Source organism: Phocoena sinus, chromosome 19, assembly GCF_008692025.1.
Source record: "Phocoena sinus isolate mPhoSin1 chromosome 19, mPhoSin1.pri, whole genome shotgun sequence".
NCBI classification, from domain to species: domain Eukaryota; kingdom Metazoa; phylum Chordata; class Mammalia; order Artiodactyla; family Phocoenidae; genus Phocoena; species Phocoena sinus.
The window spans coordinates 5,560,994-5,696,916 of NC_045781.1; the positions used below are offsets into that span (position 1 = coordinate 5,560,994).

The 135,923-nt window shown below is 52.2% G+C and overlaps 11 protein-coding genes and 1 long non-coding RNA gene across 25 annotated transcripts in view; 9 read left to right on the forward strand and 3 right to left on the reverse strand.

The window, feature by feature from the left end:
* LOC116743890 overlaps window positions 1-652 on the forward strand; it is a 3,582-nt gene extending 2,930 nt beyond the window's left edge. The window contains exon 3 of the long non-coding RNA XR_004346905.1: window positions 529-652. This is a non-coding gene — a long non-coding RNA (uncharacterized LOC116743890). The remainder of the gene's footprint in view (window positions 1-528) is intronic.
* Window positions 1-666, reverse strand: part of LOC116743818 (cytoplasmic tRNA 2-thiolation protein 1-like) — a 5,132-nt gene extending 4,466 nt beyond the window's left edge. Inside the window, exon 1 of the mRNA XM_032612856.1 lies at window positions 575-666. The gene's annotated coding sequence lies outside the window, so the exon portion shown is untranslated. The remainder of the gene's footprint in view (window positions 1-574) is intronic.
* Window positions 667-17,622: 16,956 nt separating this feature from the next.
* ZNF175 (zinc finger protein 175) lies at window positions 17,623-29,366 on the reverse strand. Its single transcript, XM_032612679.1, has 5 exons — window positions 29,243-29,366; window positions 26,778-27,361; window positions 23,815-23,941; window positions 23,459-23,554; window positions 17,623-19,896 (listed from the first exon to the last, which is right to left on the reverse strand). Exons 2-5 carry the CDS (start codon window positions 26,925-26,927, stop codon window positions 18,068-18,070), a joined length of 2,202 nt encoding a protein of 733 aa, XP_032468570.1. The 5' UTR covers window positions 26,928-27,361; window positions 29,243-29,366; the 3' UTR covers window positions 17,623-18,067.
* A 12,843-nt stretch (window positions 29,367-42,209) lies between these two features.
* LOC116743809 (sialic acid-binding Ig-like lectin 14) lies at window positions 42,210-52,067 on the forward strand. 6 transcript variants are annotated; one of them, XM_032612841.1, is made up of 9 exons: window positions 42,212-47,170; window positions 47,554-47,839; window positions 48,088-48,148; window positions 48,215-48,598; window positions 48,786-49,094; window positions 49,297-49,344; window positions 50,419-50,676; window positions 50,919-51,057; window positions 51,172-52,067. In XM_032612841.1, exons 3-9 carry the CDS (start codon window positions 48,115-48,117, stop codon window positions 51,212-51,214), a joined length of 1,215 nt encoding a protein of 404 aa, XP_032468732.1. In that variant the 5' UTR covers window positions 42,212-47,170; window positions 47,554-47,839; window positions 48,088-48,114; the 3' UTR covers window positions 51,215-52,067. The 6 variants fall into 6 exon arrangements, with proteins under 6 accessions (XP_032468728.1, XP_032468732.1, XP_032468730.1 ...); XM_032612839.1 differs by having other exon boundaries at window positions 47,554-47,713; XM_032612842.1 differs by having other exon boundaries at window positions 47,654-47,713.
* An 8,163-nt stretch (window positions 52,068-60,230) lies between these two features.
* Window positions 60,231-68,684, forward strand: SIGLEC10 (sialic acid binding Ig like lectin 10). Of its 4 annotated transcripts, XM_032612702.1 has the most exons (13): window positions 60,231-60,357; window positions 61,160-61,332; window positions 62,170-62,294; window positions 62,372-62,752; window positions 62,900-63,184; window positions 63,506-63,553; window positions 63,643-63,906; window positions 65,064-65,111; window positions 65,228-65,485; window positions 65,568-65,852; window positions 66,172-66,265; window positions 66,365-66,512; window positions 67,911-68,684. In XM_032612702.1, exons 3-13 carry the CDS (start codon window positions 62,258-62,260, stop codon window positions 68,175-68,177), a joined length of 2,115 nt encoding a protein of 704 aa, XP_032468593.1. In that variant the 5' UTR covers window positions 60,231-60,357; window positions 61,160-61,332; window positions 62,170-62,257; the 3' UTR covers window positions 68,178-68,684. The 4 variants fall into 4 exon arrangements, with proteins under 4 accessions (XP_032468593.1, XP_032468591.1, XP_032468594.1 ...); XM_032612700.1 differs by lacking the exons at window positions 60,231-60,357; window positions 61,160-61,332 and adding an exon at window positions 61,928-62,066; XM_032612704.1 differs by lacking the exons at window positions 60,231-60,357; window positions 61,160-61,332 and adding an exon at window positions 62,058-62,076.
* Window positions 68,685-74,634: 5,950 nt separating this feature from the next.
* C19H19orf84 (chromosome 19 C19orf84 homolog) lies at window positions 74,635-76,592 on the forward strand. Its single transcript, XM_032612969.1, has 2 exons — window positions 74,635-74,737; window positions 75,390-76,592. The coding sequence occupies exons 1-2, from the start codon at window positions 74,703-74,705 to the stop codon at window positions 75,901-75,903; spliced, it is 549 nt and encodes a 182-aa protein (XP_032468860.1). The 5' UTR covers window positions 74,635-74,702; the 3' UTR covers window positions 75,904-76,592.
* An 885-nt stretch (window positions 76,593-77,477) lies between these two features.
* On the forward strand, window positions 77,478-83,069 carry LIM2 (lens intrinsic membrane protein 2). Of its 2 annotated transcripts, none has more exons than XM_032612942.1 (4): window positions 77,478-77,787; window positions 81,333-81,482; window positions 82,556-82,690; window positions 82,908-83,069. In XM_032612942.1, exons 1-4 carry the CDS (start codon window positions 77,478-77,480, stop codon window positions 82,967-82,969), a joined length of 657 nt encoding a protein of 218 aa, XP_032468833.1. In that variant the 3' UTR covers window positions 82,970-83,069. The 2 variants fall into 2 exon arrangements, with proteins under 2 accessions (XP_032468833.1, XP_032468835.1); XM_032612944.1 differs by having other exon boundaries at window positions 77,478-77,652.
* A 5,497-nt stretch (window positions 83,070-88,566) lies between these two features.
* Window positions 88,567-89,821, forward strand: NKG7 (natural killer cell granule protein 7). The gene is made up of 4 exons (XM_032612977.1): window positions 88,567-88,970; window positions 89,047-89,193; window positions 89,281-89,415; window positions 89,519-89,821. The coding sequence occupies exons 1-4, from the start codon at window positions 88,814-88,816 to the stop codon at window positions 89,575-89,577; spliced, it is 498 nt and encodes a 165-aa protein (XP_032468868.1). The 5' UTR covers window positions 88,567-88,813; the 3' UTR covers window positions 89,578-89,821.
* A 321-nt stretch (window positions 89,822-90,142) lies between these two features.
* Window positions 90,143-93,107, forward strand: CLDND2 (claudin domain containing 2). Its single transcript, XM_032612963.1, has 5 exons — window positions 90,143-90,484; window positions 91,727-91,908; window positions 92,259-92,402; window positions 92,620-92,736; window positions 92,994-93,107. The coding sequence occupies exons 2-5, from the start codon at window positions 91,740-91,742 to the stop codon at window positions 93,065-93,067; spliced, it is 504 nt and encodes a 167-aa protein (XP_032468854.1). The 5' UTR covers window positions 90,143-90,484; window positions 91,727-91,739; the 3' UTR covers window positions 93,068-93,107.
* Window positions 93,108-93,797: 690 nt separating this feature from the next.
* Window positions 93,798-105,642, forward strand: ETFB (electron transfer flavoprotein subunit beta). Of its 3 annotated transcripts, XM_032612906.1 has the most exons (7): window positions 93,826-93,929; window positions 98,690-98,914; window positions 100,988-101,146; window positions 101,296-101,457; window positions 102,183-102,245; window positions 104,198-104,356; window positions 105,429-105,642. In XM_032612906.1, exons 3-7 carry the CDS (start codon window positions 101,042-101,044, stop codon window positions 105,597-105,599), a joined length of 660 nt encoding a protein of 219 aa, XP_032468797.1. In that variant the 5' UTR covers window positions 93,826-93,929; window positions 98,690-98,914; window positions 100,988-101,041; the 3' UTR covers window positions 105,600-105,642. The 3 variants fall into 3 exon arrangements, with proteins under 3 accessions (XP_032468796.1, XP_032468795.1, XP_032468797.1); XM_032612905.1 differs by lacking the exon at window positions 98,690-98,914 and having other exon boundaries at window positions 93,798-93,929; window positions 101,299-101,457; XM_032612904.1 differs by lacking the exon at window positions 98,690-98,914 and having other exon boundaries at window positions 93,811-93,929.
* A 1,293-nt stretch (window positions 105,643-106,935) lies between these two features.
* VSIG10L (V-set and immunoglobulin domain containing 10 like) lies at window positions 106,936-117,268 on the forward strand. 3 transcript variants are annotated; one of them, XM_032612641.1, is made up of 10 exons: window positions 106,936-108,537; window positions 108,619-109,449; window positions 109,789-110,082; window positions 110,241-110,525; window positions 111,565-111,819; window positions 112,241-112,519; window positions 112,936-113,229; window positions 115,716-115,829; window positions 116,055-116,215; window positions 116,707-117,268. In XM_032612641.1, the coding sequence occupies exons 1-10, from the start codon at window positions 108,444-108,446 to the stop codon at window positions 116,776-116,778; spliced, it is 2,679 nt and encodes an 892-aa protein (XP_032468532.1). In that variant the 5' UTR covers window positions 106,936-108,443; the 3' UTR covers window positions 116,779-117,268. The 3 variants fall into 3 exon arrangements, with proteins under 3 accessions (XP_032468532.1, XP_032468530.1, XP_032468531.1); XM_032612639.1 differs by having other exon boundaries at window positions 106,936-109,449; XM_032612640.1 differs by having other exon boundaries at window positions 106,936-109,449; window positions 116,055-116,209.
* A 1,988-nt stretch (window positions 117,269-119,256) lies between these two features.
* IGLON5 (IgLON family member 5) lies at window positions 119,257-135,386 on the reverse strand. The gene is made up of 8 exons (XM_032612875.1): window positions 135,308-135,386; window positions 126,601-126,679; window positions 125,650-125,882; window positions 123,990-124,109; window positions 122,541-122,675; window positions 122,194-122,314; window positions 121,456-121,610; window positions 119,257-120,736 (listed from the first exon to the last, which is right to left on the reverse strand). Exons 1-8 carry the CDS (start codon window positions 135,384-135,386, stop codon window positions 120,648-120,650), a joined length of 1,011 nt encoding a protein of 336 aa, XP_032468766.1. The 3' UTR covers window positions 119,257-120,647.
* Window positions 135,387-135,923: the final 537 nt, after the last annotated feature.

Below are 135,923 nucleotides of genomic sequence, written 5' to 3' on the forward strand. Positions count from 1 at the left end.
CAGAGGACTCATGACAACTCCAACTTTTGTTTTGACTTGAGCAGTTGTAAGGGTAGTGGGACCATTTAGTAAAGAGGTGGTGGGGGTTAGGGAAGACTGGGGAAATATCGTAAGAGGAGTAAGTTTATGGCAAAGAATCTGGAATTTCTTTTGGGCATGGCAAGATTTGAGGTCCTTTGCTCTGGAAGTCTTTCCAGTACTCTGGGCTGGGTCTGGCGCCTCCTTTGGGCGTCCACGGCCGTCTGACCCTCACCGAAGGCCAGCCCTGACCACTCTAAGGTTGTAATCAGGACAGAAGAGGGTGCGCTCGTACCGCACCCAGCTTGGGCGGTGGGAACAAGGAGTCAGACCCGGCCGGCAGAGTCCAAAGCGGGTCAGCAGGGACACCAGGGGCTTAGGGCACTCCCGCGTGGAGGGCTGGCGGTAGACCGGCTTTGGGGGGATCACGGAGGGGAGTGCCATCTCCCGAGGGATGCCTACCGAATGCGTGGGAGAGAAATATGGAGACCATCAACTCCTCCACGGCAGCACGACCAAGGGCCGAGATCGACCCGCCGCGGGAGGAGGCACTCACCTGAGTAGAACCCGCGCCGGACGGTCCAGGCTCAGAAAACGCGGCTAACTACGACTCCCAGAAAGCTTTGGGTCAACCCGCGAATGACTCCCAGGTGCCCGTGCGGCGGTTCGGCCTGGAGCGATTGCGGCGCTCGGACAAGCTGGGCCTACAACTCCCGGCGATCCTCGCGGTGGTGTCTTTCGTTCCTGCCTACGGTTCCCAGAGTGCTCCATGCCAGTGCGGTTCGATTTCCGAGTGCGCCTGCGCAGGAGCTGGTGAGGCGTGTGGTTTTGGTGCTGACGTGCGTTGCGCGCTGTGGTTTATTCCAGAGATAGATGTTTTTCAGATATTCTGTTCTTGTGGGAGCATGGTAGAGTTTGTGGTGGGGGTGGAGAGGCGTCAGGGCGGGGTACGAAGGGGATAGGGGTGCGAGAGGGAGAGGTAGCGGGGGCGGTGGACCGGTTCCAAGGATCGGGGATACAGTTTGGGTTTTTGCGCGCGCCCCCACTGACGTGAGAGCGGGTGTGCGCCCCGGCTGAGGACCGCCGCCGTGCGGGCTGGGGGCGTTATGCTTGCGCGGAGCCGAAAAGTAGTGGTTTGCGGTTCGCTACGCGGGTTCGGGGCATAAACGCGGTGAGCAGACATGCGCGCACCTGGGTCAGGAGCCCGTGCTCACGCCTCCTGCCTGGTGGAGTTGAAGGCAGAGCTCGGGATGGAGGGCAGGTGAGACCCGTAAGATGGAGGGTTCCCCGGGGAACAAGTGCCCCCAAACCAAAAAACGGAGCACCTTCCCAAGAGTCTACCGGAGCCCTGATCCCCAGGTCCAAGCCCTCAGCCCCCTAATTGCCGCCTCTCCTGCATGGTATATTCTGAGATCCTTTTGTCTCTACTCCTGTGAAGCCCTTGAGAGAGTAGTGATGGGGGACATTTAGGTGTCTGAACCTATTTGTTGAAGCCTGGTCATCGGGTTCACTCCTTTGTTAATCATTTCCTGAGGCTTTCTGTGTGCCAGGTCCTATTCTCTGGGACACAGGTGTATCGGGCCTGGTTGGGGAGATAAGGATGTCACAGCTTGATGTGGAGGTTCCAGATGTCAGGGGCTGCAGGAGCCCAGAGATTACAGCTGCTGCTAACCAGGGCATGGGGGGTGGGGGGGCACTTAATAAGGAGTTAGTACGTGCCAGACACCGGTGCTCTGCACTTCCCTTGCACCATCTCAAGTTTCTCGTCTGTAAAATGGGGGTGATAATCATAGTACCTGCCTCAGAGTGTGTGTGTAAAAATAAATGAGTTAACAGCAAAGTGTTTATTGACCAAGCCATAAACTTTTATAATTTTCGTCTCATGAAAGCCTCATAACCAGGCATGGCTGCCTTTTCTGGGGGGCTAGGCCTAAGTTTTCTTTTCAAGCAAGCCGTGAGTTGGGAATTTCAAAATCTCAGGCAACCTACAGATAAGCTAAGGCAGTTCTCAGTTGGGTGTGAGTTTATCCCCAAGAGAACATTTGGCAATGTCTGGAGACATTTTTTTTTTTTTTTTTTTTTTTTTTTTTTTTTGCGGTACGCGGGCCTCTCACTATTGCGGCCCCTCCCGTTGCGGAGCACAGGCTCCGGACGCGCAGGCTCAGCGGCCATGGCTCACGGGCCCAGCCACTCCGCGGCACGTGGGATCTTCCCGGACCGGGGCACGAACCCGTGTCCCCTGCATCGGCAGGCGGACTCTCAACCACTGCGCCACCAGGGAAGCCCTGGAGACATTTTTGATTGTCACGACGGGGGTGCAAGGGGAAGGGTGTGACTGGTATCAGGCAGGCAGAGGCCAGGGATGCTGGTAAGCATACTCTGCACAGGATGGCCTCCCACAGCGAAGAATCACCCGGGCCCCGAATAGCAGTAGTGCCGAGGCTGAGGGACCCTGGCTTAAGTGGCATTCTTCTGTGCCTAGTTTTTTACCCTCAAAATTAGTATACATTCAGGTGTTGCTGTGTTGGTTTTAGTCCCTCGCTATGAAAGTTTCTTTATTTAAGTATTTAAGCGGATCTCCACACCACTCACATATTGAGTGAGAAGTTAGTTAAAAAAAAAAAAAGGTTCGTCTTAAACTGGGCTTCAGTGAAAAAAAAAAAGAGGATGTGAAAGCCAGCCTGCCCGCGTCACTCCGTGTGCCACTTGCTTAGTTGTGTGACCTTGAGTAGGTGTCTTAACCTTTCTGGGCTTCCTCTGTTCAGGGGATAATAAGAGCAGCTGTTGGAGGAACTAGATGATTTCATACATGTAAAGCATTCAAGACAGGGCTTGGTGTTTAGCAAGAGCTGTGAAAAGAGTGGAGGGCAGTGTTCTGGTTCCTTATGTCACTCCCCTGGGGCAGCAGTTGTAAGACGTTAACTTAGTTTCTAAGGGGAGAGACTGAGTTGGTGTCGAGGGCTTCTGGGGAGGGCGGATGACTGTCTGCAACTGCTTGTCAGTTAGAGGGTGCAGATTGAGTCCCTCAGCCTGGTGTTTGTGACCTGGCCCCTGATGACTGCAGCCTCATCTCTCACCCCTGCACCTCTGGCAAGTCCCCACCTTTGCTGGAAAAATAACTTTTTCTGCCAGGTGTTTGCACATGCCTTTCCAACCCTCACTCCTCCTGCCCCGCCACACTGATTCCTGTTTCTCCTCCAGGTAGCCACTTGGATGTACTTCCCCCAGGAAGTCCACAGGATCCCTTCTCCCCTGCCTTGGATTAACAAGCCACCTCTGGGCTCCCACACCCCTGGTCCCTTACTTTGTCAGAGGCCCTGTCACCTTGGGTTGTGGCTGCCTCTGTTTCAGCATCTCTTTGGGTTGGGTGCTTTTTCTTTTCCTTTCTTTTTTTTAACTTATTAATTAATTTACTTTTGGCCACATTGGGTCTTCGTTGCCGCGCGTGGGCTTTCTCTAGTTGCGATGAGCAGGGGCTACTCTTCGTTGCGGTGCATGGGCTTCTCATTGCAGTGGCTTCTCTTGCTGCGGAGCACAGGCTCTAGGCGCGTGGGCTTCAGTAGTTGTGGCTCGTGGGCTCTAGAGCGCAGGCTCAGTAGTTGTGGCGCACGGGCTTAGTTGCTCCGCGGCGTGTGGGTATCTTCCGGGACCAGGACTCAAACACGTTTCCCCTGCGTTGGCAGGCGGATTCTTAACCACTGCGCCACCAGGGAAGTCCCGGGTTGGGTGCTTTTTGAGAGAAGGGTTTGGTTGGATTTGCATCTGGGTCCCTAGCATCACTGGGCAGAAAGCCTGGAACAGAGCAGGCCAGGTATTCAAGGCCCTTCCTGAGCTGCTCCTAGCCTACCTCTCCTTTCTTGTATCCTCCTGTTACCTGCGCCCCAGTGAACTCAGCTCGGGCAGGAGATGGCTGCTGTCAGATGTGGTGGTTAAGGATGGAGGTTCAGATCCTCGGATGACCAATCTAGTTGTGTAAATGTGGACAAGTTACGTTTCCTCACCTGTAAGATAGAGATGAAATAGTCCAGTCCAGGAGTAGAGCAGTGGTTCTCAACCTGGATGATTTTTGTCCCCCAGGGGACATTTGGCAGACATTTTTAGTCGTCACAACTGGGTTGAGGGGGACTGGCATCCAGTAGGTAGTAGGTAGAGGCCAGCAATGTTAGTAGATCTCTAACACACAGGACAGCCTCCCCAGCAGACAGCTAACCTGCCCAGAATGTCAGTAGTGTTGAGGTTGGGAAGAGGTACACGTCGAGGGCTTAGAACAGTGTTTGGGCCACAGTAAGCACTCCGCAGATATTAGCTACCATTACCGTCACTACTTAAATACACCAAGCTCTCTGTTGCCTCCATCTCTCTGCCCAGAATACCCTTCGCCCACTTCGAATGGGGCTTGAATGCCTACTCATCCTTCAGGACCTAACCAGATATTACCTCTTTGGGGAAGCCTTCCGTGAACTCTACCACCCTTGTCCCCTAAGACACACCCTCAGTTAAGCAGGGACTCCTGGGAGTCACACACATGAGCCCGGACTCAGATTCAGGCTCTTTTCTCACACCTGAGTGACTTCGAGCCTCAGTATCCTTTTCTGTGAAATCAAAGGGTGGCTTTGAGGATGAAACGGACCAGCACCAGGGAAGTGTTGGATTCATGTCAGGACTCCCACTGTGGAATGTATAGTCAATAAAACCTAAAAGCTTACCTTACGTTGGTTTAGGTTGAGGGACATCGTTAAGAAGTACGTTTTTAAATATGTTTTGCTGTAGAAAAAATAGGAACAAGCAGAATTTTCTCTAGCACCAAGAGAATTAAGAAGAAAAAAAGATGTTATATGCTGTATACACGAGATCCACATGTAATGAACAGGCTCAGAAAGTGAAAGTAAAAGGGTGGGAAAAGAGATACCAGGCAAAGAACTCAGAGAAATCTTTTAGCCACGTTAACCACCAACCAAAAGAGATTTTGAGTCAGAAAACACTATCAGTAATAAAACGTCATCACAGATGAAAAAGGAACAGCCAGGATGATGAAACGGTTCCAAACTGGGATGCACATAACAGCATAGTCCCAGAAGAAATAAAACTAAAGTTAACAGGATGACAGGAAGGAATTGACACATTGCAGAAGCACTGTGACCTCTCTCTCAGTAATTAATCAAGTAGACGACAAACAATAAAGCTGTGGAAGATTTGAACGAGACCACTAACCAGCTTGAACTCATGGACAGAAATGGAACCGACTGATGTGAGCATATAGGTTTTTGCCAGGCGCACAAGAGCTATGTACAGATGTCTGAGGTGTGGCTGTTCAGAATGGTACCCATTGGCCACATGTGGCTAATGAATATTTGAACTGTGGATAGTCTGAATCGAGCTGTGCTGAAAATGTAAATACATACCAGATGAGAAGACTTTATGTGAAAAAAAAAATGTGGAATACCTCACTAAAATATTTTATCTTGATTGCATGTTGAAATGGTAATATTTTTTATACAGTGGGTTAAGTGTAATATTAAAAAGTAATTGTACTTGTTTATTTTTACTCGACAAACGTGGCTAGCAGGAAATTTTAAATTACATCTGTGACCTGTTATTATGTTGGATAGCCCTGTTCTGGACTACAAGTAAGTCTTAGCAAATAGCAAACTCACTCTGCTCTACTCCCCAGGACAAGGGACCTTAACCAAGAAGTTTAATATGTGTACTTATGATGCAGTAAGTGAATTTTCCCGTTAGCAACTGTTTTACGATTTAGGGAATGGCTAAAACAATTTTTCGTAAGTCTTGAAACTAGCTAAGATGTAAGAAGTCTGAGTGAGTGTGTGTGTGTGGGGGGGGCATATATCATAGTCATCTTAAAACACTTTTGCTTGGGAGACCCCAAAGCCATTTTGAAAAGCTTTGTACCACCACCTAACTCATGTTAAGTTGATACCTGAAATTTTTCAACATTAACAAGTTTTTGTTATTGTTACAGGCAGAAACCACATATTTTATAAGGTGACATGAGATGAGGGTAGGCTGTCAATGGAATAAATATTTCGTGACATGACTCAGATAGCTTTTAATTATCTTAGAGAATAATGTGCACCAGTTCTAACCAGTTTACCTGGATATTGTGTCAGTGTAACTTGAAAAATTTGTCCCTGAAAACATTCCAGTTAAATTTTTTTAAAAATTAGCTTCACTAATTATAATGCTTTTGGTTGTTCTAAATACAGAACATCCCAACGTGAGCCAGCAAGCTTCACCTTCATCAAAATGAGTAGACTAAAACTACACGCCACCGCCCAGGGAGTTCTGTGTATATACCCCACTTGGTGGAAGATCTCTACTTTGTTAGATGAAACAGCTTGCATATCCCCAAAGACATTTCTTACCTCCTTGGAGGTCAGGAGTATAGGGATTGCCTTAGGGCCAAAAGCACAATCTGATCTGGGGCATGTATATCTGAACCTACCAGATGCAGGCAGAAAGATATTTTCTTGACTGAAAAAAATGGCTTTCATTTTTTTTTTTTTTTTTTGCGGTACGCGGGCGTCTCACTGTTGTGGCCTCTCCCCGCTGCGGAGCACAGGCTCCGGACGCGCAGGCTCAGCGGCCATGGCCCACGCGGCCAGCCGCTCCGCGGCATGTGGGATCCTCCCGGACCGGGGCACGAACCCATGTCCCCTCCATCGGCAGGCGGACTCTCAACCACTGCGCCACCAGGGAAGCCCTGGCTTTCATTCTTAAAGAAGACATGTTTCTAATGTGAGATTTTCTTTGGAAAGAGGGGCTTCTTGATGGTTTGCTTTCCACACCTTCCCTCTTGCCTACAAATGAAAGTATAAGATTATTATTAGACCAAACAGTACCATGTCAGCTGGAAAATGTGGGTGTAGACTCTACTAATTTGAATCATGTACCACGCACGAACATTGCTGCTAGTTTAAGACATCAGAATTTTTTCCTGAAATCTTAACATAACTTTGAGAAACAAAACATAAAATTGATTTTATCATACCCGGTTTACCTTTCAATGGTAGTGAGATGGAATCTTTTCTGTTTTTTGAGGAAGTAATAAGAACACACCTTTGTGCTTCCACAACTATAGTCACATGATAATACTGCCAAATTCTTTTTTTTTTAATTTTTTAAATTGAAGTGTAGTTGATGTACAGGGTTGTGTCAATCTCTGCTGTACAGCAGAGTGACTCAGTTATACACGTATAGACATCCTTTTTTTATATATTCTTTTCCATTATGGTTTCTCACAGGATATTGAATATAGTTCCCTGTGCTGTACAGTAGGACCTTGTTGTTTATGCATCCTATATATGATAGTATATATCCACTAATACCATATGATATCACTTATATGTGGAATCTAAAATATGACACAAATAAACCTATCTACAAAACAGAAGTGGACTCACAGACATACTGAGGACTAGAGTTTGGGATTAGCAAACTCTTTTTTTTTTTTTTAATGATTGTTTATAATTTAACTTTCATCATCGAGAGCCCCAAGTACAGTAGCACTGTGTAGCACTAAATCATAATCCCTATGGATATAATAGAGATTAATTATAAAAAACCAGGAGTAAGAAAACAATCATTTGAAATCTACATAACTCTCAGGCTCTGGAAGGTGCCTCTCATGTATCCTGTGGAATCCGAGGGGTCATTTTTACTGGGTTTTCCAAGAGACAAACCATACTTTCAATAGCAGCAGGCTTTCCCATCCCAGCATGAGGAGGACATCTGGGAATGTGAGTCTGGGTGTCTGAACTCTGTAACCAGCATGATGTGTAACTAACACACTTGCTCTGTTGGTGGCTCCCCGGAAACCACTGATACATCCAACTCCTGCATGAAGAATCAGGCTCCTGAGAGGACATACCCCACCTGAGACTCTTCACTGCTCCAAGCTCACTGACCCCCTGCCTCGGAACGGGAGATATCACCATCGAGGCTTTGTTGGCACCTCCTGTTCACAGAGCAGCTGGACACTGGCCCGTGTGGCATGATTCAGGCGTGGGCCACACCCGCAGCATTCCCAGCTGGGACATGGGGATTGTCATGAGCCCTGCTCTTTTCATCCCAGCAAACACATCCATAAATGGCTGCAGGGCCAACTCTACCAGGGTATTTCAAAGACTGGTCTTGGTCCCTGAAGGACAGCACCAAATCCGGCTGAAGTTCCTGAGATGCTTTTTTTGTTTGTTTTAAAATTCATTTTTTTTTTTTATTTATTTGGCTGCGTTGGGTCTTGGTTTCTGTGCGAGGGCTTTCTCTGGTTGCGGCGAGTAGGGACCACTCTTCATCGCGGTGCGCGGGCCTCTCACTGTCGCGGCCTCTCCTGTTGTGGAGCACAGTCTCCAGATGCGCAGGCTCAGTAGTTGTGGCTCATGGGCCCAGTTGCTCCACGGCGTATGGGATCTTCCCAGACCAGGGCTCGAACCCGTGTCCCCTGCATTGGCAGGCGGACTCTCAACCACTGCGCCACCAGGGAAGCCCTCCTGAGATGTTTTTGACTATTGATTACCTTCTGTGTGTGAGCAGGGTGCATTTCCACCATACACGTGGGGTCTAGTTCTTCTCGTTTTGCCTAAAGGACGAGTGTCTAATTCTAGATGTGCCACTCAAAAGCCTGGATGGTATTCTCTGAAACGGCGCTCCTTTGAAAGCTGCCTTTCCAGCTGAAAGGCTGGGAGAAATTCTACCTGATGTCTATCCCACAACAGAATCTGCTACCGAGATTAGATTCTTATTTCCGTAATGCTCTTGTTTCCTTAAGTTGGAGGATTGTCTATCCCTGATCACATTCTGTCTTGCCCCACATTTGAGACTTGGCCCTGAGCCTGCTTCTGTAACGAGATCGTTTTGTAGTTCATCTAAAAGTATACTCGCCAGTTTAGTGACAAGGACATCAGCCTGTATGTAACTTTTCAGTGCCTTTCGATAAGCTCATTGATGCATCTATTCATATTCTTCACCTTTGGCTTCAGAATGATTACGGGGACCAGCATGGACCAGTGCAAATCCTACCCATTTCTGTTCATGGGACCCATTTGCTTCCAGCCGACAGGTGTCCCCTGTGATGAACCTGGGGAGCAGAACTTCCCCTGATCCCATTTCATTCTCTACCATCTTTCCGCAAGATCCCCACTTTGCACTTCTTTCCAAGTGTCAATTCAAAACAGGGTTCATCATCCATCAGCTGGGAGCCCTTGAAACACAGAAAGGAAAGGGGAAAAAAAACCCAGGATTTGTTCTTCATGCTACAGCCAGAGGGAAGCCTTCGGTCCATGAATCAGTCCTTGTCATCAGTGAGTCTTTGCAAGAGCAGGAAATGAGAACACTCCCCAGTCCTCCTTAGGGACCAGTGCTGACAGCGACCCAGGTCTCAAGGCCAAGAAGTTCCTTTGGGGAAAGAGAGAGAGGTGGGGGCGGGGGAGAGGGAGGAAGAAGGGGAGGGAGGAAGGGAGGGAGAAACAAAGAGACCGAGGCATTCTTCCCCGCTGGGTCACCCTGCATTGCTGAAGAACATACCACATTGCCTGTAGAGCAGTTTAGCAACCTCAGTACTTGACATCCTTGGTTTTATGGGGTGTGGGTGTGGCCATCTTGTAAATTGTAAGATATTCAGGGGCATTCTTGGCCTCTACTAGCCCACCAGATGCCAGCAGCATCCCCCCACCATTTGTGACAATCAAAAATGTCTCTAGACATTGCCAGATGTCCTCTGCGTGGAGGCAGAAACTTCCCCAGTTGCGAACCCTTGCTCCAGAGCAATGTTTTATCTATGTGACCCAGATCACACCGCTCTCCTGCTCCCCCCTCACCGTGACCTAGAAGAGCCTTTCTTTTTTTTTAATTATTAAATTAATTAATTAATTTTGGGGGCTGTGTTGGGTCTTCATTGCCATGCATGCAGGCTTTCTCTAGTCGCGGCAGGCGGGGGCTACTCTTCATTGCGGTGCACAGGCTTCTCATTGCGGTGGCTTCTCGTTGCAGAGCATGGGCCCTAGGCTCACAGGCTTCAGTAGTTGTGGCGTGTGGGCTCAGCAGTTGTGGCGCACAGGCTTAGTTGCTCCACAGCATGTGGGATCTTCCCGGACCAGGGCTCGTACCCGTGTCCCCTGCATTGGCAGGCAGATTCTTAAGCACTGCGCCACCAGGGAAGACCACAGAAGAGACTTTCTGATCTAGCTTCAGTCCCCTGCCACTCTTTCCGATATCTCCCGCTTCCTGCCTCAGGGCCTTTACACTTGCTGTTCCCTCTGCCAGAGACACTCCCCGTGGCCGCCTCCACCCCGTCTTCCAGGGCTCAGTTAAATGTTGCCTCGCCAGCCACCAGGGCTGAGGTCACCTCTCTGAATCTTGACTCTCTACTCCCCTTCCTCCTCTACTCCTTTCATGTATAGGCTTTTATCGCGCTCTGAAATTATCCATTTTCTTGCCTATCTCTTCTACCAGAGTGTAGGTTTCATAGGGGTGGAGGCGGGGGAGGGGCGGAGATTTTTGTTGACTGTCTTTCTGGCTGCTTCATTGGTTCCCGCTGTAACGCCTGGCACAGAGTGCGTGCTTAGTAAACCCGAATGAATCAATAGGTGAACGCTCAGCTCATGTGCTGGGTGATGCTGGGACCCAGAGATGAGTCATGCCGAGCTTTGCCCTCCCAGAGCTCCGGGGCTGGTGAGGGAGAGTGAGTGGACTCGGATCTGTCCAGGTCTGCTGACCAGAGCTGTGACAGCAGAGATGCCTGGGACCAGGAGAGGCCAGACAGAGTGTAGACGAGAGTGAAGGACTTGGAGAAGAGTCCCTAGACAAGGAACTCTTGAAGGAGGAGCAGGGGTTTTAGCAGGTGGTGAATAGCGTCTTATCCATCCACCCATTCATTCATTCATTGACTCATTCATCCATTTCCCGGGGCCTGCTGTCCCGGGAAATGCTGGGCACCTAGAACTGAGTCAGTCCTGAACCCTGCTCTCAGCAGGCCCCTCGTCTGAGGAGGGAGGCTGATACGGACAGTCACAATCCACGATGATTAGATGGTGGTAGAGGGAGATCCAGGGGCTGTGGAAGCTGCGAAGGGCTACTTGGTGCTTGTGGTGGCAGAGGGGAGAGGGCACCCAGAAAGAGCAGGACTGGGGTCATTTCCTTCCATCCCAGGATGCTGGAGATGTGAGAGAACCTGGCTCACTCCGGGGAAAATGCTGAGTCCGTGTCACCCTCTGACTCCTGCACATTGCGGGTCCTCGCACCGCGAGTCTGATCCAGCCATAAGCCCCTTTTCATAGACAAGGACATCGAGTCTTAGAGAGATTGGGTCACTCACCCAGGGGAGCAGCCCAGCCAGCGTGCGGTGTGACCAGAGGTGGGAGAGATGAGGCTGGAGATGTGCGCATGGCAGGTGGCCCTGAGTGGCTTCAGCAAGTCTCTCCCTCTGGCCCTCCCCTCTGTGGCGTGTGCAGAGCCAGTCGGGGAAGGATGGGCGCAGGAGATTGGGACCGAGCCACCCGGGGCCAGAGTGAGGGGTTTGCAAGATGGGAGGAACCATCTGTTCCAACAGAAACCTTCTGTTTCCTTTCCCAGAAAGGTACAGCGGTGGGGGCTTCTCTTATTTCTGGGGGTACAGCTGCTGCCGGCAGGGGCATTCCTCTACTGGAACCACCACCGCCACGGCTGCACCTCCTTCCTGTGCTTCCTCATACAAGACAAGCCTGAGGAAGGGGAAGGGCTACTTTTTCTGGTTCAGGTCTCCTCTGTGGAAATCCCTCACCAGGACGGGTACTCCAACCTCAGCCAGATCCATCCTGTGGACATCGGTGAGGAGGGTCTGCCCAGCTGCCCCATCATCTCTCCCTACATCAGTAAGCTTGCAGGGGCCTCCTACGCCCCCAGCCGCACCTCGGGCTTCGGGGAGCTGGCAGGAATCCCTGAGGAGTAGGGCAGGGCCAGGAAGCAGAAGGCAGTGGGCTTGGTGGCTGGGGACAACGGATTATGTATTATCTGTGGCTGCATCAAAATGAACCACCCCAAAACTTACCATCTTTAAACAATCATTAACTCTCAGAGTGTGTGTGTGGGGGGGGGGGGTGTCAGGAATTTGGGGGAGGGGCTCAGCTGGGCAGTTGTGGTGAGATGAGGCTGGAGCTAGAACAGCAGCGGGTGGAAGCAACCAGGAGCTGGCTGGGCACCTCACTCTCTTCCTGTGATCTTAGGGTCTCTCCACACAGTCTAGCTGGTCTTCCTCACAGCATGGTGGCCTCAGAGCTTCTATGGCAGCTGAAGGCTTCAAGAGTGAGTCTACATGGAAACGAGGCAGAAGCCAAATGGACTTTTATGCGATCTAGTCTCAAAAGCCACATAACGTCTGTCACTTCTGCCATCCTCCATTCACTGGGACAGTCATAAAAGGCCACCCGGTTTTAAGGGGCAGGGACAGAGACTCACTTCTCAATAAGCAGGAAGAGTGTCAGAGCCACATTGTGAGAAGGGCATGTTGGGGACTTCCCTGGCGGTCCAGTGGCTGAGACTCCTTGCTTCCACTGCAGGGGGTGCGGGTTTGGTCCCTGGTCAGGGAACTAAGACCCCACATGCTGTGTGGTGCGCGCCCCCCCCGCCATAAAAAAAAGAAGGGCCTGTTGGATACGCGATACTGTTGTGGCCATCTTGGGCAAAAAATATGGTCCGCTGCTGAAAGAAGCGGCACGGCTGGGGGCGAGTGAGTGGTCGGTGGAGCCCTCAGTGAGAGCGGGAACTGAGAAGGAGGCTGGTTTGAGATGTAGGGAGAGTGGGTGGCCGGAGAACCACCCAGGAGGAGACAATTGGGAGGCAGGTTGGGGTTGGAGCTCAGGAGACAGATTGAGGACCATCAGGGCCCACAGGGAGAAAAGCAACAGGAAGTGATGAGCTTGCTGGGGGAGGAACAAGAGAAGCGTGGGAGCCAGGGGAGAGACGAGGGAGGAACACAGAAGGAGGTGCAGGGAGGCGAAGGGACTGGGCCCAGCTCAGAGCCCTTCGGACTGGCACGTTAGTTTGCCAGGGCTGGTATAACAAAGTACCACACGCTGGGTGGCTTAGAGCAGCAGAAGTGTATTCCCTCACGGTTCTGGAGGCCAAAAGTCTGAAATCAAGGTGTGGTCAAGGGCTGGTTCCTCCTGGAAGCTCTGAGAGACACCATGCTGTGCCTCTGTCCTAGCTTCTGGTGGTTGCTGGCCGTCTTGGGCTTGGAGGAGCGTCACTTTAATTTCTGCCTCTGTGGCCATTGACTTTCTCTCTGGTTCTTTGCATGGCCTTCTTATAAGAACCCCAGTCATTGGACTTAGGGCCCACCGTCAACCAGTATGACCGCACTATAACCAATTATATCCGCAAAGCCCTCATTTCCAAATGAGGTCACATACTGGAGTTCTGGGTGGACGTGAATTTGTGGGGGGCGTGATTTAACCCAATACAGCTGGGTGGTGGGGTTTCTGGGGTGGGTCCCTGACCGTCCCTGGCCTCTGCCTCTCTCAGGTGGGCCCTTGAAGATGGTGATGCCAGAGAACCTGACGATGGAGCAGGTGGTGGAAAAGAACGCCCTGGTGGAGCTGGGAGGCCAGTACTGGCCACCTGACTGCTGGGCGCAGCACCACATGGCGGTAGTGGTGCCCTACTGCGGGCAAGCCCAGCACCTGCAGCACCTGCTCCTCCACCTGCGCCCCTTCCTGCAGCCCCAGCCACTGCAGTACGCCATCTGTGTAGTGAACCAGGTGCGGCAGGAATGGGGAGGGGCAGGGGCAAGAGAGAAGAGGGTCTCTGCGCCTGGCCTTGGAGAGTCAGGGCTGCAGTTGCCAGTCTCTGAGCTGAGAGCGTCTGGGCCAGAGAGTATCCAGGGGGTAGGATTGATGAGTCAAGAAGAACTTGCACTGGGGGAAACCAGAACCAAAGGCTAAAGGTTTGGTCTAGACTGGCTGAGTCTGGGATCAGCTTGAATAGCTGTCTATGGGAAGGGCTCAATCCCAGTGAATCTGGGTCTCTCTGAGACCAGGGCTGTTCAGATTGGGCAGTTAACCTAAGGGGTAAATTAAAGCACTGGGTTTGGGGTCTGTTAGGTGCCTGTTTGAGTCTTGGCCTTGTCCATTTTAACCTGTGTGATCTGAGGTGGGGACCGATCATCCATCCATCCATCGGTCCATTTATCCAGCCATTCAGCACACTGTTACTTAGTATAACTGTGTATGAACTTGGGGCATTTATGCTCTGTGCCACTGTTTTCTCATTCATGAGACAAAGATTCATTGAGTTAATGAGTATAAAGCAGTGAAGCCAATGCCTGGCACATAGTAGGTGCTCAGTAAGTGACAGCGATCGTGATGGTGGTGGCGGTGTTGATGGTGGTGATCATGATGGTGGCCGATCATGATGGTGGTGGCAGTGTTGATGGTGGCGATCGTGATGGTGGTGGCGGTGTTGATGGTGGTGATTATGATGATGGTGGCGGTGTTGATGGTGGTGATCATGATGGTGGCGGTCATGATGGTGGTGGCGGTGTTGATGGTGGCAGTCATGATGGTGGTGGCGGTGTTGATGGTGGCGATCATGGTGGTGGTGGCGGTGTTGACGGTGGCGATGGTGGTAATGATGGTGATCGCTAAGGTGCTGCTGCTGCGTGATGGTGGTGGTGATGGTCAGAGTGGTGATGGTCGTGATGATGGTGGTAACAGCGATGATGGAGGTTAGGTGACTGTGTTGGTGACGTTGAAGATGATGAAGGTAGTGATAGTGATGACGGTGGTGATGCTGATGATGAACATCATAGGTGATGATTAGTCTTTCTCTAGTAGGAGTAGAAACAGAGACACAGGTGGTCCCCTATCACTCCTGACCTCTGCCTTCCTCCGATGGCCTCTGGAAGGTGATGATCCTTGAGAACCTTGAAGATGGCCGAGGAGGGAGAGCTGAGAGGCTAAGGATACTGACTCTGACCAGGATGGGGGTGGGGATCCAAGAAAAGTTTCTCAGGGGAGGTCACCTTTGAACTAAACCTTCCTGGACAAGTCTTGGTTTTCCATCTCCACAGTGGGAATAAGAAGGGTTTCCAGGCAGGAGAATGGCACTCGACAAGGTGAGAGAGGACAGGCCTGGCAGGTGGCAGGGCCACCACGGCCTGCGGTGAGGGCAGCGCCGAGCATCTCCATCCACCGGGGCAAGCTTCACAATGTGGGGTTCTGGGAGGCCACGCAGGAGGAGGACTGGGACTATGACAACGTGGGGTTCTGGGAGGCCGCGCAGGAGGAGGACTGGGACTGTGTCTTCCCCCACGATGTGAACCTGCTCCCCAAGGACGACCGCAGCCTCTACATCTGTGACGTCTTCCCTGCCATTGACAGGTTCAAGTACAAGTAGGTGGAGGGAGGGGACCTCCTGTGGGAGACTCCTTGGGCCTTGCCCCGCCTGTCTGTGTAGTCCAGGCCCCCAGTCCCTTGGGCCTTGCCCCGCCTGTCTGTGTAGTCCAGGCCCCCAGTCCCTTGGGCCTTGCCCCGCCTGTCTGTGTAGTCCAGGCCCTGGTCCCTGGTGCTGACGGTGCAAAGCATGATGCGGCCTGAGGAGAGGCCTTGTAGATGGTGAAGAACCTTCCTCCTGGGTGTGGGTTTCAGATGGGAGTGGGATTGGCTATCAGTGGGGGAATCAGGATGCACTTAACAAGGCAGTAGGCAGAGAGGTTGTACCAGAGGTCAGAGAAGGAGAACTTAAAAGAGGAGGGGGCCTTAATGGGGTCACAAGAATGGCCTGTCAGATGATTCAGGGAGGGGATCTCCCAGGGTCACGTGAGGGGCCATCTCAAGGGTCAGGGGAAGGACTGCCCCAGAATCCGGCATGGAGACATCCTAGGGGTCAGGGGAGAGGTTCCCGTGGGGGTGAGTGGAGAAGGGCTAACCCAGAAGTCAACCTTGTGATCCTGGCCAGGAAAGGGCCAGGGACCGTTCCCTGAAATTCCCTGTGCTTCCAACTCTCCCTGCCTCTGCAGGCTGCCCTACCGGGGCTACCTTGGAGGGGTGTTTGCCCTGCGCCCCATTCACTAAGTCGGGATCAGTGGCTTCCCCAACACGTACTGGGGCTGGAATCGGGAGGATGATGACATCACTTCCAGGTAGGGGGCAGCAGGTCCCTCCATGGTGTGGCAGACACAGGCTGCCCTAGACTGAGGGGACACGGATTGCGGGAGACGCAAGCCACTCTGGCCTGAGGGGCCGAGTGTGGCATGGGGACTCTATCAGAGGAGACAGGCGTCTGGCCTCCCTGCCCTCTCCCCTGGAAGGCTGAAACTCAGTGGGATGCTCCTCTCACGGCCGCATCTGCTCTTTGGCTGCTACCATAAGCTGGAGGGGCAGGACTGCAGCCAAAAGCAGAGCCCCCAGAGGTGAGTCAGGGTTGGGGGCGGGGGTAGCCAGTCCTGGGCCTGTTCCCGAGCCCTCGAGCCCTCCGCTCACATGGCTGCCCCTCCTGCCCCTGCTAGTCCTGGCCTTCTGGCCCAGATCCGTCGCACGATGGCATGAACTCGCTGGGATACAGGCTGCTCTCCCAAGAAGCTGCAGCGCCTCTACACCAGCCTCACTGTGGACATCAGCCTCTCATCCCCAGGAGCCCCAGTGCCAGGCTGAGGGGTATCTGGAGGCAGGAACAGAATCCCTGAGACCAGGGCTGCAGGGCAGCCTTCCCACCCATCGCACCTGGTTTCATATTAAAGGAGGCTTTATTTTACTTGCTTCTCCACTCTGCCATCCCTAACCCCCATCCTTTCATTTCCATTCATTTGGTCACACAGGGCCCTACTCAAATTCACCAAGGTCTGGTTCTCTCCACACAGTTAAAGTTAAGGCTTATTCACCCATTTATTTCTCACAAGGACTCGTGGGGTAGCACTGTTGTCGTCTTGCTTTTGAAAACCAGGACAGATGAGTTAAATATCTTGCCTGATTGACGTAGAAGCAAGTACAGAAACCTGACTTCTGGGCCTGTCCATTTACAGATAATGCTGTTCTGCTTTCTTGTAGCAAAAAAGGTGGGGGAAAGAATGAGTAATAAAAAATGTGAGGTTGGTTGAATAAATTACAGCATGTCCACATACTGACAGAATACTAATGTAGTCACTGAACAGCTGTATTGTAGCGTGAAAAGAACAAGTGCACATGTGTATATGATATGGTCTGATATTTATAAAACAAAGGGAAGAGTACCTATATAGGTTTATGCTAATGAGTGTGTGTGGATAACAAGTGTTGGCAGACTTCTTCTGTAAGGGCCGGAGAGTAAATACTTTCAGCTTGCAGGCCATACGGCCTTTGCCATGACTACTCAGCTCTGCCACTGGCGCAAAAGCAGCCACAGACAATACATAAACAAATGAACATGGCTGTGTTCCAATAAAACTTTACTTAAAAAACACAGGTGGCCAACCAGATTTGGCTGATGGCCAGTTTGCTGACTCTTGGCTTAAATGGTTTAGGAGCGTGTATAAAAATATGATAAGAGTCCATAGAGTAAAAGTTTCACCATAGATGGTGGAGGTGGAAAGAGGAGGGTAGAGCTGAACTAATCATGAAAGAAGAGAAAAATGACGCTGTGAAGACTAGAATCACATTTATACATTTACCAAAAATGTACATTCATCTGTGTATATATTAGGTTCTTTTTAAAAATATATAATCTATTGACACCTCCTGTTCTGCAGTGAATTCTATAGCAGACACTACAGAATTGAGGGTATGTGTATGTGTGTATATAAATAAATATGCTGACCTAAAGATTCTGTCTTATACCATACTCTACAGAAACTTCTCAATGCATTAGTCAGGGTTTCTTCCCCAAGTGAATTTTATAACTTAAAGAGGCTAGTACAAATATGGACATTTCCACTCAGAAGTTCTTTCCTGAGTAATTTCCTTCACATAAAATGTGTAACTTGGTGACACGCAGTGCATCCCTAGAGTTTTTGTGAAGCATGAATTCTATAATATATGATTAAATCTGACTCATAAGATTTTTTTCTTCAAGAAATTCAGAGTTTATTTCATTTATGTATATGCATATTAGGAACTGAAGATTTGTCTCTGGTATGAGTTGTTTGGTGTTTATTAAAATTTGATCTGTTGTTGAAGCTCTTCCCACACTTGGAACACATGTAAGGTCTCTCTCCCGTGTGGATTCGTTGATGCACTTTGAGTTGTGGTTTCCTACTGAAGGACTTCCCACAGTCACAGCATTCGTAAGGTTTCTCTCCTATATGAGTTCTCTGATGTGTAATCAGCTCTGATTTCTGGGTGAAGGTGTGTCCACACTTGTAACAGGCAAAAGTTCTCTCTCTATTGTGAGTCATCTGATGTTTATGGAAATTTGACCTACCATTGAAAGCCTTCCCACATGCAGTGCATACATAGGGTTTCTCTCCAGTGTGGATCCGCTGATGCTCTCTGAATTGTGACTTGGAAGTAAAGGCTTTCCCACAGTCACTGCATTTGTAAGGCTTCTCTCCGGTGTGAATTCGCTGATGCATGCTGAGTATTGACTTCTGGTTGAAGGCCTTCCCACATTCACTGCACACGTGGTGTCTTTCTCCAGTGTGAATTTTCTGGTGTATGTTGAGGTGTGACTTTTGGGTGAAGGTTTTCCCACAGTCACTACATTCATAAGGTTTCTCCCCAGTATGGATTCTATGATGTATATCAAGTTGTGACTTGGAAATGAAGGATTTTCCACAGTTGTGGCACTGATAAGGTTTCTCTCCCGTGTGACTTCTCTGATGTACAATCAGGTGTGCCTTCTGGATAAAGGCCTGGCCACATTCAATACACACATAAGACTTATCCCCTGAATGGATCCTCTGGTGCAAGCTGAGTGTTGACTTCTGGGTGAAGGCCTTCCCACATTCACTGCATACGTACTGTCGCTCGCCGGTATGAATTTTCTGATGTATACTGAGGGTTGAATTCTGGGAGAAGCCCTTCCCACATTCACTGCATTCATAGAGTTTTTCTCTAGTATGAGTTTTTTGATGTCTGAAGAGAGATAACATCTGGAAAAAGGCTTTTCCACATTCATGGCATTTATGGGGCTTCTTTCTAGTGTGAGTTTTCTGGTGTGTAACCAGTTCTGGCCTCCGAACAAAGACTTTTCCACATTCCTTACATATATACGGTATGTTACCTGTATGATCTGTCACATATACACCGAGTTTTGGTTGTGGGGTGAAGGCTCTCCCACATTTACCACATTCCAGGAGGTTTTCTACACTATGGAATCTCTGTTGTTCAAGGAGGTGTGACTTCTGGGTAAAGTCCCTCCCACACTCAGTGCACTTCTCTGGTTTTTCCTGAGTGTGAACTTGATGTTGTGTGAATGACTGTTTATGGCCGAAGCCTTTTGTACATGAATTACCGTCACAGAAGTTCTCTCCTGTATGAGTATTTTTGCAGCTGGAACTGGAAGAGCTATGGGTGAATAGCTGACCAGATTCAACCATCTCATCAAGGTGTTCTGTGGTGTTGCTTTGATTTTGACGATTTACTTCTAGATTAGGTTTCAACCTTTTTGCATGAGAGCAACGTTTATGAGGTCTCTTTTGTGAGGAAACAAGGTGGGGCCTCGCACAGATGATTTTTCCAGGGTCCTTATAGTTACAGTCCCTCTCTGTGTTCACTTTTTTCTTGTTGAGGAAAGCCCCCTGATGTGAAGGTTTACTTTGATTTTTCTGATTTCTCTTTGTTTGGTCAGCTTCTTCCCACAGCTTTTCTAAAACGGAACACCATGAGCCATCTCTTGTGACTCCATCCAACGTCTCATGGTGAAATGAAGCTCTTTCAGAAATTTCCCATTGTGGGGTTTCAAGCCCAGACTCCCCTTCTAGAAGGAGAAAAAGATGAAACAGATACAGTGAACAGTTAGCAAAGGATAGAAGAGTCGTCACATGGGGCTGATGAGATTGTGCACAGGGAAACTGCTGAGTCATATACCAGTGGTGGTGCTCATGGTGATTATGAGAGAAAACAGTTGCACAGCCCTTATTATACGTCAAGCACTTATCTGTATAGCACTTAGCGTTCGCCAGGCAGTGTTCTATGTGATATACACATAAGCTCATTTAATCCTCACAGCAACCCCAGGAGCTAACTACTTATTATCCTGGTTTTCCACATGAAGAACTAATTAGCCAAAAACACTTTGCTCAGCCTTGGGGAAAGTTAGATTTGAACGAGGGCAAACTGGCTCCACTCATGTAGGCAGTCTTGGCTCCACTCATGTAGGCAGTCTTGATACCCAGACCTAGTGGGATGACTACAGGATAAAAGAGGCAAGTGTGTCATAGGGCAGCATCTGTGGATAGCCAAAGGTTGAAGGAGGGGGCTCAGTACAGAGCCTCTTCGACTTACAGTGGGGTTGTGTCCTGATAAATCCATCAGAAGTTGAAAATATCATAAGTTGAAAATGCATTGAATACACCTAACCTACTGAACATCGTAGTTTAGCCCAATCTATTTTAAATGTGGTCAGAACACTTAAACGTTAGCCTACAGTTGGGCAAAACCATCTAACACAAGGCCTGTTTTATAATAAAGTGTTGAATATCTCATGCAATTTCTTGAATACTATACTGAAAGTTAAGAGCAGTGGTTATCTGGGTACAGAAAGGTTGTAAGTGTACTGGTCGTTTCCCCTCGTGATCGCGTGGCTGACTGGGAGCTGCTGTGCAGCATTAGAAGAGTAAGGTACTGCATATCGCTATCCTGGGAAAAGATCGAAACTCACAATTCAAAGTATGGTTTCTACTGAACATGTATGGCTTTTGCAACATTACTGAGAAATTCATAAGTCAATCCGTCATAAGTCAGGGACCATCTGTATGGGTCTTCATTAGCTTTCAGATCTAAATTGTAACTAATCTCCCAGCTTCCTCCCACTCGTGAGAAACAACACAAAATCCATCAGCCCTAGATATTCCACTGAAATACTATTGAAGTATCAATCCTAACATAGCCAAGCACTGAAAGAATACCTATACCCAAACTTGCAACTCTCCATGAAATTGAGGTTTGTTTTCTTGAACTTAGGAATATGCATATCCTAAGAAGGGTACACTGGAAGACTGGACAAGCCAGCTGTCCCCTAGAATCTGTTTCACCCTTCTTCCACAGAGGTTAACTGTGGCCAGGTACAGGGCAGCCAAGCCACGTAACGGCTCACAATTTCTCTTGCAATGAGGTGTGACAGACACTGTTTTTGCTGATGGAATGTGCACACAACATTATGCACCACTTCTGGCCAGGGTAATACATCACAGCTTCTCAATACCCTCCACCCCTTTTCTGCCTAGTAGAACCTGGCTTTGGGTGCAGTGCATTCAGTCCCACAGAGCAACATCATAAAAGACGGTACTGCAATGACAAGAGAAAAACTTCAACACCCGAATGAGTACAAAACGTAAAGCTTCCTGCTGACCCGCCTTTTAGAAGTGTTTTATAGGAGGGAAATTATTCTGGAAACTATACTGGTCCTTGGTCTCTTTGTTATCACTTTCAGCTTTATGCTACTTAATATGCCATTTTTTCCTAAGAATGGGAGTCACCGATCATCCTATTCGTTAGATAAGACCATCACGTCTTGTTTCTTTTCTCTTTCCGTCACTTGGATAAACTGTATCCCAGACCCTTGTCCTGTCCCCAAACCTCAGTCATCTATCACTATTTGTAAAAAATGAGAATGCTCTTTATAATCACTTTTGGTGTGTCTGTGTGTGTGTGTGTGTGTGTGTCTGTCTGTGTGTGTGTGTGTGTGTGTGTATATATATATATTTCTTTTTATTAAAACCTGAGAAGAAAGAAACAAAATACCAATCTTTGGGGTAATAAAATCTGTCAATGGCATCTTGACCAGACTCACGATGGCCAGGCATCCACAAATCCCATTAGGAACAAAATAACCCAAGCATGAGAAAATAGGGAGCTGGTTTATGGTGATGCCCGTGGAATTAACGAAAAGGGTGAATTAAATTGTACTTTCAGAAAGAAATAATGGGGCTTCCCTGGTGGCGCAGTGGTTGAGAGTCCACCTGCCGATGCAGGGGACACGGGTTTGTGCCCCGATCTGGGAGGATCCCACATGCCGCGGAACAACTAAGCCCATGCGCCACAACTACTGAGCCTGCGCTCCAGAGCCCACAAGCCACAACTCCTGAAGCTCGGGTGCCTAGGGCCCATGCTCTACAACAGGAGAAGCCACCGCAACGAAGAGTAGCCCCTGCTCGCTGCAACTAGAGAAAGCCCACACACAGCAACAAAGACCCACTGCAGCCAAAAATAAAAACAAATTTTTAAAAATACCTTTAAAAAAAAAAAAATGGGGGAAATTCCCTGGCAGTCCAGTGGTTAGGACTCTGCACTTTCACTAACGAGGGTGCAGGTTCGATCCCTGGTAAGGCAACTAAGATCCCACAAGCCGAGTGGCGTGGCCAAAAAAAAAAAAAAGAAAAAAGTGATAGAATTTCTAAAATAAGAAAATGAGAAGACTGAGATGGAAGAGCCAAGAAACAGAAGAATCTAAAAAAATGTATAAGGTGAGAAGAATTTCTGATTTGTGTAATGATTCCAGTTTCTGAGCTCCCCAAAATAAGGAAGTGAGTCATCCCATGGGAACTGTCCACCATGTAGCTAAATAAGAGAACACAGTTTAGGCACGGGGCCTGGAGGGGTTGATAAAGGGATCATCAGAAAAAAATGTGTAGGCCTAAGTGTTGAGAATAGAAGGGCCCTTTAAAGGGATTTAAGGAATTTAAAGTAATTCCTCTATGATGACCAGAGGGAAGTACAGAGGCCCAAGCTGGAGGCATCGCAGTTAGGGGTAAAGAAGAAAGATCCAGCACAGGAAAAAAATTGATGAATTCAGGGAGCAAATGAAAAGGAAAAAAAAAGGCTTTCAGGAAACTCCACAAAGGGATAAAACAAGATGACAGAAAAACAACATCCAGATGGAATACCCTGTCAGGTAACATAATGGTGAGACGCTCTGTTACTAGAAAAAGGAAATTAAAACATGAAACAGCTCTATCATAACGTAGGCCACAAATGAGAAATTTGGTAAATACTAAATGCTGGCAAGCAAGGTGTACAAATGCAAGTCCTTGTGCATCCCCACATGACAGTGTGGATGGTGAAGCCCACCTGAAGAGCCCCATGGTTTACTTAGCTAATTCAGTGTGGGCATATCCAGTGATCAGGCAGTCCCACCCCTGACTATTCACCTCAGAAATTCTTATGTTGGCCCCTACGGGACATTTACAAAATAACGTTTGGCAGCATTAGCCTTAGAAACTAGGAGTAGGAGGTGACCTGTGTCCACCACTGGGGGAATGGATAAGTGTGGTAGGTTGAATAACGGCCCCTCAGATCTTCACGACCCGATAGTCACTCACCGTGATGCCTCTGACGTGGGAGTTCAGCCTCCCTCACCCATTGCTCCTTTCTCTTTTCCATCCTGAAGATGATCTCCGGGTTGGGAATGTGATACCCTGTGAATAAGAAAGGATATTGCATTCGGACGTGGTCTTGGGCTTTAGAGGCCATTCAGTGAAGCTTTATGGGCACATCAGGAAACTCAGCACCTTTCACTAGGAACAAAGTAACACTCAAAGAGGCCCAAAAGGAATGAACAGTTTAGGATAAGCCAAGGGCACACTGACTACATTCTTCAGATGTCCCATTGCACGCCACAAGAAGGAAAGACATCTCAAGGAGGCCCGTCCAAGAGTCCCAGGTCAGATGTGCTCACCCACTGAGAAGAGGTGGCTGTAGATCTCCAGCATCACATCCTGGTACAGGCGTCTCTGGGCAGGGTCCAGTTGCTGCCACTCTTCCCTGCTGAAGTCTATGGTCACGTCCTCAAATGACACGGAGCCCTGTAACAACATACCCAAGCTCAATGAGAATTAGTCATCATTGGTGAACAGGCACTTACATACAAGGGTGTGGGGTTTTTTTGCGGTACGCGGGCCTCTCACCGTTGTGGCCTCTCCCGTTGCGGAGCACAGGCTCCGGATGTGCAGGCCCAGCGGCCATGGCTCACGGTCCCAGCCGCTCCACGGCACATGGGATCCTCCCAGATCGGGGCACGAACCCGCGTCCCCTGCATCGGCAGGCGGACTCTCAACCACTGCGCCACCAGGGGAGCCCCAAGGGTGTGTTTTTAATGATTTTTTTCGCCATGATATATATGGCTTTCCAGTGATGTGACGACTTTTGTGTTATGATTCCTACTCCTCTGTGTGAAATTCATAGGATTTAAGCTATGTTAAGTAGTGCAAAATGGAGTCACAGTGGCCAGTGTGAACTTCCGCGTTAGTTGTTGTGAAATGTCTGGCGTAGGGCTGGGGCTGGGAGCGTCTCAAGAGTGATAAACTAAGGGTAGATAAGGAACGACTTTACGGGAACAGAAGGAGCAACTGAGCGAGACAAGGTCCCCCGGGGTGTAACCATTACATCCTACTGACAGACTCCTTATAATGAGAGCACTGGGCCAAGTGACTCCTTACTCCCCACCCCTTTTCTCCCTTTTTTGACTAACCTGTGTTGTGTACTAATTGTGTGTAAGAAACTGAGTGACTTATTAATTGAATATTGGCCACACTGCACACATCTCTAATCCCACTGATTCTTACCTGGCCTCACTGCTGGGCCACGTGACAAACTGGCTCCTTCGTTCCAGACCTCGTCCTATGTATCTCTTTATCTGGCTGTTGATTTGTGTCCTTTAATTATCCTTTGTAATAAACTGGTAATCTAGCGAGTAAACTGGTTTCCTGAGTTGTGTGAGCCGCCCTAGTAAATTAATTGAACCCAAGGAGGGAGTTGTGAGAACCTCTGACTTACAGCCGATAGGTCAGAAGCACAGGTGGACGTGCCCTTGGCATTTGAAAGGGAGTGGGGGGAGTCTTGAAGAACTGAGCCCTTAACAACGTGTGGGATCTGACACTGTCTCCAGGTAGACAGTATCAGAATTGAACTGAATTGTAGGACACCCAGCTGGTGTCACAGAGAATTGCTTGGGGTGGGAAAAATCCCTGCACATGACCAGTAAGTGTCAGAAGTGGTGTTCTATGTAGAGAGAGACACACAGGAGAAGTAAATTGATTTCAGGGAATACTGAGCTAATCAAAATTTAACCCACCTCTTGGAAAGGTAAGCATGAAAAGCATGCATGTGAGTGCTGTGTGACAGAGGGCCAAACATAAACCTGGGAATCTGAGACGGAGCTATATTAGGGTGTCATTAAAGGATTAGGAAGTAAGTACCAAAACATTTAGTTAAAAGGGTAAAAACTGATTGCCTCTAAGGAGGTGGATTTCAGAAGAAAAGACAGTGGCGACAGCTGTTTTATTTACCAGCCCAGCAAAACAAACCATGTGCAAATAAAACCAAGAACTACTTCCAAGGGAAACAGTGGCAAAAGAAATTTACACAGATATGCAAAGAAAAATGGGTTATTAATATATAATACATCTTTGAAAGTCCAGAGGCTAAGACAAACTAAAATGTAATTGTCAAAGGACAAGAAAAGTAAATCACAAAAGAAAAATCATTGACCAATAAAACTTCGGGAAAAAAAAATCCTGCTTGTAAAAAAAATACAAATTAAAGCAACAATGACACATCTCTTTGGATTAAATTAGCAGTTATTTAAAAACAAAAACAAAAAAAGAACCAAAAAAAACTAACACCACAGTATTGGCCAGAGTAGAGGGAAGGCTGCAAAGCCAAGATGATGTGAATGTTGTTGGAGAACGTGCTAATGTGAACGGAGAAACTGCTCGAAAATCTCAGCGAGCAAAAGCAGGATCAAGGCAAGCAAACAAAATATTTTCAATGTTAAAAAAGGAACAAGGCTAATAATGTATCATGTATCTTAACATGTAACTGAACGTGCAAATGCTCTTAAGAATTCAGCCAACTTTAGTACGAAATGAAAGACATTTTTCTACAACAGTGTCACTGCTGTGGGCTGAATTGTGTGTCCCCACCCGAAATTTGTATGCTTAAGTCCCCACCCCCAGGACCTCAGAATTGTGCCTGTATTTGGAGAAACAAGGTATTTAAAGAGGTAACAAAGTTAAAATGAGGTCTTCGGAGTGGGTCATTACTATTTTAAAAACATGCAAATAAAGTGTCATGAAATACACAGAATAACTTGGAATTTCAGGAAATCTTGAGTATACTGAAGAACCCTGCTTTCTCATTCCAAAATACCAAATATTAATATCTGTGGGCAATTTGGAAACATTATTCTCTGGCACTTTTATTCACCTAATAAAGTAGGAAAAACAACATGGTCCTTAAAAGCCAGTTCTTGCTCTAGTATCCAATGACTATAAACTACAAGGACAAAGGGGAAACCAGCCAGTCTCCGGTGAGGAGTCAGGTGGGGACCAGCTGAGACAGTGAAGACCCAGCAGCGGATGGAAGATGCAGGATCTTCGCCTGTGCTGAGAAGGAAGGAATCAGCATTTCCCCGCCTGTGGCTGGATGTACTTTTTCTTCTTCCTTTGCCCCAGGGACAGCCCTCTTCTACTACACCATCCTCCTTAATCAGCCAGTTCAGTTTCCTCTGTAACACACAATGCCCATTCTCCTGCTCTACACAGGAGAATCCAGATTGTCTCAGACACAGGGAGTCCAAATGCTGCTTCCTGTGTCTGCCCTCAGGTTCTGGAGAACTGTCCCCGTGGGGCTCCTGCTTACCTCACATGATCCGTCCCGCTCTTCTGAACCGAAGACCTGGGGCCTCTGCGGTAAATTCACATCAGCAAGCATGTCCTTTCTGGGCTTCAATTCTTGGTCTCTTTTGCTGACAGCTCCACTCTTTTCAGGAGCCTGGAGCTGGGTGGCCATCAGAAGGCTCCAGTCAGAGCTGCTGGGAAGAGTCAGGCTGGAGCTGTGAAGGGAGATCCTGCAGCCTCAGTGATGTGGCCTGACCCAGGGGCTCTGCGGGGACACCAGAAATCCGGGAAAGGCAACAACCACACAGTTCTTCTCTAATATTCACTCCACGTGAATTTCTGAAGGCCATTAGGTGAAAGTCACTGTGTTCAAGATGAGGGTAGACAAGACTCAGAAAAGTCTAGCTACTGGGGTAAAAAATGAGAAAAGATGAAGAGGTTTGGGCTAAACCTAAGGAAGCTTTCATTGCAGCTCTGACACCTTTTAACCGTGAGAAGACGAAGATAGTACTTTAGTTGCAGTTTCCAAAATGAGAAGGAAGGTATTTATCATAGGCATCGGGGAGCTTCCGTGAGATGAGGCTTGTCAAAGCCCTCAGCACCTGCCTGGCAAATGGGAAACACGGAAAAAAAAAAAATCAGGAAGTTGCAGAGTCAGGTGTCAGGTACCTTGTTTAATTTTCATGCAACCCTGTCAGCTAAATATTATGATCATTATCATACCCATTTTGTGGATGAGGAAACAGTGCTGTTACATAATTTGCCTTAAGGTCGCTCAGTGTGCAAAGGAAAGTGTAAGGCCAACTGGCCCGAGGCAGGGGAACACAGTCAGATTCACAGGTTGCATGAGACCGAAATTCTCCGGACCACCCAGTTCCAGAAAGTGCCCTGGGGACTTTGAACCCAGCCCAGCCTTCCCGCCTTTCGAGGAGCGGGACTAACGGTCCCCCAGGATACCCGAAAAGACCACCAAATAAGGAATACCCTGCGCCCTCCCAGATTCACCACACCCCTTTCCCTTCTTCCCCTACAAAATCTTGCCCAACCCTCGCCCGGGTGCGACTTCTCTGGCCCCTTTCTCTCGGACCAGTGAACCTCGCCCGGGCGCGCTCCCTAATAAAGCTGCCTTGAAGCTTTCCTCCGTTTCGCGGTGCCGTTTGTTAAGATCCGACCTTACAGAAAGAACAGGGAATGCGTCCCGGGTCCGCCTCACTTTAAAGTGTACACAATCGCCACTATCCCATGTGGTCCTCTACGTGGTCAATTTCCAGAAATTCCATTTACATTTTCCTGTTGCCTTCAGAGAGCTGAGGCTTCAAGCTGTCTATATCTGGAGTGCCTAATCCGACATTCTGGCCTCTTCAGTGCCCATCCACAATATAGACAGCTCAGCATTTTCTGACCAAAAAACCCCTCAAATTCAATATATGGAACTCCACCTTCACCTGGAAAACCTGCAGACATGCACCAGGACTCCCAATCACTTACCATTTCTTGCCTCTCCATTTCTCCCTCCCCGCCCCAACCAAAATATAGTCGTTGACCACACTGACCTCTAGAAATCCCCAATGAGTAGACCAAAGAAGGTCATGAAATGCCTCCCAGTCACCCCACGGCCAGGCTTCTGAAATCATTACTGCCCTGACTGCCAGTAAGTGTTTCCAAAGGGAGTGTGATTTCCACAGGACCCCCCAAATAACCGCCAACCTAGGGTTCCAAATAATGCACCCCAGTAGGAAACTATCATTGATCTGCTCAACAGCCAATCACTGACCCTTACCATGTCCACAGGGACCCGAGGAGACCAACACGGACCTACTCAACCATTCACAAAGGACCCCAACACCCACTGCCCAAAAAGCAATGCAGTCACCCTTGCAAACGTCCATCACTGGCCCCCTAGGTCTCCCATCCACTGGTTCCCATATGCTACCCTTAGCACCCCACTTTACTATTTCATAGGTCCTCCCTCAATCACTGTCCCCCTTGCGTGTGTTATAATGTGAGCCTCAAAGCCCTCCGATCCCTGAAGCCCCTGCTCCCAATCAACCACTGCCTCCTACAGCCCCCCCAAGCTGTGGATCACTTCCCCAAATGGCTCCCGGTACCATACCAAGGCCCTCTTGAGAGACACGTTCACTGTCCTCATATGAGAAAGATTCCCAGCCCAACAATATAAAATCGGCATTAAAGTACACTTGGAATTCAAGTTACAAAAGTACTTACATACATACAGAAATTAGGCAGAGAAAGAGTGAAAATCAGCGAGCCAAGAATTCAACTTAGAAAACCCCACTTACCCCATAGCCGCCTCCACTAAGAACCCCATCGCTCACCCCATGGATCCCCACCACTCACTCCTCACACCCGGCATCACTCATCCCGCGGGCCCCCATCACTCGGCCCCCAAACGCCCACATCACTCACGCCAAGCCGATCTCCCCTCATTGACCCCACAGATTACGCATCGCTAATACTCCACATCACCTCAGCATCCCGCAGGCGGTTCACGGCAGAAGCGAAATGGCCGCTCTGGGCCGTTTGCCGTTTAGGATTCCGGTCAGGACTTGAACTGTGCGCATGCTCACTAGAACCTTTGAAGCCACTGCCTGCTAATAGTTATCATGGCGTGTCACGTCGTCTCTCTACTCCGCGGTTCATTTTCTTTCGGGGACTGTGTCAGGAGGACGACATGGCCGCGCCCATAAGGATTATGATAAGGAGGCCGCCATTTTCAAAGAACTTCCATTCCGTACAGGCAGGGAAAACATTGGGCAACCTTCCTAAAAAGTCTTGGAGTTGTCCCGCGTTGGAAAGGGACCAATTAAATACTTGTGTATATATAGTTCTAGGAGAAAACAGCATAGCGTGTTCTGAAAAATACCCTTTCTCTGTACTGATTTAAAGCCCCACGCTCAGAATCCAGGTATCCAGCCCCTTCGTCCCTCGCACAACTCTGCCCGGAGAGGAGACATGTTGGGAGCCCAGAAGTGCTGAGCTTGACAGAGAACTAAAAACTTCGAAATTTCCTTAGTGTTGAGAGCCATTAAAGTGTCCTTTTATTTTAGACATAATGCTATCGCACACTTACCAGATTATACAGTGTAAACATAACTTTTATATATGCACTGGGAAACCAAAAAAGAAAAAAATTGTGTGACTCACTTTATTTTGCTTTATTGTGGTGGTCTGGAACTGAACCTGAACTATCTCCAAGGTATGCCTGTCTGCTAAAATGTCTGTATGAATCTGAATTCCTCAGAGGGCACATGCGTTACTAGTGTTGATCGATATGGCCAAATGGCTCTCCAGGAAATTGTGCCAATTTGCATCACTGTCCCCTGCAATGTGATGAGAGTCTCTGCTTCACTGCAACCCCAACAGCAGGTTGCATTAGCACTGATTTTGATCTCTTCATTCTTAACAATGAAAAATGTACCCCATCATAGTTTTAACTAGAATTTCTCTTTTTAGGCATGAAGGTGAGCATTTTTTTTTTTTTTTTTTTTCCCGCGGTACGCGGGCCTCTCACTGTTGCGGAGCACAGGCTCCGGACGCGCAGGCTCAGCCGCTCCGCGGTACGTGGGATCCTCCCAGACCGGGGCACGAACCCGCGTCCCCAGCATCGGCAGGCAGACTCTCAACCACTGTGCCACCAGGGAAGCCCGAAGGTGAGCATTTTTGAATAGGTTTCGTGATGATTAATATTTTCCATTCTAATCTGTTCAGCCATTCAATGAAGTGACTATTCATATCTGTTTCCATCATTATTAGCCTATATTTCTTTTCTTAAGGATTTGGACAAGTCCTTTTTTTAAAATTTATTTATTTATTTTTGGCTGTGTTGGATCTTCGTTTCCGTGCCAGGGCTTTCTCTAGTTGCGGCGAGCGGGGGCCACTCTTCATCGCGGTGCGCGGGCCTCTCACTCTCGCGGCCTCTCTTGTTGCGGAGCACAGCCTCCAAACGCGCAGGCTCAGTAGTTGTGGCTCACGGGCCTAGTTGCTCCGCGGCATGTGGGATCTTCCCAGACCAGGGCTCGAATCCGTGTCCCCTGCGTTGGCAGGCAGATTCTCAACCACTGCGCCACCAGGGAAGCCCCTGGACAAGTTTTTTCTATATTAGGAAATACAGTCGTTAGTCTATAACATGACCATGAATATATTCTCCTCGTTTGTCATTGTCTTTTGGTTTCATTTAGCTTGGATTTGCTATCCAAATCTCATTTTATATAGTTGAATTTACGTCTTTAAGCTTTAAAGCCTATGACCTTATAGCTCTTTGCTTATCACTCTGGCATTCCCAACTCTGAGATTATATATGATGTTGTGAAATGTGAAATTAAATGGAGTCATTTATGTCAAGGGTTTTTAAAATGGATCCAGGAGGCCATTAAGGGGGTGGACCTTATGCACGTCCCCACCAGGTGGAACCATGAACTTTTGAACTGGATCAAACCACAGATATTTCAAGAATACTGCAAGAACACCTGTGACTTGTCACTGCAACGAACTTTTTCCACCCTCTAGTTATAGCCTTAGCACTCAACCATGTTCATCTAAGACTAGATTCTGCCTCCAACTCCAATGAAAATTCTTTTTTAAAAAATAATTAATTTATTATTTTTGACTGCGTTGGGTCTTCATTGCTGTGCATGGGCTTTCTCCAGTTGCGGCGAGTGGGGGCCACTCTTCATTGCAGTGCGCGGACCTCATTGCGGTGACCCCTCCTTGTTGCGGAGCATGGGCTCCAGGCGCGTGGGCTTCAGTAGTTGTGGCGTACGAGCTCAGCCGCCCCGCGCGGCACGTGGGATCCTCCCAGACCAGGTCTCGAAGCCGTGTCCCCTGCGTTGGCAGGCGGATTCTTAACCACTGCACCACCAGGGAAGTCCCTCCAATAAAAATTCTTTGTAGCGCAAATCTCCCTTTTTTGCCTTTAAAAACTCCTGACTTTTACTCCCATGTGGGGCGCTGTTTGGGTTGCTACCTGAATCTGTGTGCCCTGAATTGCAAATCTTTGATCCCAAATAAATGCTTTCTGCTTGATTACTGATCTGCTTGATGATACAATGTATGTATCATCACGTATGCACACGAACACAATTATATTTATGTCTATATTTAATTGGGATTTATATTTACCTATAATCTTGCCAAGGTTTCCTCTCTTCGCCTCTGCCCTCCACACTTCCATACACACTCCTTTCCTCTTGCCTTTTAGGGTTATTTTCCATACCTTGAAAATCCAAGGCCCTTTATCTCCACAGTTCTCTTTCTTCAACTTCATTCTCTCTTCTCGCTCAGATGACTCTTAAGTCTGTAGAGAAAGGTGTTTTATAGCCTCTGGGTTTGACCCTGCTTCAGGGGACCCTCATGGGGACCAGCTTCATACTCACCTGTGGATCCACCTGGATCTAGGTGAGTGGCCCCTCCCTCAGATGATCTAACATATGAGCCCCCAAATCCCAAGGGAGAGTGGCCTTGTCTGTCTCTGCAGCCCTAGCCCAGAACCTCCTCTTACAATTTCCCACAGAATTGGAGGGTCCTAGAGGAGCATGGCTGGGATTGTGGGTTGAACCACTCTCTCTCCTCCGGACATGGTGAAAGGCAGGGCACAGAAGCTCAGAGGGACAGAGTCTCTGTCTCCCAGGCATCTCTCTCACCACAGCTTACCTCTGTGTATCAGGTCATACTTGCTGACTTTTCTCAGCCAGAAATATCCTCTGTCCAGTTTCATGTCTGGTCTTCTGAACTGGACCTATGGGAGAGGATGGGTGGATGTACAGATCAGTCCTTGGCTAGTGTGCTCTCAGACCATTTCCCGGTCCCTCACCTACACTGCTCTGTACTAATGGGATTTACCCCTGCAGGCTACATTTTCCAGGTACCTTCATTAGCTGGCTTCCAACTAGGGTCAGTGACTGAGTCAAATGCTGGAGATTAAAATCAAGGAGGAAAATGTAAAATCCAAGGTATTTATTTCTTCCCCTCTCTTTGCACTGTGCAACCTCTCTGGCAGTGGCTGCATCCCCTCTGAGCCTCCAGCTCCCAAAGGGGAAGACCTGCCATGGTCCAGCTTCTTCTGGGTGTCCAGATCCCTGGGCTCTGTCACACTGCCCCTTCCCTTTGTCCTGGTGGTGGTCTGCTGTTGTTCATTTCAAGGTTGCTTTATTGTCCTGTGTTGAATTTTTCATCTCTTCTATCAACTGTGTAACCAATTTTATTGATTAAATTTCCTTTGTCTTAAATACTTAGAGTGATTTCCATTTTCGTAATTGAACCTTACCTGGTAGAGTGAACAGAAGAACGGATGGATATATGGAAATACAGATGTGATGGGATGGATGGAAAAATGGGTAAGTGGATGGATGTATAGATGGGCGGATTAGTTGAATGAATGGAAGAATAGCTGGGTGAGAATATGTTATTCAAGGAATGTTACCCTCTTACCAGTCTTAGGATTCGTCCCAGACTTTTCGTTCTTGTTTCATTTCCCAAGCATCGCCATTCTCCCTGAGTCTGAAATGTGTTTTCTTGTGCAATCATGAATTTGTAGACCTGAGTTCTCTCAATGTTATTTTGTGTGATATTCCCTTCTAAGGGCTATCCTTCCCATGACCGTGAAATGCTTCTGTGTTACCATAAATGAGGAGGTTCATTTCAGATCCTTTCCTTTAGATCCTCACTCCATTTCCTGAAATCTGCCCCATTGTTTACTTTATGGCCACTACTGCCCACTTTTCTAGGGTATGCTTCTGATGATGGGAGAGCCTCCTGAAAATTCTGCCCAACTGGGCTGGCATTGTCCCGACTAATTGTATTTTCCTCTTAACTTGACTTTTCTTCTTTATCCTCCGTTTTTTTTTTTTTTTTGCGGTACGCGGGCCTCTCACTGTTGTGGCCTCTCCCGTTGCGGAGCACAGGCTCCGGACGCGCAGGCTCAGCGGCCATGGCGCACGGACCCAGCCGCTCCGCGGCATGTGGGATCTTCCCGGCACGAACCCTTGTCCCCTGCATCGGCAGGCGGACTCTCGATCACTGCACCACCAGGGAAGCCTTCTTTCTCCTCCCTTTAAATGGAGTGTCCCAACAGGGACAGAATAAAGGACAGATTAGGTAATTAATAGTTAATCTCACTAGGGTATTGTAAGTAAAGAAAAAAGTATGGGAGACCCCTGTAAGTTAATGATCTCTCAAGAAAGCAGGTTTACTTAACCACAAAACCAAGCAGGCTTGCCTAGCAGCGAAACCGTGCCACAGAAGTTCGAGACACGTCCCAAAACAATAAAACAATGGTGGCATGAGACCCACATCCTGCTCAGTGAGCTCAGTAGGTTATTGACCCCTCGGGCATGCTCTCTGCACACAAAAAAACAATGATTTATGGAAAGGTACTCATCGTACAGAGACCTAAAATAACTTTTACAGTCCTGCCTTGACTATGTAGGGACAAAAAACCTCCCCTGCCCAACCTGGAGGCGGAGCTGATGATGAAAGCATGACGTCTGCTCAAGAACGAGGAAGGGGGCTTCCCTGGTGGCGCAGTGGTTGAGATTCCGCCTGCCGATGCAGGGGACGCGGGTTCGTGCCCCGGTCCGGGAGGATCCCACACGCCGCGGAGCGGCTGGGCCCGTGAGCCATGGCCGCTGAGCCTGCGCGTCCGGAGCCTGTGCTCCGCAACGGGAGAGGCCACAACAGTGAGAGGCCCGCGTACCGTTAAAAAAAAAAAAAAAAAAAAAAGAATGAGGAAGGAGGTGGCCTTCTCCCCCTCCCCACTTTTCCTTTGATTATAAAACTGTAGCCCACTAAGTTCTTGGGGAGGCACCCTCTCGCCCACCCACTTGTAAGCCTCACAAACATCCTATTCTTTTTTTTTTTTTTCACTTTCTGTCATTGAAATTTTTCTCTAACAACCATAGCTTGCTTTCACACTAGAATTTGTATTTTTAAAACTCTCTGGACAGGGATGGATCGAACACCTGGAAGAAATGTACAGTTACAAAATGTGGATAATAAAACCACATACTTGATATTAAATACCAAATTATACATGTAAACACATGCCAAGTTCTTAGTCTTATACAACAAGGGATGAACAGAGAGCCCCATCAATAAAATAATTTTCATTCTCTTCCCAGAAGAATTGCTCAGCCAACAAATACCCAGACAGGAAACTTGCTGTCTCATAGTGAGAACATCAGCCTTGTACTTAATTTAATTTATGGCTTCACAGCAGCTCGCCAAAATTTGAGATAATGTCCTCACATTCCTCATTAGTTTACTGAAACATCGCCAAAGGCACAGTTGAGCCCTGAGCAGATGGCAAGCTTCAATCCCTGAAATGGGATTATAGTTCTTTCTTTGCCGGCAGTTGACAGATGGGTTTCATCACATGCCTCGGGGCAAAGACTGGAAAAGCATCCTTTTCTAATAATCTGGATAGGCAGTGAAATGTCCGGAACTCAGAGTAGGCACACCAGACATGGCCACCCCAAAGCCTAAGCTCTCTGAAGGCAACAGGAAACGGAGATGGTGTTTCTGGAATTAGATCATGTAGGGAACCAGATGGGATAGTGGCAATTGTATGCAATTTAGACGGAGGCGGACGTTGGACCGATTCCCTATACCTCCCTTTGGACCTTAAGGCACATTATGTAACAGCACTCAGCTTCAGTTTCCTCATCCACAGAATGGGTGTAATAATGAACGTCATATATAGCTGACAGGATTGTGTGAAAATTAAACACGGTACCTGTTACCTGACTCTGCAACTGGCTGATTTTTATTTTATTCACTGTTTACCATGTGCCAGGAAGGTGCTAAGGGCTCGACAAGGTTCATCTCCTATAAGGTTCCAAACTTAGGTCCCTTCTCATATGCATGTTTCATTGTCCTCAAATGAGCAAGTCTCATGAACCAATGATATCAAACCCAACAGTAAAATTACACTTGGAGTTTAACGGTTACAAAAGTACTTATATACATACATACATACAGAAGAACAAAAGGAGAGGGTTAAACTTCATGAACCATACATCCAACTTAAATTAGAGAAACTTGCCCCCAACACTCAGAACTTCATCACTCACCCCACAGACTCCCTGTCACGCAGTTAAAAGATCCTCCCATCACTCACCTTACGCAGTCCCCACCGGTCATTCTCCCCACCAATGCCCTGGAAGAGATACTCTCCTCAAAGACCGCCCCCCCTCACCCACTGTAAATCTCCCCAATCACTCACCCTGGAAATACCCCTGATACTCAACCCCACAGATTCCCCATCACTCTCCCCAACAGATCTGTTCCAACAAACACATTCTGGGGCCTTCCCTGGCGGTCCAGTGGTTAAGAATTCGCCTTCCAATGCAGGGGATGCAGGTTCGATCCCTAGTCAGGTAAGTTAAGATCCCACATGCCGTGGGGCAGCTAAGCCCACGAGACGCGACTAGAGAGAAGCCTGCGTACCGCAACTTAAGACCCGACGCAGCCAAATTAATTACTTCAAAACAAAACAAAAACAAACACATACTTCATCAGCCAGACCGTGGTTTCCTCCATGACACAGAAGGCCTGTGGACAAGGAAGCATCTGCCCACTGTGGTCTGCTCTCAGCAGGAGGGTCCAGATTGTCTCAGGAACAGGCAGTCCAGAATACGCTGCTCCCTGTGTCTGCCCCCGGGCTCCCGAGAACTATTCCTGGGGCTGCGGGACATTAGGGGAAGGGATTCACCTCTTGGGGGGCTGTAGGAGGCAGTGATTGAGTGGGAGCAGGGGCTTCAGGGATTGGAGGGCTTTGAGGCTCACCTTGTAACACACGCAAGGGGGACAGTAATTGATGGAGGACATATGAAATCAGTAATTGCGGTGCTAAGCACAGCATGTGGGAACCAGTGGATGGGAGACCTAGGGGGTCAGTGATGGAGGTTTGCGAGGGTGACTGCATTGCTTCCTGGGCAGTGAGTGTCCTTTGGGGATGAATGAGTGGGTCGACGTTGGCCTCTCCTTGGGTCCCTGTGGACATGGTAAGGGTCACTGACTGGGCAGATTGCTGGTGGTTTCCTATTGGAATGGGTTATTTGAAACCCCACATTGGGGATTACTTAGGTTACAGTGTTTACCAAGTGCCAGCTAGGTGCTCAGGGCTTCACAAGCCTCATCGAATGCCACTTTCAAACCTGTGATGAATACCTTCCAACACATTTTGGAAACTACAGCTAAAGTCATAGCTTCGTATTCTCACAGTTAAAAGGTGGCAGAGCTGTGATTAAGTTTCATTAAGTGTAGTCCAAATCTCTTTTTTTGTTTGTTTTAATGCTGTTCGACTTTTCTGAGCTTTGTCTACTGTCAGTGGCTAGCACAGTGACCTTCCCAAAGGGCCCCCAGAAACTGATGTAGAGTGAATGGTGGATGAGCGACCATGTGGTCACTGCCTTTCGAGGGCTTCTTCATGTCTCTGCAGAGCCCCTGGGTCAGGCCACATCACTGAGGCTACAGAATCCTCCTTCACTTCCCAGCCCCACTCTCCTGTGGCTCTGGTTGGAGCCTTCAGATGCCCACCTATCTTTGGGCTCCTGGGAAAAGTGGAGCTGTCAGCAAGAAAGACCCAGAGTAGAGAAGCCCAGAGGGGACATGCCTGCTGATGTGAGTTTGCCCCAGAGGCCCCAGGTCTTGGGTCCAGAGGAGCAGAATGGATCATGTGAGGTAAGCAGGAGCTCCAGAGTCAGTTCTCCAGCACTTGAGGGCAGACACGGGAAGCAGCAGATTCTGGACTCCCTGTCCCAGAGATACTACTCAGAATAAGATGGAATGAACCACTGAGGCAGGAAGCAACAGCGTGCAGGAATCCGAAGAAGCCAGACATAAAAGAGTACACAGTTACGGTTCCGTTTTTATGAAGTTCCAATATGGCCAAAACTAAGCTATGGCGATAGAAATCAGTAAAGGCTGCCTCAGGGAGGCATAGTGTAAGGAAAATTTGAGTAGTGATGGAAATATTCTACATCTTGATTGGGGTGGATGTATGCATTTATCAAAACTCACGAAAACCTGTGTACTAAGCAAAGGAAACCATAAACAAAACGAAAAGACAACCCTCAGGATGGGAGAAAATACTTGCAAATGAAGCAACTCACAAGGGATTAATCTCCAAAATATACAAAGAGCTCATGCAGCTCAATATCAAAAAAACAAACAACACGATCAAAAAATGGGCAGAAGACCTAAATAGACATTTCTCCAAAGAAGACGTACAGATGGCCGACAGACACATGAAAGGATGCTCAACATCACTAATCATTAGAGAAATGCAAATCAAAACTGCAATGAGGTATCACCTCACACCGGTCAGAATGGCCATCATCAAAAAATCTACAAACAGTAAATGCTGGAGAGAGTGTGGAGAAAACAGAACCCTCTGGCACTGTTGGTGGGAATGTAAATTGGTGCAGTCACTATGGAGAACAGTATGGATGTTCCTTAAAAAACTAAAAATAGAGCTACCATATGACCCAGCAATCCCACTCCTGGGCATATACCCAGAGAAAACCGTAATTCAAAAGGACGCATGGACTCCGATGTTCATTGCAGCACTATTTACAATAGCCAGGACATGGAAGCAACCTAAATGCCCATCGACAGAGGAAAGGATAAAGAAGGTGTGGTACATATATACAATGGAATATTACTCAGCCGTAAAAAGGAATGAAATAGTGCCATTTGCAGAGATGTGAATCGACCTAGAGAGTGCCGTACACAGTGAAATAAGTCAGAAAGAGAAAAACAAATATTGTATGATATTGCTTATGTGTGGAATCTAGAAAAATGATACAGATGAACTTATGTGCAAAGCAGAAATAGAGTCACAGATGTAGAGAACAAACTTATGGTTACCAAGGTGGGGGGGAGGTGGGATGAACTGGGAGATTGGAATTGACATACGTACACTACTATATATAAAATAGATAACTAATGAGAACCTACTGTATCACACAGGGAACTCTACTCAGTGCTCTTTGGTGACCTAACTGGGAAGGAAATCTAAAAATGACTGAATGTATGTATACATACAACTGATTCACTTTGCTGTACAGCAGAAACTAACACAACATTGTAAAGCAACTATACTCCAATAAAGATTAATTTAAAAAAAGAAAAAAAATTTAAAAAAACAACAAAAATCCTGTGGACTAGACATAAATACATTAAATAAAAATTATTTACATATATATTTATATGTCATACATAAGTGTATATCATGCATATATGATAAAATATGTATGTAAGATACTATAATGGTGGATACATGACATTATGCTTTTGTCAAAACCCATAGCATTGGGCTTCCCTGGTGGCGCAGTGGTTGAGAGTCCGCCTGCCGATGCAGGGGACACGGGTTCGTGCCCCGGTCCGGGAAGATCCCACATGCCGCGGAGCGGCTGGGCCTGTGAGCCATGGCCGCTGGGCCTGCGCGTCCGGAGCCTGTGCTCCGCAACGGGAGAGGCCACAACAGTGAGAGGCCCGCGTACCACAAAAAAAAAAACCCATAGCATTGTGTAACACAAAGAGAGAACTTCACTGTGAACTATGGACTTTGGTTGACGATGATGTGTCAATATTGGTTCATTATTTGTAACAAATGCACTACACTAATGCAAGATGTTAGTAATAGGGAAGAATATGAGGGGGTTAGGGTGCATATGGGAACTCTCTGTACTGTCTGCTCAATTTTTCTGTAAACCTAAAACTGTTCTAAAACAATAAAGTCTATTGATTATTTTAAAAATTTACTTGTGTATAAATCTATTATTTATAAATGTACCTAAATATATATTCATTATATGTAAATTATATCACAATAAAAAAAAATGAAGCAAGACACAGGCAATGACATATAATATGATTGCACTTATAAAAAGTTCAAAAATAGGTTTATCTGATCTATACTTTTTTTTTTTTTTTTTTTGCAGTACGCGGGCCTCTCACTGTTGTGGCCTCTCCCGTTGCGGAGCACAGGCTCCGGACGCGCAGGCTCAGCGGCCATGGCTCACAGGCCCAGCCGCTCCGCGGCATGTGGGATCTTCCCGGACCGGGGCACGAACCCGTGTCCCCTGCATCGGCAGGCGGACTCTCAACCACTGCGCCACCAGGGAAGCCCTGAGCTATACTTTTTAAATAAATTTCTTTATTTATTTTTGGCTGCGTTGGTTCTTCTTTGCTGCAGGTGGGCTTTCTCTAGCTGCGGCGAGTGGGGGCTACTCTTCGTTGTGTTGTGTAGGCTTCTCATCTCGGTGGCTTTTCTTGTTGCAGGGCATGGGCTCTAGGTGCGCAGGCCTCAGTAGTTGTGGCACGTGGGCTCAGTAGTTGTGGCTCGCAGGCTCTAGAGCCCAGGCTCAGTAGTTGTGGCACACGAGCTTAGTTGCTCCGCGGCATGTGAGATCTTCCCAGACCAGGGCTCGAATCCGTGTCCCCTGCGTTGGCAGGCGGATTCTTAACCACTGCGCCACCAGGGAAGCCCCTGAACTATAATTTTTAGGGATACATTGGTGATAAAACTATAAAGAAAGCATGGAGGGCTTCCCTGGTGGCGCAGTGGTTGAGGGTCCACCTGCCGATGCAGGAGACACGGGTTCGTGCCCCGGTCCGGGAAGATCCCACATGCCGCGGAGCGGCTGGGCCGGCGAGCCATGGCCGCTGGGCCTGCGCGTCCGGAGCCTGTGCTCCGCAACGGGAGAGGCCACAACAGCGAGAGGCCCACGTACCGAAAAAAAAAAAAAAAAAAAAGCATGGAAATGGTTAATGTAAAAGCCAGGATCATGGATACTTTTAGGAGGGATACACAGTGTTGTGACCAGAGACACATAGATTTGATTGCATCAAAATGAAGGTTCACATCAAATAGAGGACAACTGAGATTAATTAAACTGAGTTTAATTGAGAAATGACAGAATGGGAGGAATTATTTCCTTCGTTTAAGCCCACAAGAGCTTTTTGACTAGAATGTACCAGAACTTTCACAAATCAACAAGAAGAAAAACAAGCCATCATAAAAATAGCAAATGACATGAATATTTATTTCAGAAATGTGGAAATATGAATGGAAAACAAGTCCATATTGAGATGCTGAAACACACTGGTAGTTGAAGAAAAATCAAACCGAAACGAGATACTGCTCTACGCACATCAGGTTGGAAAACCAAGAAGGCAGATAACAGCAAGGGTATCAAAGATGTGAGGAAGGAGGAACCTCACGCTCTGATGGTGGGTGTGTAGACTCTTGAGCTATTTTGGGAGCTGGCGATACTCGATATCTCAAACTGGCGATATTTCGTGAACTGAGTGCGTTTGCTTTGTGATAAGTCACTGTGCTGCACACTTACCCATTTGTATCTTCTGAACATTATACACTTTACCATAAAAAAATTTTTTTTTAGCTGATACCAAGTGGAAGTAGCCAGGGAAAAAATGTGTACTGTATGATGTCATTCACATAAAGGTCAAAAGTAGTAAAACCGTAACTTTGAAATCTAGGGATGCATATTGTGTTGGTAAAAATATATTATCCTCTAAGGTTAATAATAGGGATGAGATCAGAATCTTTAGAGAAGTTGGGCTTCCCTGGTGGCGCAGTGGTTGAGAGTCCGCCTGCCGATGCAGGGGACGCGGGTTCGTGCCCCGGTCCGGGAAGATCCCACATGCCACGGAGCGGCTGGGCCCGTGAGCCACGGCCGCTGAGCCTGCACGTCCGGAGCCTGTGCTCCGCAACGGGAGAGGCCGCAACAGCGAGAGGCCCGCGTACGGCAAAAAAAAAAAAAAAATCTTTAGAGAAGTTGATAAGGAAAGCTCCACGGTCCTTCTGTGTAAACCCTTCGAATAGATAAATCACAAAGAAGGATTACAGTTAATTTAAAAAGATGGGAAAGGTTGTTTATAATCACATCAATGCAAAGTAAAGAAAAGATATAATACTGTTTCTCTAGAATTAGCAAAAGTGAAAGAAGTCAAGCATACCAGGCACTCTCATGTGAGTAGGGCACTTTTGGAAAATGTCGTGTTGGCTTCAAATGGAATTGGAGGAATCATCTCCACATACTGTACCAATTAGAAATGCATTTCATTCTAAGTTACAAAAAAAGCTGACTTTCAGGAACCTTAACAAATAGGGCGGGACTTCCCGGGTGGCGACACGGGTTCGATCCCTGGTCTGGGAAGATCCCACATGCCGCGGAGCAGCTAAGCCCGTACATCACAACTACTGAGCCTGTGCTCTAGAGCCCGTGAGCTACAACTACTGAGCCCACGTGCCGCAACTACTGAAGGCCGCACGCCTAGAGCGTATGCCCGGCAACAAGAGAAGCCACCGCAATGAGAAGCCCACGCGCTGCAAAGAAGAGTAGCCCCCGCGCCCCGCAACGAAGACCCAACACAGCCAAAAATAAATGAAACAAAAAACCCAAAACCAAACGGGGCTTTATTTTTCTCATGAAACAAGAAGGGGTGGGGGGAGGGGAGAGCTGCTGCTGGCTTTGATTAAGTGGCTTGGCAGAATCTACAAGACTTTCCAGAGAGTAAAGAAGGAAGAAGGAGAGGCTCAGGATTGGCCCCAGGCCAGAGGGTCGGCCCCTCCCTGATCTTCTCCTTCCTAGGCAGGCCCAGTCCTTCTGCCTCAGATGGTTTTCTGGCCTGAGGTCCAGATCTGGTTCGTGTCTAGTCAGACCCTTCTGTACAATCCAGTTATTCCTAAACTCAAGATCCAATACTGCTTCAGCACCACGGACAGCGACAACCCCCTGCTTCCTGGGGACGAGATGGTGTCTTGGCTGGAAAGAGCATTCCCGCTGTGGGTAGGTTCTGATGGGAAGGCGAATTGGGAGAGGCTTGGGGACTTGATATGAACAGGATAAAGGCCTCCCTATCTACGTCTGTCTAGACTCCAAGAAACCTATCTGGGGAAAATAGACCCCCAAACCCCCCATGTCTCTTAAGGGGAGTGGGGGTTGGTCTTCAGGAAGCGAGAGTGAGCGTTTCAGGGTTCAGGAAGAGTCCACCCAGCTGTGGTCCCAGGAGAGAAGAGCTCAGCTTTCACTTCCCCCCCGGCAGTGGCCCGAGGGAGAGATGGGTATTTCTGTTGAAGGGAGAAGTTTGACATAGAAGCCATACACTTCAACCCAGGAAGCATCCCCAGCTCTCTTAGCACCCTATGGCCGCCCCCATCTCCAAGCTAGGAAAGGCTAATCAGATGGTGTCAGGCGAATCTAGCAGCCCAGAAATGCTGCTGCCACTGTGACCACAACCGTGAGGGCAACAGATGTGAGGAAGAGGTTTCCCGGCAGGGCTGCAGACAGAGACTCTGTTTCCTGCAGTGGTCCCTGGAGGTCGGCGCAGGTGCGATCTGTAACCTTTACTCAGTGACGGTGAAGGAGGACCTATGCGTCCCATCCCATTCTCCATTTCAACCCCTGGATTTTCTGGACTGACTTTAGCCCGTTCGACATCCACCTTCAGATCCTGGAGGTGGGCAGCAGACATTGTAATCCCCTTCTGGCCACAGACCCCATCAAAACCTGGAAGAAACAATCTGGGGCCAATCCAACCTTCTGTGGGATCCAGGGACCCACAGTTGCTCTCTAAGCATCAGATTCTCCAAGGTGCGGGGAAGTGGGAATACTTTAAGGTAGAGAAATATAATGTGAAAAATGACTCCCAATATATCTGAATGTGACGAGTAGCCAGGGATCCCCAGGAGAGAACCCCAGAGACAGGAACACATGTACTCCTTATCTGGAGGGTGGAGGACTTGTTGAGGACCCCAGGGGAAGCCAAGGTGGAGTCTCAGGGGTCTGAATCCCCTCTGGGGTCTGAATCATTTTCTCCTCTTCAGCTTGTACCAGATACCACAAATCTACATCCCTTTAACCTGAAGTACGACCATTTTGGAGTCTGAACAGCCCAAAGTCCAGAAGGAGGACGCTTCTCTCCTCCATGGGGCCCAAGGTCCCCCATTCCTTAGTATTCACCCATATGTTCGGGTCCCAAGATCATGACACCAGGATATGTGTATATGTGTAACTGATTCACTCTGCCGTACACCTGAAACTAACCCAACACTGTAAATCAACTAAACTCCAATGAAAATATTTTTAAAAATAAATAAAGTTTTTAAAAAGGATCATGACACCAGCCCTACGTTGTCAGGAGACCTTCCTAGGAGGTGATAGGTCTATGTATAGAGCCATCTGAGGAGTTCAGCTCATGGCTACAGACCTATACGTGATTTTTCAGGCCTGATCATAGGCAAATGCAAAAGCTTTCCTTGGCTGGCCTCACGGGCGTACTGCACTATAGTCTCTGAAAGGAGTTGCAGTGAAGGACTCAGACTGCCCTGGCCCATCGTGCTGTTCACATTTTTGCATTCCTAGCTCAGATGACTTTATCCTTTGGTCTGTTTATTTGAAGCCTTGGGCAGAGGTCTTCGGGCATCTGCACTGAAGCCTCCTCGTAGAGGAGAAGCAGGAAAAATTGGAGACACTTTTCCCCACTCTGATTCAGGACTCAGTACATTTCCATTCCCAACGCCACCCCCAACCCAGGGTCCTTAGACCCACTAGAGCTTTTTGTTCTGGGTCCCGCGTCTGCGAGACGACCCCCATGTCTGTGCTGGTCACCCTGACCATCGGCAAAGGTTCTCTCCTTGGCTAAATTTTAGCCAGGCTCTTGAAGCTCTTTTTCAACAAGTTCTTGAGTTCTGCCATCTATCTTTGCATCGTCCATTTTTTTTTTCAAGAATCCTGGTAAGACAGTTTAACCAAAATCCCTTACCCTCAATGTCTGATGGGGTTCCTCATCCTCCACTAGCCCCTAGCTGATATCTGATCACCCTGGCCTACCTTCAGCAAGAAGCCTGGTAGGTCGGTTTAGCCAGAATCCCCCTTTGCCCCTATGTTTCCTCTTAGTAATTTTCCATCCGCTGACCCCTCACCCCGCTCCCTGGCAATAAATTCCCACTTTTCCTCGTTGTATTCAGAATTGAGCCTGATCCCTTTCCCCTGCTGCAAAGCCCCACTGCAGGGGTCCCTGCACCTATGACAGTTGTCCTGAATAAAGTCGGCTTCACTGTTCTTTAACAAGTAAGTGATTAAAGGCGTAATTGTTATTTTCATTTTGACTCATTGCTTTAATCAGCTACTTGACACTAGGAGCTCAGGCTCTCTCTCCCCGCTTGGCTGAGCTCCTGGTCCCATCAGGCTTGGCATCCTCTGTGGGGGGTGGTCAGGACACCTGGGTCCCTGAGGAGGGACCCAGCTGCAGAGCCTGTGGGACCTGATGTGTGGCCAGAAGCCCGGCCTGAGAACGGAGAAGGAAGCACAACCGTCCCCACCTCGCCACCCTTTTGTGGATCCAACCAAAGAAGTTAAGCCACCATATATTCCCATGATGGAAGTAGAAAATATTTTCTTTCTCCATCCCAAATGCTCCCAGAACCTGGCTTTTGGCCCCATCCAAGGAAATGGCACAGGTGGGAAGGAAGCTCTCCTCTGTGGCACTGACGGAGGTGGCAACTAGGAGAGGGCTAAAGGCGGTCAGTGCAATGCCTCCCATTCGCATCACCCCTCTGCTCCCGGCCATCTGGCTGCCGCCCTCTCCCACCCCTGCCTGGCAAAACTCTCACCTGGGTCACCAGTAACCACCCTGTTCTCTTCCTATCTCCCTGGCCGGGCTATCTCAGTCACAACTGCCACCTCCCCCTACAGCCCACAATTAAGCTTAAGCCCGTGCGCGCCACGCATGAGAGCGTGCGTGTTCTCACTACTCTGCCCAGGGCCCTCTTCTCCCCCTCGGTGAATGTGTCCATGTGTCCACCTCCAGGGACAGCTCTGCTCTCTTCTCAACCCCTGTCTTCCCAGCCCAGACCCGCACATGTATACTGCAAGTTGTTAACTAAAATATTCATTATGTAGCATACTTTATAAATTTTTTATTTATTTTATTTATTTATTTTGCGGGGCGATGGATCTTCGTTGCTGAAAAGAGCACGGGCTCAAACAGATCACTTCCACGCCATTGTTCATAGCAGCAAGATTCACAGCAGTGGTGGAACCAGTCCCAGCGTCCAGCAACTGAATGGATGAACCAAATGTGGTAACACATACAATCAAGGATCATTCAGCCTTTCAAAGGAACACAAATTCTGACACACGCCACAACACCGGTGACTCTTGAAAACAGTATGCTACCTGAGAGAAGCAGACACGAAGGAACAAATATCGTTTGATTCTGCTTATATGAGCTCCCTACAAGGCAAATTCCTCGAAACAGAAAGTAGAATGGCGTTGCTTGCAGCTAGGGGATGGGGATGGTGAGAAGTTACTGTGTAACTGTAGCGGAGTTTCTGTTTGGGGTGAGAGCATGCTGGAGATAGAGAGTGATGACGGTTGCACTAACGTTGTGAATGTACTTGTGCCATTGAATTGTACCGTATACAATGTTTCAAATGGTGTTTTGTTTTATGGTGATTTTAGAAACGAGAAGTACTTCTGTCCTCATGGGGATGTCGTTACGCGGACAAGAACTTTTCAAATAAATGATAAGTAAAATTAGAGCATGTCAGCTCTTGACAGGTTTGGAGGAAAATCACACAAGGACAGGAGCATGTGACATATTGGTGTGGGGAGGCAAAGGGATTGGGGGGAAGATGGGAGGATGCTGCAGACCCCGTGCAAGGCGACTGCAGGCCAATGCAGGATTCTGGAAGCCTTTGAGGAGAGCAGATATATGATTAGACCCTCATTGAGGTAGGATCCTAAGGCTGTTGTGTTCAGAATCAGCCAGAGTGGATCCAGGGCAGCAAGAAAGAGATGTGGCAGGACCCTGCTGGGTACTCCAGGCAGGAGGACCAAGGAGATCGTGTAGATAGAGAAGATATGTTTTGAATATGTTGTGAAGGTCAAGCTAACAGAATTTTCTAATGGATGTGGTAGGTGAGGGGAAATGAGGACCAAATATGATGCAGAAATGTTATGTAGAGAGCTGGATATGAAAGTCTGGGGATCAGAGGAGGGGTCCAGGGTAGAGACCTTAAATTGTAGAGTTAGTGTAAGATGGCAATAGAGATGAGGTTAAAAAAAGTGCGTGGGGTGGGATGATAAGAGTACGACACTTCCTCAAAAACTTAAATATAGAATTAACACATGATCCTGACTTTCACTTCTGGATATCTCTCAAAGGGAACTGAGAGCAGGGACTCCCGGAGATATTTGCACACTCGTGTTCCTAGTAGCGTTACTCACTATAGCCAAGTGATGGAAGCAACCCAGCTTGCCCTCAACAGATGAAGGGATAAGCAAAACCATGGAATATTCAGCCTGAAAAAGGAGGGAACTTCTGACACTTGCTACCACATGGATGAACTTTGAGGGCATTACGGTAAGTTCAACAACCTAGTGAAAAAAAGGCAAACACTACGTGATTACACTTATATGGGGTAGACAAAGGAGTCAAATTCCTCGAGAGAGAAAATAGAACTGTGGTTGCCAGGAGCTGGCAGGAAGAAGGAAGAAGGATTGGTTGTTTAGTAGGTACAGAATTTCAAGGTTTTCAACTTGAAAAGAGTTATTTTTTTACTAGATTAAAAAAAGTCATACTCATTAAAAGAAAATACCCGGTATGCTGCCGGACACTCGGCAATCTCACCACTGATGCAGCTCTAAAGCCCGACACTGCTGCCTGTTTGGGGAGGAAGTGATGGGCCCAGGTGGGAGCATCTCCTGGGCAGGGACCAGGCCAGCCGTATCCCTTCTGGTCTCCAGGTCAGCAGCCCAAGATGCTCAGTGTTGGGGGAAGGAGTGAAGGCATGATTGGCTGCTGCCTTCACGTCACCCAGGAGCCCCTTCTTGTCTTCTGCCCCAGACACTCACATAGACCCTAAAGAACCCTACATCTTGCAGGACCGACCACCCGAGGGTCTAGGTGAGGCTGGGACCCTCCAGGTCAAGAGAGGAGCTGAGCGGCTCCCTGGTGTAGACAGCGGCGCTCAGACGGGAGGACCTTAGGAGGCTCACCGTGTCCTACGCCTCCGTGTCCTGAGAGGCTCTGGTGCTGGAAGAACCCACCCGAGCTGGGGGGCAGGACAGGGCTCTCCTCCTTGCCTGCTCCTCTCTGGGCAGGTCTCCGGGGTCTCTGGACCGAGGGATGTCCGTCCGCTCTGTGCGGAGGGGGGCCGAGCTCCGGCTCTGCAGTTCCTCTTCTGTGAACAGCTGGGTCTCGTGTTCCTCCCCGGCTTCCCGTGGGTCTCCCCGCAGCCTTACCTCCCTCTCTCTTGCCCCTTCTCTTTTCACACACAGGACGCCCAGAGGCCCTCCGTCTCAGAGATGCTGCCGCTGCTGCTGTCCCTGCTGTGGGCAGGTGGGTGGGCTGCGGGGAGAGGGGTGGGCAGGGCAGGGGCTGCAGCTGACCCTCGTTTCCCCGCAGGGTCCCTGGCTTGGGACAGCGAATACCGGCTGGAAGTGCAGGACTCCGTGACGGTGCAGGAGGGCCTGTGTGTCCGCGTGCCCTGCTTCTTCCACAGTCCCCGGGACTACTGGGACGACTCTGTCCCAGCTTTCGGCTACTGGTTCCAGGAAGGGGCCAGAACCCACCAGGATCGTCCAGTGGCCACAAACGACCCAGATCGTGAGGTGCTGACGGACACCCAGGGCCGATTCCACCTCCTTGGAGACCCCCGGACCTACAGCTGCTCCCTGGACATCAGAGATGCACGGCAGGGAGACACGGGGACATACTTCTTTAGGGTGGAGAGAGGGTCTACTGTAAAATATAGTTATTTAGAGAACAAGCTCCACCTGCATGTAACAGGTAAGGATGGTGTCAAGGAGAGGACACACAGACACAGGGGCCCTGAGGGCCCCCAGGGCAGGGCTGGGAGGGGACCCCCTGTCTTCTCATCCTGGGAGGGGCCCAAGGGGACCTAGGAGGACAGGCCGCTGCGGCTGGCCTGGGGCAGAGACAGCTCTGAGGGGCACACTCGGGGCCCCCCCTCCAGGGCCTGGGTCTGTTTCTCTCTCCTCTTCAGCTCTGACACAGACACCCGACATCCACATCCAGGGGACCCTAGAATCTGGCCTCCCCAGGAATATCACCTGTGCAGTGCCATGGGCCTGTGAGAGGGGGACGCCCCACACCTTCTCCTGGACCGGGGTTGCCCTCACTTCCCTGCACCCCAAGAGCCCCCACTCCTCAGTGCTCACCGTCACCCTGGGGCCCCAGGACCATGGCACCAACCTCACCTGTCGAGTGACCTTCCCCGGAGCTGGCGTCAGCGCAGACAGAACCATCAGGCTCAACGTGTCCTGTGAGCGCGGGGCCAGGACGCCGGGTCCCTGAGGGTGGAGGGCGTTGGGGACGGGAGGCCTGGGTGGGATACTTGGGGACTCTTCTTGGAGGCAGGCTGGGAGGAGAACGAGGAGAATGCTGAGACCCCCCCCCCCATGGTGTCCTGTGACTCATGACACCTCCTCATACTGCAGGAGGACATTTATTTCTTTCTGTTCCAGATGCTCCACAGAACCTGGACATTCGTGTCTTCCGGGAAAATAGCACAGGTGGGAGAAAAGTACCTGGGTGGAATGGAGGTCAGATGCAGGGATGTTGTGAAGATGGACAGAATCAAGCCCATCACTCATCCCCTCTCTGCTCCTACGTCTGCCCTCTGCCCCCCACCCCTGTCCCCTGGCAGGACTCACTTTAGGGCCACTGTGGATTCCTAGTGACAACTCACTGTCGCCTCCGCTTGCCCCCTCCATTCCCACCTCTTCTCCCTCCTCACTTTCCCAGGACATCCTTTCGCGGATTCCCTGCCTCCTCCCTGTCTCCGTCTCTCCCGCAAGGAGACTGAGTTCCCAAGCTGGGTTCTGCAGGATTCCAAGGGGAAGCTCATCTACTCCGGGGTTTCCAATCCTACCTCTGCCCTGAAGACTCTCCCAAACCTCTGTCCTGAGTGCCCTCCACTCCCCCTGCAAGGGACCCTCCGATACGAGTAACCCGAGCCTGAATCTCAGCAATTCCTTTAGGCTCCGTGTCTCACCCAATCGTCCCCGGGACTTAGTGAGTTTTGCGACGTTGACTTTCTGAGAATGACTCACGTCAGCCCCCTCGTCCATCCCCGTGACCGCAGCTCCCACTCAGGCCTCCATCCTCTCTCTGGCCTGGATCCGGACCAGCCTCCCCTCTGGCCTGTCAGCTTCTAGTCTTGGCCCTGTCCAGCCTGCAAGAATTGGGACCCCAAAGGGATCTCTACATGCCCCAGATCTGACCCTATGACTTTCTTGCTCAGAACCCTCCCGTGGCTCCCTGGGGCTCTCATCACTTGTGTGCAGGCCTCCAAGTGGCCAGACCCACGTATGTCAGTGCCCTGCACAGTTTCACACATCAAGGGCCACCTCCTGGGATGTTCTCTCCCTGGCCTAGATGTGGCCGACTCTTCCTCAAGCGTCCACAGCCCCCTGTCCTGGGATCAGCAAGTTACCTCTCCTTCCCCCGCCTCACCTCATAGACTGCCCCCCGTACTTGGCCTTGCCTGCAGTGCTTGTCTCAGAGCTGCTGTTCCTGTGTCTGGGAGGACAGAGGGAGAGAAGGGCCTCTCAGCCTTGCCCTTCTAGCTCTCTCTGTCTCTCTAGTCCCAGAGATCCTGGGCAATGCCACCTCCCTTCGAGTCGTGGAGGGCCAGTCCCTGCGCCTGGTCTGTGTTGTCGACAGCAACCCACCCACCAGCATAAGCTGGGCCCGTGGGTGCCTGACAGTGAGCCCCTCACAGCCTTTGGATCCTGGGGTCCTGGAGCTTCCCCACGTGGTCTCAGGGGATAGAGGAGAATTAACCTGCCAAGCTCAGCACCCGAGGGGCTCCCTCCGTGTCTCCCTGAACCTGGTTGTACAGGGTGAGTATAGGCAAGGATGCCTGAGTTCTGAGCTAGGGTGGAAAGCAGGGTTAAGGTGTGGACTTACAGGGGCTTCCCTGGTGGTCCAGTGGTTAAGACTCCATGCTTCCAATGCAGAGGACGTGGGTTTGATCCCTGGCCGCAGAACTAAAATCCCATATGGCAAGCAGCGTAGCCAAAATAAAAATAATGGTGTGAACTTACACCTATCATCCACCTTCCTCTCTCTTTTCGTCCTCCAGGTGTCTCCTCTTCCTTCCCCCAAGTCTCTGGGGAGCAGAGAGAGGGCTCCTGGCCCCTGGTCCTCACGTTGCTCAGGGGGGCCCTGATGGGGGCTGGTTTCCTTCTCACCTATGGCCTCACCTGGATCTACTATACCAGGTGAGAAGCCCTTCTTAAGGTGTCCCTGATTTGGGGGCACCTCCATCTTGTCCTTTCCAGAGCAGACCTTCCACAAAACTGGTCCCTTGTTTCAGAACTGTGTTTCCCTTACAGGTGCAGAAACTCACAAGGGAATAGGGTTGAGAGGTGTGACTGAGTTCCCTTCTTCACAGTGGTGCTTCAGAGGTCTATGAACAAGGAGGTCCCGGATTACTTGAACCTGCTTCCTTTCCAGAAATAACATCTCTTCACATCTGGCCTCCAGGTTTCTCCCTGATAGTTCTACATGAGTGGTTATGAGGGCAAGGAGGAAATAGGTATTTTTATTATTAAATTGAACTATGCTCCATGTAATGTGTTTTCTTCTCTGTGCTTATACCTTAGCATGGTTTTGATATGCCCATAGCGCGACCCATAATATATTGTTATAAATCCCATGATATAGTATTTTTTAAAGTTAATTTTAAAGAGATTTTTTTAATTAGAAAAATTAACTATTTTATATTTATCCACATATGAACCATTTCAATTGCTCTTCATCCCTTTGTTGTAAAAATAAAATCCCCTAAGGAAAAGTAAAAATAAGAGGAATTCCCTGTGGAAAGAACATATTTAGAAAATGGACCTGGTGTGACTAACAGGCACCCCCAATAAAATGGAGCCAGGCAATCATGACAGACCTAGGGTTCAGTCACGTACTCTTGAGTTCTTCGAAAAACCACGAACGAAAACTATAAGGACTTCTGATTGTGCTAAGGGTCCTACCCGAAAAACCCCTAAGGAGATGCTCCAATGACAGCCATCATTGGAAACTTCTGGTCAGGCTGCCGTGACTTGTGGTCAGGCTGCAAGGGCCATCCAGTCCCCTTTTATAAGTCTCCCAACTGTGGCTTCTTTGGCTTGTGCTTTCAAAAACCCCTCACCCCTTCACCTCCAAGGAACGTACTTTTGGTTACAGCCAAAGGCTTCTTATCCCTGGTTTGCAAACCTTGCAATCAATAAAGCTGTCCTTTTGCATTAAGATAACGCTGCCTCTTTTCTCAGATTTATTTCTAATTTAAGATGACAGTATAGTTTCTCTAGAGTATCATTTTCCTTTTACCTGAAGATCTTTTCATATATTTTTTTTTCATTTATTTATTTATATTTTTGGCTGTGTAGGGTCTTCGTTTCTGTGCGAGGGCTTTCTCTAGTTGCGGCGAGCGGGGGCCACTCTTCATCGCCGTGCACGGGCCTCTCACTGTCGTGGCCTCTCTTGTTGCGGAGCACAGGCTCCAGACACACAGGCTCAGTAGTTATGGCTCACGGGCCCAGTCGCTCCGTGGCATGTGGGATCCTCCCAGACCAGGGCTCGAACCCGTGTCCCCTGCATTGGCAGGCAGATTCTCAACCACTGCGCCACCAGGGAAGCCCTCATATATTTTTGTAGTGTAGGTATGCTGGTGATGAATTCTCTCAGCCACTGTTTGTCTGGAAAAGTTTTCATGTACATTAGCTTTGGAAGGATATTTTTGTTGGATTAGGAATTCTAGGTTAAACTTTTCCCCGTTCTGTTGTTTAAATTCTTTTGGCTTGCCTAGTTTTGCCTTATTTTCATCTTTCTTTCTTTGTAGTTTATATTTTTCTGTAGCTGGTTTTAATATTTTCTCTTTTTCACTGGGTTTTAATAATCGAATAAGATGTGCCTTGGCGTGTAAATGTGTATGTGTGACAGAGAGAGAGAGACAGAGAGAGAGAGACAGAGATTAACCCACTTGGAGGGTGTTGAGTATCTTGAATCTGAAATTTTATAGTAGTGATCAAATTTATAAAAATTGAAGCCAATGTTTATATATATATATATATTTTTTTTTTTTCTATTCCCCTCTGGGTCTCCAATTTTACATATGTGATATTGCCTAGTATTATCTCATTACCAGCTCTGAGCATCTGTTCACCATTTCCAACCTTTTTTCTCTATATTCTTCAATTTGAATAGGATCTGATGCTACATGTTCAAGTTTACTGATTCTTCTTCCACAGTATTGAATCTGATGTTAGTCTCATTCAGTGAAATTCTCACTTCAGATAATTTCTTTTCGTCTCTAGAAGTTAATTTCCTTGGTTTTTAATCTCACGTTTCTTCTTTTATTATGTTAATGTTTTCCTTTACATCCTTGAGTATATGGATAATGTTTGTAATCAATGTTTTAATGTTTTTGTCTGCTAGGTCTGTCTCCTCTGTCATGTCTAGGCCTGATTCCATTGAATGATTTTTCTCTTACCGAGTGTCACGTGTTGCTGCTTCTTTATGTGTCTAGTAATGTTTCACTGATTGCTGAACGTTGTCAGTTTTTTGTGGCTGATGACTTGGTCTTGTCTTTCTTTAAATAATACTGGTCTTTTTCTTGACGGTAGTTATTTGTATGTTGGGTCAATATTTTAAAGGTTCTTTGATTTTTATTGAAGTAGTGTTGGTGTACAATGCTGTGTTAGTTTCAGGTGTACTACATAGTGAGCTGACATTTGTATACATTATGAACTGATCACCATGATAAGTCTAGTAACCATTTGTCCCAACACAAAGCTATTAAAATATCATTGACCATTATTCCTTCTGCTGTATATTACTTCCCTATAGCTTATTTATTTTATAACTGGTGATTTACACTCCTTAATCCCCTTCACCTATTTTGCCCACCACCCCCTCCCCACTGGCAGCCACCCATTTGTTCTCTATATCTGTGGGTCTGTTTTCATTTTGTTTGGTTTGTATGCATTCTTTTTTTAATTTATTTTTAAATATTTTTTTATTCTTTTATTTTTTGTGGTACGCGGGCCTCTCACTGTTGTGGCCTCTCCCGCTGAGGAGCACAGGCTCCGAACGTGCAGGCCCAGCGGCCGTGGCTCACGGGCCCAGCCGCTCCGCGGCATGTGGGATCCTCCCGGACCGGGGCACGAACCCGCGTCCCCTGCATCGGCAGGCGGACTCTCAACCACTGCGCCACCAGGGAAGCCCCCCTTTTATATATATATAAATGTATTTATTTATTTTTATTCATTTTTGGCTGCGTTGGGTCTTCGTTGCTGTGCACGGGCTTTCTCTGGTTGTGGCGAGCGGGGGCTACTCTTCGTTGCGGTGCGCGGGCTTCTCATTGCGGTGGCTTCTCTTGTTGCGGAGCACGGGCTGCAGGTGCGCACGCTACAGTAGTTGTGGTGCGTGGGCTCAGTAGCTGTGGCTCGCGGGCTCTAGAGCACAGGCTCAGTAGTTGTGGTGCATAGACTTAGTTGCTCTGTGGCATGTGCGATCTTCCTAGACCAGGGCTCGAACCTGTGTCCCTGTGTTGGCAGGCGGGTTCTCAGCCACTGCGCCACCAGGGAAGCCCCCATATATCTTTTCAAATTAGTGTTTTTGTTTTCTTTGAGTAAATACCCAAAAGTGAAATTGCTGGATCATATGGCAATTCTATTTTAAGTTTTTTTTTTTTTTTTTTTTTTTTTTGCGGTACGCGGGCCTCTCACTGTTGTGGCCTCTACCATTGCGGAGCACAGGCTCCGGACACGCAGGCTCAGCGGACATGGCTCACGGGCCCAGCCGCTCCGCGGCATGTGGGATCTTCCCAGACCGGGGCACGAACCCTTGTCCCCTGCATCGGCAGGCGGACTCTCAATCACTGCGCCACCAGGGAAGCCCTATTTTAAGTTTTTTGAGGAACCTCTGTACCGTTTTCCATAGTGGCTGCACCAATTTACAATCCCACCAAAGGTGCATGAGGGTTCCCTTTTATCCACATCCTCGCCGACACTTGTTATTTGTTGTCTTTTTTATCATAGCCATTCTGACAGGTGTGAGGTGGTATCTCATTGTGGTTTTGATGTGCATTTCTCTGAAGATTAGCGATATTGAGCATCTTTTCTTGTGTCTGTTGGCCATCTGTTTGTCTTCTTTGGTAAAATGTCTATTCAGGTCCCCTGCCCATTTTTAGTCAGGTTGTTTGGTGTTTTTGATGTTGGGTTGCATGAGTGTTTTGTATATTTTGAATATTAACACCTTATCAGATATACTGTTTGCAAATATTTTCTCCCATTTAGTAGGCTGTGTTTTTGTTTCGTTGATGGTTTCCTTCACTGTGCAAAAGCTTTTTAATTTTTTGTAGTTCCATTTATTTATTTTTGCTTTTGTCTCCCTTGCCTGAGGAGACAAAAAGATGTTGTGAAGACCAGTGTCAAAGAGCACACTGCCTATGTTTTCTTCTAAGAGTTTTATGGTTTCAGGTCTTACATTCGGTATGTCTAGTATAGCAGCCGTAACAGACTGACACACCACAGGAACATTTTCTTATGAGGACATCGCATGTTTGGTGTGCCTGGGTAGAAGTCATTTATTTGAGAATGACACTGTGAGAGATATTGAGGTGTTTTAAATTTCAGGCAAGGTGGGTTTGCAGTGAGGGAAGCGGATGGTTGTGGTGACTTAGTGTTTGCTTTGATATGCTCTCCCCCGGCAGAGACTCAGTTGTACTGAGGTGCAGTGAAAAGAGCAGAATCATTATTTGTAGGTTCAGTGAGAATGAATGCAGCCTTTTTGGATGAGCAACGTTTGCAAATGTGTCCGGAGCCTGAGAAATATTCCCTAAAGAGCTGCGGTTCTTCAGGACTCTGGACAGCAGAGATCCTGGTGACTGGGGCTCAAGGGTCAGTGTGTGCCAGGGGAAGTGGAGCGCCCTCTGGGGGCATCATCCTGAACGGCAGCACAAGCAGTGTGGGCGGGAACTGGGACAGGTGTCTCTGAATGACACAAAGATGCTAGCCAGGGGGTGTCTAAGATACTCCCTTCCCCCCAACAAAGGCTCCTTAGCACCCTCAGGACCTCAACTACAGCCAGACCCAGACTTTTCATTCACCACTGGAATGCTTCCCTACATCTCCTTCATTCATCCCTCCTAATGAGTCCAGCCCTCAGGCCCACTCCCAGCACCCTTCTAGGGCAGAATCCTGAACTACCCACCTACCTACCTCTCTTCCCCCTCCTCAGCTGCTCCCACCCCATACCTACCCACCCACCCCCAATCTCACTTCCTCTCAATATCTATCTTTGTCCCCGTTGTGACCTCAGGGACAGACAAAGCAGGTGTTCAACATCTGTTGAATTAGAGGAGGAAAGCAGAGGCTTGTAGAGTTTTTTTCTTAAGGAATAGGCTCAGAGAAAAATCTGAACATTCTTAGGCAGAGAAGGCAGACATGAGGATGACCGATAAAGATTCTCGTGGACTCAGGTAGCCCCTAGTCTGTGGTCTAGCCAAGGGTTGGGAGGGGGGAAGGGTGGCTTGGATGAGAAGGCAATTGCAAAGTGGGGAGGTGCTGTGGTCACACTGAGAAAAGGTGGAAAGTTCAGAGGAGGTCAAAGAAATGACCAAAAATCTGGAAAAGTGTACGGGTGGGGAAATGTTGGGGCAAGTTGGTTGTAAGGTCAGGAAAAGCATTTCCAAAGAGATGGCCTTTGAGCTGAGAACAGTGAAAAGGGGGGCAACCACGGGAAGAGCATTCCTGAAAGAGAGAACAGCTAGTGTCATGTTCTTGAGGCAGAAATGAATTTGGTAAATGTGAGAAACGGAGTGGGGATCGCCGGCAGGAGTGCAGAAGTAAAGTGGAGTGGGTTCCCAGTGAGTTTGCAGGGGTCACTGGGGGTTACATCAGGTCGAGTTCTATAGGCTGTGGTGATGAGTTTGGGTTTTCTCCGACATATGGTAAGATGCCATTGAAATGTTTGGGCAAGAGGGTGACTTGATCTGATCTATATTTTAAAAATAACTCTGGTTGTTGTGTTGAAACTGCATTACGGAAGGGGCAAAAGGAGAAGCAGGGAGCTGTATCCAATAGCCTGGGATAGAGTCTGAAAAAGAATGTCTATATATGTATCACTGACTCACTTTGCTGTACAGCAGAAATTAACATAACAATGTAAGTCCACTATACTTCAATAAAATAATTTTTTAATAAAGAGGCAGGAAGGGGGCTTCCCTGGTGGCGCAGTGGTTGAGAGTCCGCCTGCCGATGCAGGGGACACAGGTTCGTGCCCCAGTCCGGGAAGATCCCACATGCAGCGGAGCAGCTGGGCCCGTGAGCCATGGCCGCTGAGCCTGCGCGTCCGGAGCCTGTGCTCCGCAACGGGAGAGGCCACAACGGTGAGAGGCCCGCGTACCCCAAAAAAAAAAAAAAAAAAAAAAAAAAGTTGAACTGACAGGTCTTGCAGGGACTGAGGCAAAGGAAGACATCAGAATGATGCTAGGATGTGGGCAGATGTTGGTACCACAAAACAATAACATTTAGACAACTGAAAAGGAGAGGGTTTGAGATGAGAAATAAGAGTGCTGCGTGAAAATTTAGATCCTAAGTTTGAGATGCCCTTTGTGTATTCCTGAGTCCGTGTCAGGTAGACAGGGAAGGATTGAAATGTAGTTTAACTTCATTCGGAAGCAACTAGAGACTCACGGGAGGTTGCAGAGAAATGTACCGTGATGTGTCACGCATTCCAGTTACCCCCAGTGTTAACATCTCACACAACTGGAGGGCAATATGAAAATCAAAGCATTGATATTGGTAGTACAATTCTGATTACCGATTTCAAAGTGTGGGCCCGGGGGGGAAGCTCCCCACACCACCAGGCAATTCTCCACGCTAGCTGGGCATCCTGCAACTCAACGCAGCTCTGACACCACCTACCTGGAAATAGTGTCAGATCCCACGGGTTAAGGGCTCAGTCCCATAAGACCGCCCCCCCGCCCCCCGCTTCAGATGCCGATCACAAGTCCATGTTGTCACTCGTGCTTCTGACTGATAGAGTATAGATCGGAGGTTCTCATGACCCATTTCTTGGGTTCAGTTAATTTGCTAGAGTGGCACACAGAACACAGAGAAACAGTCTACTTCTGAGATTCCTGGCGTATTATAAAAGGATATAACTCAGGAACAGCCAGATGGAAATGATGCATAGGACAAAGTATGGGGAAAGGGCTTGGGGCTTCCGTGCCCTCTCTTTGGGGGGGTGCACCACTCTCCCCAAATCTTCACATGTTCTACAACCTGGAAACTCTCTGAACCCCATACTTTTGGTTTTTATGGAGGCTTCATTGCATAAGCAGGTCTGATTAAATCATTGGCCATGGGCGACTGACTCAGCCTCTAGCCCCTCACCCCTTCTGGGAGGTCAGGGATTGGACTGAAATTTCCTACCTTCTAATCACATGGTTCATTCCCCTGGCAACTAGCCCCCATCCTTATGTGCTTTCCAAAAGTCACCTCATTAACAAAAACTCAGGTGTGGTGGAAAGGGGTTTGTTATGAATAGCAAGACGCTCATTTCTGGCTCTGAAGTGTTTTCAGGAACTGAGGACGAGAGACCAATATTAGAACAAAAGATACTCCCATTGCTCTTATCACTCAGGAAATTCCAAGGGTTTTGGGTGCTGTGAGCCAGGAACCATGAGCAAAGACCAAAGCATATACTTACTATAAATCACAATTTCACGTGTAGCGTGCATTTTTAAAGGCGTGGATGAAATAGGACATCTAGGGGGAGTGATCCTGATGCATTCTAAGATTTAGGAGTCAAGGGCAGAGGTGGAACCATTAAAGATGAAGACGAGTGTCTAGAAAGGTAGAAGGAAAACCAAGGAAGTAATGGTGTCCTCTGTACGCTATGGGCAGCCCGACTCCGGCAGGTACCTTCGACATGGCAGTTCTAGGTGACCGGGGAAGCCAGACTGAAGTGTTTCAAGAAGGAAGGGGTGGGGCTTCCCTGGTAGCGCAGTGGTTAAGAATCCGCCTGCCAGTACAGGGGACACGGGTTCCAGCCCTGGTCCGGGAAGATCCCACATGCCGCGTGCCGTGGACCAGCCGGAGAAAGAGGATTTCACCACCCAGGGTCAGAAGGGAAGGGGTAAGGAACTGAAGTAGCACTGACAGATGGGGTCAGAGGACCAAGACAACTGATAGTTGCAAGGCAAATTTTATTATGCTACAGTTGCAAATTATATAGACTAGAAAAAGGGAGGTTACCAGATGGTGGTTTACATTATCTACAGACTATCTCGGCTTCAAGGTTAACTTCCCTGGGAGAAAACCCATAAACCCAGAATCATCAAAAATAACCTGCACATGCAGGGGGAAGACAGCTTTGCTTGTCTCATTTTACATTCTTTCTGATCTCTGGGCCCTGGTGATTTATCTCCCATGGAATGGAACAAGGAGGGGAACAAGTAGGCACAGTCCCTTCGAGCGGCCGCGGCATGCCTGGCACGTCCGTAGCCTGCTCTCAAGGCTGACTGCTTCCCACAGCCGCGGAGCAGCTAAGCCCGTGCGCCGCAACTAGTGAGCCTGTGCGCCGCAACTACTGAGCCCGCATGCCACGACTACTGAAGCCCGCGTGCCTAGCGCCTGTGCTCTGCAACAGGAAGCCACCGCAATGAGAAGCCCATGCAACGCAACAAAGAGTAGCCCCCGCTCGCCGCAACTAGAGAAAGCCCGTGTGCAAGCGAAGACCGAGTGCAGCCAAAAAATAAACAAATAAATTTATAAAAAGAAAAAAGAAGGAAGGGGTGGTGACTGAGCACACCAAATGCTGCTAAGCAGGCAGCATCCAAATGAGATGAGAACAGAAATTACCCATGGGTTTTAGCCATTTGAGATCTTTGGTGACCCTGACAAGAAGAGGTTGAGGGATGTAGGGATGGAGGCAAGATTGGACTCGGGTGAGCAGGGTGGACAGTAAACAAAGGGCAGTTCCTGTGACCTGAAGAACCTTTCCTGTGAAGAGAAGAGCGAACCCTCAGGGTTTCCGGGAACGCAGAGGAGGGGAGCTGATGGTCTCAGGACCACCTCCAGGAACCTTTTGGCAGCTGCCTCCAGAAGGGGATGGGTTGGTCCACAAGTGGGGTTACTGGCTCCACTCTGTTTCCACCTCTCCCTGGCCGCTTGGCTATAGATACGAAGCTGCCCAACCGACCTCGCCTGGTACAGGAGACCTCCTCGCCTCCACGTCTCAGGGGTCAGCTCTGAGCTTTGAAGGCATATCTCACCCTGAGGGTGGCCCACATTCGTCGGTGGGGCGTATGAGACCTCTGGGTTGGCCTGGAGGAGCTGGGGAGTCACGGATTGGTATCCTTCAGCCCCAGGGTAGCAGACGGTCCTCTCTCCCTTTTCTGTCTGATGGAGTAGCGTGGAATAGTGTGGAGAAACCCACAGAAGGCCTGAGACGTTGCCACTGTCCTGGTTCCCACTCCCATTAGCCCCATGGAGGCATGGAGACGCTCCAAGGCAGAGGTGAGGCTGGATCTAAGCTTTGGGGGTGGGGAACCTCAGTTCTCAGCTCCTTCAGGGCAAGCCCTCAGCAGGACCCAGGCATCCTTCCCTCCCTCTCACTCCTCCCTCTGAGAGGCTCTTCCTCTGTGAACTTGACAGAAGGAAGGGTGTGATGTCCCTGGATGCAAGGGCTCCCCTGGGAGAAGGGAAACTGCTTCCCCCAGAGAAAGCCTAGGTTGGGCAGTGGGGACCCGGGAGCAGAGTGAATAGGAGGGGGGATGTTATGGGTTGAATTGCACTCCCTCTGCCCCCAAGTTCATATGTTGAAGTTTTAACCCCCAGTATCTCAGAATGTATATTTGTAGATAGAGTCTTTAAAGAGGTAATTCAGTTGAAATGAGGTCATAGGGCAGAGTCCCAGTCCAGTATGACTGGTGTCCTTGTGAAGAACACACGTACACACAAGGAAGACCAGGTGAAAACTGGAGGAGAAGACGGCCATCTCCAAGCCAAGGAAAGAGACCTCAGAAGAAACAAACCCTGCTGACACGTTGATCTTGAACTTGTAGCCTCCAGAACTGTGAGGAAATACATTTCTGTTGTTTAAGCCACTCATTCTGTGCTCTTTTATTATGGCAGCCTGAGTGTCTAATAGAGTGGATTCGAGGACAGGGATAGTTATGTGTCACTTCCTCTGGGAAGCCCCTCTTGACTTTGCCAGGAAGTAGTGACCACCCTTTCCCCAGGGCCCAGCGTGAATATCTGTCCCAGCATGTGGGGGGCAGGGCTTTTATGAACACTTCAGTGCTCTTCTGTTTCTAAGGATCTTCGTTTACCAAGCTGGGTTCCCTTGAGGTCAGACACTGTCTCATTTACCTATGCGCGTCCGCCTCCACCATATACAGCATGACACCTGCCACACACAAGCTTCCAGAGCATGGAGGTCACATAGGCAAACACAGTGTCTCCACGTGACCAAAACAGAGTCATTTCAAGGTGAGGGGAACAACAGTCCACATCTGGGGGAGTTTACCTGACTCACTCCACAGATCCCATGCCCCTTACGTTGCCTAAGTCTCCCACCATCAGCATCGCCCCTGGGTGTCTGTGTTCTTATCACAGCAGGTGTTACAAATGTGTGTCTTCCAACTGTGTGACAGAAGGGGAGACTGGGAAGCAGACAAAGACCTTGGGGTGGGTGCTCCTGGGGGACCAGGAGTCAGTGAGCCCATCAGGGAGGGTGAAGGGGTAGAGGGACTGAGACCAGCCTACGGTTGCCAGATTTAGCCAATAAAAATGCAAAGTGCCCAGTTAAAGTTGAATTTCAGATCTCAACAACGAATGATTTTAGTAGAAGTATGTCACATGCAATCTCTGGGACATACTTATACTAAAACAATTCATTTTTCGTCAAGCCAGTTTTAACCGGGCATCCTGCCTTTTATCTGGCAAGACTAACCCTGCACTCCCACTCCCACCCTCTGCCCCAGAAATCCACCCTGCCCAGCACCCATCACCATCACCAGAGGCCCCTGTAAGAAGGGCTTACTGGAGACTTTCACTTCTGCTTCCCTAACGGCTCAGGGTCCAGCGGGAGAGTCCCCGGCCTCCACCCACCCAAAGCCAGGCCCCAAGTCTAGACACATGTCCTCCAGTCCCTCCCCCAGAGGTGACGCGGGAAGGTGACCAGCTCAGGGAGCCCAAACGCCAGGCGAGCCCCCCGGGAAAGAGTGAGCTCAAGTGGGTGACGTGGGGGTGGGGAGAGTCCAGAAAAGGAAAATGAGTCGTGTGGGTCTCAGCATCAGAAGCTCATTTCACGCATCAATCCACCAGGGCTCAGCTTCCGCCTTCTGCCCTCACCCAGTGCAAGTCACAGCGTCTGGGGAATGAGCGTGTCCCAGGGCAGGTCCAAGTGCCTGAGATGCTCTTGCCACTGCTCTTAGCCGTGCTGTGGGCCGGTGAGTGAACGAGGTGGGGGGCCAGGAGGGGCCCGGGACTGGGGGTGCAGCCTGAGCCTCTCTCTGTCTCCCCATAGGGTCATGGGCTCAGAATCCAGCTTTCCAGCTGCAGGTGCAGGAGTTGGTGAGGGTGCAGGAAGGCCTGTGCGTGGTCGTGCCCTGCACCGTCTCCTATCCCGTAGGAGGTTGGGTTTCCTCCACCCCAGCTTACGGCTTCTGGTTCAAAGACCCGACCGCCACAGACAGTGGTCTGCCAGTGGCCACAAACAAGCCGGATCGAGACGTGCAAACACACACCCGAGGCCGATTCCAGCTCCTTGGCGATCCCAGACAGAATTGCTCTTTGCTCATCAGAGACGTACACATGGAGGACAGTGCATTGTACTTCTTTCGGTTGGAGAGAGGCCATTACGTGCGATATAATTTCGTGGAATACAAGTTCCGTCTGGAGGTGACAGGTACGGAACTGGCTCGAGCTGGAATGGGGTGGGACCCCCCTCCCCCCTTCTCATACCGGGGAGGGGCTATGGGGAACGGACCGTGGGGGACCCCCGGCAGTACCCCCATCAGGGTCTAGCATCCCACCCTCTCTCCCTCCATCCCAGCCCTGACTCAGAAGCCAGAGATCTACGTCCCAGAGACTCTGAAGCCTGGGCACCAGGTGACGCTCATCTGTATGTTTCACCGGACCTTTGAGGAATGTCCGGCCCCTACTCTCTCCTGGAGGGGGGCCACCGTCTCCTCCCACGAGGCCAGACCAAGAACTTCCTACCTCTCAGCCCTCACCTTCACACCCAGACCCCAGGACCACGGCACTAAGCTCACCTGTCGGGTGGACGTCTCCAGAAAGGGACTGAGCACAGAGAACACCGTCCTACTGAGCGTGGCCTGTGAGTTTGGTGGTGGGAAGGACATCGGGGTGCGCAAACAGGCACGGGGGATGCGGAGGTGGAGAGAGGCAGCCGGGCAATGGTGGTCAGCTCTCTGCGGATTCGTGGGTAGGAAGGCGTGGAGTCTAGCGACGCTTGCCTCGGCCCAGGGAGCGGGAATGGGGATGCCGTCTGGACCTGTGTCCATAAGCGCATCTTTGGCACTCATTTGTCACTTGTCTTCCCGGAGGAAAGTCACACTTTCTTCTCCCCGAGGGGGTTCTCTCTGGCGGTGGGGAATCTCTCATTCCTCCCCAAAGCCAGCTCCCAATCCTGTTACAGATGCCCCCAAAGACATGGTGATCAGCGTTTCCCAGACCGATGTATCAGGTACTGAGGGCCACTTGGGGGTGTCAGGAGGGCGGGGGAGTGGTGTTCCCCCTTGCAGTCCTTCTCTTGCGCGCTCTCTCTCTCTGCAGCCCTGGAGCCGCAGGGAAACAGCCCCCATCTGGAAGTCCAGAAAGGCCAGTTCCTGCGGCTACTCTGTACAGCTGACAGCGTGCCGCTTGCCACACTGAGCTGGGCCCTGCAAGACAGAATCCTCTCTTGGTCCCACCCCTCGGGCTCCAGAACCCTGGAGCTGGTGCTGTCCCGGGTGAAGGCTGAGGATGCGGGTCGCTACACCTGCCGAGCTGAGAACGGGCTTGGCTCTCAGAGCCGCAGCCTGGAACTCTCCGTGCAGTGTGAGTGTGACCAGCAGGGGCCTGGTTTGGGGGGGGGGGGGGGGGTGGGACGGGGAGGAGGGAGGGGGCTGAGGGCAGGGTCCCAGAGCTCTAAGGTGACCCGGAACCCCAGGCCTATGGGGCTAGGGATTCTGCTTCCAGCTCCGACTGCGGTGGGCGCGGGGGCGGGGGATTTCCCCACGCCACCGAGCAATTCTCCAGCATCAGTGATATGTGCTACAATTCAACTCAATTCTGACGCTATCTACCCGGAGACAGCGTCAGATCCCACAGGTTAAGGGATCAGTTTCTGGAAAGTGGCCCCGCCCCCGCTTCGGCCACCAATCACAAGTCCAGGTTGTCACCTGTGCTTCTGACCGGCGATAGATTGGAGGTTCCCATGACCTCCTCCTTGGGTTCAATTAATTTGCTAGAGCTGCTCAGAGAAATATTTTACTCACTAGATGACCGGTTTATTATAAAAGAATATAACTCAGGAACAGCCAGATGGAAGCGATGCATAGGGCAAGGTATGGGGAAGGAGCATCTAACTTCCATGCCCTCTTCCTGGGCACAACACTCCCCAAATCTCCAAGTGTTCACCAACCTGGAAGCTCTCCCAGCCCCATTTGAGGGAGGGCGCGTGTTATGGAGTCCTCATTACATAGGCACGATTGATTAAATCATTGGCCATTGGCGATTGAACTCAATCTCCAGTCCCCTTTCCCTTCCTCAGAGGTCGGGGGGGGGGGGGGGGGGGGGTGGGACTGAAAGTTCTAACCCTCTAATCCGTGGTTGGTTCCCCTGGCAACAAGCCGTCATTCTCGGGCGCTTCTAAAAGTGACTTCATTAACATAAACTCAGGAGTGGTGGAAAGGGGTTTGTTATAAATAACGAGGCACATTTATCACGCTTACCTAGCATTCAGGAAATCCAAGAGTTTCAGAAGCTCTGTGCCCGGAATGGGAACAAAGATCAAATACCTATTTCTGTTATAAATCACAATATCTTAGGGACCTGCCCTTCTTACCAGTCTATTCCCTTGGGTCATTCATCTGACACTCAGTGGGTGATTCAACCTCCCTCCGCCTCCCAGCCCTTCACCCCTAGGGACGTTCACTTTGCCCAGAAGGAAACCCCTGGCTTGTTTAGAGTCAAGTACCCTGTCTCTGTTTCAGATGCCCCAGAGAACGTGAAAGTGATGGTCTCCCAAGGAAATAGGACAGGTAGGAAAGGGGATCAGAGGAACCAAACTGGGAGCGTCCCAGACGTCTGGAATGTCAGCAGGAAGAGGGTCCCTGTGCCCTCAGCTGTTCATCCATCCTGACTGTTCCCTCTCTAGTCCTGGAAAACTTCAGAAATGGCACATCTCTTCCGGTCCTGGAAGGCCAAAGCCTGCGTCTGCTCTGTGTCGCTCACAGCAACCCCCCAGCCAGGCTGAGCTGGGCCCGAGGGGGACAGACTCTGAGCCCCTCCCAGCCCTCAGATCCTGGGGTCCTGGATCTGCCTCAGATACAAACAGAGCATGAAGGAGAATTCACCTGCCGAGCTCAGAACCCTCTGGGCTCCCAGATCACGTCTCTGAGCCTCTCGGTGGTCTGTGAGTGCGGGGACCCCTGGGGGCAGGACACCTGGGCCCACGTGAGGGGAGAGGCACCGCTGACTCTCCTCCCTCTGTACAGACCCCCCGCAGCTGCTGGGACCCTCCTGCTCCCAGGAGGAGGAGGGTCAGCACTGCGACTGTTCCTCCCGAGCCCAGCCGGCCCCCTCCCTGCGCTGGCGGCTGGGGGAGGGGCTGCTGGAGGGGAATTTCAGCAACGCCTCCTTCAAGGTCACCTCCAGCTCGGCTGGGCCCTGGGTCAACAGCTCCCTGAGCCTCCGCGAGGGGCTCAGCTCTGGCCTCAGACTCGGCTGCGAGGCCCTGAACGTCCACGGGGTCCAGAGCGCCACTGTCCTGCTGCTGCCAGGTCAGGGGCCAACTGGACGCCCCCTGGAGGCGGGGGCTGAGAGCGACAGCGACAGGGTCCTGTGGGTGGGTCAGGAGCTGGGGAGCGGGGACACGGGGGCGCCTGTGGCTGGGGATGCGGAGGGGGAAATTAAATCGGAGAGCCTGACGCTTGGGCCTGGGGTGTAGCGGTTTCCAAGAAGTCGATGGGAAGGGGCTCTAGGTAAAAACCTCTGGAAAAACCACTAGGCTCCGGAAGCCTGAGCGCCTAGTGGCGGGTGGACGTGAGGACCCACGGGGATGGGAAGGGCTCAGAGATGGCTGACCGTTTCCTCGTGCAGATGAGAAGGGATTCGCCTCCAAAGCGTTCTCCGGCGGAATATTTCTAGGAATTGGCCTCATGACCCTCCTTTTCCTCTGCTTCATCCTGATCGTGTGAGTTAGCAGGACCAGCGATGGAGGGAGCGTGGGATCTGGGGCCCGTGGAGAGGGGGGCGGGGCCCGGGCGCACACCAAGGCGGGGTGTTCCCGCAGCGTGAGGGCTCTGAGGAAGAAGTGGACCCAAGCAGAGGTTCCGGCCCCGGTCCCGGCCCCGGCCCCAGGAGAGACTCCGAGGTCCAGGGTCTCACGGAGGAGCACGCTCCTGGATTACATCAACGTGGTCCCTAAAACTGGCCCCCTGGTGAGTGGTCCCAACCAGCTGTCTCTTCTTCCCCTCCTCTGACTCCTGTATACCCTCCTCCCCAGCCCCGCCCTCACCCTTTGCCCGAGAGACATCGCAGTGGAAAAGGCCCGGGTGCTGGATTCAAGTCCTGATTCTGGCACTTAACCTCTATGAGACCTTGACCAAATCCCTCCCTCCACTGAGCCTCTATTGCTTCCTCCTTGAGAGTCGGTTTGAGGATTACAACACATGTTATTGCCTAACAGGTAGCAGCTATTCCATTATTACTACTACCAAGAACATTACTAAGTAAAATTAATGATGTCACCGATGATTAATATCACTGAGAGACGGTATGTCCTAGTGATGATTAAGGGTAGGGCTCTGAAGCCAGCCTGCTTGGGTTCCTGTCCACTTTCTTCACTGTGTGTTCTGGGATGAGTCACTTAACTTTTCTGTGCCTCGATTTCTTTAACTGTAAAATGGGGATAATAGTAGTGCCGACCACGTAGGCTCACTCTGGGTATTCAATATGCACATTTTCTACTTGTAAAGCATTTAGAACGGTACCAGGCACCTAGTAAGTGTTGGGTAAATGCCGGATCTTTTCAGGAGAGAACATCTGTATGCGGATGATTCCAGAATTTACATCTCCCAGACTCATCCCTGAACTCTAGACTCATAGCCAACTATCTAGGCAGCATCTCCACGTGGATGTCTAATAGGCCTCTCAAACTTAGCCTGTCCAAAACCAAACTCATGACTAAACACCACTTAAAACCCTTCTCCTCCATCCTCTGCATCTCAGCAAATAGCACCACATTTGCCCAGCTGCTCAAGCCTAAAGACTTCAAGCCATTTCTTACTCCTCTCTTTTTTATCGCCCCCACAATCCACCCATCTGCAAATCTCCTCCCAAATCCATCCAAACCACTTCTCCCCCCTCGGTTGGATAGAGCTTAGGGACGAAGGAAAAAAAAAGTGAAAAATGCCGATTTCAGATGGTCACATACACAGGATTCCGTGTATGTAACACTCTCAAATGATAAGATTGTAGAGATAGAGGACAGGTTAGTAGTTGCGAGGGGTTCGGGATGGGAGGATGATGAGAAGGACAGCAGGAGGGAGATGTTTGTGATGATGGAGCAGTTCGGTGTCTTGTGGTGATGGTTACACCAATGTATCTGCATTAGTTTGCTAGGGCGGCCACAGCAGAGAACCACAGGCTGGGAGGCTTAACCACAGACTTGTCTTTATTGTTTGTTCCTGTCACGAGATGGAAGGCGAGCTCAGCGAAGGCAGGGTCTTTGTTCTACTGCCTGATGTAACCCCAGTTCCTCAATCGGTGCCTAGCACGTGGTAGGGGCTCGAGTATTTGTTGAATGAATGAATGAAGGATGGTCATTTTTCCCTTAGGCTCAGAAACAGAAAACCAAACCAAGCAGTCCTTCCTGGGCCACTGATCCAGATGCTCACCCCCCGGAACCCAGAAAGAACCAGAAGGAGCTCTATCTTGTTTCCCACAATTGTCCAGGACCCAAATCATCCACTCAAGCCCCAGAATCGGAGAACAACCAGGAGGAGACCCATTATGCTGTCCTCAACTTCCCAGGCCTCAGACCGTGGAACACCCAGAGGCCCAAGGATACTCACCCAGAGTATGCTGAAATCCAGTTCCACTGAGCGTCTGTCTGCTGGGTTGGAGGACTTGGATCCAGGCCGGGGAGAAAGGCAGAACAATTGGGAAGAGGAGAACAGAGTGTATAGTCTGTCTGTCTTTCTGTCTCCCTCTCTCTCTCATTTCATCGTCCAAGGATGGGATGATCCCATCCCAGATCCTAGCATTTTGGAACAGCCTGACGAATGTCTCTAGAGCGGCCTTCTCCAAATACACTATTCTAAGCAAGGTAAAGCTTTTCCTCTGACACACCTAGGTACCACCCTGGCTGAATACTCACAGTCTGTTTCTCAGCGGTGGGAGGACCTTTAAAGGTGGTCAAGCGCTCATCTTTGCTAACCTCACGGGTCAAGTCTGGGCGGCTGCCTAGTTTGCTGCCGCCTGTGAGCCGAGAGTGTGTTTTACATTTTAAATGGTTAAGGGGAAAATCAAAAGAAGGATGCTTTATGATGCATGGAAATGACTTGAGATTCAAATTTCAGTGTCCACGAATAAAACTTTATTGGAATGCAGCCATGCCCATTTTGTTCTGTGTCGCCTATAGCTGATTCCAGGCAGAGTGGAGCCGTTGCCCTGCTAAGCCTAAGATAGCTAGCCTTCGGCTTAGGAAAAGTTTGTGGAATTTTCATGTGATGTAAACTCACCCGCTTATTTGTACAGAAGAGCTAACAGAAGCGGAGGTCCAGAGAGAGTTCAAGAGTAGCCAAGGTGACACTGACTAGCTCTGTGACTAGATGGAAGGTTTCTAGGGTGAGGACTTGCAGGGCGAGGAGACTTGAGTGGCAGTTTAATAGTAAGAGGGAGGAAATTAATATTTTTGAATACCTGCTATGTATCACATTGTGAGCCAACTGTGGTGTAAAATTTAAGAGTATCTCCATTGGGAAGATATCAGAGACTCAGAGAGGTGAATTAACTTATCGAAAGACACACAGGAGAAATCGGCAGTATCAGGGGTCCCACCCATGGCTGACTCCAAAACCGCTGCTCTCCCCACTTTTTCATAACCCCTCCTGAAGTGGCGCTCTTGAGTGAAAAGGACTCAAAACTCAGGGCAGAATGTGAGGATGGTCAATCATCTCAGATATAAAGAGAGGCTTGCTGGTCACCTCATCTCAGCAGGAAGTAGTGGTCAGGCTGTGTCCATGAAGCTGGCCTCTGTTGATCTTTCTTTTCCTTTCTAAGACCATGGTGGGGGGGGGGGGTGGAGGGGATGTCTTTACTCCTTAGAAGGATAAATGCAATTAGATAAAGAGGGAACGAAAAGAAAGAAAAAGATTTTGAGTTGGAATTTTCCAAGGGTTCCTTTATACAGATATTATCTCTATTATATAGTTGGGCAAACTGAGTCACGAAAAGGTTACAGACACATCCAAAGCCACAGGATGAGTAAGATTTGATTCCAGAGCCCAGGCTCTTGGTCATGACCTTATATTGCCCTCTTGGTGGCTTGTTGAGCAGAGGGGACCTGATAAGGAGGGGTGGCAGGTGCAGTATATGGAAAGGACAAACGACTTGCACTTGTGTCCAGATTCTACTACTTACTAATCAGAATAAGTACAGGCAAGTGACTTTCTCTCTCTGAGCCTCGATTTCCCCATGTATTAAAATGAAGGTAACGCCCTTACTTGGAAGGTTTGTTATAATGATTGAATAAGAGAGTACAGATGAGGGGGGTGGGGCAGTATAGGGGTAGGGGATGAAGAGGTACAAACTCTTAGGTATAAAATAAGCTACAAGTACATATTGTACAACACAGGGAATATAGCCAACATTTTACAATAACTATAGGTGGAACATAACCTTAAAAACTTTTTAATTGTGTATCACTCTATTGTACACCTGTAATTTATGTAATATTGTACATCAACTATACTTCAATAAAAACATGTTTTTTAAGAAAAAGAACACAGATGAAGGCACTTTATAAACTGTAAACTGTTACCCAGACTTTAAGTACGATGATCTGAGTATCAAGTACGATGAGTTATGTATGGTGGGTGCCCTTCTTTGATTCGGAAGAATAGAGAAAGTTATCACCTTACATTTGTTTAATGGCAACTATAGTGTTTAAAATTTTCTCGGCTTGTGTAAGGTATCAACTGACTAGCCCAGTTGGCTGAGCCGTGGAGCTCCAGTCTGCAGGCGGGATGCAAATAGCTTTGGAGAAGAAGGTAGCAAAAAAGAGCGCTGTGCTCACTGTGTCCTAAGTGCTCTCTGTTTTTCCTCCATAGTCACCCCCGGAGCCCGGATTTGGTAGTTACTGCATATGATGATATGGTAAGGAGGCCCACGCTGACATGTTTTGCCTCCTAACTGTGCCAGTGCCTCTGTGTACTGAATAAAATAAAAAACCGAACTAGCTGCAAGCACTGAAGTTGGCCACCAGAAGCCAGTATACCCAGAGTAATTGAATTACTCATGGAGTAGGATCAACCAATGCAACTGCCCCATTTTTTTAAACTTTTTTTTAAAAAAATTGAGGCGTAGTTGATGTACAATATTGTTTCAGGTGTAAACATAGTGATTCGCAGATTTTAAAGGTTATACTCCGTTTACAGTTATTATAAAATATTGGCTTTATTCCCTGTGTTGTAAAACATATCCTTATAGCTTATTTATTTTATACATGGTAGTTTGTACAACTGCCTCATTTTATAGGGGCTTCAAGAGGGACAGGTTCACACAACAAAATAGCAGAAGTGACATTCAAGCTCAGACAGGCCCTAAGAGGGATGACCACTGCAGGTCCTGAATTCGTTTTAATAAACTTAGAGGGGGCAGAATGCTGGAGGGGCCTCCGTTTCCCTCTCTCTGCCTCCAAATCCTGCCAAACGACCCTTCAAAATTTGTTTGACCTGGGAAATTGCGAGATTATGTTGCTAGGACAACAGGTTTGACCAGGGGTCAGTAACTTTTTAAAAATTTATTTATTTTTGGCTGCATTGGGTCTTCTTTGCCGTGCGTGGGCTTTCTCTAGTTGCGGCGAGCGGGGGCTGCTCTTCTTTGCGGTGCACGGGCTTCTCACGCTCAAACGCTCAGACGCGCTCAGAAACGTAGCCAATCAAAACGCGAGGGTGCTAGCCCCGCCTCCCCCGGATTTGACGGACAGAGGAGACGCGGAAGCAACGTGATCATACCCGCCAATCAGAGCTGAGGATTACGTCTCGCGCTGTTCCACGTAACAAGGAGTGGGAGGAGCTCAAACCTATTGCTGAAGGCGTTCCCCAACAAATCGGAACCTTCGTTCCCTCCGGACTCAGGAATTGATTGGTCACTTTTCAGAACTTGCCTGTCAATTTTGAAAGCTGGGTAAAGGGCATTTTCTTAGAGGCGCAAGAACACGCCTCCGCTCTCCCAGGTCCGGGAGGAGGGCCTTAAAGGGCCAGGTACATGGTAAGTGGCGAGGTCGGACCCTGACGGCAGAAACCGGAGGAACAGTAACGGAACAAAACACGAAGCAGTGCCGTTACGCTGGAATTGAGTTTTATGTCGCAAAAACCCAGAGACTTAGCTTACTTTAGGTCAAGAGCTAGTAAGAAGCGGAACGAGGATTCGAACCCTTATTTCGGAGCCCTGTTTGACATAAGCTTCCTAACCGGATGGATGAGACCTGCATGCTAATCATAGTCGCCAGGAAAGGAAAACCAGCCTTCTTGGTAAAAATCTTTAGATTCCAACCACCTAGCCTTTGCTCGCGCCGTTTCTTCTACATCAAATATCCATTCACCCTAGACCTAGCCCAAAGGCCACCTCCTCTAAAACAAAACAAAACAAAACACCAAAAAACCCAAAAACCTCTCCGACATTCTCCCCCACGCCTTGCAAGCGAGCAACGACGTTTTCCTGGACCCCGACCTCCCCCTCCCCCTTGCCTCCAGGCAACGTTTAATCCGCTTCCGGCTCTCACTGTCCTGTTCCTCCCTGTGTCCCGGCTCCCATCACCCCAGAATGTTATTGTCCATCTCTGTGTCTGTCCCCCACCTCTCGAGACTGAGCCATTCGAGAGCAGGTACCGGTTCTGCGTCATCTCGGCGTCACCAGTATCATCCAGCACAGAACTCGAAAGCTAGTCTCGGATTTCTCATCCTTAAAGTGGGATGTTGTGAACTTCTTGTAAAAAAATTCATATTCAAAGGCGCCGCTCAGGTTGAGAACTTTGCATCATCCTTGATTCCCCATTACTCGTGTCCAGCAGCCCTGCAGCAAATCCCGATGGCTCTCCCTCCAAAACATCTTAAATCTATTCACATCTTCCCATCCCCACTACCCCCAACCTCCTTGGAGCCGTCACCACCCATGCCTGGAGGATGGCAGCATTCTCCCTAGGCTTCCTGCTTCCACTCTCGCGTTCCACCACAATCCACTCTCCAAACTGCAGGCACAGTGCTCTTCTTAAAACATAAATTATGTCACACTTCTGCTTACAAATGTTCAAAGTCATCTCAATGTTCCAGAATTAGAAAAAAAAAATTCCAAAGTCAGCCTAGAAGGTGCTATACAGTCTGGCTCCTACTTGTGTCTCCATTAAGCATAGACTCTGGAGTCAGGGTTCAAATCCCAGTTGTGCTACTGACAAGCTCCGTGACCTTGAGTAACTTACGTAGCCTCTCTCAGGCACAGTTTGAACCTCTGTGAAATGAAGACTAAATAAATTGGAATTATTCATTAAAATAGACCTCTAGTTTGTTAAAAAGAAGAAACTGACCAGTAGTCCTCAAAGCTGTCAAAGTTGTGAAAAACAAGGAAAGACTGAGAGACTGCTACAGAACAGAGGCGACTGAGGGGATATGATGACTCAGTGGGATCCTGCCTTGGATTCTGGAACAGAAAAAAGAGGACATTCGGGTAAAAACTGGCAAAATCCAAATCAAGTTTGGAGTTTAGTGAAGAGTCTTAAGAGTCATGTTGGTTTCTTAGTTGTGACAAATGTTCCACGATAATGTAAGAAGATAGCAAGAGGGGAATCGGGGTGAGTTACAAAGTTATCTTCGTAACTTTTCTGTAAATATGAAGGTATTCCAAATTTTTAAATATATATATATATTTTTTTAAAAAAAGACCTGTCCCTCTCCTCCCAGCTTATTGCTTCCCAGTCCCTCAAACACTATGTTTGTTTCACCCTGAGGGACCTTTGCACCTGCTTGTCCCTCCGCCGGGAATAATCAACTCCCAGGTCAGCTGGCTCCATCCCACAGTATCCATCTCTAACCATCTTACCTAAAATAAGCCCATGGGGGACTTCCCTGGAAGTCCAGTGGTTAAGACTCTGAGCTTCCACTGCAGGGGAACGCAGGTTCCATCCCTGGTCGGGGAACTACGATCCCACATGCCCGGTGGCGTGGCCAAAAAATAAAAAATAAAATAACCCCCTGTGCCTCTATATCACTTGTCCTGTCTTTACACCTTCACAGCCCTGCATATAGGAACTGTACCGTGTCTTGTGTGTTTCTCTCCCAACATGTAAAGGTTCATTAGCGTACATGTATTCTGTCCCGGGCTAAATCCCCGGCCCCCAACCTAGAGCGTAGCATATAAGCAGGCACTGAATAATATTAAATAAATAGATATGAGAATGACTATTGCTTCTCAATAAAATACTACCACGACCACCAGCAATAACAATAAGAAACTCTCACTGGTTGAGACTTATTGTAGTCCAGATCATGTGCTGACTACTTTACACACGTGATACATCCTTTAAACCTCACGAGATCCTAGAAGGTAATATTAGCCCCGTTTCTCAAAAGCACAGAGACTAGAAGGGCTTAAGCTCACAAAGTTAAGCCAGAGACAGAGTTTAGAGTGAAATCCAGCCTCTAAGGTTGCCAGTCCATCTGCTAACCCCTCTGCCCCCGGGAGTACCCAATGTCCAGATTTCCCTAAACGTCCCTTTAGTCCTAAAGAACACCATCGGGTCCCCTGAGGACACGGCCCAGGAATACAGGTGGAGAGAGGAGGGGGGTAGGGACTCCTGGGTCTGAGGGGGGAGGGGCCGGGGGCCTGGACTCCTGCGTCTGAGGGGGGAGGGGCTGGGGGTCTGGATCCTGGATCTGAGGGGGGAGGGGCCGGGGGCCTGGATCCTGGGTCTGAGGGAGGAGGGGCTGGAGGCCTGGATCCTGGGTCTGAGGGAGGAGGGGCTGGAGGCCTGGACTCCTGGGTCTGAGGGGGGAGGGGCTGGGGGTCTGGATCCTGGGTCTGAGGGGGGAGGGGCTGGAGGCCTGGACTCCTGGGTCTGAGGGGGGAGGGGCCGGGGGCCTGGATCCTGGATCTGAGGGAGGAGCTGGCTTGAGCGCCCGGCTCCTGGGTCTCCGGAAGGCGTGGTCTGCGACCTGAGATACGTGGAGTTGACGCACTGGAACCCCGCGAACTCAGCCCTGCACGCTTTCCTGCGGCTCTGCACGCCCCGCAAACCACGCCCCCTTTCTGACAAAGTCCCACCCATCTTCTTCCAGACGCTTCCCCCCTCACTGGGCCGTGGAGAAGTCGTGGCGAGGGTCCTAGAAAAGACTTGAAAGACCGCGGTGAAGATGGAACGGCAGAAGGAAGGGACTGGGCCGGAGGGGTGAGAGACGCAAGACTTCCCGCGGGGAGCACAGACACCCAGAAAGAGGGAGGATAGAGAAAATCAGAGAGTTGAACAGACCCAGAGAGTATCAGGAAAAAAAAAAAAAGTCTTGGGTATCATCACACAGAAACAGAATCTTCGACAATCTTGGTGACAGGGAGAGTTGAGCGAGATGCTTAGAAATAGGGAGAGAGGTAGAAATAAATTTGTGGAACAGAGAAATTTCGAGAAGGAACCAGAATTGAAGATGCCAGACACAGCCGTAGGGCTGGAGAAATAATAATTATCCACATTTATCGAACACTTCCCAGACCCAGCCCTTTAACAAGCACCTTTGATACCACCAGAAGCTATCTCTTGGTATGAAAACGTAAGGTTCGGAATGGGAAAATGCCCAAACACAACGCGAGGGAGGCAGCCTGGAATGGGAACCGCGTTCTGTGGGATGCTGAAGCTCTCGCAGAGCTGTCTGTCTGTAAAGAAAACGGGAAGAAACAGAGAGAGAAAGGGGCCTGGAAGTCAGAGGCGAGCTCAGTCCTGAGGATGGGGAGAAATGGACTCCTGGGAGAAGCCAGGAAGCAGAAAGGCTGCAGTAGGGAAGGCGTATGCAGATGGTGAGACCCACTGACCTGTCCTTTTGTTATTCTAGGAACAACCTGCCTTCCCCAGGGACTGAGGCGTGGCCGCCTGCACCTTTCCCAGCCCTGTTCCCTTCTCTCCTGGGCACCCCAGATCCAGCCCACCTGGGGCTCCCTGAGAGCCTGGCCGCTGTCACTGTCCCCATCCGTCTGGATACTCTCTCCTACCTCCTGCACAGCGCCCTGATGGGAGCCTACACGCTTCAGCAGTCCTTGCCCTCCTGCCCCTGCGCCGCACAGGCGTGCTGCACCCAGCCGGGCACCGCCAAGAGGCCGCCCAGGGGACGAGGGGGCAGGGACGCCCGATGCAGGCCAGGCCGGGGTCAGGGCCAGCGGCAGTGGGGACTTGGGAGGGCTGAGCAGGCAGAGAGTGGCTGGGTGGGGAACCCTGGGGCTGGCCCCAAGACCCCGCCGATGACGCTGCCATCACCGACACCACCTGCCCAGGATGGGAAGAAGGACGCCCAGGGTCCGGAGCTGCCCCTGGAGCCAATGCCTGCTGATGACTGGGAGGCCGAGTACTAGGTCCCTGAGGACTCTGCACCCTGGACTCCGGTGGGGGCCCTTGAGGGTCACCAGGAGGGTGTTCCTGGAGCCCAGGGTGACCTCAGCCCTGTCGGAGATACCCAAGAAACATCCTGCTCCCATCCCTCTTCCTCTCAAACCACAGCCTCAGGAGGGGGTCCTGCGAGTCACCTGGTGAAACCCAGACCTGACATAGGATCCCAAGCCAGGGAAACAACCCTGAACCTCATGCCAAACCCAAGCCTCTTCCCATCTCTTGCACTGTTCCCAACTACAGCGACAACACTCACCTCAATGCCCAGGGCTCCTCCAGCCATGCCCAGGCCCATTCCTAACCCCAAAGCCATTCCCACCTGCCTCTGCCAGCCCCATCCCACGGCCACACTGAATCCCGCATCCCGCAGCCGTTCACCCCCATTCCGTTCTCCATCTCCGCCCTGACCCATCCTCATTCCCATCCACCTGAAGGCCAACCGATCCCCATCCTTGATTTCTTCTGCACTCCAGCCCTGTCTTCAACCCCAGCCAGCCCCGCCTCGCCCTCACCCTCCTTCCTGTCCCAGCCCCAAACGTGACATGCCCTGTGACCCCACCCGCAAAGAACCCCGTTGGCCCAACATATCCAGATACCTGCAGCCCCACCCCATTTCCTGCCTTTGGGGGAGCGGGGCCGGCCGGGTTGAACAATAAATGGCTGAGTGTCCCTATGTCTTGTGTCTGTGTGTGCTTACGCAGCTTGGGCTAACCCCGAGGGTGCCGTGGAACGAGGCCTGCGAAAGGGTGCTAGGGTGGCTGGGAGGGTCACAGAGAGAGGCCGGTGGGACCAGGGGCTGTGGGGAGGGAGGGCCTGGATTCCTGCTTCAGCGAATTCCATCTGGGGCGTCTGCCACCACTGCACTTCTGCCTGCTGGAAGCTGCTGGGCCGTGGGGCCATTGTATGGGGAGGCTTAAGGGATTTGGGAGACCCTGGGAGCAGAGAGGCCAGCGACCTGACTGGGCTCAGTCTGCACAGAGGGTCCGAGGCAGACGGAGGGTTCAGGGCAGGCTCTGCCCCTCAGGTAGGGACCAGGTGTGGGAGCCATGGGCCCCTCCTCCCCCTAAATCTAGGTGGCCAGGCCTCCTTTCTCTCGCAGGGACTTGGTGGGGTCCTAGCCCTAGCCCCCTCCTCACCTTGAACCTGGGAGTCCAGGGCCCCGGCCCCCTCCATCCCCCAAAGGCTTGGTGTCCCAGTGACCAGCCCCTTCCTGGCTTAGGACCTGGAAGTCTAGGCCCCCAGCCCCTTTCTCCCCCCAGGACCCAAGGGTCTAGGTTCTCAGCCTCTCCTCCCCCAGACTCAGGAGTCCAGATCCCGAGCTCCCTCTGCCCCCCAGACCCAGGGATCCAGGTGCCCAGTTCCTTCCTCTCATTGGGACCTAATGTCCCAGCCCCCCAGCTCCCTCCTCACCTAGGATCTGGAAGTCTAGGGCCCCAGCTTCTTGTCCCTCAGACTAGGAATCTAGACCCCCGGTCCCTTCTCCCCCAGGACATGGGAATCCAGCTCCCGACCCTATCTCTCCTTTTACCCACAGATCACCATGTACAGCTTCATGGGTGGTGGCCTCTTCTGCGCCTGGGTGGGGACCATCCTCCTGGTGGTGGCCACGGCGACAGACCACTGGATGCAGTACCGGCTGTCGGGGGCCTTCGCCCACCAGGGCCTGTGGCGATACTGCCTGGGCAGCAAGTGCTACCTGCAGACGGAGAGCATCGGTGAGGCTCCGGGGCAGGGTCTGGGTTGTGCCTGGGGTCAGAGCCTCATGCAGCGCAGAACCTTACAGTGGAAAGGCCACCTGTTTTGCAGATGGAGAGCCTTGTGGCTCGGGGAGGGAAAGCGTCCAGCCCAAGGTCATTCAGCGTGGAAGGGGCAGAACTGGGATTTCAGCATTTTTTTCTAGTACAATTACAGGAGGTACCGATTTAGAGGTTAAGTAGAGAGGTGACATTTCCTGGCATGAAATAGAGGTCAGGTATAGCAGTTGGGGCTGGGGTTATCAGAAGAGCATTTTCTAAATATCTACTAGGTGTCAAGAACTATATTAGGTACCAGGAGGATACAGAAGCAATACGGACCCTAAGTTTGCTAATACTGGATGAGATACTTTTTAATACTTGCTGTGAGGCAAGCCATGTAACACATATGTGTATGTGTATATATGTGTTTGTATGTATATGTAGATATATACGTGTATATATTACATTATATATTGTAAAAATGGAGATAAAAATAGTACTTACAGTATAGGATTCCTGCAATCTATATTATATAATACATATTATTATAAGATACTATGTACCTCTATGTGCCTCTTTCCATATACATATATATTTGTATATATGTACAGTCTTCCCTCAGTCCCTCAGTAACCACAGAGAATTGGTTCCAGGACCCGCCGTGGATACCAAAGCCTCTGGATGCTCCAGTCATGTAGTCGGCCCTCCGTATCCGCGGTTCCGTATCTGTGGTTCTGCATCTGGGGATTAAACCAACCGCGGGTAGTGTAGTACTATACGTATTTATTGAAAAAAATTCTCATGTAAGTGGACCTGCACAGTTCAAACCTGTGCTGTTCAAGGGTCAAATGTATATACGTGCATATATATGGAAAGAGAGATGCATAGAGTCATATAGTATATTACATAATATATATTATACAATATACATTATATAATATATTAACAATACATAGTATATCACATGTTCTATATTATCTGTATCCAATAATAGTGTAGTAATTAATAATAACAATAACTGGCATGTATTGTTACTGTGTCCCACATGCTATTCTAAGCGCTTTGCCTGGATTAACTCCCTTCGGTGTCCCAACAACGCTAAGGGGGCTGTTCCGTTGTGTCTATGAATTAAGACATGATACTTGACCTCAAAAAGTCAATTCTTCTGGGGAGGGGGTTGGGAAGAGGAGCCAACCCTCACTGAGCCCTGTGATATGACAGGCTTGTGGCAGATTTCACCTACCCCATCTCATCAAACTTGCCCATTTGCTGGAGGGATAAACTGAGGCAGGGAGAGGTGGGAAGGTTTGCCCTGGGCTACCAGTCTCAGAGCCCCATCTGGCTGACTTCGTGCATCCTTTTCATTTCTGGCTGTCTCTTTGGTCACACTTCTACCATTCCTCCTGCTTCAGACTGGAAACATCAGCAGACACTCTGAGTTCCCTCTGCTGGGGATGGGAGAGAGGGAGGCTGGATGGAGGTCTTCAACTTCATTTGATATCTTCATGACCACAAGACTGAGAGCCTCAGGGACATACCCCACCCCGATTGATTCTTGGGTATTTGTCCAAACAGCAGGTTTAATTTGTTCATCCATTGTCTAGCTGACGTAATCCGATCACCAAAATTAGAGCAGGAGTCCTGGGTTTGCTTCCCAGAGGCCAAACCCAACCCAGGACGCGTATGCATAGCATTTTTTAAGTTTCCAAAGTCATTACCAGTATTTTAAAAATCTGGAGATTTTTACATTAAAATCTGGACTTGCAGCTCTTCTTGAATAATCCAGCTTTGCCTGTCTTTTCCAGGCCCATGGTCAGCTGGTTATGAGAAGCAAATGCCCCCTTCAAATGGGGCACACCAGTCAGGGTCCCCTCAAGAGACAGAAACCACACTGTGATTTGAATAGGGAGGGTTTTCTCTAAAGATGAAGCCGATAACTGATAGCTGGTACATACATGTTCCCCATGCAGCCTGCTGTCTCCTGCCTTTATTCACAGCTGCTGCCAAGCCTCAGAGGCATTTGTGTTTTCCACCCCTGCATTAGCCCAACCATGGGAAAGAAATAGGCTATAACATCCCCCATAAGTCCTCCAGACTTTTAAATACCCAGAGGCACGTGTATTCCTTTTCTAAGGCTGCCGTAACAAAGTACCACAAACTGGGTGGCTTAACAGAAATCTATTGCCTCACAGATCTGGAGGCTAGAAGTCCAAAATCGAGGTCTCTGCAAGGTTGGTTCCTTCTGAGGGCTGTGAGGAAGAATCTGTTCCCTGCCTGTCTCTTAGCTTCTGGTGGCTGCCCGGCAATCTTTGGTTTTCCTCGGCTTGTAAATGCACCAGCCCATCTCTGCCTTCATTTTTGCCTGATGCTCCCCTGGGTGTGTGCCTGCCTGTGCCTGTCTCCAAATGTTCCCATTTTATGAGGATACCAATCATATTGGATTAAAAATCCACCCTACTCTGGTATGACCTCATCTTAACTACTTACATCTGCAAAGACCCTATTTCCAAATAAGGTCATATTCCGAGGCAGTGGGGGGAGGGGGGAGCAGTTAGAACTTGAACATATGAACTTGAAAGGGGAGACACAACGCAACCCAGCAGCCCATAACAACATCCGTGGAGAAGTATCCAGGAATTGTTCTCCCCTAGACTTTCACAAGACAAAAGACTGCATTTTGCAAAGATCTAAGGCTTTTTCAGTGGCAGGATCCCAGTTCTGCCCCGGGTGATAATTGTCATGGGTTCTCCGAGAGACAGAATAACAAAGCAGTTAAGACGGAGGACGTGGAGCTTGGCTTTCAACTCCAGTCCCTCTGCTAATTATGGGACCTTGAGCAAATCACTTCACCTCTCTGAGCCTCCGTTCCTTCACTTGAAAAATGGTCACGAAAATATTACTTAGAGCATAGGGCTCTTGGAAAGAAGAAATAGGATCACACATGGGAAGAGAGCCTGGCACGTACTTGAGAGTTGCCAAATGGAAGATGAGATCATGATGAGTGCTCCCAGGGCATTTCCATTCATTCGACATGTTTCTTGAACACCTATTACGGGCCAGGCACTAGGTGCTGGGGATACAGCAGTGAGTGAGAAAGCCAGGCCCTTGCCCTCGCAGAGCTGAGAACTCAGTGGAGAGAGATGGACATCATAAACAAGTTAGAAATAAATTAATGGGACATTTCTAAATATGGGTAAGTGGTATGAAGGAAGGGAAAGGGAGCATGGGAGAGAGGATAGAGAGTGAGTAGCAGGAGGATATGGGAAATTGGCATTCATTCATTGAACAAGCATTTCTCCAGGCCCACGTGCAAATCAAACCTCTGCTGGTGTCTGTGGTGTAGAGTCGACCAGGTCCCTGTCCTCAGGGAGCAATCAGGCTGGAGAGGGAAACAGGCAAAGAGAGTCTCAACCCAGAGCAGGGAGTGAGGATGGTGCCTGAGGGGTGAAGGGATGCTTCCCAGAGGAGGGGATCTGGGAGCCGAGCTTTGGAGGATGAATAGGAGTCTGCCAGGTGAAGAGGAAGGGCTTTTCAGAGAGGTGAAGGAGGAGCTAGGTCAGGAATACAGAGAGGGGTGAGGCATTCCTGCCCTCAGAGGTAGCAGCCTTCACCACTGAGGGCAAGGAAGGCACAGGAGTGACTGTGGGGTGCTCCCACAGCATACTGGAATGCCACCCGGGCCTTCATGATCCTGTCCTCCCTGTGCGCCACCTCTGGCATCATCCTGGGCATCGTGGCGTTCGCTCAGCAGCCCACTTTCACCCGCTTCTCCCGGCCCTTCTCTGCGGGCATCGTGTTTTTCGCCTCCAGTGAGTGAATCACCCCCTACACCTGCCCCCTCCCAGCTCCCTCTCCAGCTCTACCCCCAAAACCACTTCCATTCCCCACTGTTCCTCACTCCACTCCACCCGCACCCAAATCCCCCCTCCACCTTCGACGACAACTTCAGGACTATTTCTAATGCCAGTCAGTTCTGACGCCAGCTCTGTGTACTGCCATTCAATTCTGGCATAACCACCGGAGTTGGCAGCAAACCCCACAGGTTTAAAGGTACGGTTCCCAACCGGACTGCCCCCACTTCAGCTGCAGTTGGGGTCCCCAGCTCACCTGTACTTTTGACCAATCGGCTACAGATTCAGGGGTTCCCAGGACCTGCTCAGGTTCAGAAACGTGCTAGAATAACTCACAGAACTCAGGAAAGCATAATACTTAACAGTTTTATTATAAAGAGTACAACTCAAGACCAGCCAACTAAAGAGGTGCCTAGCGTGAAGCCGGAGAGGGGTCCTGAACATGGAGTTTCCATGCACTCTCCCTGCAGAATTAGGGCTCGTCAGCACATCCATGCATTCACCAAACGGGGAGCTCCAGTGACCGCCAGCATCCAGCATTTCTACTGGAGTTTCATTACAAGGGCATGAATCACTGGCCATGTGATTGAACTCTATCTCCAGCTCCCCTTTCCTCCCCAGAGGTTGGACTGGGGCTCAAAGCCCCAACCCTCTATTCCCACGGCTGGTCTTTCTGCTGAGCGGCTCCTATCCCTGAGTCATCTCTGATCATCAACATAAACTCAGGTGTGATCCAAGAACAACAAAGACACTCCTAGTACTCAGAAAATTCCAAGGATTTAGAGTTTCCCTCCCAGGAACCAGAGACAAAGACCAGTCAGATTCTTTATGACACACCACGACCCCACACCATTCCCACCCTAACCCTACCCCTCATTCATTTTTACTCCCACTTTCAACTCAACCCCCATCCTCACCCTATCCCTACCTGCACCCATACCCCCTTCTCAATTTATTAATTCCCCCCCATCTCCAAACCCGCCTCCATCCCCATTCCCACCCCACCCCCCACCCCCGACCTCTCTCTCCAGCATTTTTCGTCCTGCTGGCCTTGGCCATTTACACTGGAGTCACCGTCAGCTTCCTCGGTCGCCGCTTCGGGGATTGGCGCTTTTCCTGGTCCTACATCCTGGGCTGGGTAGCCCTGCTCATGACCTTCTTTGCAGGTACTGGGTTTGGGGGTGGAAAGGCCAGTGTCCGGGTGAGATGATGGGGTGGGGGATCTCACACAGGCGCCCCCGGCACTGAACCAGAAGGCAGACTCCAAGCCCTGTGGACACCAGGGAGAAAGGGGATTCTGTGTCTGTGTCTTGGGCTGGGAGCAGGGGCTGGGAGGGCTGATGGGGGGCTGGGCGGGGTCAACCGGGATCTCTTCTCGCGCAGGAATTTTCTACATGTGTGCCTACCGGATGAATGAATGTCGGCGCCTGTCCACTCCCCGCTGAACCCAAATGTGTGCCCCGACTTCATCTGGACATCAAAGTCAGGTCACTGAAGAGGAGGCAGTGGGTCTAGAGGCCTGAAATCCTGGTTCCTGGGGCCTGGTGGAGGCAGTTGAGGAGACCCAAGGCCCCAGCCACCAGGGGGGTTGTTAGAGAAATGGAATATCCATTAGAGAGACTTTTTGGAGTTTAATAAAACTGACAGAAACTACTGAAGTGTGGTCCCTGAGGCGTTCGAGTGGAGAGAAAGAGGGGTGAAGTGTGGTGAATGGGGCAGGGGTGGTGGCATTATAGTAGGCCTGCCTGCTCAGTTCCTGTAGGAGAGATAGGCACAGAGATAAATTTCACAGTCCCCACCCTACTAGGTTCACCTTTTTTTTTTTTGGCTGCACCCCTCGACGTGTGGGATCTTAGTTCTCCCACTAGGGATCGAACCTGGGCCCCCTGCAGTGGAAGTGTGGAGTCCTAACCACTGGACCATCAGGGAAGTCCCTGGGTTCAACTGCTAGGAAACCAATGTGTAGGTCCAATTCTGATGGGTGTGTTTTTTCCCCACACCACCAAGCGAGTAACTCAATTCTGACACGATCTACCTAGAGAAAGTGTTAGATCACACAAGTTAAAGACACAGCCCTAGAAGACCGCGCCTCCCACTTCAGATGCCAATCACAAGCCCAGCTTGTCACTTGTGCTTCTGAGCAACCAACAATAGACTAGAGGTCCCAACAACCCCCTCCTTGGGTTCCATTAATTTGCTAGAGCAGCTCACAGAACTCAGGGAAACATTTTACTTACTAGATCACCAGTTTTTCATAAAAGGATATAACTCAAAGCAGCCAGATGGGGCTTCCCTGGTGGCGCAGTGGTTGAGAGTCCGCCTGCTGATGCAGGGGACACGGGTTCGTGCCCCGGTCCGGGAAGATCCCACATGCCACGGAGTGGCTGGCCCCGTGAGCCATGGCCGCTGAGCCTGCGCGTCCGGAGCCTGTGCTCCACAACGGGAGAGGCCACAAACAGTGAGAGGCCCGCGTATCGCAAAAAAACCCAGACAAACAAACAAAAAAACAGGCAGATGGAAGAGATGCACAGGTCAAGGTAAGTGAGAAGAGGTGTGGAGCTTCCATGCTCTCTCCAAGTAGGTCACTCTCCCCCAGAAAGCATGTGTCCACCAGCCCGGAAGCTCTCTGAATCCTCTCCTTCTGGGTTTTTCTGGAGACTTCATTACATAGCTATGATCGATTAAGTCATTGGCCGTTGGTGGTTGAACTCAATCTCCAACTTCTCTCCCCTCCCAGGAGGTCAAGGGGTGGGACTGCAATTTCTGACCCTCTAATCAGCGGTGGTTGGTTCCCCTCACTCTCACAACTTAGGAAATTCCAAGAGTTTAAGGATCCCTATGCCAGAAGTGGGGACAAAGACCCAATATATATTTATTATAAAACATAATATCACAGTAGGATAACACGATAAATGAAAAGATCTGTGGAACTTCCCCGGTGGTCCAGTGGTTAAGACTCCACACTCCCAATGCCGGGGGCATGGGTTCTATCCCTGGTCATGATAGGGACAGAATAAAGGGACAAAGTAGGTAATTAAATAGAGGATTAGTTAAATAGAGGATTTACTTACACTAGGGGATTGTAAGTAAAGAAAAAGTATGGGAGACCCCTATAAGTTAATGATCACTTAAGAAAGCAGGTTTGCGTTACCACAAAACCAAGCAGGCTTGCTTAGCAACAAAACCGTGTGACAGAAGCATGAGACATGCCCCAAACAATAAAACAATGGTGGCGTGAGACCCACATCCTGTCCAGTGAGCTCAGTAAGTTAATAACTCCCATGACATTCTCTCTGCACACATAAAAGGCAATAATTTATGGAAAGGTGATATTTCAAAGTGAAGGACCCTCATTGTACTGAGACCTGAAATAATTTTTCCGTAGTGCCATGACAGTCCTGGCTTGACCATGTAGGGATAAAAAAACTCCCCTGCCCAACCTGGAGGCGGAGCTGATTATGGAAGCATGACGTCTACTCAAGAATGAGGAAGGAGGTGGTCTTCTCCCCCTCCCCACTTTTCCTTTGATTATAAAACAGGAGCCCACTAAGTTCTTGGGGAGGCACCCTCTCGCCCACCCACTTGTAAGCCTCACAAGCATGCTAGTCTAATTAATCTAATGATTCGCTTCTTATCTCCTCACTTTTCCTCTCACTGAATTCTTTCTGTGCTGAGACAACCAGAGCTCCTCGGAGCCCTCCAAAACGCCACTGAGCGAATTCAGCCTGGAAACTCAGATCCCACATGCTGCCCAGCGCGGCCAAAAAAAAAAACCAGGAACAACTGTGGAAAAACAACCTCCTTGCCCACTCGCACCATCCCCAGTTGGCTCTCCCAACCTCCTGGCCCCTCCCTGGATGGACCCTTCCAAGGAGAAACACCAGAAGTCTGATCTGCACCTCGTCCTGCACCTGCCTCTTCATCCATCATTCGTGACTTTGATCTTCTCTTCACTCCCTCATTCATTAGTTCATTCAACAAACTCGTGCCAACTGCCATGAGATTTACTAAAGCTTATCATGAAATAATAAGGTTATTTAGGGAGGCTAATTCCAATAATAAGAATATTTATTACAGCCTAGGCTAGGAACTGTTATATTAATAGAGGCTTACTCCCTAGAAATATTTATTGGGACCTCCTCAAATAACCAAAATACTATATTTATAGAGGCTTCCTCTAGTAATAATATCAACTGATTATAATTTATTGAGGCCTATTTAAGTAGAAATATTTCCTGAGACTTATTCCAGGAATCATATTTATAGGGGCTGACTCTAGCAATAATAATGATGTTATAACTTCAGACTCGTATCTCCAACTACTTACTCAACATTTCCACCTGAAAAGAAGAGTCATCTCAGTTTTCACATATCTGAAGTTGAGCTCCTGAACTCTCTCACACCCTGCATCTGCTCCTCCCATGGTCTCCCCCAACTTAGTAAATGACAAGTCCGTTTTTGTTTTAAATTTTTTTAAGGTTTTTTTTCTTTTTAAAAAAAAAAATTAATTTACTTTATTTATTTTTGCTGTGTTGGGTCTTCGTTTCTGTGCGAGGGCTTTCTCTAGTTGTGGCAAGCGGGGGCCACTCTTCATCGCAGTGCGTGGGCCTCTCTTGTTGTGGAGCACAGGCTCCAGACATGCAGGCTCAGTAGTTGTGGCTCACGGGCCTAGTTGCTCCACGGCATGTGGGATTCTCCCAGACCAGGGCTCGAACCCGTGTCCCCTGCATTAGCAGGCAGATTCTCAACCACTGCGCCACCAAGGAAGCCCGACAAGTCCATTTTTATCTAGCTGCTCAAGCCAGAAACATTGGGATCACCCTCCATAGCTTTCCTTCTGTCACGTCTCACATCTGATTCATCAGCACATCGTTTTGGCTCTACCTTAAAAATGTATTCGGAATTGGACCCCTTCTTGTTCAACCATGGTTACCCCCGATCCCAGCCACCATCATGTCTCACCTGGCTTATTGCCACAGACTTCTAACCAGCTCAGCCTCAACCCTTACCCACACCCCACCCAATCCCTGCCCCTGCAGTCCATTCTCTACACAGTATCTGAAGGATTTTCTTTTCATTTTTTCTTTTTCAAATTTAATTTTTATTTTATATTGGAGTATAGTTGATTTACAATGTTCTGTTAGTTTCAGGTGTACAGCTAAGTGATTCAGTTATACATATACACATATCCATTCTTTTTCAGAATCTTTTCCATATAGGTTATTACAGAATATTGAGTTCCCTGTGCTACACAATACGTCCTTTTTTTTTTTTTTTTTTTGCGGTACGCGGGCCTCTCACTGTTGTGGCCTCTTCCATTTCCATTGCGGGGCACAGGCTCCGAACGCGCAGGCTCAGCGGCCATGGCTCACGGGCCCAGCCGCTCCGCGGCATGTGGGATCTTCCCGGACCGGGGCACGAACCCGTGTCCCCTGTATCGGCAGGCAGACTCCCAACCACTGTGCCACCAGGGAAGCCCCTAGGTTTGGGGTTTGGGATGGGTTGGAACTGGGGTTAACAATGGGATTGAGCTTGGGGATTGGGATGGGTTGAATTTGGGGTTGGAGCTGGAGTTTGGAATTGGAACTGGGGTTAAGGATGAGACTGAGGGACTTCCCTGGCTGTCCAGTGGTTAGGACTCAGCGCTTTCACTGCTGGGGCTGGGGTTCAATCCCTGGTCAGGGAACTAAGGTCCCGCACACCATGCGGTGTGGCACACACACACACACACACACCAATAAATAAAATAAATAAATGAAAGGATGGGATTGGAGCTGCCTGCGGTCAGGATGGTGTTGGGTTTGGGATGTGGTCAAGATGACAGGTGGGGGGAATTCCCGGGCGGTCCAGTGGCTAGGACTCCGTTCTTTCACTGCCGAGGGCCCGGGATCAATCCCTGGTTGGGGAACTAAGATCCCACAAGCCATGCAGTGAGGCCAAAAGAGAAAAAGAGAGGGAGAAAAAAAGATCTCAGATGGGTCTGTGCATGTGATCACCACATGCCCTCAGCTGAGACTTCCTGAAGCGTGTCTGGCAGCTAATCACAGGAGCCATTTTGGGGATGGCACCCCAGCTGCTCAGGACCTGGATCCCCTTCTGGGAGCCTGTCCTCATGAGCATGTTCTCAGGAGCGGCCAGTTACCCCACTGGTGAGCATCTGGGAGAAGGATGGGGGCCTGCAAACTGGAGTCTCCAACCAAGGAAGAGGACAGAGCCTCCTGGGTCACTCTGGTTCTCCCCTTCACCAGCTGTCCTGGGACTGTTAGCTCAGTTCATCTGCGGGACAGAAATCCTCTTCCAGGTCATTCCTGCTTCGTAGAGGTCAAGTTTGTCTGGGCCTTCTACCTGGGCTGTGGCACCTTCACCTTCTATTTGAGGTGGGGCCCAGGACCTCTGATGCTGCTGTGAGGGGAGGGCCAGAAAGTCCTGCACTGACATCCTTGACCCCCCAACTCCCACTCCCCGACCACAGAAACCCAGATCCTGTTGCTGAAGCACACCAGACGGAAAGCCTTGCTCGAAACAGCACTAACTGTGAACTCATGTATCTGATGAGGATGTGGGCGTGTCTTCCCTCTACAAACTTTCAAAATTGCGATCGCTGTTTTCCTGCCCTGGGCATAAGCTCTAAGTAAGGAGCCGGGAGTCTGTGTCCCCATGCTCAGGACCTGGAGTCTAGGCTTCCTAGCAGCTTCCTCCTTCAGCCCCAAGCATCCTAGCCTCCTTGCCCCTCCTTTTATGGAGACCCTAGAATTGGGGCCCCCGTCTGCCAGAACGGAAGGTTGCAGAACCCACAGGAAAGAATGATGCATCCCCCAACTGTCCCCTCTGGCTACACCTCCTCCTCCCATTTAACTCACACCTTGGCCTCACTCACCACACCCCACCTCTGGGCCTCCCAAGCCTCTCTCTCACCTCTTACAGGAAGCCCCCTCTGGTGTGGAGGGCTCCGAGGGGGCTGTAGAGACACACTCCACCCACCCAAACCACTGACAATGTGACATCTCCAGGGCCCTCCCCCCACCATATACTGTGAGGAGAACCTCAAGGGGTGGGGGGCAGGTGCCGATGCAAGCCGGGAAGAGAGGATGTGTGACGAGAGTCAACTGCCAGGAACTGGGTGAGACCAAACTAATCTGATCTGAAGGACCACAGGTCCCCCAGCTGCCCCAACTGCTTGACTCTCCCAGGAGTCCAGGGGGCAGAGCTTCCTCCTTTCTCAGAGACCCAGGAATCTGGATCACCTGGCTTTTCATCACCCAGGACCCAGAAACCCAGCCTTCGCCCCCATGGAGCCCTGCCGGTCCCTGGCCCTGCTCACTAGCTCCCTGGGCCTGTTGTCTCTCTTGGTGGCTCTGAGCACGAATTTCTGGTTTGTGGCCGAAGGGCCCAGCTCCTTGTCTCACTCGGGCCTCTGGCCAAGGGGAGATGAGGGCTCAGTAGAAGGTAAGGGGGAGCGGTCTCTCTTGGGGTGGGGAAGGGCCTGAGGGGACGGGCACTTAGCGGTCCCGTCTCTGAGCAGGCTATATCCACGTGACACAGAGCTTCTGCATTCTGGCTGTCCTGGGGGGCCTGATCTCTGTGAGCTTTCTGGTCATGTCCTGCATCCCTTCACTGTCTGCCCCTGGACGCGGCCCCATTGTCTCGACCTTCATAGCCTTTGCCGCAGGTAAGGACTCCGGGCTGCGCTTGGGGCGCTGGGACCTGGTGAGTTTTCGCGGAGGGGCTGAGCCATCCTTCTTGTCTCCGTCCCCAGCCCTCTCCCTGCTAGTGGCCATGGTGGTCTACACTATCGAGCGGTGGAAGCAGCCTGGACACCCCCAGATCCACTCCTTCTTCTCCTGGTCCTTCTACCTGGGCTGGGTTTCAGCTGTCCTCTTTCTCTGTGCAGGTGACTGTTGCCCTGGGGAGTTCCAGGGGTGGATAGGGGCCCAGCTGGGGGCTCTGAGGGAGCAGGGCAGGAGCAAGGGTTTAACTTCTCTCTGCCAACCCAGGTGGCCTGAGTCTGGGAGCTCACTACAGGGCCCACCGGCCTGGCTATGAGGCCATGTGAACCACAGGATGGCTTTGGCACTCCATTCTCTGAAGGTGTCATCAGGAACCATGAAAACAGCTGGCTCTCCTTCTTGCCCTGACTCCCAGCGTCTGCAAGCTCTTTCCTTTGTGTCTTCATTCATTCAACAAAAATTTGCTGGGATCTGGTTATTCTGAGGTTAATGCTACCACAACAGAAGCCAACGACACTGCAGCTCCACGGCGGATGACACTGGGCACCCAGAGAGGAGTCAGTCCTGCTACCTGCCCTGCCCTAGAGATGCTCCCACCAGAGTGGGAACCAGTGTGGGCTCGGGCATGGCCCCAGGGCCCTTGTCTCTCCATCCTCTATCTCTTTTCTTCCCTTTGTCTTCCTCCCTTTAGCTCTTTTCTTTTGCCCCTTCTGATTTTGTCACCCTTAGCGCGCCTTCCTCATTTCATTAATAAATTCACTCTTGGGATTTCCCTGGTGGTCCAGAGGTTAAGAATCCGTGCTTCCACTGCAGGGGACACGGGTTCAATCCCTGGTCAGGGAACTAAGAACCCGCAAGCCGCGGGGTGCAGCCAAAAAAAAAAATAAAGAAAGAAAAAGAACAAATTCACTCTTTCAGCTGGCTTTTCCTGAGTGCATCCTTTCTGCAGGGCCTCCCACTGGGGATGCTGAGGTGAGTCAGATCAGGCCCTGCCCGCCAGGGGCTCCAAGTCCGGTGGGGGCAGGCAGAGCCCAGGGCAGGTGTGGCAGGAAGACTGCCTGTGTCTGGAGGAGGGGTGTGGTGTGGAGGTGAGCTTTCCGGGGAGACGGTGTTTAGGAACTTCTCCAGGGCCGAGAGAAGGTAATGCAGGCAGAGGGACCCTACGGTGAAGGCGTGCAGAGGCTGGGAGTTCTCAGGGGATGGAGAATAGTGCTTTGTGGTCCACTGTAGAAGGTGAGCGGGAGGGGAAATGAGGATGGAGAGGCGGGTAGGAGGCAGCACCTCTAGCCCAGCAGTTGACTGTCTCTTGAGGGTGATGGAGAGCTAAGGGTGTGAGCAGGGGAGGGACAGCGTCTGGCCTGGGTGCCAGAAAGCTCCTTCTGGGGCCCATGGGGGAGGCTTGAAGGGGAGAGAAGAGCTTGGCAATCCAACAGGCGGGACAGGAGACAGGACAAGGGTGCACTGGGGCCAGGGCATGAGAGGGAAAGGAGGAAAGGAGCCAGAAAGTTTCAGGGGGTGGGAGGAACTGGACTCAGGGATCCAAGGGCTTTGTAGGGTGAGGGGCAGGAAGAGGGCGAGGATAGTGCCCAGGGGTGTGGTCCAACTAACTGGATGGGGTGATGGTGTCCTCCCTGGTTTGGTGGAAGATGCTGAGATGAATGGGGATGTGGTTGGGTGTCAGGGTCTGGGAGATGGTCAGAAGCAGGTGAGGACCTGGGCTGGAGATGCAGTGTGTGATGCTCTCAGAGCATCAGTGGTCACTGGAGCTCACCTGGCAAGAAGATGCAGAATGGAGTTCTCCAGGAGAACCGGCCTTGAGAAGTGGAGGGAGGGGCAGGAGGCTGCATGGGGGCCTGGGAGGGCACAGAGAGCTGGGGACCAGGAGAGCTTATGGGGTCAAGGGAAGAGCAGCTTCTAGGACACGGGCTACCATGTCATGGCCCTCAGGGTCCCCCAGACTTGCCACCTGACTCTGAGCTGTCAGTTTGCCAGAAGAGCTGCTTCTGTGTGTGTGTGTGTGTGTGTGTGTGTGTGTGTGTGTGTGTGTGTGTGTATGGGTGGGTGGGTGGTTATCTCTTTAAATGGCCACTAGAGAAGGGGGTTCTGGAACTCCTGCTGCCTCACAGAGACCCAGTCTCCCTTCCCCCACCCTCTGGGCTCTGTCTGAGAAGCCCTGGGAGCTGTGGGTGAGTCCTTTAGGTGGGTGTGTGGTGGGGAAGGCAAGGGACAGGCCAAAGACACGTCCACTGGGGGATGGAGGTCTCTGGAAGGCAGAGGTTCCTAAGCAGTGATGCCTGAGGGGGCAGGTGGTCTTGGGTCTGGGAGGGGCCTGAGGGGGGTGGTCCCAGAAGCAGGGGCACCAGGCAGGGGTGCAGGGGTAGCCATCTGGGATATGGAGGGACATGCAAGAGGGGGTCTCAGGGACCTGGGGGTGGGAGGAGCGTTGGCCAATCCTGCATGTGTGGTCCTCGGCAGCAGCCTCCCTGGCATGGGGGTGAAGCGCAGCCTTCAAAGCGGGGGCATCTTGCTGGGCTTCTTGGCCAACATCCTCACCATTCTGTCCATGGCCACCAACTACTGGATCCGCTACTCTGGGGGCCACAGTGGCCTGTGGCAGGAGTGCAGCGGGGGCACCTGCTCCAACATCTCCTGCCAGAGTGAGGCCCCGCCGCCCAGCTGTCAGACCCTCCCCCCCTACTGGACAGACAGCCCCCCAGCACTGACCACAGCTGGCCCCCTCTCCTGACACTACAGCCGGGCACATCCTGCGGTGCCCCCGCCCCCAGCCCTTCCACTTCGGCCTAAGATCCAGCTGTCCCTCCGTGACCAGGCCACCAGGAACCCCAACTCGGGGACCTGCCTCCCTGTTGCAACATTAACCGCCGCTCACGATGTAACTTCCAAGTCCCCATCCAAAACCCTGACTCTGCTCCCAGCTCGGAGCCGGCGGATGGGGGTGGTGGCCAGGAGCGGCGCCAGCGGGGTTGATGCGGCCCGCTCTCCCCAGCCATGCTGGCGCTGGCGGTGACCGGGGCGTGCATGGTGCTGGCGGCGGGCTGCAGCATCGTGGGCTTGGTGATGGGGCTGCGGATTCTGTGCCAGGAGGGCGACTCGCGGGGCCGGACCACGAGTGCCATCTTCTTCCTCTGCGGTGAGATGGCATAGGGTGGGCCTGGTAGCTGGAGGAGGTAGGGGCCCCGAGGGGGAGGAGCTAAAGAGGCAGGGTCAGGGGCGGGGCCAGGGAGATGGGGAAGAGCAGGGACGGGAGGGCGGGCAAGAAGGGCGTGGTCTGAGGCGGTGGGCGCGGTCAGGGTGAGGCTGGGTGCAGCCCCCTGGCCACCCTCACCTGGCGGGTGGGCGGGGCCCAGGCCTGCTGCTGCTGATCGCCATGACAGGCTACACAGTGAAGAACGCAGGGAAAAACGACGTCTTCTCCTGGTCCTGTTTTTCGGGGTGGCTGGCTTTACCCTTCTCTGTTTTCGCGGGTAACCTGGATAACGGAAGAGGGTGGAGAGGAGACTGCCCCGAGGACCCCCCCCCCCCCCCTGCAGAGACTCCCCAGCTGTCCTCCCAGGAAACACCACAGTGACCTCCCAGGGACTCCTGAACACACTCCACTCTGGGCTCCCGCGGACCCGACAGAAACGCCCTTGGAGCCCCAAACCCCAGTCCCCGGGGTCCTCCCGACCACCCGCCCTAGGACTCACCCTCCTCCACCCGCCCTCCGTTCCCTTCCCGCCAGGCTTCTGCTTTCTGCTGGCGGACATGATCATGCAGAGCTCGGATGCCATCAGTGGATTCCCCGTGTGCTTATGACCGCAGCTGCCTGGGGCAGAATAAAGGAACTGTTTCCATTGCCGCGGCTCCACGTGCCTTTCTGGGGGACCTGAGAACGCGGACACGGGGGTACCTGGAGGCTCAGGGAGGAAGTAAGGACACGAACCTATAGGGAACGTGGAGACATGGGGGGACACAGGAACGGAGATTCGGTCATGGACAGGACAAGGGTTTTGATGGGAACAGGGACAGGGGGTAGTGGGGTCAGGAGGGGACAAGGGCTCGTGGAGAGGATGTAGGGACACAGACATGGAGGAAAAGTGGAGACAGGGACGGGGGAGGCCGGATATGGGGGAACGTAGAGGCACGATCATAGAGGGGATGAGGAACACGGGCATGGAGAGAATGGGGGGACTCGGACACATAGGCACCGCGACTCGGAGAGGCGAGTAAGAGGTGGGGAACTAGGGGAGAGGGCTAATCCTAGGGCACTGGGAAAAGCTTAGGACTACTTGTTGAAACTCCTGCCTGGCAGCGCTTCCCTCCCCCGCAAGACCTTTCCCCTAGTTCTCGGCCACGCCCCCTTCACAAAGCAGTTTTTCCCTTCCCCTCCGGGTTCCGCCTCCCTCCCCAGGATCCTCTCCCCATTGGCCCGCATCCGCTTGCCGCACCGCCCTCCCCTCAGGCCTCCTGATTGGTCCTCTGTCGGGGCGGGGAGGCGGGCACCGCAGCGGTTGACTGGCTGGTGGCGCGGGGCGCCGGCGCAGAAAAGGACAGGGGGCGGGGCGTCCGGACCGTGAGGCCGAGGGTGAGGACGGACCCGGCGGGTCGCCGCGGAGGGAAGATGGCGGAGCTGCGCGCGCTTGTGGCTGTCAAGAGGGTCATCGACTTCGCCGTGAAGGTGACCGGGCCCCCCTCTCCCTCCTCCCTGAGCCCCGCGGCCGTATACTTCCGGGGTCAAGAGCGCACACTGTATGAGGGTCTTCTGGTACCTCTGATGCTCTGCAGCTCTTCCCTCAAACGTCAAAGTCACACCTGAGGGCAAAGGTCAAGAACCGAGAGGTTCTGACGCCCGATCCCTCTTCATTCAAACCCAGCCCTTCTGGGTCATGACCCCGTTCCCCTTCCACCAGTTCTGTACTCACTCTCTTGAGAATTGTGTGCAGGGCGAGTTACCTTCTCTTTTTCTTACCTGCTGGAGGAGCCGTGGTTCCTGTTTAACACACGCAGAAACTGAGGCGCAGAGGGGTCACTCAGCTGGGAAGGGGCACAGCCGGGATTCCTATCCAGGTCCCTCTGACTCCTCATCCCAGCTGGTGCTTTGCACACAATCCAGGCTTTCGCCCACTCGGCTGCATCGCACGCTCAGTTGACCGTCCAGCACAGAAAAAGTGCTGTCGTGGAGGTCCTGTGGGAGCCCAGAAGCTATCACAGCCCCAGGGCAAGTGAGGAGACGCTGGGAAGGGAGGAGTGTGTTTGCTAGAGATGAAAACCAGTCTGACAAGTTGGTGGTATAGCTTACCACCTCCACGAGAGGGGTGGAGGGCCTGACTAGTCTCCAGACAGAAGATGGTCCAGACAGAGGTAAATCAGACACAGTCCCTCAAGCCACTTTGTCTCAGTAGTTGGCCTAAACCAGACTGAAGGCAGTGACTGTCCATCCATGTATGTCCCCACCCCGCAATGCCCATCAGACTAGGAGTCCACCTCTGTGTCCCCAGCATTGCCCAGTACAGGGCCTGGAGGCCTGACCCTAGCATGAAAACTTAAGCATCATTAACAACTCACATTTAGTGGGTCCTTACTAGGCGCTAGGCAGCGTTCTGGGTCCTTGATGGAGATGAACCTATTCAGTCCTTTCAATACCATCTAGATTTTTTTTTTTTTTTTTTTTTGTCATGCTGTGTGCCTTGTGGGATCTTAGTTCCCCAACTGGAGATTGAATCCTGGCCACGGCAGTGAAAGTGCAGAGTCTTAACCACTGGACCGCCAGGGAATTCCCCTGTTTAGATATTGTTAATCCTGTTGGACAGGTGAGGACACGCCTGTGGAGGTTCTGTTGGCTGCCGGATCACCTGGCTAGGCAGCTCTAGCCGCAGTCAGGTCAAAATGCAACCAAGTCCTGCTCTCACTCAACAGCCACTTGGCCTAGTGACAGCTCTGGCAGTGTGTGGCAGGGGTGTTGCTTGTTTGGGGGACAGGCTCGTCTTGGGGTCCTGGGACCCGATTCTTCTGGTTTCCTTCCCACTCTGACTGTCCCTTTGGGCTCCCATTGCCTTCCTCTGCCGCAGCCCTGGGCCCTGGCCTGAGATGTCTGGGGTCATATCTGTCTCGCCCGCCAGACAGGCTCACATTTGACTCAGCTCTGGGTCCCAGCATTGCGCCGCCCAGGACCTGGCCCGTGGGTGCTTCTGGTGTTTGTGCCAAATGGGGAAGTGTGAACTCATCCTGACATGAGTTCCTGTCCTTTTTCGCAGTGTTGGCAGGGCCTGCCCCTCCCACGGTGCCCCAGGGCATCTCCCTGGATGTGTGGGAAACAAGTGATTCAAACAACAAGTGATTCAAACGCTGCTAACTACCTAATCACCAACCAGGCACCACCGCAGCCCTCCTTCCCTCGTCTCCCACAGACTGTCGTTTCTCAGCCCCGTCCCCCATGCCCTCTCCATCTCTCTGCCCTGCTCCCTCTTCTGCAACAGTTCAGGCTTCATCTTCTTCTACCTGAACCCTCACTGCTGTGTCCTCCTGTTTCCCCAGTCTCTCCCCTCCAGTCCGTCCCCTCCCAGCCTGCGTGGGGGGGGCTTCCTGCCCCCAGGGCTGACCATGGCCCCTCCGCTCATCCTGCCACTCCCAGCACCCTGAGGACAAAGTCCCAGCCCCTCCGCCACGTGCTTGAGCCCCTTCGTGGTCCAGCCCTGGCCCCCTGGCCCTCCATCACCCCTTTGTGCCTCCCAGCTGCTCATACTTTCCTGACAAACCCGGCTGCTGCTTGCCTTGGGCTTTTGCCCCTGCTGTGCCTTCTGCCTGGGTGCCCTTCCAGCTCCCCCCTCCCCCCTCTGCTTCTCATCCCTCCTTTGTCCCGCCTAACTCTGATCCCACTGATTGTAATAGGGTGTAGGGATTATCTGACATCGCCACATACAGGAAGCCGCCCCCCCCCCCACCTCATCCCCTCAGGCTACCCTGATGTGTCCTTGGGCGCTCCTGCAGCCCCCTGGGCTTGCATCTCAGCCCTTCCCACGCTGGATTGAGATCCTCTGTTTGCCCAGTTGTCACCCCCTGCCCCCAGACTGGCCGCTCCTTTCGGGAGGGGGTGGTGGTGGTGTGCAAGGTCTGACCCAACTCTGTGTTCCCAGCATTGCTTCCTCACTCCCTTCCAGACTTTCCTCAGAAGTCACCTTGTCGGGCTTCCCTGGTGGCGCAGTGGTTGAGAGTCCGCCTGCCGATGCAGGGGACACGGGTTCGTGCCCCGGTCCGGGAGGATCCCACATGCCGCGGAGCGGCTGGGCCCGTGAGCCATGGCCGCTGAGCCTGCGCGTCCGGAGCCTATGCTCCACAACGGGAGGGGCCACAACAGTGAGAGGCCCGCGTACCGCAAAAAAAAAAAAAAAAAAAACACGTCACCTTGTCTTTGAGGCCTTCCATGGTCACCTGCTTGGCCTCTCTGTGCCTGAGTTGACCCATCTAGCAAATGAGGATGGCGGTGGCAGTAACCCACCTCCTGGGCTGTCCGGACGGTTAAATGAGTGAACACCTATAAAGCCCTTGGAGGTTGCCTGCCTCCTGTTTCTGGCTCTTTCTTCTTTCGTTTTTTCTTTTGGCAGCGCCGTGTGGCACGCGGCCAGCCAGGGGTTGAAGCCATGCTCCTCCATCCTCCAGCAGTAGAAGCACGGAGTCGGAACCACCGGACCACCAGGGAAGTCCCCTCTGACTGTTTCTGTTGAGAGTTCATTTGTTACACCTTTAGAGAGAAAGCCTGGAAGCTTCACTGAATCATCTCCCTCAATTTATAAAACATCGTTATTAAAAAAAAAAAAAAAAAAGGATCATCACTGATTTTTCAGGCCAACCATGGTTTCCCGACTTACGTAATTTAACTAAACAGTGTTTTCGAAGCTTGAAATCAACTCAGGCTTCAAAGGTCTTCCCCGGAGAAGGTGAGCTGGCACGGGCCCCTGGTGCTGGAGAGCTCGCAACCCTTCCTCCTTGGGGGTCAGGAGTCTGGGGCTGAGAGTCCTGCCAGGGCCGGAGCAGGCTTGAGGCCCTCTCTTGGGCCCCCTGGCTTCCCAGTGAGGCCTTATACTGATGGGCTGCTTTCCTATTTATAAAGGGGAAACTCCTATCTTGGATTTTATTTTTTTCTCATGGAAGACAGGGCTTTGGCCTGTTAGTTTCCATGCTGTTTAGGAAGTGTTTGATGAACGGACAGGTGCAGGTTTTAATGCATTACTCTTGTGAGCAAATTCTCATTCATTCACCCGACAAACATTTCCAGTGCATCCACCACATGCCAGGCACCGCTCTAGACCTTGGGGATACGGTCATGACCAAAATACCCGTAAATCCCTGTCCTCATGGAGTTGACGTTCTGCTGGGGGGAAGACAGCTAGTCAGTACAGCATATGTCATATGGCAGGCATGCTCCAGAAAGAAACAGAGGAAGGGGGCGGGGAGAGTTAGGAGGGATGCAGTTTGAGGAAGATGACCAGGGAAGGAGGTGAGGGATGGAGCCAGGGGCGTGTCTGGGAAATTCTGGGGAAATCCTGGGTGACATGCCCAGCCCAGGTTCTAGTGAAAAAAAAAAACGTGGACTCAGTGCATGGTGTTTGCTCCATGGGTTTTTCTGTAAAGTGCATTTATTAAGTTCTGGGGTTTGAGCCTTACTGTTGGTGCTAAGGTGACTTTTTCAAAATGAAGTAACAGTGATAGGAAGTGGGAGTTGTCCTTTTCCTTGTTCTCTTCCTCCTTTTAATGTTACCGGTCCCTGAGGTGCAGCCAGACTGGGGGACCCCTGCCTGAATCCCACATTCCCATCTCAGTTCTGTCCCGTGGATGGGAGGAACAACCACATCCTTCAGCCCCAGAGAAACAGGTGCAGGGAAATAGTCGCAGAGAGAGAGTCCCAGCTGTCGGCCCAGGAGAAGAAAGAGGTGAGGTCCTGAGCCAGATTAGGCAGGCTCCCAAGCTAGGCTTCTCTGACAGTCTCTCTCTCAGGCTAGAGCCTAGTTCAGCGTCCTCCCCCGCTGTACTGATGTACCCACCAGAAACCCGAGAGTCCTGCTACACTCTTCCCTCTCCTGCCCCCAGCACCCTGTCAGTTTCACCTCCACAGACCTCTCCAGTCCATCCACTTCCACATGTGGATGGATTGTCCGAGCCACTGTCATCTCTTATTTCGGTGACCAACAGCTGCCCAGCTGTCTCCCCACTTCCGCTCTTGCCATTTTTCCAGTTTTCCACACCGAGATACAGAACGACCTTGTACAAACTTAAGTTGGATCCACTCACCTCTTTACCTTTCCTTGTTGTTCTTTGGATCAAGACCCAGCTCCCCGGCATGGCCTGCTGGGCCCTGCGCAGTTGAATTCGTGTCCTATTGCTGCTGTAGCTAGTTACCATAAACTTGGTGGCTCACAGCAACACAGATTTATTCTCTTACAGTTCTGGAGGTCAGAAGTCTGAAATGAGTCTACTGGGCTAAGATCAAGGTGTCAGCAGAGCTGCATGGCTTCCAGAGGCTCAAGAAGAGAATCCGTTTCCTGGCCTTCTCCAGCTTCTGGAGGCCACCTGCGTCCCTTGGCTTGTGGCCCCTTCTTATGTCTTCGATCAGCAGTCTAGCGTTTGCTCTCTTGGACCCTGACGCTCTCTCACCTCCCTCTTTCACTTGTAAGGACCCTTGTGATTACTTTGGGCCCACCTGGATAATCCAGGATAATCTCCCTCTCTCAAATCCTAAACTTAAATCACTTCTGCAAAGTCCCTTTTGCCATGTAGGTGACAGTCACAGGTTCCAGGGATTAGGATATGGGCAGCCTGAGGATCTGTTATTGTGCCTGTCACCCCGGTTCAGCCCCTGCCAGCTTCGCTGACAGCACACTGTGTTCCCCTGGCCACACCAGCCTCTTGGGACTCCTCAAACCTCAGGGCTTTTGCACATGCTCCTCCCACACCCCCAGCACATTCCCTCACACTTCACCTACTGGATGCCAGTTACTCTTTCAGGTTCAGCTCAAGTGCCACTGCCTCAGGGAAGCCTTCCCTGATAGCCTCCAACATCAGACTGGGTCGGGCTCCGATCGTGCTATCTCACAGCTCCTGGACCCCCCTTCAGGAATTGTCAGGTGGTACAGAGGGGACTTGAGTGCTTGGGGCGCAGAGCGCTGCTGACTGGCCGTGTGACTTTGGGACAGGTACTTCTATTCGGAGCGTCAGTTTCCTCGTCTGCCCACTGGGACAGCGACAGCTCCTCTTTCACGGGGCTGTTGCCAGGATTGATGAGTTAGGATGTGATTGCTTAGAACAGGGCTCCTGCGAGATGCTCCTGCAGTGGCCAATACTGTCATCCCTGTTTGCTACCAAGAGGATTGTGGGGGGAACAGTGGCCCCCTGGGCTATGAAGTTCCTCATCCGTGGAACCTGTGACTGTTACCTTCTTTGGAGATAGAGTCTTTGCAGATGTGATTAAGGATTTTTTTTTTTTTTTTGGCTGCACCATGTGAGTTGTGGGATCTTAGTTCCCCAACCAGGGACCAAACCCAGGGCCCTGGCAGTGGAAGCATGGAGTCCTAACCACTGGACCGCCAGGGAAGTCCCGACTGAGTTAAGGATCTTGAGATGAGGAGGTTCTCCTCGATTCCCCAGGTGGGCCCTAAATGCCATCTCAAGAGTCCTTATAAGAGAGGAGTCGAGTTTCGTCTCACACACACACACACACACACACACACACACACACACACAGAGAGAAGGCTGCACGGAGATGGAGCACAGAGCTGAGGGTGAAGTGATGCCACCCCAAGCCAAGGAATGCTGGCAGCCCCTCCAAGTTGAAGAAGCCGAGGAATAGATTCTCCCCTCAAGCCTCCCGAGGGACCGCAGCCTTGCCGACACCTTGATTTCACAGCAAAACCTATTTTGGCCTTCTGGCCTCCAGAACTGTGAGACGGTAAGCCACCAAGTGTGTGGGCATTTGTCACAGCAGCCTCGGGAGACTAACAGAAGCAGTAGTTAGTTGTTCCTGCCATGCCCCGCTGTGCCAGACCAGGAGCTCCCGGGCCAGCAGACCTGTCTGCCTCGCACACGGTGGTGCCTAGGAATCCAGCGCAGGGCCAATGTTCAGTGAAGACTCACCGTGTGAGGGAAGGAATAGACGAGGTTTGCTTGCCCTTGACCTTAGCCTGTTTGGCAGAGAGAGGTTTTCCATGCTAGTGTTTTTCAGACTCGATCTTAACCATGTGTCGGTCAGGAAAACCACGTGGCAGGCTGGCATTTTAAAAAAAAGAACAGAAAATGTCAGGGTATGGTGTATAATGGAAGGGTTAGAATCGATCACCGAACCTTACATTGCCTTGGTATTTACGTTAATGTATAAACGTGTGTTGTGCATTTATAATACACTTGGGGGATATTGTAACATGTACCCCTTGCAGTGGGTTATGGTAAAGAAAAATTTGAGAAACACTCAGGCCCAAGGAGCAGCCACAGAGTAGGACGAGCATGGCAGACGTCCCTGGCGCTCAGCGAATGTCTCAGTGAGAAGGTGACCTCCACCCATCTGTGAATTCTAACCCTCTCTGTCCCTGGAGCTGTGGGACCCTGGACAAGGCCCTGCCCCTTTCCAGGTCCCTGTGGTCCCCGTCCAGCCTGCGCGAGGCTTGGTGTCTCAGCCACCGCCCCCCTCCCGACCCCCGCCTTCTCGCCCGCTTCCCCCTGACCCTGCCACCTCCCCTCCTGGCTGAGCAGATACGGGTGAAGTCCGATGGGACGGGTGTGGTCACGGATGGCGTGAAGCACTCCATGAACCCCTTCTGCGAGATCGCCGTGGAGGAGGCCGTACGGCTCAAGGAGAAGAAGCTGGTGAAGGAAGTCATTGCCGTCAGCTGCGGGCCTACCCAGTGCCAGGTGCTCGGGGGCCTGGGGAGGGGCTGAGACCCCAAGTCCCGGGTCTGAGGGAGGAGGGACTGGGGCCTGCACTCCTGGGTCTGAGGGAGGAGGGCTGGAGACTGGTCCCCCTAGGGCTAGAAGCCAAGTCAAGCCCCTCCTCTGCTCAGCAGGAGACCATCCGCACCGCTCTGGCCATGGGTGCAGACCGAGGCATCCACGTGGAGGTGCCGGCTGCAGAGGTGGATCGCCTGGGTCCCCTGCAGGTGGCCCGGGTCCTGGCCAAGCTGGCAGAGAAGGAGAAGGTGGACCTGGTGCTGCTGGGCAAGCAGGTAGGTGACAGAATCGTGACTCAAACCGGCTGAAGCCAAAAAGCAAGCTCATTAGGTTATGTAACAAGCTTCAGGCACAGCTTGGTCCAGTCCCACGTGCTCTACGCCCCTCTCCTCTGTCTCGGCTTCACTCTGTGTATCTCCAGGCTCACATCCCACCAGCCTAACAGACCCAAGAGAAAATAAGAATCTCTTTCCCAAGGGCTCCAGCAAAGCTTCTAGAGCGGGCACTTCATTGGTCCAGCTGGAGTCATGTGCCCATCCCTGAACCAATCACTGGGGTCAGGGATATAAAGCGTTCTCATTGGCCCAGGTGCCATTCATCTAGTTCCCTAGTGTGACTGGCATAGGGTTTGGCTAGAGGGAGGCCTCTGGATTATTTAGACAGCGGGCAAAGATTTGGCCTCTGGGATGCCAGGTGCCCTCATGTACTCCTGGACGAGTGACTGCCTATCTCGGGGCCCAAGTGAGGGCATGGGATCATTCTAGACCAGGAGTTAGCCAACTGTGGTCCATAGCCACTGATTTTATAAATAAAGTTTCATTGAAATGCTACTGCGTTTGTTTACATAGACACTTATTGTCTGCGGCTGTGACAGAGACCTTATGATATTTACTACCTGGCCCATTAGAGAAAACATTTGCCAGCCTGCGTTCTAGAGAAAGGACCAAATGGTACGTGAGAAGCTCAATCAGTGTACAGTCTTCTCTCTTTCCCCACTCAGGCCATCGATGACGATTGTAACCAGACAGGGCAGATGACAGCCGGATTTCTGGACTGGCCACAGGTGAGGCCGGAGTGGGGAGCATCTGCTGAAGGCCAGGCCTGGGGGCTCAGAACACAGCCACCCCTGTCCTTGCCCTTCTGGAGGGAGGCAGGTGTAAAGCAGGATGGCTACTCCAGTGGGCAGGAAGGAGGGGCGCACAGCCAGGACGCCAGGCCACGTCTGGGCCTTCACATGCCGCTTCCCCAGCCTGCTGCTCCTCAACCACACCACTCATCCCTGCCTCAGGGCCTTTGCACTGACTGTTCCCTCAGTCTGGAACAGGGTTCTCTCAGATCTCCTCAGGGCTTTTCACTCCCCACCAGGTCTCTCCTCAGATATCACCTCTTCGGAGAGGCCTGCCTTGCCCACTGTCTACGAAAGTACTCACGCCCCCTCCCCAACCCCACATTTCCCATTCCAGTCCGATAGAAATGCAAGCGACATGGGTCATTTAAAGCTTTTCACAGTTACATTAAAAAAGTAAAAAAGGCCCAATTCATTTTAATCCTATATTATTTCACATAATAGATCGATAATATTATTTCAACATGTCATCAATAGAAAAAACATTGAGCTGGGAATTCCCCGGCGGTCCGGTGGTTAAGACTCTGCTTTCACTACCAAGGGCCCAGGTTCAATCCTGGTTGGGGAACTAAGATCCCACAAGCCGTGTGGTGTGGCCGAAAAAGAAAAAATGAAAAAAAAATATTGAGTTATTTTACATTCTTTTGACTTTTGGTACGAGGTCGTCGAGAACCAGTGTGTATTTTATATTTACAGCACATCTCAATTCACATCCTCAATTTCCATAAGAAATACTTAGATTCCTAATACTCATTGTTGAAAAAGTAGATTCACGCATCCAACTTGTTCCAAACAGACTTAAACGTTTTCCAATAACTGCATCAAGTATGCTTTTTTTAAAAACAGCTCTATTGAGATAAAACTGACCTGTACGATAAACTGTACACGTGTAACGTGTACAGTTAGGTAAGCTTTGACACGTGTTACACACCCATGAAACCATCACCACAATCATGATAATGGATCTTGCTTATTGGTTTTAAAATGTAAATTAATGAAATCAAATGAAAAATTCCATCCCTCCCTCGATGGAACTAACCACATTTCACATGCTCAGAAGCTACATGTGGCCAGTGGCCACTGTGTATTTACTTGGTTACCGGTGGTCTTCATTGCAGGATAAATGCCCCCAAAAGCTGGGTCCTTGTCGGTTGTGTTCATGGTGCATCCCCAGAGCTGGGCTCATGGGACATTCCAACTAAGACCTGAAAGATTTGTCCAGTGAATAAGTGAACGGAAAGAACAGGTTGGTTAGACAGAGGGTGTAGGTCACGTCAGGAAATGGTGGTTCAGGACCGAAGGGCAGAGGAGCCTTGGGCCAGAGAATGGGTGCTGAGGGGGCCCCAGAGGATGTTTCGAGGATCAGGGTACACAGAAGGCTCTGTTGTTGGCTCAGCAGAGGGACCTCAAAGGGAGCTCTTGGGGACAGAAAGGTGGGGAAGTGAGTCCATGACATGGAGCCTGGAACCAGGCTGGACACATTTTTGAGCCTCTCTCTGCCTCAGTTTTCCTCATCTGTAAAATGGGGTTAATAGCACTTACCTCATAGAGTTCCTGTGAGGATCTGATGACTTAATACAGTCACTTAGAACAGTGCCCCAAACCCCATACATGTTCATTATCATTAAGGAAGGGTGATCCAACGGGCAGGTTCGGGACATTAGGACCTACACCCTGGGTCCCAGGAAAGACCCTCCCCTGGATTTTTGAGTTCCCTTCTTGTGGCTTCCTCCTGTTTTTAAGCTTGATGTCTGTAGGTCACCTTGCGGGACTCCCACTTCTGTTCTCATTCATTGGCCCATCCGTGTGCTGTGCACTTAGCAGTGGCCTGCTCTGTGCCTGCACTGGGTTAACCTCACCTGTGCTCCCCCAACGCTGTCCCTCCCCAGGGCACATTTGCCTCCCAGGTGACGATGGAAGGGGACAAGGTGAAAGTGGAGCGGGAGATCGATGGGGGCCTGGAGACCCTGCGCCTGAAGCTGCCTGCCGTGGTGACCGCTGACTTGCGGCTCAACGAGCCCCGCTATGCCACGTTGCCCAACATCATGGTGAGTGCTTGGCAGATGGGCCACTGGGGGCCTGGGGACGGGTGAGTGCTGCGGGCCCAGTGCCTCCCTGGTGGTCACGTGGGAGGAGAGAGGACCCAAGGGACGTCTCCTCCGCAGGAAGGGGTCACCCGGTCACTAACGGAGCGGGTTCACTGAATCATTTCTGCCAATAGCGAGAGTTCGAGGTTGCGGGGCAGTGGCTCTTTTGGCGAACAGGGAGGGTTTGCTGGTCACCTCAGCCAACAGAAAGGCTTCACTGGACTCTAGGAAGGGTCCCCGTGTCATTCCAACCAATGGGAAAAGTTCACTGTGTACTCTTAGCCAAATAAGGAGGATTCATTAAGTCATCTTGGTTTTGTCAGGGAAGGTTCCCCCGGTAATCATTACCAACAGGAAGGCATCATTTAGGCCGTCATGGCTAACAGGAAGAGTTCACTGTTCGTCATGGCTCTAGAATGGGTTCATTGGGTCATCTCAGCCAATAGGAAGAGTTCAATGTATCATCTCAGGCAATACGGAGGGTTTAGTGTGTCGTCTCAGCCAATAGCGTTTAATGTGTCATCTCAGCCAATAGGGTGAGTTCAGTGTGTCATCTCAACTGGCAGGGGGCGTTCAGTATCTCATTCCATCCAACAAGGAGGGTTCATTGAGTCGTCTCAGCCAGTAGGAAGGTTTCAGTGTGTCATCCTAGGCAATAGGGAGGGTTCAATGAGTCATCATCTCAGCCAACAGGGAGAGTACGATTGGTCATCTTGGCCAAAAGTCTATTGAGTTATTATTGCCAGAAGAATGACTTTGCCAGTCCGTTCCAGCCAGTGAAGGACTTCCCACGGCGGTTGACTAAAGGTGGGCTCCCGCGATAGGAGGGCTCCCCAGGGCATCCCAGCCAGCAGGAATTGTCCACACCAGGTGTGGCCCTGTAAGAGGTCACGTGTGCCCTGGCCAGCGGGCAGGTCCAGAAGTGTTCAGCCAATGGGAGTGGTTCTGCAGACGTGGCACCCATGGAAGGGGGCTGCAGGAGTGTGGGCAGGGGCTTGGGCAGCCCTGTGAACCGTGAGCCTCCCATGTGCAGAAAGCCAAGAAGAAGAAGATCGAAGTGATCAAGGCTGGGGACCTGGGCGTGGACCTGACCTCCAAGCTCTCCGTGATTAGCGTGGAAGACCCGCCCCAGCGCACAGCCGGTGTCAAGGTGGAGACCACAGAGGACCTGGTGGCCAAGCTGAAGGAGATTGGGCGCATTTGAGCCCTTTCCCTGAAACCCGGCAATAAAACCATGACTCTTGCGGCGTCTGTCTTTGTTAACTCATTCCCCAGAAACCCATTCTTTGATTCATTCAACAAACATTTACTTAAGTCTCCTGTGTGCCAGGTCCTGTGCTGGGTGACGCTGGGGAGCCAGGGGAATCACATCCGGCCCCTGCCTGTGAGGAGCTTCCATGGCGAAGGGGGCACAGACAATGGTGCCAGGCCCTTGTCGAGACTTGGGACGCAAGAGGGAATGAGGCCGGAAGGTCTGGTCCTGGCTGGGGAGACAGACAAGCAGCAGGCAGTCAGAACCTAGTGCGGGGATGAAGAGCGGTGGCCTGGAGCCAGCCATAGTGATTCTAGACCCTTACCCTCACACTTAGCAGCTGTGAGATCTCGAGTGAGCTACTTCCTGTCTCTGATCTTCAGTTTCCTCATGTGGGCGATCGAAATAGTAAGAGCTTGGTGTAGTGGTTGGGGGCCTGGGGTCTAGAGCCCAAGGCCCTGGGTTCAGCTCCCAGCCTGGCCAGTCGCTGGCTCTGAGAGGACCTGTGGCAGGTTCCTATTCTCTGAGCTTGGGTTTCTTCCTCCATCAGGTGGAGTTAGTAATAATACCCGTTTTCTGGTTGTCTGTCATGGCATGACAGACCTCTCCACAACTTGGTGGCTTAAACCAAAAATCCTTTTGCTTGTAAATCTGAAATTTGGGCAGGGCTTGGCGAGGACAGCTTGCCTCAGTAGCATCAGTCTGGGTGGCTCAAATGGCGTGTCCAGGATGCCTCAGTCATGTGCCTGGCAAGCTGGCTGGGGATGTTGACTTGAGCTGGCTGCTGGCCAGGGACCATGATTCCTCTCCACTGGGATGATTGAGCTTCCTCACATCATGGCAGCTGGGTCCCAGCGGGAGTATTCTATAATGTGGGAAGTGGAGTATGCCAGTCTCTCAAGGCCTAGATGCAGAGACTAGCACAGGGCCACTTGTGCTGTACTCTCTTGGTCTGACAGTCACAGAGCCTACCTAGATCCAAGGGAGGGGGAGATAGATCCTATTTCTTAGTAGGAGGAGGGTTGAATTTGTAACCTTTTTTTTGGGGGGAGCACAGGCTCCGGACGCGCAGGCTCAGCGGCCATGGCTCACGGGCCCAGCCGCTCCGCGGCATGTGGGATATTCCCGGACCGGGGCACGAACCTGTGTCCCCTGCACCGGCAGGCGGACTCTCAACCACTGCGCCACCAGGGAAACCCTGTAACCATTTTAAAGCTACAAAACCTACCCCATGGTTTTTTTTTTTTTTTTTTTAAAATATCTATTTATTTATTTGGCTGCGCCAGGTCTTAGTTGTGGCACACGGGATCTAGTTCCCTGACCAGGGATCGAACCTGGGCCCCCCTGCACTGGGGGCGTGGAGTCAACCACGGGACCACCAGGGAAGTCCTCCCATGGGGTTTTGAAGGGTAATTAATGTAGCGTCTTCACAAGCATATCTGACATGCAGAAAATGCTTACTCTGTATTTTAACCATTATTAGCATGGGGTGGTAGGGAAAGCTTTCAGGAGGAGTGAGGAGCCTGACCATTGTGGACCAAGCTCTTCCCTCTGGCTGTGCAACCTCCAGCAGGTCCCATGATGTCTCTGAGCCTAGTATCCTTGTTTGTAAACACCCAGCTCAGAGCATTTGGAAGTGTTCAGCCTAATGCCCGGGAAGAATTTCGCACAGTTCCTGGACCACAGCAAATGGGTAATTATTATTTTGGTTCTTGATAAGGTGAGACTTGAAGGACAAATTGTGGTTAAGCCAGGTTGGAGGGGGTGGGGGAGTGAGCCAGAGCTTTCAGGCAAAGGAAACTGTCCTGGCCAAGGCTGGGAGGGGAGAGATGGCCTAAGAATGGCAGGGTGTTCAAAGAGGAAGTGCTGGAGGGGGAAAGGAGTGGGTGGGTCTAGGCCATGCAGGGCCTGGAAGTTCTGATGAGGAACTTGGTTGTCTTCCAAGGTCAGGTGCTGGGGAGCCACAGGAGGGCTGTGAGGGATGAGGGGGCCACTCTGGGGGTAGAAAGACTCAAGGACCATCAGGGGGGCCACGGACTGGAGGGAGGAGGCTAGGCAAGCGGACAGAGGAAGTCAAGGCCTGTGCTGGGGTCTGGCTGGTAGAAGGAAAGGGAGCAGAGAGATTCAGGGGGCAGGAGGGGTGGGATCCAGAGACTGACAGCAGTGAGGGGAAGGAACAAGGGAGGAAGGCTCCCAGCATCCCTCTAGATGGCGGAGCCACACTGGAGATGGAGAATGCGGGAGGGTGGGGTTGGAGGGAAAACTCTACGTTTAGTGGGACATGGGGCATGTTAAGACCTGGGGGTTGAGGAGACACAGTTCTGGCTCTCAGGAGAGAGAACTGGGTGGAAGATAACCACTTGAGACTCGGCCCTGAGGGCAACAGGGGACCATGGAGAGCAGAGGGGGAGCAGGGTCAGACATGGGTATTTGAAGATGTAGGCAGGACAGAGTGGACCAGACGCCAGGAGGCTGGGGGCGGGGTGCTCTCTCAAAGGGCACCTGACCCTCCTCCAGGAAGTCTTCCTGACTTCACCTCCCCACCCGCCTCCACAAGTCTGTTACTAAGTTTCCAGCTGGGACTCCAGTCTCACCGTCTGCCCCCAGGGTGTGGGGAGTGCAGGGTTTACGCTGGGCCTCCCCTCAGACGGGACTAGCTGATGAGGACAAGTGGGGTGGGGTGGGTGTCTCAGCCATATTATCTGGGTGGGGGATCCTGGCACCTCCCACTGGATCTGACTCCCTTCCCCGCCCAGGAAGCTATCCATCCTGTTGGACTCGTCTAGCCCGGGAGGAATGGGTACAGGCCCTGGGTCTTGCCCCGGTTTCCTCACGGGTGCAGCTGGCACCATGGGCACCTCACGGGCTCTGCTGCTCTTCCTGCTGCTGGGTAAGCCCCCCACCCAGACCCTTGCCCACCATTTCCCTTTTCTGCAGCCCAGCAACTCCCTCCCTTCCTTTTCCTCTGCAGCCTCGGGAGTAAGGGTCCTCGCCCTCAAAGCCTCTTCAGGAATTCAGAGAACCAATCTCTCCTTGGACTCAGAAAGATCTTCCCAGGGCCCGGGTTTGAAAGTTCCCTCCATCAAACCCCCCAGCTGGAAATTTCCAGATCAGTCTCCAGATTCAAAAGCTGATATCCCTCATTCTGAAGGGTCTCCCGAGGTGCTGAATTTGAAGGACGTGCCCAGGTCCTTCCGGTCCAGTGTTTCTGCTGAGGGCAAAAAGCCGAACCTGGACCCCTCCTCTGGAATCCCTGGTTCCAAAGTAGTTCCTCATGCCTCGGGTTCTCAAGTTCCTGCCCCAAACCCGAAGCCTTCCTCCTCTGTTAAGACCCCAGCTTCCAACAGGCAAGTCCCCAATACGAACGTCTCTGTGGAGACCCCAGTTTCAAAATTCTCCCCTGAGGATGAGGATCTTAAATTCTCTGCCCAGAGCCTGGATTCCAAAGTTCCCTCAGAGGCCCCCTCGGGGCCAACCTTATCCCCGCAAGTGGGGGGCCCTCTTGCGGTGCTGGTGGGGACCACAATCCAGCTCCCTCTGCTTCCAGTTCCTGGCCTTGGTCCCCCTTCCCCTCTGGTGGTTTGGCGCCAAGGTTCCAAGGTGCTGGCAGCAGGGGGCCTGGGGCCAGGGGCCCCTCTGATCAGCCTGGACCCCACGTACAAAGGCCGCCTACGATTTAACCAGACCCAAGGGAGTCTGGAACTGTCCTCTGCCCAGCTAGAGGATGCTGGGGTCTACACAGCCGAGGTCATCCGGGCCGGGATCTCCCGGCAGATACGGGAGTTCATTGTGCGTGTATATGGTAAGTGGGCCCTGAGGTCCAGAGTGCTGGCTGCAGGGGTTGCTGTGGGCAGATGACTGCTGTTCTGAGGATGTGTTTCCCGTCCCAGAGGAAGGGGTTCCTAGACAGGGGAGAGAGGACTTCTGGGCTGGAGGGAGGGAGAAGAGGAGCTGGGGGTCAAGACAGGTGCTTGAGGGAAATTGGACCTGGGGACCAAAACTCGGGCTAAGAGGAGGGCTAAGAGGGGGCCTCGGCTGGGGCGAAGTCCTGGGTGTAAGAGGTGGAGGGGGCTGGGGCTCCCTGGTCCTAAGGGACGAGGGGGCTGAGAACCGAGTCCCGAGTCCGTTCCCCCTCTCCCAGAGCCCGTGTCCAAGGTGTCGGTGAAGCCTGAGGCCCCGGAGACCGAGGAGGGGGCGGCGGAGCTCCGGCTGCGCTGTGTGGGGTGGAGGCCGGGTCGCGGGGAGCTGAGCTGGACCCGGGACGGACGCGTCCTGGAGGCAGCGGACCCTGCGGGAGTGGAGCCACCCCGGATCCGCGTAGAGGGCGACCAGCTGCTCATCGCGCGCCCTACGCGCAGCGACCACGCCCGGTACACCTGCCGCGTCCACAGTCCCTTCGGCCACGCGGAGGCCGCGACCAACGTCAGTGTTTTCTGTGAGTGCGGCGGTGCCTCCGGTCGGGGACAGGGATCTGAGGGCTCAGGCTCCTGGAGTCCCTGGGGAGGAGAGGGCTGGAGGTCCAGTCTCCGGAAATCCTGGCGGAGTCCCAGTTGACCCCGACTCTCGCGGTTCCGACCCCCTTCCTCCGCCTAGACGGCCCGGATCTGCCGGTCATCACTGTCTCCTCCGACCGCGACGCCGACCCCGCCATCTTTGTCACCTTGGGCAGCAACGTGACCCTGCACTGCACCGCCGCCTCGCGGCCACCGGCCGACATCACATGGAGCCTGGCCGACCCGGCCGAGGCCGCGGTGCCCGCCGGCCCGCGCCTCCTTCTGCCCTCGGTCCGGACCGGCCACGGCGGCGACTATGCCTGTCTCGCTGCGAACCCGCGCACCGGCCACCGCCGCCGCTCGCTGCTCAGACTCCTTGTGGCGGGTGAGAGCGGCGGGGTGGATGGAGGGGCGGGGTCAGCCAGGAAAGGCGGAGATGCCCGGGAGAAGGGGCGGAACCAGCAAGGGGCTAGGATACCCGGGGGGGGCATGGGCGGGGGGAAAGAGCGTGGTGGGGCGCGACCGGCAGGGAGGGGCGGAGATCCCAGTAGAAGGAACGGCGGGGGGGGGGGGGGGGGGGGGATGCACAAGAGAAGGGGAGGAGCCAGGGTGGCCAGGAGAGGGGGCAGGGCCAGCACTGAGAGGGCGGAGCTTCCTGGGGATGAAAGAGTAGTCAAGGAAAGGGACTAAGTTGCTTGGGCCAGTAAGTGGGATCAGCAAGAGAAAGAAGTTACCTGGGAAAGGGGGCAGGGTCACGAGAGAAAGGGGTGGAATCATTCTAGAAAGGAGCAGAGTCGTCTTAGAAAGGGGGCAGGGCCCACTAGGAATGGCAGGGATGTCCAGAAAAGGGGAGGGTTCAGTAGGAAGAGGCGACTCGTGGAGTAAGCAAAGAGGGGGGCCAGGGCTTCCCTGGTGGCGCAGTGGTTGAGAGTCCGCCTGCCGATGCGGGGGACACGGGTTCGTGCCCCGGTCCGGGAAGATCCCACATGCCGCGGAGCGGCTGGGCCCGTGAGCCATGGCCGCTGAGCCTGCGCGTCCGGAGCCTGTGCTCCGCAACGGGAGGGGCCACAACAGTGAGAGGCCCGCGTACCGCAAAAAAAAAAAAAAAAAGAGGGGGGCCAAAGTAACCTGGTAGAAGGGGTGGAGCTAGAAAAAAGGTCGGGGTTACGTTTGGAAGGACAGGGATCAGTGTAGGAGGATGAAGTTTCCTTCGGAAAGGGGGGCAGTCAGTGGGGCTGCGACTACCCACTTAGCCCAGGGGTTGCCGGGGAAAGGGAGCGGGGTCTGCAAGAGAAGGGGGCGGGGTCAGTGCCTACAGGGCGGGGCCAGGTGAAGAAGGGGTGGAGTGAACGCGCGAGAGGCGGGGCTAGAGGGGAGCTGGGAGAGAGCTGACTGACCCCTTGAGCTCTCCCTCCCCTCCACAGATCTGCCGCCCGGGTCCCCACAGTGCTCAGTCGAAGGGGGTCCTGGGGATCGCGTCCTCCTCTTCCGCTGCTCGTGGCCCGGCGGGGTCCCTGCCGCCTCCCTGCAGTTCCAGGGTCTCCCCAAAGGCGTCCAGGCGGGACCGGTGTCCTCGGTGCTCCTGGAGGCTGTCCCCGCCCACCCCCGGCTCAGCGGCGTCCCCGTCACCTGCCTTGCTCGCCACCTGATGACCACGCGCACCTGCAGTGTCACCCCGGGTGAGAGCTTCTTTCCTGTTTCCCGAGGAGGAGGGGCTATTTCTTTGCTCCATTAGAACTTGAGAAGAGGGGACCTCCAACTACAGGAAGAGAGATTTCCTCTATCTTTAACCCTACAGAAGGCCGGAGGTTTTCCCTATACCTAAAGCAGGGGCGGGGCCAACATTTCTTTCCTGGATGGAGAGGGCTGACACTTTCCCACGTGTCCAGAGCAATACATGGTTGAGAATAATATGAGTTTCCCAGGCCAGGACCTGGCCTGTCTCTCGTACCTCCTAAGTCCTTGTTAAGGAAATCAGATGCATGAATGAGGGAGGGAGTGAAAGGGCAGATCTTCCTCTTTTGGCTAAGGTGCCCTGTTAGATTCATCAAAGGGCACAGGACTTGTTCTCTTTCTTGACTGGGTTTGTTCCACCCACAGAGGCCCCTCGAGAGGTGCTGTTGCATCCGGTGGTCGAGGAGACACAGTCAGGGAAGGTGGAGGTGGCGCTGCAGGTCTCTGGCTGTGGCCCCCCTTCTCGAGCATCTTGGGCCCGGGAAGGGCGGCCCCTGGCCTCCAGAGGCCACGGGCGACTGCTGCTCAGCCAGGATAGGCAGAGGCTCCTGATCGGCAACTTCAGCCTGAACTGGGACTTGGGAAATTACTCCGTGCTGTGCAGTGGGGCGCTGGGTGCTGGGACCGACAGGATCACCCTCACCGGTGAGCCCCATCCTTTCCCGGAACCCAGGTCCTCCAGCCCTCTCTTCTCTCAAACCCAGGAGACTGGGATTCCAGCCTGTTCCTCCCTCAGACCAAGGAGTCCAGGCCCTCAGTTCCCTCCTCCCTCAGACACAGAAATCTTGGTCCCCGGCCTCTGCCGACCGCAGACCCTAGAACTCCCACCCCCAGATCCCTGACCCGTCAGGGAATCCTGGACCCCAGTCACTTTTTCCATGAAACCCTCAGACCCAAGAGTTTGGGCCCCCAGTCCCTTTCTTTCTTAGACCCAGGAGTTGGGGTCTCCAGACCCTCTGCGCCTGGGACCTAGGAGTCCAGGCCCGTGGCCCCCTTTCCTCTCCCTGCTAGGACCCATGAATCCAACCCCCACCTTGATTCCACCCCCGCCCCCTCCCCAGGACCTTCTATCTCCTCATGGAGGCTGCAGAGAACCCGGGATGCAGCAGTGCTGACTTGGGATGTGGAGCGAGGGGCCCTGATTAGCAGTTTCCAGATCCAGGCCCAGGAGAGCCCTGACTTGAGCAGAGTCGCCACGTCCAAGGCCTGGACCTCCCTGCTCACCCTCGGACCTCGGGATCGCTCAGCTGTGGTGCCCCTCCTTCCTCAGAAGCCCCAGGTCTGGGTCTTTCGTATCCTGCCCACTCTGGGGCTCCAGCCAGGGACCCCATCCGAAAGCCGGGTCTACCGTGCCGGTGAGTTGGAGCCGCTGGGCTTCGTCCTGGGCTGAGAAGCCCTTCTCGTGGGCTTCCTCCTGTCAGTCTGTTTTGTTGGATCTTCCTTCTTTCTCTGTGTTAGTTTCCTGGGGTTGCTGTAATAAGGTACCATGAACTGTGTGGCTGGAAACAACAGAAGTGTATTCTCTCCTAACTCTGGAGGCCAGGAGTCTGAAATCAGGGTGTCTGCAGGGCCATGCTTTCTCCAAGGCTCTGCGTAGACTTCTTGCTTGCCTCCTTCTAGCTTCTGATGGTGACGGTCAATCCTTGGCACCACTCCAGTCTCTGCCCTCAGCTTCCCAGAGCCTCCTCCTCCCTGTGTGTGCCTCTGTCTTCTTTTTTTTTTAAATATAAATTTATTTATTTATTTGTTTTTATTTTTGGCTGCATTGGGTCTTCATTGCGGTGCACGGGCTTCTCGTTGCGGTGGCTTCTCTTGTTGCGGAGCACGGGCTCTAGGCGCGTGGGCTTCGGTAGTTGTGGCGCGCAGGTTTAGCTGCTCCGCGGCATGTGGGATCTTCCTGGCCCAGGGCTTGAACCCGTGTCCCCTGCATTGGCAGGCAGATTCTTAACCACTGTGCCACCAGGGAAGCCCCACCTCTGTCTTCTTGTAAGGACGCAAGTCATATCAGATTAGGGCCCACGCTCATGATCTCATCTCGACTTGATTGGTTGAATTGTGTCTCCCCCCCAAAGATACTGTAGTCCCCGTTTATCCTCGGTTTTGATTTCTGAGGTTTCAGTTACCGGGGGTCAACCGTGGTCTGAAAATATTACATGGAAAATTTCAGAAACAGGCGATTCGTTAAGTTTTAAATTGCGTGCCTGAGAAGCGTGATGAAATCTCACGCTGGCCCCCTCCATCCCACCTGGGATGTGAATCACACCTTTGTCCGGAGTATTCTGCCTGTTTGAAACTGTCTCAGTTATCAGCTCAACTGTCATGCTATGTCAGTGCTTTCGTTCAGGTAACCCTTATTTTAGTAATGGTCCCAAAGCTCAAGAGTAGTGATGCTGGAAAAAGCATAGAATACGTAGGATTTTGTACTATCCGTGGTTTCAGGCGTCCACTGAGGGTCTTGGAATGTATCCCCTGAAGATAAGGGCAGGGGGAACTACTGCATACTGACGTCCTGACCCTCAGTACCCGTGAACGTGACCTTCTTTGGAAAAGAAGTCTCTGCATATTATCTTCATTACATCTGCAAAGACTCTATTTCCAAAGAAGGTCACGTTCACAGGTACGGAGGGTTAGGATATCACTGTATCTTTTTTGGGGAGACACAGTTCAACCAGCAACGCTCCCCAACTTCTAAGTATTGGATGTGTCAGCCCTCAGCCCTCTTCTCCACCTATATTCCTCCCCAGTGTGGCCTGTCCACTCTCATCACCTTATATATCATTAATACTCAGATGACTCTCAAATGTCTGATCTCCAGCCCAGACCTCTGAACTCCAGACTTGAAAAGCCACCTCCCTGCTCGACATCTTCACTTTGGATGTCCAGCTGGCATTTCAGACTTTACATGTCCAAAATAGATCTCTCGAGGTTTTTTTTCTCCCAAACTACACCCTGCCCCCCACCCCCCACCAACTCTCCAGTCTTCCCATCCTGGGACAGGGCACCACCCACGTGCTGACATCACCTCCAACATCCCAAATACCAGCAGGGTCCCATCACTTCCTTCTGAAATGCTTTCCCAATCCACCCACTTCTTTCCATCACACTCCGGTCAGACACCACCATCCTCTCTTACCTGGACTGCAGCAGCCATTTACCTGGTCTCTATATGCCCCCTCTTGCCCTCTTACAATCCATTCTCCAGGTAGAAGCCGGAAGTTACGCAAATCCGATCACGTTGTTGCCGCCTTGCTGAAAAGCCTTTCGTGCCTGGGCTCTGGCCCCTGTTAATCCCTCTAACTTCATCCTTGACCTCTTCCACCTTCATTCTGTGTCCTCCACCCACAGTTTTCATTGAACGCAGAAAACTCTTTCCTACCTCTGAGCCTTTGCATGTTCTGTTCGCCCTGCCTGGAACACCCTTCCCCCTGTTTAGCATGCCCGGCTCCTTACTCCCCAGGTCTCTGCTCAAATGTTCCTCAAGGACCTTCCTTCACCCACTTTTCTAAATGTCACCTCCCCTTCCGTTATTTCTATCGTAGCCCGTTTATTTTTTCTTCTGAGCACGATCTGAAATTATGTTATTTATTTGCACATGCGTTTCTGATTTCCCTCCTAAAATTAACCCTCACGATAGCAGGTATCTTGGTTTGCTCACCAATGGATCTTCACCACCTGGCAGAATGCCAGGCACACCACATTCACTAAGGAAATGTTAAATGAATTGAAAGTGCTGGGGTCCCAGATTCCTGGGTTCTGACGGGGGGTTGAGGCAGGGGGCTCAGGAAACAGGTCCAGATTTGGCCCCTGCTCTCCTTATCCTCCTTCACTTGGTCTCTTCCAGGCCCCATCCTGGGCCCCGGGGCCATCGCTGGCATCGTCCTGGGCTCCCTACTGGGCCTGGGACTCCTGGCAGCACTTCTCATCCTGGGCATCTGCTATCTGTGCCACTTTCAAGGTGAGTGAGTGACCGAGTGGTAGGTTCCCTACAAAGAGTCCCATTGGTTCAGCATCTGAACCAATCAGCAGCAGTTACCTCATCCAACCTGCCTTCCTACCTCCATGTCAGCCAATCAGAGTAAGGCTCCACCTCTCAGCCCAGTTCCCCTCGCCATTGACTGCGTGGGGGGTGTCAGAGCAGCCAGTCAACTGTTTCTATTTCTCTTCCTCCTCCCTTTCCCAGGAGAGACTCTTAACAGAAAGAAGCATACGCCCAGGTTGACCCCTGTATTCACCGTACCGGAAAATAAGATGCAGAGCGTGACCCCAGAGCGGACCCCACAGCCTCTGCCCCTCGAAGTTCCTCTGGAGGACCCTAGCCCAACCAGGGCCCACCCAGCGAGTGTGGGTGCCCCAGTGTCCTGGAATGGGGGTGGAACTTTTTGTGTTTTAGTCAGGCAAAAGAGATGGTTTGAGTTCTCTTCCTCCAGCTTTTCTTATTGGTTTACAAAATTGGTAGATTTTCCCTGTCTTTTTTTTTTTTTTTAATATATAAAAGTTGGACAGGACTTCCCATCCAATTTTTATACATATTAAAAGAAGTGCGAAATTCCAACTCCCCCTCCCAAATGAAGGAAAACGCCTTCATTCTTTTCCATAAAAATTGGCAAAACTTCCATTTTCTCTCCGAAGTGGGATAGAACGTCTTCTTCCCCATAAAATTTGGGTTGTTGCATGTCTTATCTCTCCCAAGGGTGGCTAGCCATTTCTTCCTCCTCGCAAACGGAGGGAACTCAGCTAATTTTGGAATGGTGCGAGCTAGCTCTAGAAAAGGGTGTTATGTCACATCCGGGGTAACCCCTGAAGTTGTCCCCCTTCCCTCCCTTCTCTTCCAGGCCTCTGGTCCGAGGACAGTCAACTCTCCACGTGGGGACCCCAAGATTGCTCGGGCAGCCACGCAGGTGTGACCAGGACTAGTGGCCTGCTCTGCGCGGGACTTTTGGGGCGAGACTTCCTGTTTTACCCCAGCAGCCGTAGGGGACCTCCTGTCCTGTTGTGACTGAAGGTTGGACCCGTAAAGTGGGACTTCCTGTCTCCCTCTCTCAGCGCAGAAGACTCGCCTTGTATTTGTGCTGCTAAGGAGGTGGGACTCCTGGGCTGGGAGAGACTCCTGCTGACCTAACAGTGCGGCTTGTACAACCTACGAGCAGTCGAGGACCTGTGGCCGACTGGCAGGGCTTGCTGTGCTGCCCCGAGCTGGAGAGGGCGGCCTGCCTCCATTCTCTAGAAAGGTCTTCCTATGTCAACGTTTGCCTGCTTCAGGCCACGCTCCATCCAGCTCCCGGGGTCTTCATCTTCGATCAGATCGCGTTCCTCTTCTCTTTAAGCCCTTCTATGGCTGCCCGTTGCCCTTCAGATATTGTCCAAACTCCTCATCATGACCTTCAAAGTCTTGTGGTTTGGCCTCTGTCAGCCTCTCTGACCTTCCCTTCCAGAAGTTTCACCCCTGCTTCTCTCCACCGTACTTAAGTTTGCCTCCAGGCCTTTGCACCCGGAGCGTACTGCACCTGGAGCAACACTCTTTGCTCTATGTCATTCATTTTTTTTGCGGTACGCGGGCCTCTCACCGCTGTGGCCTCTCCCGTTGCGGAGCACAGCCTCACGCACAGGCTCGGCGGCCATGGCTCACGGGCCCAGCCGCTCTGCGGCACGTGGGATCTTCCCGGACCGGGGCACGAACCCGTGTCCCCTGCATCGGCAGGCGGCCTCTCAACCACTGCGCCACGAGGGAAGCCCTATGTCATTCATTTTTCAAGTGTAAAGGTAACCGTTACCATCTTAGAGGACCCTTCCCTAACCCATGACCCTAACGTGCCTCAGTCATGGGTTTAGGTCTCAGAGGCCCTGAAACACCTGCTCCCCGTATTTAAACACATAACTATCTGTTTAGCCTCCGACCCCCTCTTAACTGGGAGCTCCACGAAGGTGGAGACCGTGTCATTGTGCTCAGCACTTAACACAGAGTTTGGTACACAGCAGGCCATCCATATTTGTTGACTGATCAAATATTTGGGGCCAGTGAAGGACTGGGCTTGCTGCTACCATCCCCAGCAGGATGGCTTCCTTTTCCACCTGGGTTTCTCATTGGAAATTTAAGGAGTGCATCAGTGAAGATTCTTTTGGCTGTAAGTAACAAAATAAATGATGGCAAGAGATGGAGGTAGGTGGTTTCAGGCTGACTCAGCCACTTAGTGACCCCACCAAGTACCTGGGCACTTTGTGTCCTTCTGCTCTGCCCCCCTCAGTGGGTCAGCATATTGTCTCACGTAGCAAGATGGCTGCTGCAGCTCACATCTTCACGCAACTGTATCTGACGACAAAAGGAAGGGAGCAGCATTCCTCTCCTCTCATGAGTGGGGGGAAAAATTTCCTGGAAGCCTAACAGTAAACTTCCCTTATGTCTCATTGAACAAAAACTGGCCACATCATTGCAAGGGAGGCTGGGAAACCAAATATCTCAGCCTGTATCGTGGGAGGTGGGCAAAGAGGAAACTGGCAACAACTAAAGTATAGGCAACCAGCATCTGTCTCAAGGAAGGAAAGGATTCTGGTTAAAGATCGGGGTGGAAGAGGCCTTTAGGAAATACAGTCCTTGGGTCTTTTTACAAAGGTGGTGGCTGGGGTCCTGGATACCTGGACTCTCTCTACATCTGTATCAGCTAGAATTTTCATTTCCATTTTAATCACTAGAAACAGAAAACCTAACATGAGTTGGCTTAAACATACATGGGACGTTATTGCTTATGTAAGTGAATGTGGGCATCGGGTAAGTTTTGATCCACTTGCTCCAGTGATGTCATATGGACCCAGTTTCTCTAGACCTTCCACTCTGCCTTCCATAGTGTTTCTATCGTTCTCAGGCTCCACGTGCTGTCTTCCCCACCATGGCGATCCCCATAGACCCAAGATCTCTCTGTGCGATGGGGAGAAGGAGCCCTGCAGATCCAGACCTCACGCCATGGGGCCACGTGCTGCAGCAGAAGAGCATGTCTTCTTAGGACATCCACACAGCTCTGGCGTTCACTCTCTCAGTAGCCTGGCTGGGTCATGTGCCCACCTCTGAACCAGTCACAGTGGGAAACGGGCTATGCTGGGTGGCTTAAGCCAATCGTGCCACCTCTGCAAATGGGTCAACTGCAAATCTACCAGAGAGAAAAGGGAGGGCAGAAGTGATGCTGGGGAGGCACCACCCGTGACCACACCTCTCTGCCCTCCACTCACCCATATCCTTCGTGACATGGACACCTGCAGGCGGAGGCTTTGGAAAAAGGCGTTTATTGGTGTGGTGGTCTCAACACTCCCCATGACTTGGAACACACGGCCCCCAGGGCCCCCCGCCCCCCCTCCCTTGCACCCCTCCCCCTGCCCCCCCTGTCCCCCGGACCCTGGGAATGGAAGACAATGTGGGATGGGGTCCACGCCCCCGTCTGAGGTACAGTCACTGTTCCTTGCCCCTCTGCCCCTGCTCTGCCCTCTCTCCCCGTCCCAAGCTCTGGGGGGTGTAGTTCAGGGTGGGTGTTTATAGAGGGTCTCCCGGGAGTTGGAGCTGGTGACGTGGCATCTTGGTCTGGGCTCAGGACTGTGGGATGCCTCTCTCTCCCCCACCTTGTGTGACGTGGTGTGCCAGGGCGGGGTGTTCCTACAATCAGAGCTGAAGTTACAGCCTCAGAGCCCCTTCCTGATAACAGTTGCCCATCCTGGGGGGAACTACAGCTGGTCACCAGCTACAGGACAGCTGGAGCCGGGGGGGCTATTGCTGGTCACAGTCGCTGGTGTGTGTGTGTGTGTGTGTGTGTGTGAGTGTGTGTGAGGGTGGTCAGGTCAGCCTTTAGGAGGTTCAGCCGGTGGAGAGGCCAGGGAGTGGTAGCCCAGCAAGCCCACACCTGTGGGCCGGCTGCAGCTGGTTGGCGCTGCAGGTGGTCGAGGGGAGTGGGGGCAGGGTAGGGCAAAGCACTGAGACACACAGGTGGCAACAGGCACCAGCCTGACATTTGGATGGAAGCACCGATTGGCCCAGGAGGGGGCCAGAAAGTCCAGGGTGGGGAGGGACAGGAAAAGTGGGAAGGTCTCAGGCCGCTGAGCCAGTGATGGGGCCTCCGGCTCCAGGCAGCCAGCCGGCTGACAGCAGGGAGGCCCAGAGCCAAGATGGAGATTGTGCACCTGCTCACAGAGGCTGAGTGACAGCTTGACAGACAAGCGTGATGGCCCTGCCCACTCCCAACCTGCCCAGGAGACAGCCTTTCAACAGGGTGGGGAGCGGGTGGTGTGAATGCATATATTGGGAAAGCAGGGAGCCTGGAAAACCTCTCCTCACAGCTTCTGGCACGAAGCCCCCATACCTACCTCAAGCCAGAGGTGAGAGACAGCAAGGTTGGGGGCAGTGGATGTGCGGGGTGTCGAGGAGGGAAGAGTGCTGAGCTCCCTTTCCCACCCATTCATACACACACACACACGCACACACGCGCGTGCAGGCTCACGCTCACACCCACTACACACACGCGATCCAGTTGACAGCCTGAGCTAAGAGACGGGTGTGGGGTGGCCGGGGATGGGTCACAATCGGAAAGGTGAACAGTGGCGAGAATGGCTGTAGAAAGATGCATAATTTTGCATTATCCCTCACAGTGATGGGTTCTGTAAAGATCTTTCCTCCTTCTCTTCCTTTTCCTCTTAGAGCTCCTCTGCTCCCTCGAGACCCGCGGCGCTTGTTCCCCCTTCTCCTCTTGCTCTCGGCCTCAGACCGCCCGCGGGGGGACTCCAGGGCACTGGGTTCTTCCTACATCCTCCACCACAGCCAGCCCAGGGCGGAGAGGAGGGTCAGAGGCCCTGGGGGCCTTGGGGCCGAGTTCTCCAGGGATCCTGGGCCTGGGGAAAGAGAGAGGGTCAGGGGAGGAGGCCCAGAGTGGGGAGACCCCACGTGTGTCTCTCCCGAGCGTCTTGTCTCTGCTCTGAGGGTGCTGTCTGAGGATGCCTCCTGGGGACCTTTCTGGGCTTTCACTCAGTGTGCCTGTCCTCTGACTGTTTTAGTCTAAGCATCTGGCTGATGACTGTCTTCTCCACTTACAAAGCTCTCCCCACAGATTTTGGCAGGGCTGCCTTCTCCCGACCACTCAGGTCTCAGTTCAAATGTTACCCCCTCCAGGAAGCTTTCTCCGATGAGCTTATCCAATGCTACCGGCCCCAATTCTATTATTTATTTTCTTCGTAGCCCTTATTGATATGCAAAATTTTTTTTTGGCTTATTTATGTGTGTATGTATTCGTTGGCTTTTCATTTTACTTATGTGTCTACTTGTTTATTGCTTTTCTACTACTGCTAGACTGTAAGCTGTGCAAGTCCCTAGACCTTGGCTCTTTTGTGCATTGCTGTGTCCCGAGCACCCAATGCCTGGCCCTTAGTGGGCGCCCAATGAATGTGTCTGTAGAAGAGATCGGTTTCTTGCTCAGTCGAGGGTGCGTCTCTTTCCTAAGTTCGGGGAGAGTCCGGGTTCGGCCCGGCATCTCCACCTCTCTGGCCCCGCCCACTCAGCCCCGGCCCCACCCACGCCGCTCCGGCCCCGCCCCTCCTGCCGCTCAGGGACGCACGCAGGAGCCGCATGGAGGCGCTGGACATTCCCAGCCGGTTGGCTGCGCGACACGTGTAGTTGCCGTAATGCCGGGCGCTCACGTTGGCGAAGAGAAGCATCGAGCGGGTGCGCTCCGTCTGCACCTTCAGGCCCTCGGCCGTGCCACTGCTCAGCCTGCCGGGGATCCGGGTCAGGGACCAGGCCGCAGGACCCCGGCCCGGGGCCCTCTCCAGGCGGAAAGCCCAACCCCCTGTCAGGCTCCCCGATTCCCTGGAGACCCTACATTCTGTTCCCTACCCCAGCGACCCCTAGCCTCGGGTTCTAGCGCCCCATGGATCTCGGGCCACTCCCACCGACGCCCCTCTCCAGGCAGCCTAGCCCCTCAGGGACACTGGACTCTCTCAGTGTGTACCTCCGACCACTAGGGGCACCCAGCCCCCGCTAGACCCCAGATGTAATGGTCCCCTAACCCTAAAACTTCTCTGCTGGATCCTCAGTATCGACCCCCACCCCAGACCTTCTTCCTGAAGAGCTGGAGGAGACCGGGCTCCAGCATTCATCATCCTGGGACCCAAATTTCCAGTAAGCCACCACAGTTTCCCTGGGGCTCAGAGGACCCCAACACCTAGAAGCCGGACCCTCAAGTTCTCAGGAGCCAGTACTCTGCTCCCTCTGCCCCCCTCCCCGCGGTCCAAAGGACCAAGGACCCCACCACCACCACCATCACCACCACGGCCGGCCCCGGTGCCGTCCTCACAGTCTGTCATCCTTGTACCACTGGAAATCCGCGGGGGGCACCGCCATAGCTTCACAGCGCAGGAGGGCAGCCCGGCCCACGGCTGTGCGGGCGCTGGTCACGTCCGTGATGGTCGGAGGATCTGGTGAGGGACCAGGGTCAGCGAATTCTCCTAGCCGGGTGGGGACGAAGGGGTCCCACCCCCAGCCCGCTCCTCTCTCCTTACCAGGAGTCCAGGTCTCCAGCATCCCCCCCGCACAAAGACTCCTTCCTCGCGCAGACTCACCCCCTTCCTCCTCCCTCACACCCTTCATCCCCAGGGACCCAGGACCCGCCCCGCTTTCGTGCCCAGTGCCAGGGGGGCTCACAGTTGACTGTGACCAGCACGCGACGGCTGTCAGGCGCAGAGTTAACTCCGTTGTGAGTCACGCACTCGTATTCCCCGGCCTGGCCCCGCTGGATGTCGTAAATCTCAAGGATCTCACCTTCCGAGGTGAAGCCATCTGTGGTGGGAGGGGAGGGGAGGGGGCGGGGCCAGACACAAACACTTAACACGGGACAACACGGGCACAACACGGACACACATCAGCGGGGCGGACAGCGCAGGGCCTGGAGTGCCCGGGTCAGTGGGAATGGGGAGGGGCTTGCCGGGCCTGGGATCTCCTGCTACGGGTGGGGCACAGAATGAGCATCTGGGGCTTAGTAACTAGAACCCAGTGGGGAGGGTCCTAGAATTGGGGGCGTTCAGGGGATACAGTGATCTGGGAGTCCATACCTCAGATCATGTGACTCACAGGACCCAGTGGGGAGGATCCAGAGTTCTGGGATCTAGCCCTTGGGGCCCAAGGAATCGGGATCTGGTGACTGGGGTCAGCAATCCAGATATCTGGGGTCTCATGACAGAGCGCTGGCTCAGAAGACCCTTTGGGACTCAGAGCATCCAGGGATCCAGAAACTCGAGACCCGGACTGTGGGGCTCAGATGAACCACTAGGGGAGGATCCAAGGGTCTGAGACCTAGTTATTGGGTTCTGGGGTCTCAAGGGATCTACCGATTGGCACAATTGGTCTCCAAAGACCCAGTGAGTAAGGATCTAGGGATCTGGGAAATGGTAGTAGAGATCTAGGTAAAAGGGGAGTGGGTGATGTCTGGGACCTGGAATGTCCCTTTCAGGCCCCTTGGCACTCTGTTTGGGGGCAGCCATGGTTCTTAGCCCTAGCGCTGGAATCACTTGAAGGGCTTGTTCGGACAGACTGTGGTGGTGATGTGGGGAGGGGTGGTTCTGACTCGTTAACTCTGGGGTGGGCCAAAGAATGTGCATTTCTGTCAAGTTTCCAGGTGATGCCAATGCTGCCAGTCTGGGGACCACACTCTGAGGACCACTGGCCTAAGGCATCTGGCAGAGATGTAGTGATGTGAGCAGGAGACGGGAACGTGGGCCAGGGCCGCGGCTGTAACCTGGCTCTGGCCATCTAGTGGTAGGGGTCTGAGTCCAGGACAATCCTGTGAGCTGGGGGGAAAGAGACTGAGGCTACTGGGGTCGGGGATGTGGGGCAAGTTGGGATCTAGGAGGTGATTTGGAGGAAAGAGCCCAGGCCTGGGATGGCAAGTGGGGAAGGCTCTAAGGCTCTGGGGCCTTCCAGTGAAATAACAGGACCAGGGTAGGAGGGGGAAATCCAGTCACCACAAGGGTTCCGGGGGAATCAAAGGAGGGGGGTAATGGGAGATTCTGGGTATCTAGCTAGGGATATGGGGAATTGAGGGGCCCAGACTGCGGAGTGGGGGAAGGGGCTTTCGGCCAGGGGTGGGGTCCTCACCTCGGAGCTGCCTCCAGGTGACCGTGGGCTCCGGCCGCCCCACGGCCAGGCAGAGCAGGTTCACATTGCTCCCCTCGTTCACGGTCACAGGCGAAGAGATATTCACGATGCGGGCGGGGACTGCAGGCCGGAGGGAAGGTCAGTGAGAGGCCAGATGTGGGCTCCCAAGACCCAGGATCCAGGCCTGGCCCCTCCTCCTTCAGACCAGGATCCAGGCCCCCAGCTCCTCTCCCCTCAGACCCAGGGGTCCGGGCCCCCAGCCCCTCCCCCCTCAGACCCAGGATCCAGGCCCCCAGCTCCTCTCCCCTCAGACCCAGCGTCCAGGCCCCCAGCCCCTCCCCCCTCAGACCCAGGATCCAGGCCCCCGGCCCCTCCCCCCTCAGACCCAGGATCCAGGCCCCCGGCCCCTCCCCCCTCAGACGCAGGGGTCCAGCTGACACTCCTCTTTCTGTAAGCAATCCTGTGTGTTCCATTCCCTCTGGGTCTGGCTGCTTCTCCAGCTGCTGGTCTTGTCTTCCTCACTCCTTCTCAGTCTCTCTCCACCTTCCTCCTAACTTGGTTTCTATTTTCTCTCTTCTGGCCTGAATTCCTCCTGCCCCATCTCTATTTTTATTGATTAGTATTACTATTAAAAAAATTATTTAACGAATGCCCGTATGGTGCTTGCTGTGTGTAAGTTTACGGTGTTCTAAGTGTTTGGCAAAAATTAACCCATTAAACCCTCACTACTCCCTTCTGGGGTAGATGTTGCTCTACTCATCCATTCTAACACACAGGGGCGTTTCCCACCTCCACCCCACCCGTTTGCACATTTCTCCAATCAGGATGGCTTTATGATGTAGGACGCCAGTGTTTCACTGGGAGGGGTTTTTTGTTTTGTTTTTTTTCCATTTCTAGCCAGGCATAAAATAAAGGTGCCCCTTCCAGCTGACGATGTTTTGGACTTGATACATGACAGCGTCATCCCTGTTTTGCAGATGCGGAGTCTGAGACCGCCCGGCTTGCTCTGGGTCCCTCAGCCCCTGGGTGGTGGCGGTGAGCTCGGAACCTGGAGGACTCTGGCTTCAAGTCGGGGCTTGTCCACGGCCCCGCCGGGCTGTCCCTGTGGTCCCGTCTCTCCAAGTGCTCCCTGCACTCCAGACCACCTCTGATGCCACGTGAGGCAGCCTCCTGCCCTCTCCGTGGATTTCTCCAGCCCCACCTCTCCCACTCTGCGCATCCAGCCCCCGCACGTGCTCTTCTTTTTCCGGGACCAGCCCTGCACCCACCTGAAGGTCTCAGCTCAGACGTTATGTCTGGGAAGCTGCCTCTCCTTGGAAAGTCACCTCCAAAGGGGCAGGGACAGCCTGCCTGGCTCCTTCTCTGTCCCCAGCCCGCGGAGCAATGCTTGCAGGTAGTAGGTGCTCCATAAACAGGGCTGAGTGAATGAATGCGGTCTTCCTCCGAGTCCACGCTTGGCCCTGTAGCTCTCCTGCCCTAGAAGTTGCCTGTGACTTTCCCTCCCTCTGCTTGGCTGGAATTCGTGAGGGCAGGGTGTGTGTCTGCCTTCCCATGGCTGTGTCCCAGGGATCGGCGAGGACATGAGGGTCCCCTGTCCCCTGTGCCCGCCGCCCGGGCCCATCCCGCCCACCCCCACCCAGGGCCTCAGCTGAGGGCTCACCGTGGACGATGAGGTAGACCTGAGTGGTGTACGGCTGGCGGCGGGTCTGGAAGGAGCAGGTGTAGAGGCCCTCGTCGCCCAGCCCCACCTGGGTGATGAGGATGGAGAACTCCTCGGGCGTGTTGGTGAGCAGCCGTACTCTCGGGTCGCTGGTCCAGCGGTCGTTGCCCGCGTACAGGATGTTGGAGCGGTTCAGCCAGGCCACTCGGGTCACGTGCTCATCGATGAAGCAGCTGGCGGGGAGGACGAAGGCAAGATGGTTTTCTTCTCTCCCACACCACCCCCCGGCCCTCCAGGGTCCCCCATCATGGGGGCTTGGTGGTGGGGGGGAGGAAGGCCCACTGCATCTCCAGTTCCCACTGCAATCCTTGGAGGCAGGTGTGACTGCACCCACTTTACAGGTGGGCAAACTGAGCCTCAGAGAGGGAGAGCTGTGAGCCCAAGTGCACAACAGAATGACAGCTGATGGCTATTGAGTGATCGTTGTGTGTCAGAGACCCAAGAAGAGGGGGGAAAGACACACTGGGGGGGAGGGACAAAGGTGCAGAATGATGGGGGACCCAGAGATAGAAGGATAGAGACCCAGAGAGAGGGGGACAGAGACTCAGAGAGAGGGGGACAGGGATCCAGAGAGAGGGGGACAGACGCAGACTGGGGAGGCAGAGAGCTGGGGTGTGTAACCCCGGCTCTCACCGAGAAGCCACAGTGTGCCAGGCTCTCTAAGCTCAGGGCGTGTGTACAGACTCTTGAATCCTCACAACAACCCAGGTGGTGGTCACCATTCCTCCACCCATTTGACCGATGGGGACACTGAGGCCCAGGGGTGGGCCTGGGCCCAGAGTCTGGGCCCCAATGACTCTCTCTTGACGGGGAGGTGTGGGCTGTGCCTGGAGATCAGGACCATTTCCCCCCAAGGAAGGTGAAGGGGCAGCACCCTCCGGGTCTCCCTACCTTAGCGTGGCGTTGTCACCTTCGCACACTGTGTAGTTGTCCGCAGGGGAGCTGAACTCCAGGCTCTGGGACAGCAGCCCTGTGGAAGGGAGGGCAGCTCAGCTCGGCGGGACTGTACACATCTGTATACACACACACACACACACACACCCACACCCCTGCAGATACAGACACTTCCCACACCCACCGGCATACACGTTCACTGTTGTTTTCAGAGACACACATGGCAGACACACTCAGAGCAGACACACGCAACACCTTCCCACAAGCCCACACTGACCCAGACTGGGACACACAAACCTATGCACCTCCAGAGACAGCACACAATCACAGCACGCGAACACACGTGTATGTGCACACAGACACACATACACACTCAGAGATGCTGTGTACAGACGTGCACACACACAGACATGCACAGCTTCACAATTACAGAACGGCATATGTGCAGATACAAAGAGATATGCACAGATGTGCACACAGGTACGTATACAAGCACAGATAGACACACATGCAGACACGGCACAAGGCACACACATACATGTTCACAGTGTACAGACACACAGACACACAGATTCAAGAATACACACATACATACGCAGATATCCGCATACACAGGCACACATACACATATTCACAGACTCATGGGTACATAGATATACATATACACAGATACATATACAGATGTAACAGACACACGCACACAGATACAGTTACACACATTAATTCAGAAACACGTGGAAAGACACGCTTCAGGGAGATCCTCAACACCCACATAAGTGCACACAGACATCCAGACATGCAAATGCAAACACGCACACAAACGCGGATGGACACAAATATCCACGCGGACACACGTCTATCACAGACGCCCAGGACGCACTGAGGCGTGCTACAGGGAGCCTCGCGTCTACACAGACTCCCCCGTGTGCCCGTGCCCGGTGGGGCACGCTCTTGAGGACGCATGCCCACGCCTGCCTGCGCGCTGCAGCGCCCCCCCACCCCCGCCATTCATCTCTCTGTGGACCGTGGCCAGCGGCTGGACCAGGGCCAGGGAGTGGGAGCTGGGCACGCGGAGGCGGCGGATGGAGACAGCACCAGGAGGGGAAAGGAGGCGGCCGGATGACCTTGGACGCCAGGGCGGCACGGGTCTACACGGGGCTGCCCTGGCCCCCACCCCAGGATGAGGACCTAATTAATCTAATGAGTTAATTGCCCGTGCCCCGCCAACGACTCCCAGAGGCCCTCTCCATCAGCAGCGCCTCTGGACGGGGCTGGGCCAGAGCCAGTGCAGCGGGCTCGCCAGGCCCTGGGGGTTTGCAGCCCCTCACCCTGGGCTCGCCCGGGCCAGAGTCGCTCCTGTAATCTGAAGGGCCCTGGAGGGAGGGAAGGGACTTGCCCGTCCTGAGCTGTGCAGAGAGGATGCTGCCACGCAGAACCCTAGGAAGGAGGGGGCGGCCAGGGGACAGACAGACACACACACAGTCACCAGGGTCCAGGAGAGATGCGCAGAGCCAGCCCCGGGGCCAGGAGATAGTCCCACGCATGGCAATGGGTCCTGCTCAGCGGGACAGAGACCTAAATACTCATGCTGACACACACAGCCCAGGACACACACCCAGCAGAAGGTCAGTTAGAAAAGACAACTCTCTCCCAGAAGCATGCCTCTCAGCCACCGGAGGGACATGGCACCCTGACCCGCCCCACCATATACAACCGGCCCCACACGGTTACACTGACACCAGCAGGCCCTCACACGCAGGTGCAAAGTCTACACGTGGTTACAGCCCTACCTGGAGGGCTGTCTCTCTCTCTCTCTCTCTCTCACACACACACACACACACACACACTGGCTGAATTGGTCACAGTGACACTACCAGCCGGAGGGCTGTGCTCATCGCCACGCCCTACCCTGGAAAGTCGTGCATGAAGATGCGGCCTGTGCAGGGAAACAGCGACACAGTTGTAGCCTCTCAAATACAAAGGGGCTGCCCTGGGCCAAGAATCGGGTGCGTGCACTCACGCTGTCACCTCTGATCAGATCACACACAGCCCTATCGCACACCCGCCACCCCCACAGGGCTTGTCATACCCCTGGTCACACACGTCCTAGACCAAGGTTTCTCCATCTCGGCACCATTGACATTGGGGGCCGGGTGATTCTTCATTGCGGGGCCGTCCTATGCAGTGTAGGATGTTCCGCAGCTCCCCTGGCCTCGACCCCCTAGATGCCAGTAGCTCCCCTGCCCCAACCAAAATTACATTGCCAGATACCTCCCAGGGGGCAAAATCACCCCACCTGCCCCCCTCCCCCCAGCCCTGTGACAGCCACTGTCCAGGGTTCAAGGAGGACAACCCCAGTCTGGGGGTTGCAGAGGAAGCTGTCTAAGGTGCCCCACCTCAGGGAAGAACCCGGGACTCCTGAGCTCAGGCTAGGGCCCTGGGGTGGGGGGTGGACCTCACAGAGGTGGGCAGGATCTTAATCATATGTACGGCAGACAGAAAGACAGACAGACGCACACTCCTTGCCAGAGGGATCCTTCCAACACTCGGCATGGCCCCCAGGACGAAGTTCCAGCCCCTCAGCCTGGAGTCCGGGGCCCCGGCATCACTCTCCTGCCTCCTCTCCCCTAGTGTAGCCCAGCTCTGCATTTCCCACTTTTGCTCCCCTCTCCCTCCTTCCCACTGTTTGCCATCAAAACGCTTCTCCTTCTCCAGGGACCTCCTAGGAGAGATGGCCCATCCGAGCCCATGTGAGCTCCCGCTCTGCTCCCAGGGCTCCGTGGATCAGAGCTCTCTGCCTCCCCCAGCTGCCTCTCCGGGGCAGGACCTGGCTCAGGCCATCTGTTTCCCCAGCATGCCCAGCTGGGCCCTGGCTGCGGGCAGTCTTGGGAGATGAGTGATGAAGTTATCTCAAGTGGGTCTTCGATTCCTGGTCTGTGTGTCTATAAATTTGGATGTTGTGGGTCTGCATGTCTGTCTCATGCAGTTCCCAGACTCCAGGCTCAGGAGGACCCTCCATGCCGTGTGACCTTGGGTAAGTCCCTTCCCCTCTCTGGGCTTCGGTAAATGGGGGTGGGGGTCAGGTTAGCCATTCCACCACCCTGTCACTGGGCCCAGCCCCTCCCTCTGTCTCAGTCCCAGTCACCCTGCACTGTTTTCAGGTCTGCTTTCCTCACCAGATGGGAGCCTCTTAGGGCAGGGCCTGGGTCTCCCCACCTCCAGCATCACCCAGCTCAGGGCCTGGTCCACAGGAGGCCTCAAGAGATGTTTAATATAAAAATAAACAAGCTAGTGCACATGAGGTCCCCTCTGCAGGAATTCTGCTTGGGAAACTCTGACTCCCTACTCCCTCCAGCCCTAGTCTGTGTTCCCACAATGCCTGGACTACCTCCCTTACGGCTGTGGTGACTGTATCTGTCTCCCCCAGCAGACTATAAGTTTCTTTTTTTTTTTTTTTTTTGAGCATACCACGCGGCATGTGGGATCTTTGTTCCCTGACCAGGGATTGAACCCGTGACCCCTGCAGTGGAAGTGTGGAGTCCTAACCCCTGGACCACCAGGGAAGTCCCAGCTATGTTTCTTGAGGGCAGAGCCTGGGTCTGACTCAGGTCTGTATCCCCAACATCTTCCAGCACAGGGCCTGGCCTGGAAAGCCTTGGGAAATATTTGTTGAATGAGTGAATGTAAATGGATTCCTACAACATGCTTTGCCACCTCTTGGACTCTTACACATTCTTCAAAACCCCAACTCAAACGACCCCTCCTCCAGAAGGACCTCCCTGACTGTTCAAGGCAGAGAGTCTCCACTCTCTCTACTGCGTACCCTCTGACTCAGCTGGGACAGCGTCCAGGGGTGTCTTCCCTACCTGGCCAGGAGTCCCCTGAGGGCCGAATCTTGGTTGTGTCCCCCAGAGCTGGGCTTAGCTCCGAGCAGGGAACTGTTTGTAGAGGGGATGGATGGTCTCTAGAGACTCGCTAAGAAAGCCCTAAGGAGTCTGGGCTGATAGATCAAATGTCTGTGCCCCCGTTTCTTGGCTGGGTGACCCCCGGCCAGTCTAAGCCTCAGTTTCCCCAACTGTAGAAAGGAGAAAAACAGTAATTCGTCCCTCGGAGGGTTTTTTGTCAGGGATTCCATGAGAACGTGCAAGTAAAATGTTTAGCTCAGCACTTAGCAAGCAAAAAGGGCCCAAGAAGTGCTAGCTGTTCCTAACGGCACCTTCTTTTTAAAGAAACATCTATTGTTATCCCCCGGTTTGGTGTCGGTCCCCCGGGAGTGGAGGGAGTGGGGCAGAGCAGATCTGGCCTGTAGGTTGCTCTATGCCCAGCACCCACCCGAGTCGGCGACGCATGTACAGATGCGCTGTCAGCATCCGCTCTGCCACGACCCTGCCAGCATGACCAGGCTGCTAAAAGAACGGACCGGGGAGCCGGGCCGCCAGGGTTGAAATCCCAGCTGTGCCACTGGGTTGCACAAGTTACTTCCCCTCCCTGAGACTCAGTTTCCCCACCTGTAAGTGGGGATGATCGTCGTGCCTCCCTCATTGGTTTGTGGGGGAGAGGATGGGGGAGGTCACCCAAGCAACGGGCTCTATACAGTGCCTGCTAGTTAAGTGCTTGCAAACAGCTCTATGTGTGTTGGCTGATAGGATGCTTACGGGGCAGGTGCCAGCCTGGCAGGAGATCCAGTGGTGATGGGACGGACCACACGGGTCTCTGCCAGTCCAGACCAGTGGCTCTCATACCCGTTTGATAAACCAAGGGATGAAGGTTGCAGTGGGTGAATTCCCTTCTCTTGAGAGAAGGGGATTTCTGGGACTTCCCTGGTGGTGCAGTGGTTAAGAATCCGCCTGCCAATGCAGGGGACACGGCTTCGAGCCCTGGTCCAGGAAGATCCCACGTGTCGCGGAGCAACAAAGCCCACGAGCCACAACTACTGAGCCTGCGCTCTAGAGCCCTCGAGCCACAAATACTGAGCCCGCGGGCCGCAACTGCTGAAGCCTGTATGCCTAGAGCCCGTGCTCCGCAACAAGAGAAGCTTGTTGAAGATTAGCCCCCGCTCGCCGCAACTAGAGAAAGCCTGCGTGCAGCAACAAAGACCCAACGCAGCCAAGCAACAAAAAAAAAAACAACAGAAAAAAAAAAAAAAGAGAGAAGGGGATTTCTAACAAGCTGAGTGACCTTGAGTTGGAGATAAGAACCATCTGCCGCCACTCAAAGGAACTTAGGTGGAAATGGGACCCTCCAATGCAGGGGATGCTTAGATTTCACCATCCCAGAACTCACAGATGGGGAACCCGAGGCCCAGGAGTGTGTGTGAACTTGTGGCGGGCGTCTGGGGAGCTGGTGGCAGAAGCCCGGCTGGAGGGAGGGGTGGGGGCCACGTGAGTGCGGGTCCGTGTGGCTTTGGCAGGGAAGAGCCGTGAGAAGGGGCTGGGCCTGGTCTAACGGCCACTGAGGAGCCCCCAGAGCCCTCTTCCTCTTTGCTGATCTCCCAAGTCCTTCTTATCACTGATGCCCGTAGTCTGGTTGCAGAGCCAAGAGCCCGGGAACCTTCCACATGCTGCCTGTTCCTTTCCGCTGGTTCTCACCGCAGGGCCTTTGCCTCTGCCGTTCCCTCGGGATCTTTCCAAGGCTGGTTTCTCCCGTCCTTTCAGTCTGAACTTCCCTTCAGCTGCTCAGACACCACCTGAGGTCACAAGGCCAACTTGTCTGCCGAGTCATTCTTTTTTTTTTTTTTCTCTCGGTACGCGGGCCTCTCACTGCTGTGGCTTCTCCCGTTGAGGAGCACAGCCTCCGGACGCACAGGCTCAGCGGCCATGGCTCACGGGTCCAGTCGCTCCGCGGCATGTGGGATCTTCCCGGACCGGGGCACGAACCCACGTCCCCTGCATCGGCAGGCGGACTCTCAACCACTGCGCCACCAGGGAAGCTCTGCCGAGTCATTCTTATTTTCTCTACGTGAATCGTCACATTCTGAAATTAGCTGTTTACTTCTGAGGTTTTTTTTTAGTTTGTGGGATCTCTCTCCATCCCACTAGGATGTAAGCTCTGCGAGGGCAGGGACTTCACTGCTGTGTTTATAGATTCCCAGTGCTTAGAACAGCGACTATGTGAGCAGTAAATACCTGTTAAATGAGCCGACGAGGTGGCGCCCCCAGTCCAGACAAACCGGGGGGGCCTGGGGGGGTCACCCACGCCCAGGTTCACCCTGTCCCCACTCCGTGTAATATGGCAAAAGAATTGCCCCCAAATCTCCTGCAGCATCTACTTTTGTAAGTGGATGTATGTGTGTGTGTTGGCATAAAGTATTTAGGGGAAAAAAAAAAAAAAGGAACGATAGAATAATATCTACAGATGTTGCGGCGGTAGAGTTAAGTGGGAAAAAAAAGCCAGTTTTGCAGAGAAATGGCTGTATTTTGTTTCTATCTGGGGAAAAACATCAACAAACTAACCAGTCCCTTACAGATGCTGAACTGCGTGTCTGACGGTGTAGGTGGGAGAAGGCTGGGGACGCCGGCTCCCTCTCGAGAGTGGGTTTGGGGAGGGTAGGGGAGCGGGACACAGTGGGGTTTGCTCTTATGCATATTTGTAGTGGATGCTTTCCTCCCGTAATCTGGAAACCATCCAATGAATAAAAGAGAGGAGGAGATGCAGTTTGGTGTATCTTCCACCGGCTTTTGCTCAGCCCCAACGGTCAGAGGGTGGTGGGTGAGGGGGGCTCTCTTTCTGCCTCCCTAATCCCGTCTCAGCTCACCCCACACCCCGCCCCGTCCCCCTTGCTTGCAGTTCTCTGATGGGGGACAAAAGGCTCAGAGATGGGACTGGACTTGACCTAGGTCACAGACCACCTCCTGGCTCCACTAAGATCCCAGCCCAGCACCTGTGAACAGTGATTTCTAGGGTTCTGAAGAGTAGAAGTAGAAGGAAATGGGAAGTTACTTGAGAGTGAAGGAAGAGAGACAGAGAGAGAGCTAACGGGAGACAGCCAGAGACAGTGAAAGGACAAGGAGGAAAATGAGTGGGCGAGATGAGACGTGAGCTCCCAGAAGTGAATGAGGACCAAGGTACATCTCAGGGGCCAGAAAGAGGCAGAGAGACACACGGGCTGTGACATGGAGACGCAGTTCCAGAGGCAGGGAGGGACGCATGTGAAATTGTGTTGATCCCAGCAGGGATGGAGAGAAGGGGACCCAGAGACAGAGACAAATGGAATGTCACCCAGAGCCAGGGAGCCTCCGGAAATGGCCGAAACGTGAGAGAGACCTAAAGAGACAAGTGACAGAGACAGAGACACAGACAGGCAGGGATTCAGACGGGTCAAGTGGGAGGGGCACTCAGACGGTCTGCACCAGGGAGGGAGTGACCCTCTGGCTCAGCATCCTGGGTCCTGTGTGTGCAGGGCCGGGTTTGTGTGACCGTGGGTGTCTGCAGGTGCGGCTCCGGGTCAGACCAGGGGGATGGGTGTTTATGTGGCTGTGCGAGATCGGTGTGTGTGGGCGGGTGGCTGAGAGCCGCTGTCGCTGTCTCGCTGAGACTGTTGGGGGTTCTAGGGTGTTCCCGATTGTGTGTCCCTAACTCTGTGATCCTGGCTTGGGGCAGGGCCTGGGGGAATGCTCTGGAAGCACAGAATTAACCCTGTCCCCTGCCCCCCGCCTCCTTGCTCTCCCCTCCTCTCCTTTGGGGGCATCTCCTGGACCATCCCCAGGTTGCAAGCCCGCTGGGGAGACACGAGATCCAGCTACACGTCCTCTAAACAGAGACTGCCAAGTTCACTCCCCAGCCCCCCCCCCCACTTTCCATTCTCCCCTTCCTGCTCTACGAAAGACCAGCCCCAGTCCCCCTCCCCCACTGGGAGAGCTGAGTTTAACCCTTTGACCCCGTGTTAACCCTTCCCTTCCCTCCCTCCTCAATCGGCCCGTCTCTTAGGCTCCGTTCTGCCCCGAACCCAAATATTCAGCCAGAGCTTTCCACATCTGAGTCCCCAGCCCAGCACCCCAACTTCTTGGATCTCCAGCTCCATTGCCTCCCACATAACTGCAACCGTCCAAATACTAATACTTTCTCCCAACCTAGACCACCCAGCTGGGGGATTTCAGCTGCTTCCCAGCTGGGAGACCAGACCCCACCCCCTTCTTTTCCCGGCCCTGGGACGGAGGTCTATAGACACCCCTGCCCCCTCCTCTTACTGACCCTGGGAAGACACCATCCCCCCAACCTTTCCCCAGAAACGCCTACCCCAGCCCTCAGGCAGGGACCCCCTGCGGGACCCTCTCCACGCAGAGATGAAGACCCCCGACGGGGCATCCCCCTTCCTACCCTCCTCCCACCCCCACCAACTCAGTTCAGAGATCCTGCCCGGGGACCCTTACTTAGCTTCTGAGCTCCCTCCCCGATCCCGAGCCGCAGACTCCCGCCCCCAGGCCGGGACCAGGTGTCCGAGACCCTCTCGCCGGCCCGGAGAAACAGACCTCCGCCCCTAGGCCCAGGCTCGGGCCCGAGGACGCGGACCCCCGCCCCCGGGCGTGGATCCAGACGTCCGAGGACCCCTTTCCCAGGCAGAGGATGCAGCCCCCGCCCCCGGGCCCAGACCTCCGCGTCCGGGGGCCTCCTCTTCCCTGCTCAGGGTTGCGCCCTCCCCCGCCCCCAATCCCCGCCCGGGACCCTGGAGTCCCGGACGAGCCCCCCGCCCCCGGCGCTGCGGTACCTCGACTGATGACGGCCAGGCCGGCCAGGGCGGCGGCGGCGAGAAGCCGGAGCCGGGCCCCGGGCGCAGGGGGGGGCATCGCGGCAGCAGTGGCGCGAAGGGGGAGGGGAAAGGGGGGGCCGGTCCGGGGCGTGCGAGGCCTGGGGGGAGAGGGGGAGGGGGAGGGGGACCCCGCCTGCGGCTGCACCGGCCCGGGGGGCGGCGGGGGCGGGGGGAGGGGGCTGGGGGGGCGCGACGAGGCGGCCGGAGCTGCTGCAGACCCGGGGAGGGGGCGGTGCTGACGGGCAGGAAGGCCGACCAATCAGGGGAGGCGGGGGGCCAGGGAGGCGGGGCCGAGGAGGGTTGCTCTTTGGAGGGAGAGGCCTTTGTTACTGCGGCCCGGCCCCTACCCCCTCCCGCCCCCTCGATCCACAGGGCTTCCCACCTCGGATCCCTAGAACCCCGGGTCTGGGACACTTTTCCTGGAGCCCACCTCCCTCCTGCTTCAGGTCCCAATCTCATCCTCCCTCAGACCCAGAAATTCCGGCCCCCCAACCCCAGGAGTCCGGCCCCCAGCCCCCTCAGGCCCAGGAGTCTGCTCCCCAAGTCCCCACCTCCCCCGGACCCAGGAATCAGA

Excerpts from the sequence above, each read along its gene's own strand:
- VSIG10L (XM_032612639.1), top strand. The coding sequence starts at position 108,444 with ATGGGTACAGGCCCTGGGTCTTGCCCCGGTTTCCTCACGGGTGCAGCT. Across the intron at positions 112,520-112,935 it reads CGACAGGATCACCCTCACCG|GACCTTCTATCTCCTCATGG; the intron begins GTGAGCCCCATC and ends CCCCCTCCCCAG. Across the intron at positions 113,230-115,715 it reads AAGCCGGGTCTACCGTGCCG|GCCCCATCCTGGGCCCCGGG; the intron begins GTGAGTTGGAGC and ends GGTCTCTTCCAG.
- ZNF175 (XM_032612679.1), bottom strand. The coding sequence starts at position 26,927 with ATGGCCACCCAGCTCCAGGCTCCTGAAAAGAGTGGAGCTGTCAGCAAA. Across the intron at positions 23,942-26,777 it reads AGCGGGACGGATCATGTGAG|GGCTCCGTGTCATTTGAGGA; the intron begins GTAAGCAGGAGC and ends ATGTTGTTACAG. Across the intron at positions 23,555-23,814 it reads CAGCCACCTCTTCTCAGTGG|GGTATCACATTCCCAACCCG; the intron begins GTGAGCACATCT and ends TCTTATTCACAG.
- LIM2 (XM_032612942.1), top strand. The coding sequence starts at position 77,478 with ATGTACAGCTTCATGGGTGGTGGCCTCTTCTGCGCCTGGGTGGGGACC. Across the intron at positions 77,788-81,332 it reads GGGAAAGCGTCCAGCCCAAG|CATACTGGAATGCCACCCGG; the intron begins GTCATTCAGCGT and ends GTGCTCCCACAG. Across the intron at positions 81,483-82,555 it reads CATCGTGTTTTTCGCCTCCA|CATTTTTCGTCCTGCTGGCC; the intron begins GTGAGTGAATCA and ends CTCTCTCTCCAG.
- NKG7 (XM_032612977.1), top strand. The coding sequence starts at position 88,814 with ATGGAGCCCTGCCGGTCCCTGGCCCTGCTCACTAGCTCCCTGGGCCTG. Across the intron at positions 89,194-89,280 it reads CTTCATAGCCTTTGCCGCAG|CCCTCTCCCTGCTAGTGGCC; the intron begins GTAAGGACTCCG and ends CTCCGTCCCCAG. Across the intron at positions 89,416-89,518 it reads TGTCCTCTTTCTCTGTGCAG|GTGGCCTGAGTCTGGGAGCT; the intron begins GTGACTGTTGCC and ends CTGCCAACCCAG.
- C19H19orf84 (XM_032612969.1), top strand. The coding sequence starts at position 74,703 with ATGGAACGGCAGAAGGAAGGGACTGGGCCGGAGGG. Across the intron at positions 74,738-75,389 it reads GAAGGGACTGGGCCGGAGGG|GAACAACCTGCCTTCCCCAG; the intron begins GTGAGAGACGCA and ends TTGTTATTCTAG.
- LOC116743809 (XM_032612837.1), top strand. The coding sequence starts at position 47,150 with ATGAACTTTGAGGGCATTACG. Across the intron at positions 48,149-48,214 it reads GCTGTCCCTGCTGTGGGCAG|GGTCCCTGGCTTGGGACAGC; the intron begins GTGGGTGGGCTG and ends GTTTCCCCGCAG. Across the intron at positions 48,599-48,785 it reads GCTCCACCTGCATGTAACAG|GGCCTGGGTCTGTTTCTCTC; the intron begins GTAAGGATGGTG and ends CCCCCCCTCCAG.
- IGLON5 (XM_032612875.1), bottom strand. The coding sequence starts at position 135,386 with ATGCCCCCCCCTGCGCCCGGGGCCCGGCTCCGGCTTCTCGCCGCCGCC. Across the intron at positions 122,676-123,989 it reads CACCTGGAGGCAGCTCCGAG|ATGGCTTCACCTCGGAAGGT; the intron begins GTGAGGACCCCA and ends CTCCCACCACAG. Across the intron at positions 120,737-121,455 it reads CGCCTCCATGCGGCTCCTGC|GCCCAGGATCCCTGGAGAAC; the intron begins GTGCGTCCCTGA and ends CTCTTTCCCCAG.
- SIGLEC10 (XM_032612702.1), top strand. The coding sequence starts at position 62,258 with ATGCTCTTGCCACTGCTCTTAGCCGTGCTGTGGGCCG. Across the intron at positions 62,295-62,371 it reads CTTAGCCGTGCTGTGGGCCG|GGTCATGGGCTCAGAATCCA; the intron begins GTGAGTGAACGA and ends GTCTCCCCATAG. Across the intron at positions 65,486-65,567 it reads TCTGAGCCTCTCGGTGGTCT|ACCCCCCGCAGCTGCTGGGA; the intron begins GTGAGTGCGGGG and ends CCCTCTGTACAG.
- ETFB (XM_032612904.1), top strand. The coding sequence starts at position 93,873 with ATGGCGGAGCTGCGCGCGCTTGTGGCTGTCAAGAGGGTCATCGACTTC. Across the intron at positions 101,147-101,295 it reads GCGGGCCTACCCAGTGCCAG|CAGGAGACCATCCGCACCGC; the intron begins GTGCTCGGGGGC and ends TCCTCTGCTCAG. Across the intron at positions 102,246-104,197 it reads GATTTCTGGACTGGCCACAG|GGCACATTTGCCTCCCAGGT; the intron begins GTGAGGCCGGAG and ends GTCCCTCCCCAG.
- CLDND2 (XM_032612963.1), top strand. The coding sequence starts at position 91,740 with ATGGGGGTGAAGCGCAGCCTTCAAAGCGGGGGCATCTTGCTGGGCTTC. Across the intron at positions 91,909-92,258 it reads CTCCAACATCTCCTGCCAGA|CCATGCTGGCGCTGGCGGTG; the intron begins GTGAGGCCCCGC and ends CGCTCTCCCCAG. Across the intron at positions 92,403-92,619 it reads TGCCATCTTCTTCCTCTGCG|GCCTGCTGCTGCTGATCGCC; the intron begins GTGAGATGGCAT and ends GGCGGGGCCCAG.